Source organism: Argopecten irradians, chromosome 16 (assembly GCF_041381155.1).
Source record: "Argopecten irradians isolate NY chromosome 16, Ai_NY, whole genome shotgun sequence".
NCBI lineage: Eukaryota > Metazoa > Mollusca > Bivalvia > Pectinida > Pectinidae > Argopecten > Argopecten irradians.
The window spans coordinates 31,689,717-31,833,895 of record NC_091149.1 but is presented as its reverse complement, the minus strand read 5'-3'; the positions used below and the strand labels follow the sequence as shown (position 1 = coordinate 31,833,895).

The 144,179-nt window shown below is 35.6% G+C and overlaps 2 protein-coding genes across 2 annotated transcripts; one reads left to right on the top strand and one right to left on the bottom strand.

Moving 5' to 3' along the window:
* The first annotated feature begins 39,588 nt into the window (after positions 1 to 39,588).
* LOC138310716 (calcitonin gene-related peptide type 1 receptor-like) lies at positions 39,589 to 80,518 on the top strand. Its single transcript, XM_069252055.1, has 12 exons — positions 39,589 to 40,303; positions 54,237 to 54,356; positions 67,484 to 67,584; positions 69,729 to 69,820; positions 74,360 to 74,483; positions 75,558 to 75,711; positions 76,644 to 76,710; positions 77,227 to 77,290; positions 77,578 to 77,663; positions 78,462 to 78,588; positions 78,878 to 79,093; positions 79,353 to 80,518. The coding sequence occupies exons 1-12, from the start codon at positions 40,135 to 40,137 to the stop codon at positions 79,413 to 79,415; spliced, it is 1,383 nt and encodes a 460-aa protein (XP_069108156.1). The 5' UTR covers positions 39,589 to 40,134; the 3' UTR covers positions 79,416 to 80,518.
* A 2,321-nt stretch (positions 80,519 to 82,839) lies between these two features.
* Positions 82,840 to 126,202, bottom strand: LOC138310839 (calcitonin gene-related peptide type 1 receptor-like). Its single transcript, XM_069252163.1, has 13 exons — positions 125,509 to 126,202; positions 100,325 to 100,444; positions 93,556 to 93,656; positions 91,625 to 91,716; positions 88,503 to 88,626; positions 87,723 to 87,876; positions 86,918 to 86,984; positions 86,656 to 86,719; positions 86,230 to 86,315; positions 85,561 to 85,687; positions 85,109 to 85,324; positions 84,297 to 84,832; positions 82,840 to 84,097 (listed from the first exon to the last, which is right to left on the bottom strand). Exons 1-12 carry the CDS (start codon positions 125,675 to 125,677, stop codon positions 84,761 to 84,763), a joined length of 1,392 nt encoding a protein of 463 aa, XP_069108264.1. The 5' UTR covers positions 125,678 to 126,202; the 3' UTR covers positions 82,840 to 84,097; positions 84,297 to 84,760.
* Positions 126,203 to 144,179: the final 17,977 nt, after the last annotated feature.

The window sequence follows — 144,179 nt, the reverse complement described above, 5'->3', positions numbered from 1 at the left end:
CCTGGGAGAGGGGATCAGAATTACTGAAGTTTATATATGGAAAACATATTTATGAGCATTTTTTGCTCACTATTCATAGGAAATCAGTAAAACTGGAATATATTTATTGGTCTAAGATAGTATTTAAATATACTGGTCTTGGCTAACTGCTAGGCACCAGAGGGGTGAGGCTAAATGGTGCAACAATGCCTATAATTTTAAGACTTTGAAATTCAAAGATGAGATAGAATCAGATACTCTTCATAGATTAATATGAAAAAAATAACTGCCTGATGGATGCAATGGGCCAATACAGAGTATATATGTGTTTGTTTCGTTCTATATCAAAACTCAAGTTACCATTAATGCCAATAGGCGTCTTGTTTCATTTTGAGTTTTGAATTATGATATTAAACCTATGCATGGTAAATATTTACCAAAATGTTGGTAAGTTTTGGTGGTGTATAACATGAAACCTCTTCTTGATTTGCCGATATTGTAAAGTTATACATCTTATTATCATGTTACAAACATTAAATAATGAATTACTTCTTTGACATTTTAAGTAATACTGGGATCAATGTGTAACAATAACGGTTCTCTGGATGGTAAAGTGAGAGTCATGTGCTTTGTCGCCATTATCACATATTACAAACAAATATTTGGAAAACGCTAAATTAGCACTGACAATATTTTTTTTTTATTCTGACTTCATATAGACAATCAAATAAGTAAACAACATTACACATATATAGATCTAAATCATCTTGTTTTAATGGCACCATTTCCTTGTCAACAGTTAACAAATATGTAGTTTTGTTTAGTCGTGATAAAACAGGAAGAGTCTGTTCCATTGCTAAAAATGATGTAATAATTTAACTAAAAGCATTTCACAGGACAACGTTTATATCATTTGTAACGTTGAAAGGCGTCCGGAGATATTCGAAGGCGTGGTGAATCTGACAGTCGATGTACTGGTGACGGAGAGCTTTCTTTGGAGCTGATGACATTAAACTGATATTTCATTGATAAAATGATGTTTTAGGGGCCATAGAAATATTACTTATCACGGTTAATCAAATGTTATTTCAACATACCGTATGCTGACACTTTTCTTATAGTTATATTTGAAAAATCTATTAACAGTTCTTTTGTTATCAAGCGCATACTGATAATATTGTTTCTAGAATCTCAACACAATCATACCAATGAAACAGTGGTTCAAGTAAAAAGGTAATGCCGTCTTTCTTATCACGTTAATGTTCGTGTTTCTTATTGCCTCCATTTTGATATATTTTTTTGTATATGTGACTAGTTTAATATCGTTATAAAAAATCCAAAATTAGGAAAATGTTTCATTTCAATACGTCTTTTGATTTGATGTTTTTCCCGTCTTTTTTATGTCGTTTATAAAATCTATGCAGTAATAGACAAAAACTTAGTTTTCATATAATAGATTAAGAGATGATAACTTATCTAAGATCACACATATAAACGTATAAAACTAATTAGTTAAGGTGAAGACTTACACAATGTTTTTTATTACACAAATTTTATTCATAGCAAAAACATTTCTCTATTGTTCTACCTACAAAGTTAACGCGTATTAAAGGCACTTGCATACAAACATATACATACATGTGTTTGACAAAATCAATATAATCAACATAAATTGTAATGAATATCTTGTAATTATGCATAATGAAACGATATTCAGAAAAGTTTGCATCACCAATAGGACCTCAATTTGGGTCGCAAATTCACTTTCAACTGACAGTATAATATACTTTGCAAAAATGTGTTTAAATGCTTCATGTAAGATGTCGTATAACAGTCTCGTATGTGATACGGATGCCGTACATCCCTGTTTTATATAATGTCCGGTCTGAGTAGAGAGAAAGGATAATAAAGGCGTAAAATTGTCAGAAGGATGGTGATTGTATTAATGTCCTATTAACAGTCAGTCACGTAAGGACGACCTCCTATTGTGGTGTGTAATGTCGGCCTGGACCTCCTATTGTGGTGTGTAATGTCGGCCTGGACCTCCTATTGTGGTGTGTAATGTCGGCCTGGACCTCCTATTGTGGTGTGTAATGTCGGCCTGGACCTCCTATTGTGGTGTGTAATGTCGGCCTGGACCTCCTATTGTGGTGTGTAATGTCGGCCTGGACCTCCTATTGTGGTGTGTAATGTCGGCCTGGACCTCCTATTGTGGTGTGTAATGTCGGCCTGGACCTCCTATTGTGGTGTGTAATGTCGGCCTGGACCCCCTATTGTGGTGTGTAATGTCGGCCTGGACCTCCTATTGTGGTGTGTAATGTCGGCCTGGACCTCCTATTGTGGTGTGTAATGTCGGCCTGGACCTCCTATTGTGGTGTGTAATGTCGGCCTGGTGGTGTAATGTCGGCTCCCCTATTGTGGTGTGTAATGTCGGCTGCGGAATGTCGGCCTGGACCCCTATTGTGGTGTGTAATGTCGGCCTGGCTTGTGCCTATTGTGGTGTGTAAATGTCGGCCTGGACCTCCTATTGTGGTGTGTAATGTCGGCCTGGACCTCCTATTGTGGTGTGTAATGTCGGCCTGGACCTCCTATTGTGGTGTGTAATATGTCGGTTGGACCCCTATTGTGGTGTGTAATGTCGGCCTGGACCTCCTATTGTGGTGTGTAATGTCGGCCTGGACCTCCTATTGTGGTGTGTAATGTCGGCCTGGACCTCCTATTGTGGTGTGTAATGTCGGCCTGGACCTCCTATTGTGGTGTGTAATGTCGGCCTGGACCTCCTATTGTGGTGTGTAATGTCGGTCTGGACCTCCTATTGTGGTGTGTAATGTCGGCCTGGACCTCCTATTGTGGTGTGTAATGTCGGCCTGGACCTCCTATTGTGGTGTGTAATGTCGGCCTGGTAAGTCCTCCTATTGTGAAGACGTCGGCCTATTGTGTGTGTATGTCGGCCTGTATCATCAGAAGACGTCGGCATACACTATATCACCTTATTATCTGTCTGTCCAACCTTTCTGTGATTTATCCATTAACTTTTATCTCCTTACACTTTCATTAGGATTATGGTTTGTGTCATATCTGTTGGAGCAAAGTGACCGCTGCGAAATGTGCTGTACAACCTAAACTCACCTGTCAAGTGCTCGAACATACACTACATAACACTACACACCGCGTACACGGGAGGCCGTCCTCACATGACCCGGGATGTTAATAGAACGTTAATATAACAAACCAATCCAGATAATATACATAGTTTTAGGATCAATGTTCTATGTCCCACAAGGAAATCCTTTTGTTTGAGACCATGTTCGGTGATAATCAGAATGAACAAAGCTAATGAGATAACCCATTTTAAATATCCTCCTAGACTTGGCTATGATAGTTGTTCTAAGACAGTCGGGATACCGTCTGGTCATTTAGTAGCTAGTTTAGTATTCCCAAGCTACATATGACAACAGTTCACGTTTATGAATATAAACGTTTTTATATGGGCATTGTTATCATTATTGTGGTTATTATTCAGCATGTTGTAATAACAAGCAGATGAAAGTGAAATGGAGCTTTATAAAAAGGACAAGAGTTCCATTATGACACAACACATACGTCCACACCCCACAATGCATTTCACATATTAGCGGCCATCCTAAAATACACCTAACTGTTAAACTTTATATACAAACTGAACTAGATTTTTGACCGTATTCCACCCATATTAACCATTGAGAATAACACGATGAGATTAGCCTAGTTCGATGGTCTCCAAGGAAATCTATTTTTGAGACCATATCTCGTGATAATTAGATTGGAAAATTCTAATAAGATAATGTCATATCATATAAAAGGTACGATATCCCCCGTGACTTGACTGTAGCACTCGTTCTATGACAGAGAGGGGTCGTCTGTAGCTTTGAGCTTGACATGTTGTAATTCATTATAAAATGTTTACAACAAACTAAGAGTAGAGTTCACATTATCCTGCCGTCCTACCGTCTTTGTGTGTGTCATCTTCTTTACAAACTAAAACAGACAGATTGTAAATATTTGTTTGAACTAAAAGGGGACTAGTTAACTATCCATTTAATATAATACACACTGAATATGTAGATGGAATTGTAATTAAACATAAAAAACTTATATAAAAGTGTTGTATTGCTGAAGAGAAAACAGCATCTTAAAGTTCCACTCACAAACAAAACAGGTGTCTCTGGCGTCTCCGTTCTTGTTTATTAAAGCACTTACAAACAAAACATGTCTCTCTGGCGTTTTTGTTCTTGTTTATTAACGTTCCACTCACAAACAAAACAGGTCTCTCTGGCGTCTCCGTTCTTGTTTATTAAAGCACTTACAAACAAAAACAGGTCTCCCTGGCGTTTCCGTTCTTGTTTATTAACGTTCCACTCACAAACAAAACAGGTCTCTCTGGCGTTTCCGTTCTTGTTCATTTGCATCCAAGCTCTTTCTAATCATATGCACATACGCCGAAACACTTATTCTGAAAAACAATCATACTAAGATACTGAACCAAACGAACTTTTATCCGGATCAGTTTAATACAAGTACATTACAATGTGAATACTACACCCATCTGTCTCGGTGTAAATCACTTTACATTCGCGATCAAGGCCTCTTAAAATCGTGCATTTATAAAAAATATATTTGTCTGTGTTCGCGATTCAGTTTCCTCGCGGAGTTACACCAACATTTGTATCGCCTCGCCAGTGTGTATAAATCATCTTTATCCACTGATACTTCCGTATTATCTTATTTCTATGGTAGATCTGGGGTCACTGTGTTTTTACACTAATGAACGCTAAAGATGATAAACTGATCAGTGAGGTGATGCAAGATCGTAGACTTTCCATATATACTCAACAAATTAAGTTAAGGGTCAAAAGTTTTGAGTATAGTATTTTTTTTACCAAACACTTAGAACATGATTTTTATATTAATTTATTATCATTAACATTTCATTCATTCATTGGAAACGATTTTTGGCGGGAAAACAAGACATTTTTCAAACTACAGGCATCCGACAAGGCATACCCCTATTTTCAAAGTGAAATCACATATGGTGATGAAAAGTCAATTTCATTCTGGGGAGTTCATTCGATTATCAGTACTTAGTGTGACCTCCTCTGGCCTGAATAACGGCACGACAACGCCTGCTGAAGCTGCGGATGAGTCTACGGATGGTCAATTGTGCCAGGTTACTCCATTCCTCTAACAGTGCGATTTCCAGTTCAGGAATTGACGCCGGTTGAACGGCCCGCTTCTGAATCTGTCTCTGAAGGACATCCCAGATGTGTTCTATAGGATTTAAGTCGGGAGAAACCGCGGGCCAGTCCATGCGCTCGATAGTTTCCGCTTCAAGGTACTCATTTACGATCCTAGCACGATGAGGACGCGCATTATCATCCATGAGTACAAAATCGGGACCTAATGCACCCGCGAATGGTCGCACAATAGGGTCTAGGATTTCGTCCCTATAACGTTGTCCAGTCAGCGTTCCGTTCCGAATGATATACAGCTCCGTTTTTCCGTCGAGAGAGATGCCACCCCAAACCATTACTGAACCTCCACCAAAACGATTGTGCTGCGTCACACAGCAGTCGCGATATCGTTCGTTTTTCTCTCGCCACACTCGCCTCCTACCATCGTGAAAGTCCACACAAAATTCGACTCGTCGGTGAACAGTATTGGTCGAATATGGCGCAGTTGCCAGTGAACATGATTTGTGCAAAAAATCAAGTCTTGCTGCTTTGTGTCTCGCGGTCAAAATGGGCCTCACAGCTGGCCGACGAGCCCGCAGGTTAGCTTCGTGGAGACGATTTCTATAGGTTTGAGAGGAAATACGCAGTCCCTGGTGGTTGCGCAGGTCTGTATTCAGCTCAACACCAGACGAAAACCGATTACGTTTTGCTTGTAGGACAATAGTACGGTCCTCACGGGCTGTCGTACATCGTGGTCTTCCACTTCTGGGTCGCTGACGTACCGAACCAGTTGCTTGGAAGCGTTGCCACAGTCTCCCGATGACACTTTGACTCACATTGAAATTTTGAGCAACAATTCGTTGAGTCATTCTAGACTGGAGCATACCTATAGCAGTACCTGAATCTTGTTCACTCAAGTGACGTCTTTGAGGCATTTCGTGTTAATGTCACTTTGAATGACGTTTAGTGTTCAAAAAATGCAAAAAACTGTGCAATTCCAATGATTTACCCACATGTCACAATCACTGTCCCATTCGGCTACCAAACTGTATATCGGGGTACCTGTACTCAGCCGAGTGTACTGCCTACGTGGCCTGACCTTCACCTTTTTACTCACGTGTAAATCATGGTCAAATGAACGCTTGAAAAAGTTATATCAAGTAGATATATTCCCTTTATATATTTTATTAATGAACGCTAAAGATGATAAATAAGACAAACTGATCAGTGAGGTGATGCAAGATCGTAGACTTTCCACATACATTACATCCGGGTGATGACGATAGGTTAGCCGATGACAAAGCCGATATACGTGTGTTATAATTATGTCATTCCAATACATTTCTCTTTCACCAAAACATATAGCCAGATTAAGGATAACTCGTGCTTGGATTTCACCAAACAGCTCTGTCATCTGGACAGACTGACCGCCGGCGTTAACGTTAGTCACTATCGTTAGCCTTTATCCACAGGCCGTACTGGACATGACACCAAGACAATGCATTACACCGATTTCAACAATGACAAAAAGCCGGAATTATCTATAATGTCAGCACAACCTGACTGTAAATCTGTATCCATGGAAATATAGCATTATATTATATACCAGGTTTTGCAATGTTACAACATTTATTCCAGAGAAATAGTTGATGTATAAATCTTCACGAGACATATGCTATAACCGGATAATGACAATGAGATAAAGCCGCTATATTGTCGATGTTTATTGTTTAACATGATATACTAGCAAGACATGGAAGGCAAAACCAGTAGTTCCGGTGTATTTCTGTAATTAAGTTTAGAAACAAACGGATAGTGTATTACATTAAGGGAATGTCACTGTTGTGTCGGTGATTGTAAATGGCAGACTTCAGTTATTATATTACATTGTGTACATTTTGGGGATCATTGGTGGGCGATTCCTAGAACAAAATTATTATAGTAATATACGTATCCGGCCTACTACTATACCTTTCGGCCGGACGTCGAAAAGTTGAGGTTGAAATATTGCAGTTACGGTTTCCCACATGTAGATGTATGGACCACCCGCAGATTTTTTAGTTTTTAGCTCACATGGCCCGAAGGGACGGTGTGAGCTTATGTCATGGCGCGGCGTCCGTCGTCCGTCCGTCAAAATTTCCTTTAACTCGCTACTAGTCATAGAATTCTGCATGAATTCTAACAAAATTTGGCTAGAAACATCCTAGGGGAGAGGGGAACAGAGTTACATTAAATTTTGACACGGAACCCCCCTGGGAATGAGGGGCGGGGTTCAATAGGGGAATAGGGGTAAATCCTTTAAATCGCTTCTAGTCATAGGGTTCTACATGGATTATAATTAAATATGTCCAGAAAAAATCCCTGGGGGATGATGAATAGAGTTTGTATAACATATGGCTCTGACAGCCCAGGGGCATGAGGGGTGGGGCCCAATAGGGGCCCAATAGGGGTTGTAGAAGTCCTTCAAAAAAGAAACAATGAACCTGTATTCAGAGCATCATAAACCAGGCGAGCGACACTGGCCCTGTGGGCCTCTTGTTTATAGATACTTTCGTTAATTCTTGTGCATTAAGAAGGTTGAATTTACTGCATGAAACTTTGATTTTAAAAACTTAATATTTGATAATATTTTATATATTTCATAATATCGAACAATCGAACTTACATAAAGATGTGTAATAACTGATCTTTTCTTTATAGTCTAGAGACAGTAATACCGTATATATGCATTCTTTATAACCTAGCCCAGTTCAATCGCCAGACAGAATTAAATCGACATATCGAAAAAACAAGGTCCCACAGAAACCGGGCTTAAGTGATAGATCCACAGTTAAAAGTGATTCTGAAGATAACCAGATCTTGCAGTCACACATGATTGGATCAATAATGCCTACAGGGGGGGGGGGGGGCTATCAACCCGAGGTAAGCTTCTTTTATAATTTAAGTTTTTTATCAGTATTTTTATAACAGAGAAGGATAAATCTACCAAATGTGTTCTGCTTGTCTGTCAATCTTCCACTCGTCCTTGCTGTAATACGATAACCTTATGATTGTTTTAGTTTCATTCCTGCACTGTTTTCAATGGCTAATATGGTCACGTGGAGTTCAATATACAGCATATTGACTCGGTGTTTTCCATTTTTAGAATAATAAGAATTTTTTTTGTGAACTTCATTGCACGAACGTTGTTTTTTCATGGTATCGTTCTTTGACCAACGCTTTTCGTACAATAAATATGAACATTGGACATAGTTTTTGAAAACGACATATCTAATGTAAAAATTAAGTACTTTTGTTTTAGTCCGTATGCTGTTATATCCTCCGTGTAGAATTTAGAATAATGATATCGGGCTACGTCAATATTAATTCTTCTCGGGTGATATAACATCATATGAACCTCAACTAAGATCCATAATTGATATACATATGAAGTACATATATATCGCGACAAATCAGTAGTTTAAACTCAAAGGAATTCAATAAATATACCTTTGGGAAAAGAAGTAAGAATGGATTAGAAGACAATGACTTTAAGAACGCGAATCAATATAGTTTTAAAGATTTATAGATGATACTTGCTAGGCATACTCACACCATATTTTAAAGAAAAAAGTTACTCATGTTATAGGAAGTTGGACAGGTTACCTGCTTTTAGTTTATTGCGACCAGTTGATATCGAAATAAATGCAAAAAAGCTTCATTATTAAAGATGCCCCATCGCCTACAGTGCATAAACGATACCAATCATTTAAACAATAGCTGATGTATGATCTTGTTTATATGGTTCTAATTAACACACAAGTGAATGTAAAATAATTTATTTTGCTTTTGGTACATGCGCAATAAGTACTATAAGGCAGAGTGGTATGGATTGTTTTCGGGACGCAATTAGCCTAGTTATTTTTAATATTTTATCTTGAATTAAAATAAGAAGCTCAAACTTTTCAATGGTGGTAATGGTGTAAATTAAGTAACTTTTGTGACTGAAGAAAAATGCGAATTCGTATGTTCCTATTATTGATATAGAAAACATACCATTCGTCTGCGGTGTAATCGGAATACGGCCATACCGTAGTCTCCCAAAGTATGAAGGCACTCCTCACAAATATACTGGTATCCGTCCTTATATGACATATATAGCAATTTTCTTCTTCCTTTTTACTTGTTTTGTCTTCCTTAAGCGCGCTTAACAATGGTCCTGAAATAGGAACAACTAAACAGTGGAGGTTGTACAAACACAATGCCACTTCATGTATTTACAACGTAGGGAAGATTATCATAAAAGGGGAGACATTTCAATGGATGAAAACGTCTAAAACACATACCAATATATAAACTGTTGCCTTAGGCAATCATGATACTTGGACGAAAATACCAAACAGAACATATAGAAAAATCTAAGCCTAATAATAGTTCTTTTTTAATATGATTCTTTCGGTATTGTGAGGGTTATTTGGTGACTAGTGAAAAGATTTTCCGTGTCTTCCCTTGTGATCGTCTCTAGGGCCTCTCGCCAGAAATAGCGAACACTTCAGCCATTATTTGTATGTCTGGATATGAACCTCTGTAAAGAAGGTATGACAAGCATGGACAAAGGAGTCCTCATCAATCTATCGTGAACAGATGTTTTTTGTCGGAAGGTCAAGAATGCTACTGTAGGCGGGTGTATGAATGGTTGTGGGAATAATGGGTTTATTAGTTTAATGTCCTAACAGCCAGGGTCATGTAAGGACATGCCAGGCTTGTTGGTGGAGGAAACTTGGAGTACCCGGCGAAAAACCACAGGCAAGCGGTTAGTACCTCGCAACTGCCCCACATGGAATTCGAACTCGCGACCCAGATGTCAAATACATTTTAATTTGATCTAATAACAACTCTTTATTATTATTTTGAATCCGACAACGAGGAAACTTTGTTTACACTTCATACAGTAGGCCGACCGATCAGTCTTGAGACAAATAGAAGACTGAAATCGTTTTTAAATTTATCATCAATTCAAAGCAAATCTGTCATATGTGAAAAGGTAAAATGTAAATTAAGTAATTAAAGTTTATTTAGATTATCATATGACGCAAAATCTTACCGAAGCGTGAACTAGAAGTAGTCCGATCCTACTCTGGATTTGTATTCATACGTCGTTGCGTTTACGCTAATTTGAACGCAACTTTCCATTGACTATTTAGGGGCATATGTTAATATATATATTAATGAATCAGAATCGTTGTATGTATTATCTTGCATGAAAACTGTATCATCTTATCAACTCAACATTTCATCGTTTCATCAAATTTGTGCATGAGTTTTCTCATGTGTTTTAGCTAAAATTAGTTTATCCCACGCAACTCCTTTTTTATTTAAATCGATATTGAAAAAAGTGTGTTTGGTATACTTGCCTTAATATTATCCTGATCTTTTAGATACAGTCCTTGTTTATATCCTGATATTAATGCCTGCCGTGTAGTTTGACCCTAATGACCATAGTTGTCGATGAGCCGTAAAACTCAAACAAACAAAGTATTATGATACTTTTACTCGATATATGTAGGATCTATTGAAGAGATTGGAACAACGATACAAATTTATTCTAACATTCTGAGAGCGGCAATCTGTAACGTACTGTGTGGGCCTATCTTTATATGTACATATGTTCCTCGGCCGATGTCAAATTCATTTGAAAATATCCAAAATCCGGAAATAATAACATGAAACCATTATAACATCCATGTATTCAAGTTGTTTAAAATGTGAACTGATAGAAGAATTCTTGTGATCACAAAATTAATGAAACTCTCTGTTCGTCATGCATCTCCTTGACGCAGGCGGTTTGAATCTAATGCCACGTCACAACAAAGTATTGCATATTCTCCACCTTGCATTAATTGAGTAATTTCATTGCAATGGAAAAACGGAATGTAAGAATAAAATTGCTATTATGTTGCAAAAGGTTACATATTATGTCAAAGTTTAAAGATGAATTCCACCACATTTAATTGTTTGATTAACATCAATGGCTAATCAAATATATTTTTTACTATACTACTTTGTACTATATTATTGGTATATATTGCCGTCATTGTACTTTTAGTTTCATTTGGTCTAACCAAAAGGGGTCGAAAACTTCTTCTAAACTGACATGTAAACGAATATGTGAATTTATTTTATCGTCCTCGGTTCTTTACATTTCCCCTAGGGATGCTTAAAGGAAAATTTATTTTTAGCATTATATATGGGTTTTTAATACCGTAATTATTTGTTCGTTGCTATATTTTTGTTTCCTGAATATTATCTGAAATGAAATATGTAAGTTTATATTGACCGCTGTTGGAATATGTGTTGATACGGCAAGTTTATTTCGAAACTTCCAAATACCATAACACGAAGCCGTCAGTGATGTAAAGTACAAGGTAGACTACATGGAGCTGTATGACCTAGTTACTTTCGGTATCATAATGGTATCATAATATCATAATGGTGTCATCCCGTGTCCTAGTTTGTGAATCATGCTATTTAATCTGTTGTCTACTAAAAATTACATTGGCCAGGGAAATCAAAGTATTGCTAATCATCAATTCCCTCTGGTGTGATAATCGACTAAATCGGCATATTGATGTTAAATAAGATCTCCGTGAAGACCAATATATAATAGTGGTTAAAAGATATAGAACAAATACGGAGTCATTAATTACGGAATTAAAAAAAAGAAAACGAAGTAATGAATGTTAAATAGCATGCCCATATCTCTCTCAGGTCAGAAGCCATGTTTGGACATGAAGGTCATATCTGTACACACCATGGTGGTCCATACCAGTTATCAGTCCAATCAGAATGTGTCAAGGTTGTACAATGTGTTAATGACAACTAATTAATCCCCGAGCCCATATCACATTTCAGTTGTATAATTTCAGATATGCCCCTTGATTAGAACAAAGATTAACCACTACCGCTGTCAATGATCGACACAGACTGACGTCTATAACGTGTGGTATCTCAGCTCCTATTGGTCCCCTGTCAGTATACGGGTGGATGTCTTTGGCGATATGTTTAAGTGATATACTACTATAAAAAGTACAAGAGTTTCACAATATTTGAAGAGAGACACAATACAAATATACACCAGCCTTCTAAAACATACAGAAATTAACACACCACAACACATTACACCCATGCTCAATTTATGTTTTAATAGGCAATATCGGCTTTGAATATTTTTGCACATAGTTTAGGGCTTTAAATTAGATATAAGAAGTAATTTGTCCTCCATCTACAACGGATTACCAGTCATGTGCTAAAATGAAAACATCAAAATAAGTAATTTGTTCATCTATATTCTTGTCTTCGTACAACGGATTACCAGTCATGTGCTAAAATGAAAACATCAAAATAACAACAGTATCATGCAGTTCTAGAATTACTTTTTTGTGGTCTGGTGAAGAGATATTGATACAGAGAAAATATTGATTGGTGACCTTTTTGGTTTTTCATACGAAAACTTCTTTTATGCTTTTTAACTGGTTTTAAACTGCAATTAATATGGAATACGATATTTGTTCGTAAAATACCATTGTGTTTATATGAAAAATAGTAATAACGATGTAATGTTTCTTATTGGCATATCAGTGGTATACACTTAGTATTGAATATCCAACTTAATTACAATAAATACTAACAAACTGATATTGAAGATAGACATAGAGAAATGGCGCCTTATTGTATTTCAAACCTAAATTTTCGTCTTGATTTATATCTAGTTTTAAACAGCTATTAATTTGGAATACTATATACGCTCGTAGATTACCATTGTTTATAGGAAAAACGGTAATAACAATAAAATATTTCCGATTGTCATTTCAGTTTTACTATCAAACTGATATTACAGATAGGCATATTTAAATCTCGCCCTGTTGTATTTCAAAACTAAATGTTCGTCTTACTTTTTAACTGGTTTTAAACTGCAATCAATTTGCAATATGATATACGTTCGTAAAATACCAGGATATGGAGTAACAATAGTTATAACAATATCGTGTCGATGGTATGAATATATTACCAACTAAACTACAATCAATCAAACTGATATTAAAAATAGGCAAAACTAATGTTCAAGGCACAATTAAGGGGATAAACTTGCTACACATAATCAACAAAAGGTTAGGAATTACAAATTCTGGTTCTAGTAGATGAAATGGTAATCGTCCTATATTTATAAAATGTCATATATTTGTCCTTATATGGTCGTGCCTGTTAATATGACGTATGGTAAACCGAAGCAAATCATTACAAATACATTAAAACTTAGCGTTCACCTTTGTATAATGACCACTTGCTGTAATAAAGATGTTTTTTCTGTCCCACGGGTTACCTTTATAAACATGTTTTACTATGTATTCGGTAATCAATGTTCGCTGGCCATAACTGTATTACAAATATTGTGTAAATATCGCAGGCACAGCAACCAACGCTCCAAGTACCGTAAAGTCGTAAGAATACTTAGAATATGAAGTCATTTGTAAGCCAAAGGATCAATGTATATAACATACATTACCTTGTTTCTTTTTCCTGTCTATGTTCCGACTGAGATAGATGTTCGTGTCCGGATTACCAAGTTAAATGCTTTCCTCTGGGACTGTGTTATCTAAGTAGACACTTTCTCATTACATAACCTCGCGAAGAACGCTTTGACTGACGGAAGGATTATTTTCCCATTAGATAGATATATACAACTTATTTATTTTTCCGTGACACTTTTGGGATTGCGTCTGAATCACATGACACATATAGTACATAAACACTAGTTACTGCCAGAGACACAAAATATCTGAAAAGAGACATGCTCAGTTTAATTTGTAATTTGGATCAACTAAAGAACACCCTAATATAAAAACAGCAAAAAGACCGAACAAGGCGTTAAACAAAAAATAAATAATTCCATAGAAATACAAATGATAAATAAACATTAGACATTTCAGGACGTTACACCAAAGGGTCAAGATGACCTACAGTCGTTGTGCTCCGTCCATCGTCGTGTGTCATACATACAATTTCCATTTCAATTACTTCTTCTTAATAAACGAAAGAGACAGGGTACCATTATTTAGTAAGCATCATTCAAGTAGGATAAAAAAAACTGCTTGGTTAGTTCAAATGAATTACATTGATCTTCATTCAAGATCACAGCAAATATATCAGAAACTTTATGTTTCTACTGAAACACTACTTGTAGCAGCCCTTTAGATGTTATTTTTAGAAGATTTATTTTTACTGTATATGTATAAAGTGTTGCATTGTACTTGTACCGTTACTCGTGTGACCCTTAAGGCCCAGCGGCCTCTTCTTTCTCCAGCAAATAATGACAAAATTTCTTGATCGAACGAATGTTTAACGCCTTACAGCAAATACTCTAATCTTTAAACTTTTATGTTAAAATGTGCCATATAATCGAGTAGTTTGACATGCTATATGCAGTCAAACCTCGGTAACTCGAATATCTTTACAAAATTGACATTAATGTGTAGTGATTAGTGACCAACAAGAGTTCTTCTTAAAGATGCTCCACCGCTGACGAGAAACGTTTGGCCTTATTTAGATTTAAGATAAAAAATTAAAAAAAAAAAAAACCCAATTACTGTAATTGCGTCTCGAACACATTCTATAGCACTATGCCCTGTATGGACTGACTGTGTATGTAACAAAAGCAAAATAAAGTATTCTATATCCAATGTTGTATTGAAAAGACAACATCAACACGATAATACATACATATACGTTAGTGTTCAAATGATGGATATCGGTTATGCTCTGTCCGCTGTGGAGCATCGTTGACGAGACTCAACTGCATGTCCTTATAATTGCAAGCAGCTTGATGAAACAAATGGGAATCATCTTTATTCTTAGTCAACTTTTGACAGACAAACAAAATCTAAGTTTCCAGTTTGTGACAAATGTTTTATCTGTGCGAATTTCATTTTGACATTTGTACCATTAAGAGTTGTAAATTCGTCGCATCATCAATACCACGAGTAGCATATGCGACGGAAAGAACTTTGAGTCTGTTTCACAACCCCCCTGATACCGATGACAGGTCTTATCTGTAGACATTGATTTTTAAAGTGCGTTATCAATGGGTGTTTATTATTTTATATACAAAAGACACTATCGGTGATATGTTTAGAGTAGGACATATTATTAATGATGCAATATATCACGGTCTTGAGCAATACGGATTCAAAAGAACCGCAAGTCATGATCTGATAATGTACCTCTGGTGATACCGCATTGATGTCTTTCTATTAAGAGTGTTATTCGTCTATATAAAGCAACATGTCCGTGATTTTACGTATCACATATATAGGGCTACGACAATGCCTGGCGTTAAAATCTTTGTCCTCTAGACAAATGGAATATCCTTTGTGGAAAAATGTATTTGGAACAATGGATTGTTGGCTGATCGGCGCTTTGACCTTCATCTCCCGATCTCCCACATCTTCACACGTTAGAAATTAAATAGAATTAGTATAACATGGCACGCTATCATTTAATCGATTATAGCTGGAGAACAGAGCGATACTGTTTTGTCGTCTCTACCTTTATATTGTAGATATCCACACTCTCGGCGGTGAAAAGAAGTTTGTTTCTAATGGTTTCCTGTGGATGTCTAAGCCTGAACTGATACACTAACAGTCTCGTGTATATTGTAAATGTTACATCATATTTAAAATAAGTACATTCCCATAATGAGGATTTTAAAGTTGAAAATGAATTCATTGACGGAATATACATGTGTTAACCAACGATAACATTACACTGTATAGACGATAATTAAACTGATTGACACTTGTTTTATGCCGACCATTATCAGATAGATGGGTAAACCACATTTTTATGCATAATGAAAAGATATTCAGCAAGAATAGGACCAAAATGCGTGTCGCACATGCACTCAGCAATTCAAATTTATCAAAATACAGGTCCTTATTATCAATACGTTTGATAAGAGGCTCTATTTAACGGAGTGGTTCTCAGATCCTCTATTTAACGGAGTGGTCATTAGGATCTGTATTTTAATCAGATTGTTAGCAATTTTGCTTTATTTGACAGGATAATTTACATGTACTTTTAAAAAATAATGCGTTCTAAAATAAATTGTCGTTTGTCCTAGGTCCACAATTTCCTCAGACGATATTTAAATCCTAAATTTGGTATTGATATTTTGTATATTTTTCGTAGATTCGCGGTCGTGTATGTTCAGTTTTGATAATTACAATTAACATGGATACACATGTAATTTAATGGGATCCGTCTTTAACTGATGTAGTATAGTCAATAGTGGGAGTCAAGATATGTCTGGGCTCTCTAATTTTCAAAACAAAAATACGACAAGGCTCTAATACTCGTACTCAGTTGATATATACGGGCTCTTGTTTGTAATGGTTGTAACAGTTGCGAAGTAGACCTGCACGTTTCATGTGATAAACTCTACCGAAGGAAAGCAAGTAAACTATTAAAAATACTGAAAGTTATCTCACTGCTTGCGGGCTATCGTATGAAAAAATCTTAACTAAATACAATGCACTTTTTTCGCAAAATGTGTTATTGTCCGTCCCTTTCTCTATCTTTTATTATACCTTATCTAGAATTTTTACATAATCCACATGTTTAAACTTAAATCCACATTGATTACAAAGTTAGGTATTAAACATATCTGATAAGTTAAAAAGTAATTTCTGACGTTACATAAACAATTTATATTCATTATTCACTTACAATCTCAAATGTATAATAGTTTAATCCCTTTCAGCAAAATCAAATATTATGACAGTATGCTACAGGCCAATCATATCATCGCATTTGGTAGGCATTTATGTAATCATGCTACATGCTTACTATTATGTTTCTAGGTCCTCTACAACTTCACAAGAAGCCATTTGAAGATATTGTGTTCTTGATCCCTGTGACCTTGGATATAGGTGGAGGTCAATCATATTACCAAATGTGTTAGACATTTATGTAAGCATGCTACTGTACATGCTTAATATTATATTTCTAGACCTTTTAGAACTTCACAAAGAGTGATTTGAAAATTTTAGGATTTTTGGATTTAATGAAAGACATTTTGACAGGGGAGATCGTCTTCATTTCTTCTTCTTGCATGACTCCGTCAAAAATGCCGATTGCGTCATGTGTTCTGTAGGGGTACAAGGCTGTGAAGGGATTAAATTTGTGGGTATTTTTTGGGTTTTTTTAGTATATTAGATAAAAGGTGTGTGCAGAACTAGTGCATAGGGACTTCAAGGGCTACGTTGGACATATGTGCCTTAAAGTCCTCGAGTGTAGTGCATTGTACTGCTGCTATAGGGAGGAGATTCCATTGTCTTATTGTTTGGGGAAAGAATGAATATTTGAAGGTGTCCTTTGAGATTGGTCTGAATGAGTGGGGAATGGAGAATACATGGTTAGTATCTTACAATACAATGTATATTTTTGTGCGAGACTTAGGAAAGCCGAGATGAATGTGACGTCACGTTTTAGCGGGACTGAATGACGTTTCATTCACCGGAAGGTTCAAGTTCTGGGTCAAGTTAGAAAAAGTTCCGTCAGATGTGGAACAAATTCACGTGATCGTATTGACGAATAAAGCACAAGTTTATCCGGCTGTAGATATAAATATTCGTTTATAGAATATAGAATTATTTCCTCACTACAACGAGATTTTGAATGTTGTCATGTTGTCAAAATTATACCACTGATTCCCACGTATTTATATAAATACCATACCTTTTTGTTCAGCCATTAAAATAAAATGAACGTTGATATTGCTTGTACAAGGGAGATAAATCATCTGAACGCTTTTATAACACCCTGCTTTAATTTACATTGGCACATTATACATAAAATCTTGATTTGCATTGATAAATCGGTGACTATGATATATATTTTGGTTCCGTAGTACGCAATGCATTTTATAAGGAGACTTGTATTCTTTATACATATAACGGAATACATAAAGCCGACTGTGTTTATAACAGAGTTTACGTGAATCTTGAATAAATGTTAAGCTGGTTTCCCCATCACTCAGTCTACCTAATGGCAAGAACAATCACACCTCGTCACTCATACTGAGTAAAGTAACTAAGGCGACACGATATATTGTCTTCAGCTGAATGTGTAATAGATCGGGAACTAGCCGTCTTATGAACACACTTTAGGCAGCAGACGTATTTGAAACGCTTTCATAGTTTATTCAAAACGAAATAGGCGTATGCGGCATATGTTAGCTATAAGTCGGCTATGATGCTTATGCTAACCTTTTGTTTTGTGTTCATTGAATGCCGTTAGCGCTTAAGGTCTGAACTTTCTTTAATTTGTTTTGCAACTGGATTCCTTTTGTGTCTTAGGTATGAAGATCGAACGACACTGGTTCTGCAAATAGCGATTACCAAAGCGAGAGTTGAACCCTAAGTATTTGATAAGAATTTGTATTACATTTTTCGCAGTGAAATGTAATGTTTTACGGTGGATATAAAAGCAATATACTTCACTCCGTTTGATTTTTTCACTTGCTTTTGATCAATGGAAAATAAAATACAATGGTGGAATAACCTTTGGCGGTACTAGTAGTGATGGTGTTCTGTAAATGGAAGCGGGAAAACAAATATTGTAATAAATAGAATATCCCTAGTTTACATACAGGATATTTCTTGTTTTTTGATGAATACCAGTAATATTTCATCTTGTGAGATGGAAACTTTGATATTTTTTGTGCAAAATATCAAAGTGTACACTTCGGGAGATGAAATACAACTGGTATCCATATAGAAACAAGGAATATCCTCTATGTATACTGGCTTATCTCCCTTAGTTTGAGATCTAGAATCAGACATATAGGAGAGACAACAATAATAAAGACTTCTAAGTGATATATTTATGTTCTAGAGACTGGCGGTGGCCATCCTTCTGATACTTTTACAGTCAGTCTTTTGATATTGTTTACAATTCTGATAAATACAAGATAAAAATGATAAAATTTTGAATGCCAAAGGATCAAAAGATATTAATAAGCATATATTAGATATAATATTTTATCAAAGGCAAAAGGCAAAAAGTATACATCGCATTCATTAGAAAATTGACATATGATTATATTTTAATACGTCAATTACAGAACAGCACAACAAATGCGAGTTTATGTACATGTCATACCCACATGGTTCAACCCAAAATTAATTAATGCCAGTGAAAGGTCATAAATACACTACAACGATTGTGTGATATGTTTGGCCGAGTTGTAAGATATTCGGACCTGAGCGGAGTGACCTCTGACCAGTAAAGGTCAAGATAACGGCCTTTACATGTAGCATGCTCACTGTAACAAGATGGAAATGAAAGCTAATCAGGCTTATGTCTATCAACTCTGAACTCTTAGATCGCCATATTTCCTATTTATATACACTGACCAAGATAGCATTGGTCAGCCACCAATATGCTGTTGTAACGTTGTTTAGTAAACATTGCAACAACACCTCGTGTGGGATTGTTGGATTTTATATTTAACGTAATAAGGAAGCATCACCTGATCCAGCGAACATGTGAGTAAAATAATATAAAGTATGTTGTAATTACAGTATTCTATGTTATAATGAAATGCTTTGTACTGGGTTAACATCCTATTTATGATTAACGTCAGAAGTCAAAAATGAAATCTCCGTGAAAATCGCTAGAAACAAAATGTTATGGTATGATTTGTATAAATATATATATATAAATAAGCAAGTTTACATTTCTAATTGAAAATATTTGATTATCCATATGTGAAGTAACTGGAACATCTTGTCGGTGCTACACAAGTTTTGCAGTATCTACATATACTCGGATATTGTTTTCGTTCTGTAACTCTGGTAAATCCAAGCCACAATATTTCGCTCGGCTAGAGAGAACTTCTCTTTAGCTCGATCGGTTGAGCGTCAGACTAGTAATCCAGAGGTCCCGAGTTCGAATCCTGGCAGAGGCAATGATTAAATGTATCGTAAAATCATGTGCTCTGTTACAGTTCCATCAATGCAAGCTGCTTTCTAATGATGAGCATTTAATTCAACATTCATCAACTATTGAATCTTGCTAATAACCTATTTAACTGTATCTTTTCTTACATGATTTATAAATCCACCTTTATTATAATAACGTAATGGACACTAGTGCATGTTATTCTTTACACTTCATGCGCTTTGCTTTATAATGTTTTTATAGTAATAACCACGATCGTATCCATACTGTTGATAATTTGTAAATGAGTTAAAACATGTTTACTAATTATAATATATTCGTATATTCAGCGCGCGTACACATGTACACAGGTCTCTGCTTTAATATTAATAATTCAATATGTGAATTATAACGCACTTGTTTATATTAGACGCTGCCTTATGATTCACGGAGGCATTCATTAACACAAAGTGATACTGAAAATGATCATACTGAGGGATCAGTGTAAATAGTTACATACTCTATATTGTCATGAATTGATTTCGGCGGATAGTAAAAAACGTCAAGAAATAATCGGATAATTGTATTATGTCGATACAATCAGAATAACTGAGGATGTACTCAGTAGAAAGTTTTATGGTTTATAAAGCTAAAACGTTGTCAGTATAATGTGACTGGGTGGGGTGTGTTGTTTGGTGTGTTTGGCGTTATGCTCCAGTGATATGCACTTTAAAAAGGGAAAACATTCCACTATACAAGAAAACACAGCATGGATATACCACAGTCTCTCAAAACACTCACTTCATACATGGAGGGCCGTTCTTACATGACCCTGGCTGTTAATATGACGTTTAAATAATTATATAAATAACCACTGTGTTGGGACAAGTAAAAACTTGCCCTTCTCTTATATGTGTTTTTCCTATTAAGGTGCAATTACTCTGTTCATTTACATAACACTTTTAAAGCTGTGACATATGTTAAAGCCGCAACATTTTGCCCTAAATGTATGTTAAATCTGTTATTTTTAATCAGGTAATTAAGTAGGTTATAATGTCTCATTCATCATCCTAAAATACAATACACATCATTTGGTTCATTAAAAGAATATGCATTTGTTACTAGTTTAATATATATAAAACATTCAATATTTGAGTATGGAGAGTGTATGGTTATTTTGTTGGGTTTTTTTTGTTAATATTTCAGCATTTAATTGTCTATGTCAATTTATGTTCAACTATATCATCATACAATTCCAAACTCCACGCCTTGGTTGGTTCGCGATAATAGACGCGTTATGTAGGAGTGTACTTAAAATAGAGAAGCCTTTCTACTTCAACAATAACCACGTAGCCGAGAATGATTTACAAGTCACATGGACACCGATTGACATTGTTCTATCTCTCACATTCTGTTACTTAATGAAAAGTGTAATTGGCAGATTTAACCTATTATTTAATACCAGTACCTTGCCGATGTTACTGTTATATTAATATTTAAAATGGTGATTAACCCAAGAGAAATCAATAACTTTGGTTTCATTAAACCATATCAACAAACTAGTATGTTCCCACAGTCTTAAATAATGTGATTATAAATGCATTATTGAACTAGAACCGTCGCCGAAGTGGCCGACTTAAATACCCCACGCTGCACAAATTTTCTAATAACTCCATTCGATAGTAAACCTAATGTTGGGGTTTGTTTTGGTTCATGATGTGTAAATGATGTCCATATATGGAACAAGCTTCTGCGTTATAAATTCATCAATTACAATTTGATATCGTGGACACAGTGAACGACAGGAACTTTCACGCCTACATAGTCACACATAGTAAAACTGATCATCTCCTGCAAGGTTTATATCATTATAGTGAGAGACACAACAGGATAATATACCTTTTTCCCTAACCAGCAGGAAACAATTTACTGGTAAAATAATAAAAATAAAAAACAAATTACGCCAGACAAGTTTGAGTGTGACTAAAGCAAAGGCAAATTCTAAATACGATATCCATATACAGAATAAAGACATCGATGGCCCGGATGTAAGCACGCGAGGGGCCGTAGTGTGGGATGAAACCGGATTGACAGGAGAAAATCCCACGTCATTGGACAGTTGACCCCTAACCTTTTCACGTCCGTTCCGAAGATCGAACCCCGGCCGGCTAGGTGAAAGGCTAGCGGCTTAACCACTACACTATCCGACCATCCTACCTATTTTCCTATTTAACACAAATGTGTTATACATGTATATCACATAACTAGAATAACCTTCAGTCTCGATCAGGTTACCATTTATTTTGATATATCCTCAACTTTTACGCACAACTGTTATTACCATATGCATGATGTAAAAAGATTTGTGAGAAAAGAGGAAACAAGCGGCTCACAGATACATATAGCTACGTGCAATATTACGGTAGTCCGGCTCAATTATTGGTAAAATGATCGAACCTGCTTAATCGTATAACTATGGATCAGGAAGTGCAACGTTATTGCACTTCTGAGCAAAACGCGTGGAATAAAACGTCAACAATTTTTCATAAGGAATTTAGTTCAAATGTTGTTTCTTGCTATAAATGCTTCATTAAATTGTCCCTTTAAGCGACATAATGGAATTCTCATATACAGTGTTTTCGAAAATAAATAAATACCAATTTGTTATATATTTCACGATTTGTTTTCCATAACTTCATAGGCATATTTTGCATTGTCAGCATTCCTTCATACGGCATATTTTGCATTGTCAGCATTCCAGTCAATTGAATATATATAATGTTGTATGTATATTGATTCTAGACATAAAGGCAGCCATCTTTTCTCCATATGTTAATGTTGTAATGTTTGATGGTATAATTGAGCATTACATGATTTTTGTAGCAGCTGTCGTTTATCACACTACTGGCTCTGTTGATGAGGTAGATGTATACATAAAAATGTTCTATGTATCAAATGCGTATGTCATTTAGAGTATTTAAAGGCCTTTATGGGAGACGATCATGTTACCACTTGAGTCCTTGAATATCATAGTTAACTATCATGTACGTATCCATTGTGACGTCATTATTTTGTGAGCGAAATTTACGTTGTTTTCTCTGAAAGGTATGGCCTTTAACACATGACGTCACAATCAATAACTACCCACAAAGGCAATAAGTCTTTAATATGATATACATAATAGGACAGATAGACACTTATAGAATTCCTTTTTTAAGTATTGGTTCAAATTACTCAATTATTTGGTAGAACAATGCATGATACCATTATTCAATGTACCAAGTACAATGTTGATGAGGTAGATGTATACATAATATATACTATTAGTTTCACAGTTTGTTAGTGACCTAACACGGAAAAATATTGGGTCTAAAATAAACTTTATCGGGCGAGGCGAAGCCAAGCCTGATACATGTTTATTTTAGACCCAATATTTTTCCGTATTAGATCACTAAGAAACTGTGTAACGAATTTATCCCGTCGAAGACCCTTTCAATGAAGTAACTGCTAAATGCATTATGTACTGAGTATGAAAACCAAAACGACTCAAAACTTCAAACAATTTTCACCTTATTGAAGACTCGAATGTGTTGTCATGGTCCACTTCAGTTAAATAATTCTAAATAAATGTTGCCGATTTCGGTTTGCTTTAAAAGTGGTCATCAGCGCTATCATTCAAACATTTTGTCTCCATCTCGTTAAGTGCCGTCGTCGCGAAACATCACTTGACCGCCATCTTGCTGCTAATGACGTTAGGGGCAAAGAACGATAACTCTACCGTCCCAACCTGATACGATTTCTCCTAACCTAATACGATAATATATCATTTCATCTATCCCGTCTTTACATATTTCAGAGTTACATCCTCTGTAGGTGTCCATTGTGACGTCATGTTCTTATGAGCAAAGGCAACTTCGTTTTCTCTGAAAATTATGGCGTTCATACGTGACGTCAAATCAATAACTATCCGTATGGGCATACGGCTGCAATATGGAATTACAAAATATGGTAGCTATATATCGTAGATTGATTAAAAAGTTTTTTCTCATTTATTTCGTAAACAAATCTATAATTGATGTATGAATGTGTTCAATATAGCCATCTTAACTCTACCTGCTGCCTGTTATTGTTCTGTACCCTAAAGTATATACTGTTATATCAACCATTATGCGAAGAGTGCTGAGTTATCTTTACAAGGAAATGAACAATGTATATGGATCCTTATAGAAGAATTAATGGTATCTTTCTCGCTTGAAGCTTCTGGATCGATGCAATGCGAAAACGATGTAAAATCTATCATGTCATGTCACTGTAAAACTTTTTCGCGTTTACGTGTTTATAATCTGAAGAATATGTATCGGTCAAGTCTTTTAACCTATTGCAATTTTTAAATTCCAAACCAAGAAGTAAGAAGTATACAGTTTCCATCTTTTTCCCTCATCGTAGAGTTATATACTCCTCTCCGGCAAAATAAACTGTCGATGAATATGTGTTAAAAAATAATGCATTAAGTTGTTTTTACCCCTAATGATTGACATAACTTTTAAGGCACACATGAGATTACAAGATATTCTGTATACCACAACCGTGTATTAACAATAATAGGCATAGCTTCTGCATTACCCTATATCCGTATAGTTGGTTGTTTTCAAATTATTTTAGTTCTAAGACTTCTTATTGTGCTACGTTTATTACAGAAATAAAGCTATAGTGTCAATATGTTTCTCAAATAATTATCTTTTGAATTTGTGTTTTCACACAATATTTACAGTATCTCTTTTGCTCGGCTTATTGAATGCTGACTTGCCTTTCCTGCTCTACAGTGCCCAGGTTAATTTTGCCAGATTACTAAATAATGGTTACCTATCTCTTACATTTCTATGTATAATTATTGTTTTTATTATATCCTTCTATTCATCGTAACAAGCATTCTGATTAAAACACAGATCCTTATAACCACTCCGTTCAATAGTGGATCTGACAACATCCCATAAGGGGTCATGTTCGGATGACCTTTTACCACACGTACTTCAGATCAGATCAAAAACATTTTCTACACATTGCTACGTCCTTCAAACTGTTTCGTCAAAGACCATTTTTTGATTGGCCATGTACACAAAGCATTGATAAGGGTTAATTAGTAATGCGGCAATGGTGGTGGTCATTAATGTTGGTGTTCAAGTATCAAAGCTAACAACGTAGTCCACTGTCTACCAATATTTTACAATAAAGTTAACTGCATACCACGACCATGTGGTCCAACCAACGCGATGTGCAAAGCAGTTCAAGGAAGTATTTAACTATTCTTATCTCAAGGTTAAGGTCAGTTATATTGTAAACCAGAGTCTGGCATATTAAAATATAATAGTGAGGTTGTCCTTTGCAGTCAGGTTTGAGTAACAGAAGCCTAGGAAGTCATGTAATATGTTTTACATCATACATTAAAAATGTAGAGAAAACCAAATAAACAACAACAAAAAACAGAATTTTACTGTCATAAATCATTACGTAACACTACCTTATTTTACTTATAAAACTCATTTTTAATTCCAATAAGTTGAAAGTTTTATCTAATAATAATACGGAGAGAGTTATTTTTCCCAAGCAGCAAACATATCTAAATATGGAAAGCCGCCTAACTTAGCGCGACAAAAACGGAATACAAATTATGTTGATTTTACGGTACGTATAAGTTCAGGTGTAAAACTTGCATGTTCATTGTGTAACATTTTGTAGATGAAAATTTATCGCTTTAATGTGTAGAAAATAAAAATAAATAAATAAAAACATCACATGCATGCGACACAAATCCGTGATATGATTTTATTCTGACTGATGGACGAAGTCAATAACAAACACGTGTCGTTGATACCACGGCTTAGAACGGACAGTAACAATCGATTTGTCTTGATGAAAGGTGGTAGGATATGCTTTGTTTAAAACTTATTAATAATATGTATTTAGCTTAATCCTTGAGTAACGACCATGAACTCTACGTGAAATATATATGAATGTTTAGTGAAGGCATTATGTCGATTCGATTCCTCAATGTTATCGGTTGCATTGTCTTTGGTTGGTTTCACCATCTATATACATTAGTGTAAAGGGATAAGAAGGATATAACACAGTAGCTGTGTCAACCTTTTTCCTTACACCGCTACTATTTCTCAGTTATATCACACCATACCTTCAAGACCAAGGTGTTCATTATTTACTTGATATGGAATTTGACCTATACCGTCTGTCGGTTGGTGATTTGACTTGATGTAGGTGTCAAGGTTTCTTGTCCTAAGGGAACATTAATTCTGATTGTACAGTAGGTCGGTAGGTATTATTGTCACAGTAGTCTTTGATCCTGGAATCTCATTATCATAAGACGTAATTTGGACTGTATCAATGTCGGGCAATCATACGGCTCTAGTCATCATCATTCTGTCTTCTTAAGCTATAATTATTGTGTTTCTATTTAATCGTCTCTCACCTGCTACTTGTCATGTATAATTCAGCGGAGATATAGTTAATAAGTCAATGAGTCTTTAATATGTGGTTACCTTAATGTTTGATCGGTGCAAATAGATCAGCTTGACTAACTATCTCATACAGAAAACAACAATTGAATTACCGCTTTTTACAAAGTATATAGGCCATTAAAGCCGATTGATGGGTTGTTAATTATCTGTAGATCCACCTTCCCGTGTAAGTTGATTTACCCAGAGTTATCTCTGATCATCAATCATTGTCCGAACATCATCAGATTCCTCACCCGACATTGTTAGGTACCTCGCTTGCCGTATGTTTTCCTGACATCCATCTATCCTAATGTATCGAATATGTCTATATAAAGTCAAACTTTAACCAACTCAAAGGGAAGTAAACTTTTTATTCGACATTCCAGTAACTGGTTTGTTATATAGAAAGTACGAATGGAATGATCATTGCATTATTTTTATTTTTGTTTACAGCTTGGACAGAATTACAAAAATTCATTAAACAATGATACCTATTTCATCTATATAAACTATCATAATCACACATCTTTTTCATAATAACAACTGACGTTTTAATATGAAGTATTGAGTAAGTGTATCTCGGCACTAAGTATTGTAAGCAGGACCTCGGTAAAGCGATTAAAGTGCCGTTAATTAATAGGAAATTCAATCAATGTAATCCTTGTTAAATTACAACACGTTTTAATATTTCACTTCTCTTTGATTTGACGTCATTCGGGTATTAGTTGATCTTAAACAATAAAACCACCATTCTAAAGCATTGTCGTCATACCACAATACTGAAAACACTTACGGTTCATCGTGATGTTATTTAGTGTTTTATTTACGAGTCCTAAATAGGGGTCCTGGATATAACGTTAATATGTTATAATACTGTAACATGAACGCACCCTCTAGGTGTCCGTATATAACGTTAATATGTTATAATACTGTAACATGAACTTACCCTCTAGGTGTCCGTATATAACGTTAATATGTTATAATACTGTAACATGAACTCACCCTCTAGGTGTCCGTATATAACGTTAATATGTTATAATAATACTGTAACATGAACTTACCCTCTAGGTGTCCGTATATAACGTTAATATGTTATAATACTGTAACATAAACTAACCCACTAGCTGTTCTTGGCTTGTTTCAGACACCTCATTACCCAGTATGGTAGCCGTCTTAAACTATATGTTAGGACTATTAACTGATACAACAAAGCCCCATCGCCTTGCGTTTGTGAGATGACGGTAGTCATTCTGCTGATGAAATAAGAGAGGCAATCATAATGCATCAATGAGGCGTACAAACGCCAATTGACTACTCAAAGTACACATATATAACGGTTCTTCATCAGTTAGTGTGTCGGACAGTTCGCCGGTTTGTTTATTGTCAATATTACACGTTTATAACACCAAACATTACGGTAATGTGCTGTGTCAGGTCCAGTGCTTTACCAATCTAACAGTTTAGCTAATAAGGGATGCTGAATGGTTTGTTTCTAATGGAGAAACGTTATCTACTATAACATCAGTTAGCTATTCTTATATTTACAAAGTCGGACGGTTGATTTGCCCGTCCTCAGAATTCACACACTACAACACAATGGGCACATGAGAGGCTATCCTCAAATGTCTCTGGCTCTTAATAAACGCTTAACCCTTTTATAGAGCTCTAACCTTTTTTAAACTGCTTTCATAACAGGTATTTGTTTATGGTTAAGGCCCACTTCCTTTCCGAAAAGAAAAAAAAACTAAAAAAATCTTAAAAACCAATGATAGCATAAGAAAATATCTATGAACGAGTACAATACCAAACAAATACAAAATATCTTGCGTTATCTATGTTAACAGTGCAGTATATTTTCGTTGTTTTGCGGTCAAGCGCAGGTGATAGTCAACTACGTGCAGCAATACATTGTAAGTACGATGGCGAGAAACATATGATGACCCGCGTTATGAAATTTATTATTTGATTTATTTGAATTAAGTTGTTCAGAAGATGATAAGTGACGTTTATTTCAATGTCTGTCATTATACACCATATAATTGGCCTAGTTAGATATGTCATACGGCAATGTCATCAATTTTATAATGACGTCATCAATAAAAAAGACGTCACACCATTTCCTCGGTGGACGGAATCGTCACATTTGCTCCAAAAGGGCGTAATAGAGGAAATGATTTTAAATTGCCACTTGTCCTACAATTTTTTTCAACAATTTTAACTTAATTTGTTCAAAAATACTCTAGGGTTTGTGTGTTTGATTAATTAACGTCCTATTAACAGCTATGGTATATACTCTAGGGAAAATAGGAACATGATTATAAGTCAGGTAGGCGATACGTCAGTAGCTTACTAATTAATATGACTGAAGGAAAGGCCTTAAAGGGCGCAGTCAGATGTTTAATCAAGCACGGCGAGGGAAGAACAAAGCTCTACTTGTTTATTTTAGTTCTATTTCATGTAGAAGACGTAATTTAGAAATAAAAGGACGCGCTTTAAATTATAGAAGCATATTATGTAATAATTGTCTAGCATAAACTCAAAGAAATAAACTCAAACAGTCGGATTTCTCTGTGTCCATTAAGGCCTGTATGCCAATCCTATTATTTCGCGCCATTTATTGACGTTATGTGACGTCATGATTCCTTGTGCTCATCTACGCCTTTGTGGATATTTTGACTGCATAGTTTTTAATTTCCAAAGTGTTATTATTTAAAAAATATTTCTAAAAAAATGTTTAATTACCCCTTTGATGCATTTGCATTGATTACATTTATATTTACTGGGGAGAGCAGTACCGGAGCAACGCACAACCACCTCCCCATATGTATGGAAAAATGGCGGCCGCAAACTGAAGCTGTCAGTGTTTAGGATTGAATTTTGAAGATTGTGTTTTTTCTTATATGATCGTGTATTTGTTACCTTAGAAGTGCTTCATACTTCGTGCCCGAAGGGCTGTGCCCTTAATATGCAAATATCCAACTATGCATTCTTTTCTTTTGTGTATGCCACATATTTTTATTTCATTCCAGCATCTATTGTTGTTTAAACAAATACCTCACGTTTATTTCACTCGATAACTGCAGTTAGGCGTTGTTACATTGTTCTTAATTAACGTCTTTCAGGAGATCATTGGTGTAATGCATGTAAAACGTATGGTGGCTGATTTGCCATTGACAAAATATTATTTAGTTAAAAGACGATATTAGCGGGACGTTTTGAGTATTAAGTCACAAACTGGCAGAATCTAGCCACCAAACATAAGCTCAATAGTTCACTTTATCACCTCGCGTAATATTGAAACCTATTGACATTGGACTTGCATGATTTCATCTGTGTTAACTACATTGTGGATTATGGAATAACGCTGTAATCTGCCATAAAATAAATAACCTCTCTACCTCATTCATCCATCATGACCCATTACGTTTGACTACTTTCGTTATTTGCGTCTTTAACGTTATAGACAGACACCGATATATCATCTCGGAAACCCTGTCACTTGGTCATCTTAATGGAATGGTCATATCCAGAATGGTCTGGGGGATACCGCCTGTTACATAAGACCGAAAGGTAGCACGTGATCAACACTTGTCTCTTTGATATACATCTGTAATTATAACGTATACCCCCGTGGGGACGGGCATTACTCTTGCTACAGAGGCCATGTAATGGAGTCTGAGCGCTACATGGTTTTGGGTGTTGCTGTGATTTCTACAGTATTAATCAAGCAGTCAAGATATTGTTATATAGAACTGATTATTGTGAATATTTGTCTGGCGGACTCATGTTATATGATAAAATGTATTTATATCTTATAATTTCATGAAGATATTAAATGTAAAAAAATCACTGTTATCGTTCAAGTATAAGGGAATAAGACGTAGGTTTTGTTCAGGGTCATGTGACTGGACACGATGGGTTGTGCAGTGTCTTTTGTCGATATACTGAGTAGATATTCTGAAATTGTAATAATTGACAAGCAGTATAGATACCGTGTCACATGTACAAAGACTATGATCATTGTGATGATGATGATGTATCACACCCGGGTAAAGCTTCTATGTCCTTAAGCTCCGTCAAGGTAATTTGATGTAAGGCAGACCATTGGCATGTCTGCTATACATACAATACAATGACAAAACGTCGACGCTCGCGCGATCGGGTAGATAATGGTTAGACGACGACAAACGATGTAACTTGTGTTTGACATTACGTAAAAATCCATTAGATGCCCTGTTATAACAGTGACACCGTCAACACACCGCCACACACAAACACCGGTGGAAACACTTCCGCCTAAATGTCCTCATTAACGCCACATCAACACGCTGTATCCGCCCTCATCATTTAAAGGCGAATACGATTCCAAGATAAGGCTGCCAACCCCGCTTTCAAATGAGTTACAATGACGCCTTATGAGGTCGAGGTGTCCACCGTTAAATACTGTGTCAGATTTAAAACTTACCACATACACACATAACATTTTCTCCCGACTGATGGAGGGCTTCCAACATATTAAATTATAAGAAACAGCCACATATTGCCGTGAACGTAATGTTTGTGTTCTTCGGCATAGCTAGAGATTTGTTAAAATCATGTGATGCTGTAAACTTATTAGTGCTATAGCATGTATAGGATTCGTTTGTAACGAACAAACAAATATACTCTTTTCCATCTTATTTACAATAATGCAGTATGTTCTAACTTAGGATTGTCCTTTTTTGAAACTGTTAGAAATAAAAAGCATATATTTCTTGCTAGACACTATTAATATGTGTTCAAGTTAAACACTATGTTTATTGATAGTTTAGAAATGTTCGGTACATTATGCCGTCTCCCAAAACACGCACCTCGCACAACATACACGCAACACACCGCATACATGAGAGGCCGTCCTTACATGACCCTGGCTGTTAATAGGAAGTTAGTTGACCTTTGTACCACGTGTACTTCAGATTCAATGCATTTTCAAAACATTGTTACATCATTTGACAACGCCATTTTCTTCCCAATATACATATACAATTGGCTTTGTTGTGCTGTTTGGGCTAGATGACTTCGTTCACGAAAATATTTCGGACAGCTTTTCAAACAATTTCGTCCCTTCAATGTCACATTCAAGAATCTGGCATTTGATTGGACAATTCCAAAGGTCACCTGGACATGACCCATAATGGGATGTTGTCAGATCCTCTTATCCAACATAGTGATAATAAGGATCAGTATTTTAATCAGATTGGTGTTTTTGCTTTAAATAAAGAAACATTGACCACTATAGAAGGATACTAGACATAGACTACCTGTCCTTGTGCTCTGGGTGGATTTTATAGACAGGATTGACGGTATGTTTTATTTTATAAAATAGGTAGACATGTAACATTGGCAATTGGTGAAGGATCTTTATGACGCATAGATGTCATGGCAACACCTGGTATACACGTATCAGCATTATGACGCCTATATACCATGGCAACACCTGGTATATCGTCATTAGGACTGGTAGATGATATAACAAATTGGATATATCTTCTATAAAATGATGCGCAGTAAATCGTCTGGGCAAGGAGAAGACGATGTAACAGGGCCTCTTGGTATATGTTCTATATGACTAGACGATAAAATGGCGACGCTCGGGTAGATCATGACGATGTGTTAAAGAAAACATGACGATGAAACGTCTGTGTGACATTGCGAGACACTTGGCTAAATATCCTTATGTTGTTATCCTCTTGTTCATCATCCATTAATAGCCGTCTACTAAACATCACTGGTTTTGTTCATTAAGAAACACTTCCGCCGAAATATCCTCATTACCTACAAATCAGCACGTTATATCCGTCCTCATCGTTCAACAGCGAATACTATTCTATACGTATCCATTGTAAGGCTGTCGACCCCGCTTACAAATGAGTTACAATGACGCCTTATTAGGTAGAGATGTCCACCGTTAAATACTGTGTCAGATGAATAACTTCCTAAATACTCATGGTACCATCAATAACACATAAACACATAGAATTATCTCACGTAAATAACTAGTGGAGAGGGAAAGGGAAGAACTCTAAGTGCAAACAGTACAAATTGAGAAGCGACATAGTGCAGTGCACTTTCTGTTCGGTTTTTTTTTTTTTTTTTTTTTTTTTTAAACTTTTGTTTTATGTTTAGGATCCTATCTTTTCTCTTTTCTTCCTAACTGACTTTATCTTTCCTAATGCCTCCCTTGGCACCACCTTACGTTTGGCATTGCGTTGAGCATTCGCCCCTGTGAGGAAGGCTCTGGGCTCTGTCCCCTGGCCGAGACACATCCTAGTCTATAAAAGTTGTCGTTTCTGTTCCTGCTTAGCGCTCAGCAAACAGGGAGTGGGACGACTGGTTCGCCCGTTGTCAGTATAATGTGACCGGGTTGGGTGTGTTGCTTGGTGTCTTCGGCGGCATGCTTCAGTGATATAGCACTAAAAAATTGCAAAAGTTCTACTGTACAAGAAGACACAACATTAATATACCGCAGTCTCCCAAAACACGCACCTCGCACAACATACACGCAACATACCGCATACATGGGAGGCCGTCCTTACACGACCATAGCTGTTAATAGGACGTTAATTAATCAAACAAACAAACAAATTACTCTTTTCTTTTCAATCGATATTTGTTATAAATGACAGTATTGTTTGTTGTGAAGTTAATTTAGGATGGTTTACTGTAAACCGTTTTAGTTTGCTCTAATGTATGAAACAACAAACTTTCTACGGCGAATATTCATTTTCGCTATTTCAATTTCAAAAAATGTTCGCGAGGACCCTTTTTGTAAAGTAATGGTGATAAACAACGCCGGATAGAAATGAAATTACCAACAATATAATTTGTAAATGATTTGTTTAAAAATGAAGACTATTTTGTTGTTTTTGTTTCTTTAAAGTTTTAGTGTAGGAACCCGCTATTCCAATAACGTTTACAATTAATAATACATACAAAACATCTACTCATCATACTTCAACTTTATCAAACATTAATTTTGAGTTTTATTTTGATGTTAATTGACTTAACAAATACGTTTCACCAACATAAGGATTCAACGCAACATACAATGTATTATTGATTTAAATATTTGATGAGCACTTTGCGCTATTGCAAGGACGCACATCATCAACTGACCGCAATATTGTCTTATACCACAAATACAAGGATGACCTATGTAAAATGACATTTGTTGTTGTTTACACTTCAGGAAATCGAATCAATACCTGACTCGGGGGATACAGTTGACGGCGATTAACTTTAATATGATTCGGTACAAAATGCTTACTCTCAAAACGCACGTACGGTCTGACGTATAATGTTAACAATGGCCCGACGTCAAACACAGTCGGTAACCTGGGGATAACTGTAGGTACAGAATCAGATACAGCTGGAGTTTCTGTCAATGACCAGATCAATGTTTAACCCTGTAGTGATATAAAGGTTGGTCAGGTTTCCACTATAATCTATACAAATGACTCGTATGAATGGACAGAAGATATATTTGATGGATTCAACAACAATGTCTCATGTATGGCGGCATAGGTTGCCAATGCATAGATGATCCTATTAACAACTATGGTTATGGCGGCTTCCTCTGGATACAATATATCGTTTGTGTGAATGACTGTATGTTTTGGAGGCTGCGGTATGTTTGCGTTGTGTCTCCTTGAAATACTTTTAGAGTGCTATATCAGTGACACATTCTCTTAAGTTTACTTAAGACTCAAATTGTAATAGAATATGAAAGAAATACATGCAATTTGAATTGTTAATATAACATAAATTTGATATTAAAGTGCATTTCATCGTGAGTTAGTTTCTCACGTTAATTGTATATTGTAATTGTTTATTTTCTGAAACAAAACGTTTCAAACACATTTATGGGTTTTCTTTTTCATATATGATAAGTGTCACTATAAACAAGGACCTCACTTTCAGTTTGACTAATAAAAAGAACATTTTGATACATCATTACTCAGATAACAATAGCATTAGTCCTTGGTTCCAGTAGGTTATGTTTCCTAAGACATGTAATCGCTTTTGTCTGATGTTCAACACTACCTTTAAACATCTATACAACATGTCTGGTATCTTTTTCTCAATGTTGTTCAATACCAAACTCAGTCAGTATTTCTCGTTTGGTGATTATTTATGTGGTCCTTAAGATCATGTTTAAGATGGATTTGTTTACTAGCTTTAATACCCTTCTAACAGCTAATGTCATTTATTGACTACTCTCACGCGTGTGTATGTTTGGGAAAGCTGAAGTTTATTTGTACTGTTTCTCCTTGTTATAGTGGAAATATTGCTTTGAATGGTATACCACTGCAATACACCTCCAATGACATCGCAATTTGGTTTCGAGTGTGTTGCAGACAGAGATAAAACGAGAATCCTAATTATTTCTACGACTTTAATGTCTCGTTAGTGTTACAGCCAGTAACAGGAAGCCGTGAATTAGAAAAGCTAGATTACGTAAACAACACAGTGCGATTTTACTGCTTGACGACGGAAAGATTGGTACATTCTTTGTACATTACTTGTGACAATCAGACGCCATATTTGTTCATAAACCTCAACATTCCCAATCAGCCAGGAGCTTGTGATATAAAAAGCCGAAGCGTCAACCATAAAACCGTCTACTAAGTATTGAAAGAGCCGAATAAATATTATTAATAGAGACAAAAGACACCTAACGACGTACCCAGTAGCGTGTATAGCCGGGAATCCTGCAGCTGATTAACGATGGAATGACGTTATCAATTATTCACACCTTAACATCTATATGTTTCTTGCTTATTTCTCTACATTTCATTTACGGTAAAAGCATTACATAGGAGAAGGGCGTGTTTTTTTTTATATTTGAGTTTTTTACTCTCTCCTCCAAAACACAACAAAGCATTTATAAGGCCAGTGATAGAATATACCAAAAATATATATTTATATGTATTGTCCAAGCCTTTTATAGTGAATGTATTTTTATGATGTGTGTGTTAAGCTACAGTGTAATAAAAGAGCGATTCGTCTTGGACATGTTCCAATTCTTGTCTACGGTATACATCATTCCTCATATTTTAGTTCTACGTAATCAATATTCCATATACTTACCTTTGTATAGCTCCATTAAAGTGCTATCTGAATCAACAGTTTACAATTACTCTTTAACCTGTGGCTAACATTGCAAATACAATTCTATATTTTTTATTTGTCTTTGCCCTATACCTTCGTCTGTTTATGATATCAAAATAGTTTGGAAGATATTGGGACAACATTACTGCCCTACAGAGAGACTATCGTAAATCTAGAAGGGTCTTCCCCAGTTGCCGGGAGGAGCGTATTGTTGTTTTTACATTTACAATTGAATTGTGTTTTTAAATAGCTGCTGGTTTAACCATTCTGTTTTTTTTTGTATTTGTAACAGTATAATGTGATCGAGTGGGATGGGTTGCTTGTTCGGTGTCTTTGATGGCATGATTCAATGAGATAGTACTATACAAGGGCAAGAGTTCAACTGCAAGGCGACACAATACGAATATACCGCAGTCTCCCATGACTATTGTTTGGTTTATTTGTTTAATGTCCTATTATCAGTCCATCACAAATCAGGGTAATTTGATGACGTGCCAGGTTTGTTGGTATCCGGAGAAAAAGCACCGACCAGCAGTCAGTACCAATAAACTACCCGTTATGGGATTTGAACATGGAACCCAGAGATGTTGGGCTTATGTTAATACGTCGGACCCGGGCGACCTCTTCCTGTAAATTAATATGGCGGTGATCCTACCAAACCAAGCCAAATCATTGGACAAGATTAATGTCTGTTGATTGTTAAAACAATTTAACAAATGCTTAGTATTATGTTTTGATCATGTTTGTGATTTCGCTTTGGATCAGTCACGCTTAGGCATTTAAAATAAAGTTTAATATCATAACAATCGATATCGTTTGATGGGGATAAGATGTTTCGTTCTTCAGTGAAATTAATTTTGAAAACTCGATTTTTTCTACTCTTTCAATTCAAACTGACATTGTACAGAAAAGAGGGAAAAATTACCGATAACTTGATTTGATTTCATGACAAATATGCAATTAAATAATTAAATATTGAAAAAAAATTGGTTTAGATCAAATGAATTCAGTGAACATGTGCAGAAGTTATCGACAAACCAAGATATTTATAAAGTACTTTCATATTCATAACCACAATGCGTTGAATTACAGAAATCTAATTTGAAAATCATTACAAATATTTTGGGTTTTTTTTACGTTACAATCTAACATTTGTCACATAAATTGGTATTATCTCATTATTTGGACATTTTCAAAACACGTGTTAGAATTGATTTTAGAAGAGAAAACACACATTTGAAATCCTTTGGCAAAGGCAAAGCATACTTTGCGTGAACTTTTAAGAAAAAGGAAGAGATGTTTGAATTCTGTGTCTTTTGCGGCCCCATTGGACATCAGATTTTTCACACAAACGAGTTCTGCCGTAAATAAATTGCCAATACTCAAAGCAATAAAATATATTTTATATACATTAAAGATCTACAAAATTTAAAGAGTTGCACCAAATCCACATCACGGTACAATGTGGTGGATTGTAGGTTTTAATTCCCAACGGTGTCTTTCAAAACATGATTTTCCATTTACCAAAACTATATATTATCCACAAAAATCAATGTCTGTTGATAAAACCACCTAACCTCTGTCTTCTTTGACAAACCCTGGCCACGACACAATAGGCTAAGTATCTACTGCATAATGAAAAGGTTTTCAGCAAAATTTTACCAAAATTCGATTTGCAAATTCACTGACCAAATTGACCGGATAATTGATCAAATGATTTGTTATTAATTCATTCTGTAAGCAATAAAAGTTTTTATTTCTTTTTTAATTCTGAATATGAATGAGTGCCTATTTGCTTATGATGATATCACTACACCATATTTGCATATGTCGGCTAATAACATAAAGCTCTTTTAAAAAATAACGCATCCGTGTGAAATAAATTTCATATCCAACTACCGCTTGTTTTGTAGCCCTTACTAATGTTATCTTACGAATATTTGAAGTACTGGTACAGTAAATCTACGTTGTTTTAGTTTGTATTTGAAGAAAAGTATCAATTGGGACATACATAATATCGATAGGATTATCAATCTAAGCTTGCGCACTTTAAGTCCCAGAAATGATACGAGTATTCACCCATGTGTGGACTGATGTCTGTGGTAAAGATATGCAGTCCTAATGGTCCTTCATTGTTCCTGTTATATACATCTCTCTTTTGTTCCCACTCGTGTCACCATGGTAACCTGTCGATGTCCCATGTCTGATCCTGAATTAACATTATATGCGGAAATGATTTTCTGTAATGAAGTAATTAATCATTCATTTATTTCCATTAACGATGTAAAGAAACTAAATGGAATTAAACGTTCAGACGTAATGATGTTCGCGCCTGCATGTCAGTGTGAAATTTCAAAGGTTTATAATTATTTCAGTGATGAAAAAGATATTATCCGTTTTAAACCCGACATTTACTTCATATTTATTACTTCTAGTTCATAGAGGATTTGCCGGTGAAAGATTTAAATGGAATGCTGTGCATGATTGCAATGAATTTGATTTTTTTCAATTTGAGAACAGTAAACACAGGAAAGCAAGAGAGGCATTAGAGCCTCTGAAAGCTGCAAAGCAAAACTTGAGGAGAAAGAGTATAAGTTATAAAGGTTGATAAAACATATTATTACAGTATAGTTTCCTTACATTAGATTCGAAATTCTTTTAAAGCCTTCCTACGTCAAAATTAACAGGAAGAAATCTTACGAAATGAAATATTCAAAATGTTCGTAATACATCTAATGATAGGAATGTTTATGATATATGAACCATCGCAAGGAGTTATTAAAGCACAACACAAACAAACCGCAGTCTCCCAAAACACACTCCACGCACCACGCACCATACACGAACACACAACATCCATGCAAGGCCGTTCTTACTTGACCCTGGATGGCTCAATCACCAGGTTAAGGTTTTGGTATAAGCGTTTGAAACTGTCATCTGTAGCAACTCACTTGATTTTCTTCATTAATTTAGGATTATAAGTGATGTGATGAGTATGATGTATCATTGTATGGGAAATAATGCTTGATTTTGAACATTTCAAGAGACACAATGTGTCTTAATCTCCAGGTTAATGTTTTGGTGTAAGTGTTGAAAAAGTGTTATACTCAACAACTGATATTGATTTTTACACTAAATTAATATAGGTCGGTAAGTTTAGCTATTTTAAGGATGAAAAATTAGATTAAAGATGAATAAGGTGCCAATTTGTATTTTACTTTACAATTGACAATGGTTTCTGCCTTCGTTCACATAGTTTCTTTGGATTATATTTGTTATAGATATGGGTATTCGTTTTAGGGGTAAAACAAAGGAGGATTTCAAGGGGGTCCAATAGGTAAACTTCTTCTTGTAAAATAACCTCTTTGGTCTACAATGGCTGCCAGAGGCGAACTTTGCTGTTCTCAAATAAGACGTGTAGTTACTATCTAGTACGTAACATGCGAAGAATGCTAGATTTAAAATGATAATTAATTTGTCTGCAGTACATAACATGAAAATAACATTTATATAACAGTCTAATGCAGATTCTGTGGACAATCAGAATGATGATGTGTTGACTTGTGGACAAGTTGATTGGTCCTTCTTCATACACTTGACTATATCGTTTCACAGTTGCTGTATTTTAAAGTTAAATATACACAGCATAGATATAATTATATCATCATCATGATATATATCTGTAATATGTTAGAGGTATCGGATGACTGTAACATATTGTACATCGGATGTATAACGATTTCAATATTCATTTTTATAACGTCTCACGATGTGTGTAAAGTTTTTTTCATCGCTTACCGCTCGTGAAACACTTTTCCACTGTAGACTACACAAGGTCATAGTGCGCTCTCTCATCGTTGGCCTGAAACACGCGACAAGTGGACAATACGCTGTAATGCTGCAGTCATACCTTTGATAAAGCCTTCGCAGAAGGCACACGGCCTGCTTCATCACAGACGGCACGCGGCCTGTATTTCGTACGCTTTAGGAGGGTCAATCCCTGTAACTCCCCAGTAACTACTGTCGACAGAACCAGACAGGAACAGAATGTCCAGATATCATACATATAAATGTCTATTTACAGAGGGACTGCTACAAGGCAACTAACCGTACCCCTAGAAACACCGGAAGGGCGGACTGACTGGTCACTAACTCTGAACCAGGAACATATCTATCGCTGGAAGTTATCCTCTGTGGGACAAGCTAGACAGTCTGAAATATTGAAGTGTTTTTGTTCACATTCAACTGTGGAAGGGTGCAGTGATTTTATCTGAAATAGTATTGTGTTTAGGATTATTGAAAAATCCATTATGATGATAGATAACATAACGGAACCGGAAGTACTTACTACTGTCAGTACCACAAGTGGTGCTTTTCCGATTTCCTCTTTGACCCCCGAGGAGCTGATGGTACGAGGTATATGGATGGCCTGGTACGAATGTAATGCCACCGTCCTGTCACAGCCGTATCCTGATGACGGTAAGTTGTTCATGATAAAAGTACCTTACAATAACGGTGTATAGAGTAGGGTTTCGTGTCCTTTTACAATGTCTGTCGTATACATAATGTGTTGTTTTACCTGTCATAAAGACCATTTACATACAACATTAATGGTATTCACCTGTCTCCTGTGTTATGTAATATTCAAGTCACCACACAATTACTCGTGATACATTCCTTTCTATAGTAACCACATGACAGTGTTTACAACTCACACAACAGCTACATTCAATCATTGGTAACATATATAATGACTGTTTTAGTTAGATAGAATATAACGATTGTATTTCAAGTATTAAGTAGGAATCGTAATATCTACTTTTCGGTATTGACTCTTTGTTTTATCATATTTTAATCATGTTGTTGAAGTGTCCCAATGTTTTCATGTTTTATGCACATTTGTCTGCCACAGCGGACTAATATCTCAAACGTAGTTTAGTAAATAAACAATGATATTTTTGTCTACTAAACATAATGTTATTTAAACATCTATCGGGGACTGCGTTAACGGCGCTACATTGCATTTTAATCAAAGCACTAATACTGCAGCCTCCCAAAACATACAATCACACACTGGAACACAATGCATATGTCGTCGTTAAATGACCAATACAATTTTCAAACAAAGGTATATCTACATAGAATGTTTGCCTTGCCAGCGTGTGTATATTGTAAAGTAAAATGATTCCCATATACAGTCTGTATAACCGAAAACAAGCCGGTTGGTCGCAGGGTGTACTGGAAGCATTACTATTTAATTTTGGCGTCGAACTTTTCTTATATATATATACTAACTATGAACTAAGTTGATGTTTTCCTTGATTCCGATACAATCTGGTTAAAGTCATGTTTCTCGATTACCTGCACTTGAACAAATCCATTCAAAGCTATCCCCTTGATAAACTCTGCGGCAGCCAGTCTAGCGGTTAGCGTTTGTTTCCGTTGCAATGTATATGTCATTACAGCTAAATAATAACAGTACCTATTTATAATAGACAGTTTAAACAAAAATGTCAGCGAATTTTGTACTCACTCTTGTCCTCAGACCTTTTAGTGAAATAGTTGACGAGACAATCGAAGCATGAAATTGGAGGGGTTTGTTATATTTATTAAATATAAATCTAATTTAGCTTTCGATTTAATTGTGTGATCAATTTTGAGTATTTTTAATACGTTATTTAAACTGACGTTATTTAACATATTGTTATCTTGATTTAAGCTTTAAACGAGTTTCCGTCCTCAACAGTAACACTTACACGGATTTAGTATATGAGTTCTGAGTTCAGATAATGGTGCGAATGTATGATTATTTGTCAATGTTAGCGGCATAGTTAACAGAAAGGAGATCACATATATGCAAAGGACTAAAGCGGTACATGTTATTCAGAAGTATAAACCAGATTTTAGTTTACAAAAAACACGTTATAGACAGAGGAACTTCAAGTACTTCATATATTGTAGACACATATCAACAAACCATACGACAGCCCCAAAACAAACCATACCACAGCCTCCAAAACAAACCATACCACAGCCCCCAAAACAAACCATACCACAGCCTCCAAAACAAACCATACCACAGCCCCCAAAACAAACCACACCACAGCCCCCAGAACACACCTCCATTCTTACAATGGTCAATCATTTTATTTAACCTCGGGGCGTATTTTAGACACATAAACATACAACAAACAACCAACACAGCCCCCAAAAACCATAACCACAGCCCCCAAAACAAACCATACCACAGCCCCCAAACAACCAACAGCCCCAACAAACACCACACCACAGCCCCCAGAACACACCTCCATTCTTACAATGGTCAATCATTTTATTTAACCTCGGGGCGTATTTTAGACACATACAAACAAACCATACCACAGCCCCCAAACTATATCACAGCCCCAAACCACACCACAGCCCCCAAAACACACCTCCATTCTTACAATGGTCAATCATTTTATTTAACCTCGGGGCGTCAAACAGGCGGTTAAATTATGTTTTCTTTCCGAAAGTCATGAAAAAAATTGCATGCATATGCCTATCTAAAGCAAAATATAATACACTTATCAATAATACAGTTTAAAAAAAATAATAAGGCTTATATTTAACAAAAACTATAACATTGTAGTGTCCCGATGTTTACGGACTTCAGATCGCTATAACTTGAAATTTTATACCGGCGCCATGACAGTTTAAATGAAACTAACCGAATTAGCTATTAGATATCTATTGATTTTCCAAACATTTCATCTCTTACAAAGAACTTATTTTCTAATGATGCATACGATAGTAGAACTGACTTTCGCGATAAACATTTTGTAGTTTTATTTCATCAAACCAGTTAACGTTCGATTAACGCATTGTAAACTTTAACAGATATGCACTCCAGCCAACTGAATTTCAAACAGATTGCGTTATACATCACTAAGGGGATTATAAATTATCTGTTGAAACTGGCTTAAAAATCAATCATGGAAACGCATATTTAAAGTATCACGTAAATAACTTTTGGAAAGATAGTTAAATTTTGAACTGAAAGAGAGAGAAAAAATAATGGAATAAAAATATGTCGGGTTTTCTGTACCGTAGAGTTCATACACTTGATAATATTATATATATATATTTTTATCACATATTCCGCCTGATATCCAGTGATTACGGCCGTGTAATGTTTTTGCATACAAAATGTATGTTACTAGTGTAATATGACCTGTAACGATTTCCCTTGGCTATGATCGCGAACAATTGATCCACGAAGTAGCAATTGTTGTATCGTTTATGCTCTAATCGCGAAATTTGAAAACAGCTAGATTTCAGACAAATGAGTGAAAATGTTTGTTCTCGTGAATATGCTTTATTCTACCACAAAAGGCAGTGTTATTTAACTCTCAGGGCATTAAATAAACACTGCAGCTGTTGATTAACAATTTGTTTATACCACACGTGGTTTTAACTCTGTTTATTTGTCAGTGTCACGTCATCATTGTCAACGTCATCAATAAGCAAATGACGTCATTATATGTTTTGATAGCCGCTTGACGTCCAAAGCTGCTGTTGGAAAGCGTATGCGTCGTGTGAAAATACGTGACATTTTGTACATGTTAAATTGACCTTTAGTACTAACGATATAAAAATAGATGGACAAGAATTTTACTGATGAGTTTCGTAGATTCAACGTGTTAAAACGAACTTGATCTTGATGGTAATATCTGTCTTAATATAGTTTTAAATAACTAACATTATACAGTACCTCTAAACTGCAATATTCGTGTTTTTCTTCAGCCCGTTGTCAGTATAATGTGACGGGGTGGGGTGTGTTGCTTGGTGTCTTCAGCGGCATGCTTCAGTGATATAGCACTGTAAAAAGAGCAACAGTTCCACTATACAAGAAGACACAACGCGAACATACTGCAGTCTCCCAAAACACGCACCACGCACTTCACACATGCTACACAGTGCATAGATGGGAGGGCGTCCTTACATGACCTTTGCTGCTAATAGGACGTTAAAATAATCAAACAAACAAACAAACAAGCTGACGTTTTAACTTAAGATAACAGGTAACAGCACTAGAATAAAATGTGTTCTATTTTGTTTTCGTCTAGCGGTAACGAACAATTTCATATACAGTTTGTATTTTCTTAATATACAAATATTCATTTTAAATGATTAATTTCATGATATTGTTTGTACATATGTCGTGTTGCACCGATATTTCCAACACTCCTACGATATAAATACGATCAACACCATCCACAGTCGGAGTATTATTCATCATATTGATACACATCACGTTGTGTATTTCAATCATACACTATTTTGCATATATTTTTTTTATTTATATCGGTTTTCATCTTTCCCTGTATTAGAATATCCATGCAATTATTTTTTTCAAAATCTGATGATATTTTATTTATTTTATCAAACGGTTGTGGTTTTACAGGAACAGAGGTATTCACATTTTACATTGAAACAATGCCTCTGCCTGGAGTCAAATTATATAGATCTCTGGCTTTATTGAGTATCTTGCTCAACCGTTCGCGCTATAGGTCTTTCTTTCATACCTACGGTTGAAATACTGGCTGGTTTAGGGCACTCATGTCGCTTGAGGCTGTATTACATGGCTACCCATGCATTAAACCCTCGTGACGTCATGGCGTCAACAAATTTTCTATTTCCTCGGTAACTTTTACATTTTTTCACAATCTTGACTGGTTTTACCTTTAAAGATGCAAACAACGGAATTTTTGTTGAAAAGCCTCGGGTTTTACAACATTTTGTGACCCTCGGGTAGAATATCCCTATCCTTCATATCCACATATGAAAGAGTCTGATATTCTACACCAGGATTACATACTATAACCCAGGACTCGAGTTTCCCAAGGTTAACAGTGATGAACATTGGCAATATCATCGGCATTAATGTAACATTATTGTCATTAAATGTTACCGTTTCCCCGCTGAGGGATCGACCTATGAACCTCTGTTTTTTTAAGTCAACGCCCAACCGATTGAGCTAGAGAAGTTCGCGTTAGCTAAGCGGTATAATACGCCTTGTATTTACTCGGGTTACATATAACGTTACATCACCTGCTGTTACCAGTAATTAGCTTACATTTTCTTTATAATTAGCTATCATAAGTGCCTCCATTGGCTTTAATTGTTTTACATATAAAGTTAATGGATGGAAACACCTGTTATCAATTGTTTTAATTTTGTGAGATGTTTTAATTTAACTATTGCTAGGCATGCTTGCCTCGTCAAAGTGATCAAGTAATTATCATCCACAAATGTCGTATACATACCGTCCTCGGGCTAACCTTTAGTATGGGGATATGATCTTCCACTGTGCATCATTGTGTCATAAAAATAATTCAATATTAAAAAAGCATTGTGCAGATTTTTTTTTCAAAAACATTTATTTGATGTATGACATGGCACACGAGAAAACAATCAATAAATGTTAAAATCCAAAACCGTATTAAATTAGTATTAGAAGTGATGATAAGCTGACATGTATACAATCTCTGTCCTTTTGTGGTTTCTTGAATCAGGTGAAAATTCTAGTGCCATTTACACAGTCAGGACGCAATCAAACCCGTCTACAGCCTCTGTATAATAGATAGATGGACTGAGACCGTGATGACAAAAGTCGTGAATGTCCGACTTTATGAGAACAGAATCGCCTTAGACATTCTATGTACTTGGTAATAACATCTAACGATTTTAAACGCAGTCGTTTTAACTGGTAACGGCCAGTCTCAATTGAGTCTGCTTCGGGGAATCGACTTTTATTTGAATATTTTATTTGTCTGTACTTCACCTTTCGATTTTGATTTAACGTCTCTATTTTGAGAATCGCCGATATAGTTACTGAAGCATAAAGCATAATGACATTATTGTAACATAAGACAACGTTTTGACTGTATTTGCACGTTTACCAGAATTGGAACAGAATATCTATAGAAAATAGCGTTTCCTATATTATATATCGTGCTCTCCTGTTAGAAGTATGTGGGCTTTCAAATCGGAAGATCCCTGTATGTAAATAAGACTTCCAATCAAAAGAAGAGCCGTGGTAACCAGCCAACGTCTACTAGAAATACTAATTTATCGTAGTTAGTCGTGGTAACCAGCCAACGTCTACTAGAAATACTAATTTATCGTAGTTAGTCGTGGTAACCAGCCAACGTCTACTAGAAATACTAATTTATCGTAGTTAGTCGTGGTAACCAGCCAACGTCTACTAGAAATACTAATTTATCGTAGTTAGTCGTGGTAACCAGCCAACGTCTACTAGAAATACTAATTTATCGTAGTTAGTCGTGGTAACCAGCCAACGTCTACTAGAAATACTAATTTATCGTAGTTAGCCGTGGTAACCAGCCAACGTCTACTAGAAATACTAATTTATCGTAGTTAGCCGTGGTAACCAGCCAACGTCTACTAGAAATACTAATTTATCGTAGTTAACCGTGGTAACCAGCCAACGTCTACTAGAAATACTAATTTTTCGTAGTTAGCCGTGGTAACCAGCCAACGTCTACTAGAATACTAATTTATCGTAGTTATTGGTAACCAGCCAACGTCTACTAGAAATACTAATTATCGTAGTTAGCCTGGTAACCAGCCAACTCCGTCTACTAGAAATACTAATTTATCGTAGTTAGTCGTGGTAACCAGCCAACGTCTACTAGAAATACTAATTTATCGTAGTTAGCCGTGGTAACCAGCCAACGTCTACTAGAAATACTAATTTATCGTAGTTAGCCGTGGTAACCAGCCAACGTCTACTAGAAATACTAATTTATCGTAGTTAGTCGTGGTAACCAGCCAACGTCTACTAGAAATACTAATTTATCGTAGTTAGTCGTGGTAACCAGCCAACGTTCTACGTAGTTAGCGTGGTAACACAAGTCTACTAGAAATACTAATTTTCGTAGTTAGCGTGGTAACCAGCCAACGTCTACTAGAAATACTAATTTATCGTAGTTAGTCGTGGTAACCAGCCAACGTCTACTAGAAATACTAATTTTTCGTAGTTAGCCGTGGTAACCAGCCAACGTCTACTAGAAATACTAATTTATCGTAGTTAGTCGTGGTAACCAGCCAACGTCTACTAGAAATACTAATTTATCGTAGTTAGTCGTGGTAACCAGCCAACGTCTACTAGAAATACTAATTTATCGTAGTTAGTCGTGGTAACCAGCCAACGTCTACTAGAACTACTAATTTATCGTAGTTAGTCGTGGTAACCAGCCAACGTCTACTAAAACTACTAATTTATCGTAGTTAGACCAAATGTTAAATGAATTGACATCGTCCTATTATTGTTTCTGGCTAACACAAACAGAATCCGAATAGATGGATTTTTGTAACGCGCTCTGATTGTTATTATACAATGTAGCTTTTGAATGTAATTTAAACAGGAACCATAGCAGGGTTTGTACTGTCTATATTACATCTCGCATAACCAGGGTTATATGAACATGTAAACTAGTTCAACTAGATCTACAAGCTTCTGAAATCATCAACAAATCATCATAAATGATTATTAAACTAGCATTATTATGATGGGTTATTTTAATGTATTTTACCAAAAAAATAATAATAAAACAAAACATTTTGATAATTTTGCTAGCCGTCTTACATTTTAAGCCATCCCCTTATATAGAGAAAATTGACTTTTCAGGCGTGTACATTCTGTAATGATACTTACGGGTCGGTGAGAGGAAATAAATCGGCACTAGGAAATGTAACAATGCATTAAGTCTACATTTTATACTCCTTTTATCTATTCTTAATGGGTTTCAGAGGAAATTCACATAAGAACACAAACTATGTTTATATTTAAATGAAGTTATGCATGTAGCGATGGATCAATTAAATGTCTAACGTTTTAGAGAGTAATGGCCAATAAACTCTATAAATACACAATTAAAGTTGTCCCAAAACACCAATGTTAACACGGGGTCTTTGAATTAGTAGGATTCCGGAGAAAATAAAATGGATTTAAGAAAAAATGAAAAGGATGTTTTATTCTAGGTTGGTTCATTAAGATGCTTCGTCGGCTTCATTCAATGTGATCAATGTAATAAAACTGTCTAACTACTAGAGCATTGTGAGATGTCTGCAATGTTCTGGCATCTACATGTATAAAGGCCATAAATTCCATAGAAATATAGTTGAATGCTTATATATACAATATTAACTTAATTTATGTGTCTCTGCATTAAAAATGTTTAATATAGACCAAGAAAACCGTTGTTGAACGACGATTTAATCCAAAATTAAATCTTTTGATTTAATAAAATATATTGAAATGAAAAAAAAATCCACAAGGTGATCAGTAGACGTTACCATGTCAACGTTAATGACGTCATAATGGTCACGCTTTTGCTGTCAGTTACAACTCTATACACTTTGTCTTGGTTAGTTTATATAGTAGAAGTGGCAAGTGTACACAAATATGTGCAATTGTTGTTTATTTACGATTGTATTTAATGTAAGTGTTATCTAATATTTTTTTAAACTAGACGGGGTCTTCTTATTTCTTATAGAAAAATAGAGGATATTCCTTGTTTTTTCTTATAAACATCTGTTATTTTTCATGGAGTGTGGTGAAAAATAAGTTTCACGAATGCGTAGTACGAGTGTAAAATATCAAAGTTCCCATCTCACGAGATGAAATATTACTGGTATTCATCAAGAAACAACGAATATTCTATGTATTACATTTGTTTTTTTAGTTTCCCTTACAGAACATCATCACTACTAGTTCCGCGAAAGGGTATCCCACAATTGTATTTTACATAATTATTAGCTCTTGCGATTATTACGTCGTATTGTTGTGAGCATAACGTCATAATTCTACACAAAAAAATATGACGTCATTTTCGGTCACACACTGATGACGTAACAATCATTACAACACCTTTATTGCATTTAATAGTCGTATAGTTAATTCCATGTTACTCAAGTCGACATGAAAGATAAAATTAATACCCAGTAATTCATATCTGAATTTGAAAAAATACATTCCAAAGAGACCTAGTCTAGAGAGGTGACGGAAATAAAATTCCATATATAATTCGTTTCTCTACTCCACCTTCTCTTCCCACAAACATCATTTTTTCGGCGAGAAATGACTGCAGGCGGATGAAGTTCCGATTTATTTTTACTTATAATGAAGACGATGCCGAATTCTACCTTTAAAGAGTGGGCACACTTAACTACTGTCACAGGGCCATTCTCATGTGTTATCTGTCGATGTATCCGTCTACGTGACAGAATTCCGGCGAAATAAAAAGTACCGAATGGTTTATAAAGGAGACATGTCGATCTACACAGTATGATGTATTACCAATATTGCTGACCTCACGATCACTTTCAGAAATACAATTTTCTACGTGTAATATAAAATCAGACATGGCTTTCACATAGATTGATGGTGCTGTCGGCATCATCCTGGCTGTTGTAACAGATCTAGAGACGCATTTTTATTTTTTATATTTCGGCGTCAATTCGAAAAACACGACACATTTCGTATAATTTATTCAAATCAGATACGATTTTCACATAAATTGGCTTGTCTGTTGCATCATCATAACTGTTAATATATGTAGATATAACAGAATCATGTTTCAAAGGTTTTTTTCTCTTGGAGCGAATCCATTTTTTCGTCGTATATATTATCTATAACAATAATATATTTAAGTACAGCTTTTTCTTTTCTGCTTAATTCTCCGTATATATCGAGACGGGTGATTGGAAAGACCTGTTTGACTGGGTGGAGTGTCCTGTTAGGGTATACTGCGAAATACCGCAGCCTCCCACAACAGATATACATACAATACATGGTATACAAAGGAGACCGTATATTTAGGACGGCCCAATCAACAAACCAAAAAGTAATATGTTTCTCCCTTTATTGGGATTAAACTTCTTACCGTAAGTACCATACTAAAACCGCATTAAACCCGCTCCCTCTCACCACCCGCAATAGACCCGCTCCCTCTCACCTCCCGCAATAGACCCGCTCCCTCTTACCTCCCGCAATAGACCGACTCCCTCTCACCTCCCGCAATAGACCCACTCCCTCTCACCTCCCGCAATAGACCCGCTCCCTCTCACCTCCCGCAATAGACCCGCTCCCTCTCACCTCCCGCAATAGACTCGCTCCCTCTTACCTCCCGCAATGCAGTTGAAGAATAGCACCTTTAAACCTTAATCCAGGAAGGAGGTCTACGACTGCTTAATACGAGACTTACTAAGACGTAGGCGGCCGTAAACATGCACCAAGTGTTATAAAACAAGACAAATGTGTGCTGGCAAAGCAGTCAAACGTTAATGTTATTGATGTATTTTGGAGATTTATTCCTTTTCTCCATGTTCAACATCAATCGCACTTGTACACCCATATATATATTATAACGTCAAAAACATGATACAAATAAATATGCTGAATTGTCTCCATCAATTTCTTATCAATAATCTCAATTTCTGCGTCTGTTGACAGCTCGCGTCGCATGGTTATTGACAGAATAGGATTGTCGTATATCGGTGGTACTGTATCCCGTTTCGTCAGTTAGTTTCAACTATCGAACGGTAAACAAAATATAGTTTTAGCAATTAATTGTATTTGAATTTTACATTATGTGTATAATGTGAAATTTTGTTTTCTTTATTATATTTCAATCTTTAACACCGCAATATTCCAGATTTCTCGAGAGTCCTCCTTTTCAGTGAAATCAGTACGCCATTGTTTCAGCCAATCAGAGACTACATTACAAACGTCGACGTCATTTACGTTATGCAACGATAACGTAAATATCTAAGCCAGTGAAATTGTTCCTTACAAGAACGATTGATTAAACGCATAAAGGAAACGCATACAAATACCATTTTACGATATCTAACAACCATACAGATGACCGACAGTCGCTATTGGAATCGACCATAATCCTACAATTAAGAATAATCAATGCCATTATATGATAGAAGTTAATTAGTTATGTATCCAATTATTCCAGTAATTTAGACCAAGGCCAATCTCATAAGTTTGTTTGTTATAACATGCAGACTTATTAACAGCCTTTCTCTATCTGAACAATGGGAATTTTAACATCATTGTGTTGTTGATCAATAGAATTAAATTAATATAAGTTATATGTACAAGGACATGGTAAAAGGTTTTTATTACGATATTTTCCTCATTACTACAATAATTTTAATGTATTATGCACGCCAAATAAGTTTACAATACCTATTGACATGGTCGACATCATATGATTTTATGAAAATCACTGACGATTAGACTTTATACACAAAACCCAACCAAGTTTCTGGTAGTCGGAAAATTCAAACACAAGGACACAAAGCCAACCACTTACGCAAGGAATGACATGTATCTTTATACAAATTACGTTTCATTCTCTTTATAGAGGACACATGTGTCAATCAGGCCACAGAGCTAATAAATAGCTGTTATTTTTTTTTTAAGATCTTGTGTCCAAGTAAGAAATTAATCCTTGCTAATTAAAAGAATATTTTCTTGAAATAGAAACACAAAGTAGCTTCTTATAACACACAAAGGGTTCTTATAACTTCTAGGCTTATAAAAATATAATGTTCTAATATTTATATATATGGTGACATATTCCTAAAAGGACGCTTCATTTGAATATTTTAATATGGTTATATTAATTTGTTTTTAAAATTATATGAAGTAGGTGACAAATTTTGAATTTTTGTGAACAATTTACATTACATGAATTTGACGCCTTGTTCATCCCTTAAATAACACGGCTCCAAATAACGTTCACCGTCTCCCCATAACACCTTATAATTCCTCTCCGGTTGTGGCGGGTCCAATAATTAGCCTCCTCTAATTACATGTTACGATATTCAGGATTGATTATCATCTGTCATCCCTGATAGAAAATATGAAATAACTGGTAATTAATCGCTAAACGATTTGGAACAAAATTATGCCCTAATCACCAAGATGAAACAAAAAATAAAATTCAAGGTGTTAATGATTTGGAACAAAATTATGCCCCTATTCACCAAGATGAAACAAAAAATAAAACTCAAGGTGTTAATCAACAGGTGTTAATCAACCCCTGAGCAAGTGTTGATGTCAATTTAACGATTTTCACTCGATAAATTAGTCTAAAGTACCTAAATGTAACTCATGTAGGAAATGTCACAACTTGTATATTAATGTCAAATCCTTTAAAATTATTGAATTATTTGGCAATAATGCATCCCTACGTATCTGCTGTAGCCCTTATTTATATTGGCAGCAGTGCTCTTAACAACTCATTAACATAAAAATCTGTTCGGGTCAATCCTTATAATTCAATCTGATATCGTGAAATTCCATAGTTATAGTTTCAGCCAATCAGAGATGAGGTTACAAACGACCAGGTCATGTTTTACCTTATAAGGATGATATCAAGATTTTTTAAAGATGCTACACCGCTAACGAATGATATTTGACATTTATCAAAGAGAGGACGAAGTTATAATTAGTTTACAAAATTTACTTATTTTACATCATTAACACTATTGAGAAGTTTGAGGTTTTTAGTCTGATTCCAGAAAAGATATTAAAAAACAATTTTGGGACTGATTGGTCAACAAGATGGCCGCTAGGCAGCTATCTTGTGTTTTGATAGTTAAAGTTTGTTACCGGTATTTTTCTGAAAGTACTGAAGGATTCTCTATCAGATTTCCAGGCCGCTATCTTGGATTTTGACAATTGAAATTTGTTAAAAAAGAAACACACACAATTGATTTTTTCCCGAGTATAGTCCATGGCAATATTGTTTATATGGAATGAAGTACTGATGGGCATGCACCAAAAGCAAAATTAAGTATTTTATATGTATCATTATGTTAATTAGGCACATCTATATTATATACACTATCAAATTTCAGCGTTTGTTCAAATGAATCGCTTGGTTAATGCTCTGTCGTTGGTGGAGCATCTTCCATCAATTTATTTGGCGTATTCTACAGGTGATGGGAAATCGAAAAAAATAAAATGCAGCCAACATCTTTCAAAATACGGATTATGTAGAACCAAAGAGGTCTCAATAGCGAAATAACCCATGAAAATATGTCGCCATAAAAATATTTGTGACATTGGTTATTTCTCAACCAAAGATGTAATTTAATCTAGGTTTGTATAAAACATGACACGGACGACAGTTACATACGCCTGTGGTGGATGCTTTATGAAAACAATCTCTGTAAAGTTATTCAATATAACTCCTGATGGAGGCGTGTTATTTACTTTCCACTTTTTTGCTTTTTTAATTTAAATCTGACAGATACAGGTCGATGTGACGTGTGTTTGATAAGATAACTGTTATTCAGCTGCAAGACTATTGGCTTCGATGGGAGAGCCGTGGGTTACGGCGTCGAAGGTCCGGAATTGCTTCCTTGGTGGGGCCAGTAGACATATGTCCTATATACAAAGTCTCTATTTCTATTGTTACTTCATTAAGATCATGATTTTATATTATTTACTAAAGGATCACACAGGAATGTCCATATGGTTCCGTAAGGAATGAGTTTAATATTTAAATTTCGCAAGCCTTGTTGAGCAACAATCCATCTTAATGTGTAAGCTATATGAAATAAACATACTTTGATGATATAGTTGGATAGTATATTTGAACCATATCAATGTGAAACGTTGCCGACATTTTGTCTCGAATACACATCATTCTGAACTGATGGCACGTCATGTAATTTGTGCTCGTCGCAACCAATTGTATTTTTGTCCCGTACTTGATAAGGTTATCCCGCGGTAAGGAAAAAGACTGCTCACACGGGTTCAATGAAGCCATCGACAGCTGTGGAGACAACTGTCGAGGATGTTTTTCCTTTCTTTTCTTGTTTACAATAGGGGGTAAAATAATCAAACATGAGTATGTCAAGTGGACAGGGGTATCTCGACCCTTGTGGAAGGTTTTAGGCGTCACCAGACCTATGTTTATATCAGTCTCAACGCAAAAGGATATTATAATCTTATAAAAATACGTATCCTTAATATCACTACGTTTGAACGGAGTGGTTATAAGGCTATGTATTTCAATCAGATTGAATAAAAATTGCGTGATATTTTCAACGTAATTCCCACTGTTTGTATCTTTCAAAATAAAATCATCCTAGTTTCTGAAACAGAAATGTTAAAATTCTACCGAGAAAAAGTAATTTGGTTGACGGTGTGACGCCGCGAGGCTATATTGCATGGATATCCATGCAATACAGCCTCAGGCGACACGAGTGTATTGCCAAAACAGTATGAAACCTTTTGATAAGAAAATAAATATTTATCTTCCAATGAATCTACGATTTCATCAGATTAGTTATTACTCGACCGTTTATCTTATAGGAGGTCTGTACTGTAATGCTACTTTTGACGGCTGGGATTGTTGGAATTACACGGCAGCAGGAAATACAGTACATCATGACTGTCCAACCTTCCTCCGGTACAAGTACGGCAATCCTTCAGGTAATTATCACCTAACTCCTTCAATAATCAGTACATCATGACTATCCAACCTTCCTCCGGTACAAGTACGGCAATCCTTCAGGTAATTATCTCCTAGCTACCTCAATCGTCAGTAGATTATGACTGTCCAACTTTCCTCCGGTACAAGTACGGCAATCCTACAGGTAATTATCTCCTAACTACCTCAATCATCAGTACATCATGACTGTCCAACCTTCCTCCGGTACAAGTACGGCAATCCTACAGGTAATTATCTCCTAACTACCTCAATCATCAGTACATCATGACTGACTGTCCAACCTTCCTCCGGTACAAGTACGGCAATCCTACAGGTAATTATCTCCTAACTACCTCAATCATCAGTACATCATGACTGTCCAACCTTTCTCCGGTACAAGTACGGCAATCCAATCCTACAGTTAATTATCTCCTAACTACCTCAATCATCAGTACATCATGACTGTCCAACCTTCCTCCGGTACAAGTACGGCAATCCTACAGGTAATTATCTCCTAAACTACTCAATCATCAGTACATCATGACTGTCCAACCTTCCTCCGGTACAAGTACGGCAATCCTACAGGTAATTATCTCCTAACTACCTCAATCATTAGTACATCATGACTGTCCAACCTTCCTCCGGTACAAGTACGGCAATCCTACAGGTAATTATCTCCTAACTACCTCAATCATTAGTACATCATGACTGTCCAACCTTCCTCCGGTTCAAGTACGGCAATCCTACAGGTAATTATCTCCTAACTACCTCAATCATTAGTACATCATGACTGTCCAACCTTCCTCCGGTACAAGTACGGCAATCCTACAGGTAATTATCTCCTAACTACCTCAATCATTAAGTACATCATGACTGTCCAACCTTCCTCCGGTACAAGTACGGCAATCCTACAAGTAATTATCTCCTAACTACCTCAATCATTAGTACATCATGACTGTCCAACCTTTCTCCGGTACAAGTACGGCAATCCTACAGGTAATTATATCTCCTAACTACCTCAATCATCAGTACATCATGACTGTCCAACCTTCCTCCGGTACAAGTACGGCAATCCTACAGGTAATTATCTCCTAACTACCTCAATCATCAGTACATCATGACTGTCCAACCTTCCTCCGGTACAAGTACGGCAATCCTACAGGTAATTATCTCCTAACTACCTCAATCATCAGTACATCATGACTGTCCAACCTTCCTCCGGTACAAGTACGGCAATCCTACAGGTAATTATCTCCTAACTACCTCAATCATTAGTACATCATGACTGTCCAACCTTCCTCCGGTACAAGTACGGCAATCCTACAGGTAATTATCTCCTAACTACCTCAATCATCAGTACATCATGACTGTCCAACCTTCCTCCGGTACAAGTAAGGCTATCCTACAGGTAATTATTTCCTAACTACCTCAATCATTAGTACATCAGGACTGTCCAACCTTCCTCCGGTACAAGTACGGCAATCCTACAGGTAATTATCTCCTAACTACCTCAATCATTAGTACATCATGACTGTCCAACCTTCCTCCGGTACAAGTACGGCAATCCTACAGGTAATTATCTCCTAACTACCTCAATCATTAGTACATCATGACTGTCCAACCTTCCTCCAGTACAAGTACGGCAATCTTACAGGTAATTATCTCCTAACTACCTCAATCATCAGTACATCATGACTGTCCAACCTTCCTCCGGTACAAGTACGGCAATCCTACAGGTAATTATCTCCTAACTACCTCAATCATCAGTACATCATGACTGTCCAACCTTCCTCCGGTACAAGTACGGCAATCCTACAGGTAATTATCTCCTAACTACCTCAATCATCAGTACATCATGACTGTCCAACCTTCCTCCGGTACAAGTACGGCAATCCTACAGGTAATTATCTCCTAACTACCTCAATCATCAGTACATCATGACTGTCCAACCTTCCTCCTGGTACAAGTACGGCAATCCTACAGGTAATTATCACCTAACAACCTCAATCATCAGTACATCATTACTGTCCAACCTTCCTCCGGTACAAGTACGGCAATCCTACAGGTAATTATCACCTAACAACCTCAATCATCAGTACATCATTACTGTCCAACCTTCCTCCGGTACAAGTACGGCAATCCTACAGGTAAATATTTCCTAACTACCCCCTACTAAGTATTGTATTTTTTGGAAAACAATATACATACTGTAAATTTAATAAAAATCCTAAGATTGGTTCACATTTTCATCAACTTTAAATTCTTCGTTAATGATTATGTTGCTGTTCTTGCTTTGTGTAAATCCTAAATAAACATATTTCTATTTGAAGAAGGATATTACTTACTTCTTACTTTTTATAATGATTCAAGGACGATCTGAATAAATTTAAGTTTAGCACATGTCCTTAGTAACTTATCTATACACGTTTGTTGTTTATACAACCCGAAGGCAGCTATAAACCAGTAACCAGAGATTCAGCTACACAGTTTGGGAAAGTAATGTTAATTATATCGATCAAATTTAATATTTCTAAATGAATATATAGGCAGCATGCGTAGTATAGCGTCACATAATCTCCCTCTGTTGGGTTAATTACACTATGACTTCTACCATGTTTATTGTCCCCCGGATATGATATATTATCGAAACACGCACTTAACGTGTAAGCGATAATTATGTAGTATTGATTTCACTACTTGTGCCAATATCGCACCTGCCGTCAGTGAAAAGTATGCAAATGTAATATAGACCTCAGCTTATAGGGCAATTGATTATCATAGCCAGTCCTAATTAGTCATCTGAACCATTCGTATGTATAGGAAATGTATTATCTTCCACACCACCAATTCATCGATATCGCCCATTCATTAACACCGCCCATTCATCAACATCGCCAATTCATCGACACCACCAATTCATGGCCACCACTAATTCATAGACACCGCCAATTCATTGACACCGCTCAATCATCAACACAACAAATTCATATACACCACCAATTCATGGACACCACCAATTCATCGACACAGCCAATTCATGACACCGCCCATTCATCGACACAACCAATTTCATGGACACCGCCAATTCATCGACACCACCCATTTCTCAACACGGCCTATTCATCGATACCGCCATTCCTTAACACAGCCCATTCATTGACACCGCCAATTCATCGACACCTCAAATTCGTCAACACGGCCCATTCATCGACACCGCCAATTCATCGATACCGCCCATTCATTGACACCAGCCACTCATCGACACCGCCCATTCATCATCACCTTCCATTCGTCAACATGGCCCATTCATTGACACCGCCAATTCATCGACACCTCCAATTCGTCAACACGGCCAATTCATCGACACCGCCAATTCATCGATACCGCCCATTCATTGACACCACCCACTCATCGACACACCACCAATTCATCGATACCGCCAATTCATTATCACAGCCCATTCATTGACATCGCCAATTCATCGACACCTCCCATTCGTCAACACTGCCCATTCATCGACACACACCCATTCATCGACACCACCCATTATACACACCACCCATTCATCGACACCACCAATTCATCGACACCGCCCATTCATACACACCAAACATTCATACACACCACCCGTTCATCGACACCACCCATTCATTACACACTACACCATTCATACACACCACCCATTCATACACACCACCCATTCATACACACCACCAATTCATTGACACTGCCCTTTCATACACACCACCAATTCATTGACACTGCCCATTCATACACACTGCCCATTCATGCACACCGCTATTCATCGACATTCATTCATACACACAATTCATGGACACTGCCCATTCATACACACCACCAATTCATGGACACTGCCCATTCATACACACCACCAATTCATGGACACTGCCCATTCATACACACTGCCAATTCATACACACACCCATTCATTTACACCACCCATTCATCGACACCACCCATTCATGGACACTGCCATTCATACACCACCATTCATACGACACCACCCATTCATCGACACCGCCCATTCATCGACACCACCCATTCATCGACACCACCCATTCATCGACACCACCCATTCATCGACACCACCCATTCATCGACACCGCCCATTCATCGACACCACCCATTCATCGACACCACCCATTCATCGACACCACCCATTCATCGGACACACTCAAATTCACAACTCGGCCCATTCATCGACACCGCCAATTCATCGATACCGCCCATTCATTGACACCACTCATCGACACCGCCCATTCATCATCACCATCGCACCATGGCCCATTCATTGACACCGCCAATTCATCGACACCTCCAATTCGTCACACGGCCCATTCATCGACACCGCCAATTCATCGATACCGCCCATTCATTGGACACCACCACATCATCGGACACCCCATTCATCGATCACCGCCATTCATCACAGGCCCATTCATTGACACCGCCAATTCATCGACACCTCCATTCGTCCAACACGGCCAATTCATCGACACCACCAATTCATCGATACCGCCCATTCATCGACACCACCCAATTCATACTGCCCATTCATTGACACTCCCAATTCATCGACACCAACCATTCATCAACACTGCCGCCTATTCATCGACACCCACCCATTCATCGATCTACCACCCATTCTACACACCACCCATTCATCGACACCACCCATTCATCGACACCGCCATTCATCGACACCACCCATTCATTCAGACACCACCCATTCATACACACCACCCATTCATCGACACCACCAATTCATATGACACTGCCCCATTTCATACACACCACCCATTCATCGACACTGCACCCATTCATACACACTGCCCATTCATACACACCGCCCATTCATCGACACCACCCATTCATCGACACCACCCAATTCATGACACTGCCCATTCATACACACCACCAATTCATGGACACTGCCCTTATTCATACACACCACCCATTCATGGACACTGCCCATTCATTACACACTGCCCATTCATACACACCACCAATTTCATGACACCGCCCATTCATTCGACACACCACCATTCATGGACACACCCTGCCCATTCATACACACTCACCAATTCATACGACACCACCCATTCATGGACACACCCATTCATCGACACCACCCATTCATCGACACCGCCCATTCATTGACACAACCCATTCATGGACACCTGCATTCATACACACCACCAATTCATTGGACACCACCCATCAATACACACCACCAATTCATGGACACTGCCCACATTCGTACGACACATGCCCATTCATTGACAACACCCATTCATTGACACCGCCAATTCATCAACACAACCAATTCTTGGACACAGCTCATCAACCAACACAACCAATTCATGTACTCCACCCATTCATCGACTCCACCAACATTCATGGCCACCACCAATTCCATCGACACCGCCAAATTCAATCGACACCGCTCAATCATCAACACATACCAATTCCATATACACCGCCCAATTCATGGACATCACCCATTCATGAGACACACCAATTCATCGACACCGCAAATTCAACGATACCGAGCCCCTTCATTGACACCACCCATTCATCGACACCTTCCAATTCTCACACGCCAATTCATCGACAATCGTCAATTCATCGATACCGCCCATTCATTAACACAGCCCATTCATATGACACCACATTGACCGCCATTCATCGACACTCACCAATTCGTCAACACGCCCATTCATCGACACCGCCCATATTCATCGATACCGCCCATTCATCATTGAACACCAGCCGCATCATCGACACCATCCATTCATCGACACGGCCCATTCATCGACACTCTCCCATTCATCGTCAACATGGCCCATTCATCCATGGACACCGCCAATTCATCTGACACCGCATCCAATTCGTCACACCACGGCCAATTCATCGAATACCGCCCATTCATTGACCACCACCCACTCATCGATACCGCCATTCATTATCACAGCCTATTCATTGACACCCGCCAATTTATCGACACCCTCCCATTCCATCGACACTGTCCCATTCATCGACAACACCCATTCATCGACACCACCTATACATACTCACACCACCCATTCATACCACACCACCCATTTCATACACTGCACCACATTCATACCCATTCATACACAACCACCCATTCATTCGACACCGCCCACCCATTCCCTCGACATTCATACACACAACATTCATATTTTAACACTACCCATTCATCACACCACCATTCATAGACACCACCCATTCATCGTGACGACACCATCCATCTTCATACACACCACCAATTCATAACACACCTTTCTTTGACCCATTCATGACACACATAACACCACCAATCATTGACACCGCGCCCATTCATGACACATGCCCATTCATACTCACCACACGCAATTCATTGACACTTCATACCATCTTCATTTCGACACCGCCCATTCATGGACACCACCCATTCATGGACACCTCCCATTCATGGACACCGCCCATTCATACACACCACCCATTCATCGACACCACCCATTCATCGACACCACCCATTCATCGACACCACCCACATTCAATCGACACATCCTAATTCATCGACACCATCCATTTCATGGAACACGCCCATCTTCATCAACGACACCATCCATTCATCGACACCACCCATTCATCGATACCACCAATTCATGGCCACCAACCATTAATATACAATTCATTAACACCATCCATTCACTCGACACCACCCATTCATCGACACCACCCATTTATCGACACCACCCATTCATCGACACCACTATTCATAGACACCACCCATTCATCGACACCGCACCATTCAACCTGACACACAACACCGCAAGTTTCATCGACAAGACCACCCATTCATCGACACGCCCCATTCTTTGACCACCACCCATTCATAGACACTACCGCCATTCATTCACCCCGACACCACCCCATTCATCGACACCCGCCCATTCATCGACACCACCCCATTCATAGACACCGCCATTCATTACACACCGCCCATTCATAGACACCGCCAATTCATCGACACCGAACCTATTCATAACACCGCCCATTCAGACGACACTCGCCCATTCATCGACACACCCATTCATACGACACGACACCAATTCATCGACCACACCACTTCATCGGCACCACACCATTCATCGACACCGCCCTATTCATTAGACACCGCCAATTCATCGGACACCGCCCATTCATCGACACCGCCAATTCATAAACACTACCGCAATTCATCGACAGCGCCCACGTACACACAACCCGTTCATCGACACCGCGCAATTCATCGATGGACACCGCCCATTCATGGACACCACCCATTCATTCGACACCGCCTAATCTCATCCACCATCCATTCATCGACTTTCGCCCATTCTTCGGACACCGCCAATTTCATCCGCCACCACCAATTCATCGACAACCACCCATTCATCGACACCACCTATTCATCGACACCGCTCATTCATACGACACCCTACCCATTCATCGACACCCATCCATTCATCGACACTCCCACCATTCATCGACACCATCCATTCATCGACAACCACCCATTCATCGACACCAACCATTCATCGACACCGCCCATTCATTTAACACCGCCCATTCATTGACACCGCCCATTCATCACGATACCACACATCGTCTCACCATTACAATCGACAACCACCATTCATCGATACCGCCAATTCATAGACACCAACCCATTCATAGACACCACCACTTCATCGACACCACGCCATTCATCGACCACCGCCCATTCATAGACACCACCCATTCATCGACACCCGCCCATTCATAATGCCACCGCCACACATCGACCAATTTCATCGACACCGCCCATTCATCGACACCACCCAGTCATCGACACCACCCATTCATCGACACCGCCCATTCATCGACACCGCCCATTCAATCGACACCATCCATTCATTCGCCACACACCACATTCATCGACACCACCCATTCTCATCGACACCGCCATTATATTCGACACCCGACCCCATTCATGGACACCATTGGTCATTCATCGACACCACCCATTCATCGACACCATACTATTCATCGACACACCCATTCATCGACACCTCCACCATTCATCGACACCACCTATTCATCGACACCAACCATTCCATAGGGACCACCCCATTCATCGACACAACCCGCCCATTCATCGACACCACCCATTCATACACACCACACATTCATCGACACCAAACCATTCATCGACACCACCACATTCATCGACACCACCAATTCATCGACACCATCCTATTCATCGACACCACCCATTCATGTCATCGCAAAACACCATCATTCATCGACACTGCCCATTCATACACACCGCCCATTCATAGACACAAGACGCCCATTCATAGACACCACCCATTCATGGACACCACATCGATGAGCTACCGCCCATTCATAGCCACCACCACTTCATAGACACTACCACCATTCATAGACACCGCCCATTCATAGGACACCACCCCATTCATTCTCTACACCTCCAATTCATCGACACAGGCCCCATTCATCTACACACCGTCCCATTCATCGACACCGCCCATTCATCGAACAACCGCCCATTCATCGACATCGAACCGCCAATTCATACACACCAGCCCATTCATAAACACACCCATCCATTCAATACACACCCCCATTCATCGACACCACCCATTCATCGACACACCACTCGCCATTCATCGGGACACCACCAATTCATCGGGGACACCATCCATTCATAGACACCACCCATTCATTACACACACCGACCCATTCACTCGACACCACCCATTCATCGACACGATTCATATTATTGACAAACTTCCATTCATCGACACCCACCCATTCATCGACACCACTACAACCCATTCATAGACACCACCATTCACTGGACACTGCCCATTCATCGACACACCCATTCATAGAATCTTAGCACACCGCCCGATTCATCCGACACCGCCCATTCATGGACAACACCAATTCATTGGACAACTTGGCCTTTCATACACACATACTCACTGCAATTCATACATACCTACCAATTTTTCGACAAACTCTCATTCATCGACACCACCAATATTCATTGACACCGCCACATTCATAAACACCACCAATTCATCCGACACTGCCCATTCATACACATCTGACCAGTCATACGACACCACCCATTTCATTCGACACCAACCATTCATTCGACACCATACCATTCATTAACACCGCCCATTCATCTGACACCCACCAATTCATCGCACACTGCCCATTCATAGGACACCACCCATTCATAGACACCGCCCATGTCCATTCACCACCCATTCATCCATTCAAGCGACGACGCAACCATTCATCGACATCTAATCATTAGTACACATTCATCGACACCACTCATTCAGCGACCCATTCATTGACACCACCCATTCATCGACACCACCTATTCATCGACACCACCCATTCATCGACACCACCCATTCATCGACACCACCCATTCATCGACACCACCCATTCATCGCCCCCAACCATTCATCGACACCATCCATTCATCGACACCATCCATTCATCGACACCACCCATTCATCGACACCACCCATTCATCGACACCACCCATTCATAGACACCACCCATTCATAGACACCGCCCATTCATCGACACCGCCAATTCATCGACACTGCCCATTCATTGACAACACCCATTCATCGACACCACCCATTCATCGACACCACCCATTCATCGACACCGCCCATTCATCGACACCGCCCATTCATTAACACCGCCGATTCAACGACAACGCCAATTCATCGACACCGCCCATTCATTAACACCGCCCATTCATTAACACCGCCCATTCATTAACACCGCCCATTCATCGACACCGCCCATTCGTCGACACCGCCCATTCATCGACACCGTCAATTCATAGCCACCACCACTTCATCGACACCGCCCATTCATGGACACCACCCATTCATGGACACCGCTCACTTACCGACACACCACTTATTCATCGACACCACCTATTCATCGACACCACCCATTCATCGACACCACCTATTCATCGACACCGCCCATTCATCGACACCACCCATTCATCGACACCACCCATTCATCGACACCATCCATTCATCGACACCGGCAATTCATAGCCCACCACTTCATCGACACCGCCCATTCATGGACACCACCCATTCATAGACACCACCCATTCATAGACAGACACCGCCCATTCATACACACCACCCATTCATCGACACCACCTATTCATCGACACCGAACATTCATCGACACCACCCATTCATCGACACCACCTTTTCATCAACACATTCCATTCATCGACACCACCCATTCATCGACACCAACCATTCATCGACACCATCCATTCATTAACACCGCCCATTCATTAACACCGCCAATTCATTAACACCGCCCATTCATCGACACCATCCATTCATCGACACCACCCATTCATCGACACCACCTATTCATCGACACCATCCATTAATTGACACCGCCCCATTCATCGACACCATCCATTCATCGACACCACCCATTCATCGATACCAACCATTCATCGACACCATCCATTCATCGACACCACCCACATCCATTCATCGACACCAACCATTCATAGACACCACCCATTCATAGACAGACACCGCCCATTCATCGACACCACCCATTCATCGACACCACCCATTCATGGACATTACCCATTCATGGATACCACCATTCATACACACCACCAATTCATACATACCACCAATTCATAGACACCGCCCATTCATACACACCACCAATTCATAAACACCACCAATTCATCGACACTGCCCATTCATACACATCGCCCATTCATCGACACCGCCCACTCATAGACACCACCCATTCATCGACACCGCCAATTCGTAGCCACCACCACTTCATCGACACCGCCCTTTCATGGATACCATTCATTCATGGACACCTCCCATTCATGGACACCGCCCATTCATACACACCACCCATTCCTCGACACCACCTATTCATCGACACCAACCATTCATCGACACCACCCATTCATCGACACCACCTATTCATCGACAACATGGGCCTTGCGTTAACTTTCCACATTTTGAACTTCTTCTCAAGTTCTACCGGTGCGATTTGTCGGAAACTTGCATGAAATGATCCTGACATGGTCCCGACAAAGTGTTGTTATTTTTCGGGTTGATCCGAAATCCAAGATGGCCGCCACAGCCGCCATATTGAAAACACATTTTGAACTTCTTCTCAAGTTCTACCGGTGCGATTTGTCGGAAACTTGCATGAAATGATCCTGACATGGTCCCGACAAAGTGTTGTTATTTTTCGAGTCGATCCGAAATCCAAGATTGCCGCCACAGCTGCGATCTTGAAAACCCATTTTGAACTTATTCTGAAGTTCTACCGGTGTAATTTGTCTGAAACTTGCATGAAATGATCCTGACATGGTCCCGAGGAAGTGTTGTTATTTTTCGGGTCAATCTGAAATCCAAGATGGCTGCCACAGCGGCCATCTTGAAAACACATTTAGAACTCCTTCTCAAGTTCTACCGGTGCGATTTGGATGAAACTTGCATGAAATGATCCTGACATGGTCCCGACAAAGTGTTGTTATTTTACGAGACGATCCGAAATCCAAGAGAGCCGCCACAGCCGCCATCTTGAAAACACATTTTGAAGTTCTTCTCAAGTTCTACCGGTGCGATTTGGCTGACACTTGCATGAAATGATCCTGACATGGTCCCGACAAAGTGTTGTTATTTGTCAGGTCGATCTGAAATCCAAGATGGCGGCCACAGCGGCCATCTTGAAAACACATTTTGAACTTCTTCTCAAGTTCTACCGGTGCGATTTGGCTGAAACCTGCATGAAATGATTCTGACATGGTCCTGACAAAGTGTTGTTAATTTTCGGGTCGATCCGAAATCCAAGATGGCTGCCACAGCGGCCATCTTGAAAACACATTTTGAACTTCTTCTCAAGTTCTACCGGTGCGATTTGGCTGAAACTTGCATGAAATGATCCTGACATGGTCCTGACAAAGTATTGTTACATCTTTGGTTGATCCCAAATCGAAGATGGCTACCATGACACTATATCTAATTAGTTTCCTATATGTTAAGACCGTTGGGCCTCTTGTTAGAAATATAATTTGTTGAAAGAAATTGAAAATGATCCTGACATGGTCCTGACAAAATGACACCATATATAATTAATTTTACTATTGCCGAGTAGTCAGATAACCGTTAAGGCCCTTTGGGCCTCTTGTTGTGTTCTTTGGGCGAGATGACTGCAAATAAGACAATAATTCTGCATATACGAAAATAATTCTGACAGGTTTTTTTTTTAACTATTTCGTCCCCTGAAATTCATTTTCAAAAACTCTGCTAGTAGCAATTTGATTGTCTATTTCCAAAGGTCATCGTGACGTGGCCCCTAATGGGATGGATGTTGTCAGATCATCGTGTCCAAGGTTGTGATAATAAAAATTAGGTGAATCACAAATTGTTCATAATGATAAATCGATAGCAAGTGAAGAGATTTTAAAAAATACATATACCATTACCCCTTATGAATCATTTATATTTTATGAAGGTCATGCGTTCAAATGTACCTATTATCTTTTGTGACGTAATATATATTGTACAGGCCAGGCTTTTAAACAATGTACCCATTATATATAGTACAGGCCAGGCGTTCAAACAATAATGCCATTATCTATTGTACATGTCAGGCGTTTAAACAGTCTACCCATTATCTATTGTGAAGGCGAGGCGTTTAAATAATGTACCTTTTATCTTTTGTGAATGCCATGCGTTTTAAAAATGTACCTATTATCTTTTGTGAATGCCATGCGTTTTAAAAATGTACCTATTATCTTTTGTGAAGGCCATGCATTTAAACAATGTACCTATTATATATTGTACAGGCCAGACGTTTAAACAGTGTACCAATTATATATTGTACAGATCCGGTGTTTAAACAATAATCCCTTTATCTATTGTACAGGTCAGGCGTTTAAACAGTGTTGTGAAGGCGAGGCGTTTAAACAATGTACCCATTATATATTGTACAGGCCAGGCGTTTAAACAATGTCAGGAGGACGGGACGTGGCTGGCTCACCCTGACACGGGGAGGACATGGACCAACTATACACTGTGTTCCAGTAACAACGAGGTGACCGCGTTTTCTTATCTAAACATATGCGACAAAACCTGATCAAAATTCTTTTCATGATTTTCACTTATTTTCAAAGGATCTGACTCGATACATTGTATCATTTAGAGTCACAACTATAGTTGTATATACCAAACAACTTAATTTGCTGAGTTTGTGCATTTTCTCCTTCCTTGGAATTCGAACTCGATCTCGAGTTTCCAATTACTCAGAAAAGTATGTTACCCACGGTATATTACTGTCTTCGTCAGTCGATTGCGTTTCTGTGACTATGACCCGTGTACTCTTCTCTCCCAGTGTCACGGGTCTGTCCAACTAATCAGTAAGGCTGTCGTCCGATAAAAAATTCAGGAACGGTCGAAATATACCATGAGTAACAAGATTATCAGAGTAATGGAAAATACGAAGACAATTCAGAATAACCTTATGGAATGAATATATATGCTCCATGTATTACAATTTAAATTGATATTATCCCAATCAACGTATCAGCTGAAATGGACTTAATTTGCAAGTGTAGACCGAAATGTTACCAACACAAAAATGATTACCCAAGCTCTACAAACTGCCTTACGTTCACGTTTCCGATGGCAGTGTTTTGGATGAACAAAAGGTCTGCAGAATGTCACCACTGAATACTGGGATGAATTACATCAAAGCGTTGCTTTTCTTAGCCGGACGATAACCTGATAATCCACCTATTCACAAAACATTGGTTGAAAGTTTTTGTTGTTGTTTTAAGGTGTATCGATGCATGATTTATCATTTGAAATTTGCAGAAAGACGGCAGACTTTTCTTCAAATTGTAATTGAGCGAATAAAAAGGCTAAGCGTTAAACAAGGAAAAACGATCTTATGCGTTATGTTGCGTTGGATGCATCAATTGATCGCATCATTTTAACCCAACATAACTTAACCCCAGATTCATTAGAAAAGACACAATAATAATGTCTAACGTTCAAGTCATCTTACAACAAAATGCGCTTGTTCAAATAGTGAATATCATTAGAGTTAGCCCTGGTGCAGTTATGTAGCTTTCCGTGTGTCTCTCCATGCTGGCTAGCAAAGCGTTACTTTTTACGAATATTTTATCGAGAATTTGATCAGTTAATGTTCCCTAGATTTGCCACACTACACAAGCGAAACAATAGTATGGGAAATAGTAATTACAACTAATACCTAGATAATCAGAATAGTCAGGCTAAATTCCTTCATCTCTAATGAACTATTTGTAGTTATATATTTGTTTGGGTTCTTAATTCTATGACAAATAACTATAAAATCGATAAGACATCTGTAGTTTTTTTCTAACATAAGAAGAAGGGTAACATAGTAGAAAATCAAAATATGTATATAAACTATAAAACCTTAAAAAATAAAACATAGAGAGTGGAACTTGTCAAAACCGAATGTAATCAGAAATGACATATCTGGCCGATATAGGCAGGTATCCGATTGTGATTATTCAAATAGATGATTTTTGGCTTGATTTAATTATCGTCCTGTGAACAGAGAGGCTCACATAGGGACGGCCTCCCATGTTTGCGATGAGTTGCTGGAATGAAGTGCGAGGTGCTTGCGGAGTTTCACTTGTTTTTCACAATGGATATTGTATCTGATAGGTGATCAGTTAAGACTCGCTAAAGGAGTCCCTACATCGGCATGGGAATAGATAATTAAATCTTATCCCAAAATATTTGTGTAATCAGAATATCCGGGCATAATTATTTCCCCCCTAATCAACTATCTTCAATAATGCGTTTGTTTCATTCTGTTAATTACAATTGACTTTATAATCAATAGATTATCTGTAATTTTTGAAACAAAAAATTGACTTTAAAGATTTAAAAAAATCAATAAATAACCTGGTGAAATGTTTCGCAGGCATTATAGCTGCAACTGCATATTGTCCAAAAACTGCCTCTTGTGTAAAATAATACATGTAAACGATTATCTGGAACTGTCTGGAACTTTGTATCAAATGTTGCACTTATCAATGTTATCGTTTGTTATATATTATAAAACACTGCAAAGATATATATATTGTTTACATGCAAAACCTCGCCGTTTTTTACGCTTGCCAATATTATCGTTAGTTATATTAATATCTGGGTATGGTTAAATAGACCCTGTTTCTGTTTCAGACATTACAAAGAGTCATCAGTATATACTACAGTGGCTACGCTCTCTCTATCTTCCTTTCCGTCGCTGCCCTCTTCATCTTTTCATTCTTCCGGTAAGTAATCACTCAACCACCATCATCATCAACATCATCATCATCATCATCCAATCCTCATCATCAAATCCGATTAAAATAAAGTCCCTATTATCACTACGTATGTTAAGATGTCACCACATCGTCGTTGTTGTAACTGCCACCAACTCCACCCCAATCACCCACATTGTCGTTGTTGTAACTGCCACCAACTCCACCCCAATCACCCACATTGTCGTCTTCATCTGCTTTATCATCTCCACTCACGATCCATGACCATCACAACCGTCGCTACTGTTCAATGGTACGGTGATGTTTCTAAAATGTCTCACTATACTTTCTATGTAGGACGGTAATACATATTATAATACATATGTAAAAACAATGGTACAATCTTGACATAAAAGATCGATGTCAGATCTTCAATAAAACATAGTGAGGATAAGGATAATAAACTGGTGATGATGACGTTATCTTACGCAGTGCATTACTGTAATACAACAGTCATTCTATTTCGCGGATTGGGAGATATTACGAAATATAAATGTCACAAACACATAAACAGTAAACCCTTATGAGTAAAAATTGCGAAAATAACTTCATTTGAAAAAGTCACTGAACATGAAAACGCGAGTTTAAGTCGTCGCGAAACACAGCGGGTAACTTTGGACAACAACTTTGTTCCTATCCGAGGGTAGAGCGACAACATGTTCTCATGAATTCTCACCCAAACAACGTGAACATAACCTGAGAGTAAATATGGCGAATGTCGGAGTATGGAAGTTGGAAATATTAGACATTTCTCAATTCATGAATGATCTACTTAACATTGAATCTGATACATCACTTTATATACATATAACAATCCTGAAAACCCCACACCTTTTAGTATCGAACGTTAATTGTTTGAAAATAATTTAGATTCAATATAAAAAGATTTCACTTATATTATGTAATCTGATCAGTCAATGTTTTTATGCCTAATACATAAGTGACACTCGTGCCAGCCAAAGTTTCTCGCATTTCTAGACAAGTGACGTGTACGGTAACGTTACGCCAATATGAAGAAAACAATCGTAAATAAACAAACTTTACAGCATTTTACGACCTGTTAGTACTTAAAAATACATAAATTCACATTTACATCAGTATTTTAATCTCATAATCACACTTCACGGCCACAGGCACGAAAGTCAAATTGAAGCGAAAGCTAACCATTACTTTAAATGTTCCGCCATTTTTGTTTTTGTTCTTGTTTGATCTTCATGCGCCTTCTTTGGAGCTGGTGTGAGATTTTGTTTCGAGAACAATGTTCTCGTTTTCATGTTCATTTAATTCATAATTCCCGAATAACAGTGTTATTGTATCAAGAACATGTCGCCCAATGACAACCAGTATAAGGACAATGACTTCAAGTCACCTGTTAAGAGTTGTTATCATAAAGGGATGCCCTGCTGTGTAAAAGCCCGCTCTCTTAATATAGATCATATATCCCTGTTTGTATTCTAGTCCCGGTCAACTGATGGATATTTATATGGATTCAAACATATCACCGTCTAGTGTCTATATTTTAGGAAACATCATTGTATTGTATTCCCATTATAGGGACGACACACACACTTAAAGGTATGTTAACATTTACCACAGAATCAGCACAAATGATACACTGACCAATTTATAAACCATTATTCAATAGGTAACGGCTTTGCTCCACTCTTTGATATCCAAATATATTATTAATTCCAGTCAAAAACGAACATTTACCTGTCTGCGTCATTAAAGACATTTCCATTTTGTTATTTGCAGATTATAGCTCCATAAACAGTGCAGTGACCTATTTATATACGCTTATTTATTACCTTACCTCTTAATTCCATCATTTGGTGTCCAGTAATATATTAATGACTTCAATCGTTTGGAACAATGACTACATGTACATATGTCATATCTGCTTTTAAAATTGTAGAGTATAGCTTTTTCTCTTAAGCAATACAAAATAAAAAATCTAACAATTACACATAATTATCTTATTAAGAATTATTCGTATTAGGACAATGTTTTCTTGTGTATACTTAAAGATGCTCCACCGCTGACAAATGGTATTTTTCACTATTATAATAGGAGCAGACGATTTAGTATTTTTCTTCAGTTACAAAAGTTACTTACTTTAGAACATTACCACCATTGAAAAGTTTGAGTTTCTAATTTTACTTCACGTTAAAAATATGAAAATTATTTGATTGCATCCCGAAAAAATTCCGTGCCACTATATCCTTAATGGAATGAAATACTGATTGCGCATGCACCAAAGGCGAAGTAAATTATTTTATATTATTTTTGTATTAATTATATATATATACACCCAATTAAACACCAATTATTGTTCAAATGATGAATATCATTTATGCTCTGTCGGCGGTGGATCATCTTTAAGTGAAATAAACGAATGATTTATAGCATCACACGTTCGATTATGAAGGTAGCATAAACCTTCAAATAAGCGGGTGATAGCAGACATGTCACGATGTTACAGCTGAGGGATTATAATGATGTAAACCAATTGCCATAGCTTGTTAATGTATATATATCCTGTAGCGATTTAGGAAGTCTAAAATGTCAAAGGTGCTTTATGTTATGTTTTGCAAAAGTTCACTTTAAAGTCATAAAAATAATATCAACGCGTGGGTTATAAGCCATTTTAGGTAGGCTAGGCCGATTGTTTAAGCACGTGCTGTGCAGTTGTTATGTTAAACTTTTTTACCAATAAGACAAGCATCACTTTACATTAGTCAACACGTGCATGTTAAAAATTTATACTCATGTGTTTATATAAACTAATTTACATTATTGTTAGAATATGATTTACCCTGCTTAGCGCTTCTCGATGGTTCGCCCGTTGAACTTGTGTCAGGTGTTCAGTGATATTGCATATATAAAAGGGGCAGCTTTACATATACAAGTGCACAACATGAATATACCGCTATCTCCCATAACACGCTCACCTCGCTTGTTGACTCTTGCTTTTAATATTAAGAAATGTATCATTTGCTTATTAAATGTATCAAATCCAGATTACTCATCAATCGACTGAATGAACTATATCCAATATTTTACACGCTAAAAATGATAGAAAATACCATACCAAGAACAACTAAAATCTATTTAAATAACTCCTGTAACTTTTGTATCTAGCGATCCTAAAAAAACGCCTCCAAGAGTATTGGCCTGCTTAGAATATCAGTAAGCCCAATTATTGTTCTGTTTAGGTTATCGGTAAGCCCAATTATTGGTCTGTTTAGGTAATCGGTAAGCCCAATTATTGGCCTGCTTAGGTTATCGGTAAGCCCAATTATTGGTCTGTTTAGGTTATCGGTAAGCCCAATTATTGGCCTGTTTAGGTTATCGGTAAGCCCAATTATTGGCCTGTTTAGGTTATCGGTAAGCCCAATTATTGGCCTGTTTAGGTTATCGGTAAGCCCAATTATTGGTCTGTTTAGGTTATCGGTAAGCCCAATTATTGGGCTGTTTAGGTTATCGGTAAGCCCAATTATTGGCCTGTTTAGGTTATCAGTAAGCCCAGATTTCTTTACCCTGCATCGTGTACGTTTGTACGTGCATCGCACACTTCATCTGATCCACGTGTTGCTTCAAACGGATTATTTTCTCCTCCGGAATTGTAATTCTACAAAAACTGGAAGGACACCATGATGGGCATGTTAATTCAGACACGAATATCATTTCTTCATTTCTTATTTCAACAGATACACCCACATGTTGATGCAGAACCGTTATTTCCATTGAAGTCACGTGTTCCCTCCCGTCTCTACAAACCTCCATCTTATGAAATTTATGTCGCGTTCCTCACTACTAAATATAAATGCAAGTCAAACACGCTCCAGTGTTTCTATAGGAAGATAATTTATTTATTTACGAAGCGATTATTTGTATGTAATGTATCATATTTCAGACAATAAATTTCGTTTTTTCAGTTTTATTATAGAATAATATGTTTCTTTTAAAGGCAGCTCTATTTTATTAGCATATTTATCATTTCTTTACATTGTCACTCCTATAAATCCTCTGTAGTCTGTTTACCTAAGAAAGCGGTTGTCGTAGGTATCCATAAAAGCCTTCGATTTATGTCATATTTGGCTGATATGATTTTTCAACAGTTTTGATATGCCCACGTAAATCATTAATTCCGTCCTTGCATATTCAGAGTTGCCTTCCTTGCAGGGAAGTGCCCATTGTGACGTCATTTTTCCATGAGCGAAATTCGTTTTTTTCTCGCAAACACATGACGGCACAATTATACAAGTGTTGAAAACACTGTAATATGCAAATAAGATTCGTGTATGATTTTATTAATTCCGTCAAACAAACGCAGGTAACAAATGAAGTTCGGCTGGACTCTATATTTGGAGTAGTCACTATAGTTAGTTTGCATCAGTCAGCTCTTTTTTAGTTAGCTACAAAAATATAACACCAAGTATATTCGTGCTATATTCCAGACTGATAAGTTATCTCTCTTATAATCTTTACTATTTTTGTTATTTTTAGACAACTCCATTGCAGTAGGGTGACATTACACAAAAATCTATTCATCACGTATATCCTGTCCGGCGCTGCCTGGATCCTGATGTTTGCTCTCATGGACAATCACGTCATGGTTAAGGAAAACAAGGTTGGCATTGCATTTAATAGTTCGTAGCTTCCGTATAGACATGTTCAATAGAAAGCAAAATAATGGAATTTGATGGAATATGGCATATCGTACTTGTCTATCGCTAATTAATTTCTATTCCAAAAGAGTTAACCGATATTTCTATCTGTTATGAGTAATTTATCATTTAGTTTTATTACATTTTACGTAGAAAATAAATTTGGTTTAATGGTGAAAATATCACTATTGATATTTTCATTTGCTTTTGACCAATCGGAATGCAGCAATGACAGTTAGAATATCATTTTGATTGTTACATCACTAGGTTGTGCACAAAAAAGACGTCATATTTTTGTGTACAAATATGACGTTATGCTTACAAAAATACGAACTGATAATCGTAAGGGCTAATAACTTTGTACAATTCAATGGCGGAATAACCTTTGTTGGAATTAGTAGTGATGCTCTTCTGTAAGTGGAAGCGAGAAAACAAATATGATAAATAGAATAGTTCTTGTTTCGTGATGAATACCAGTTACATTTCATCTCGTGAGATGGAAACTTGCACTAGATAAAAAATAACTGGTATTCATCAAGAAAACAAGGAATACCATATATACGTTCACGGTGATTAATTGACTTCGACGGGAAAATCGCACTTGGATGTTGTTTTATAGTGTGTTATGTAGCTGCGTACTGCATCACTGAATTATTTATTCTGATTATCGTAAATAGCCATGTTAAAAATAATTGTCTTCATAAATGTTATATACTGTACATTTGTGACCACTATTTATTTCGTATTGAACACTGAAAGAGACGAAATTGACCAAGCTATGTATGGCCTATTCATATAATTTTGAGGATATGTTTAGATGCGACATCAAAGTATTTGCTCTAGAAGTTTCAAAGGGAATGATGTCGCTCTCGTTAGATTTGCAAAATCAACAATATAGATAATCAGATACCTTTCTTAACCAATTTTGATTTCGATCACAATTTATGTTATTGAAAAAGAAGATACCTTTTCAAGGATGGTGTGAATATTAACTTTTTGATTAACTACTAATATAATATCATTGTTGTCTTTCGTAGCCATCCTGTCAAGCGCTGCACGTGCTGACCCAGTACCTGACGTTGTGTAACTATTTTTGGATGTTCTGTGAGGGGTTTTATCTCCATACACTGATAGTATTTGCCTTTACTAACGACAAACGCCTTCTCGTCATATGTTACCTGATCGGCTGGGGTAAGCTGGCTCCTGTATATCATTGTATCAGTATCATGTAATACATTTTACATGGAGGTTAAGGCCTTAAACACCCTGCATAATTACGTGTTTTCATATTGCAAAGCTACTACATTGTGGGTAGGTATCCATTGTGACGTCATTATTTTGAAGTGAACATTCACTTCGTTTTCTCTATATATTATGATGTTACACTTGCAAACAGTTGACGTCACAATTACATCCCTTCTGCAGGTGCAAATAACTTGTATACAAAATCAGATCTGTAACACCGTTAAGGGAGAATTTCTTGCGGCGAAGAAAGTTCCGCTTGTTTCGATTTGATTATATTTTCGCGCATATATGTTTTCCAAATATGATGAACTCTTTTCAATATGTAAAATTGTTAAACATTAATTAGCCTTCGTAAGGGATTTTTGATCCTATAATTCACTCAGGATTGCAGACAAATAGAGTAACGCGCGTTATGAATAATTTGCGTTAATTCTGGGACAATAAACACTCTAGGAAGGCAGTTTGATGTTTACATTTTCTTTTTTATGTTATCTTTTAAATCCATATACACTTTTGCTATTACCAAATCAATTACCCCGCTGCTCTCAGTGGAACCACTTTTTTCGACGACATAGAAACAAAAATAAAATCATCTGTGCACTTCCAATATTTAAATCAATATGTTCCATCTTTAGGATAATCAACATATTAAAGTCATCCATACAAAATTTATTGTCAATAGAATAGAAACATTTGGTTTTGTCATATCAGTAGCACACACGTAAGTACACACACAAAATGCGTATTGTTAAATTGTTTAGATCGACTTCACGAAACATATTCGGCATATATCTACACCAATGCGAAAATCATGATCTCAAGCAAATGGAATATTATACTTAATACGTAAACATTTTAACATAACATTGTGTTTTCAGTCGGTCCACTGATCCCGACAGCGGTGTACGCTTCCGTTCGAGGTTCAAAGCCGGCATTACGTCAGGGGTAAGTATACGTCATACTTACAACATCTACCGACCTTTTGATATTGTCCTTATTTGATCAGAAAAGTGTTTTTTGAGCAAATCGACATTGGAAGCAAGTTAGGCTAGGTTTAGTTTATTATGTTAACGTACTATTAACAGCCAGGGACGTGTGAGGACGACCTCCCATGAATAGCGTCCTATTAACGGCCAGGGTCCTGTAAGGAAGGCCTCTCATGTATACGACGAGTTAATGTCTATGTATTGGGAGGCTGCGTACCCAGGTTACTGTTTAGTCTTTTTATGTATTTGTTTGTTAGTTTTACGGCCCATCGACAACTAAGGTCATTTAGGGGCAAACTACAAGGCAGACATTAATATGAGGATATAAATAAGGACTGTATCTAAAAGATCAGGATAAGAAAAAAAAACAAGTAAAATCTAAAACACAATTTGTAAATGTTGATGTTGCATCGTCTTATGACAGTCATTTTTTATAGGAAATACCAGATGAATGAATACATAAATTACATTACAGGTGTTGGTCGAGAACGACAGCTGAGAACTGGATCCTGACAGGACCTGTCATTTTATCGTTAGTGGTCAGTGTGAACCTTCTATCATCAACCAGGGTCATTAAAGAATGTAATAGATGTAGGAGGTGGACTTAATTCAGAAAGAAACAAACCGACAAAACTACTCGATAATCCATTCGACTTTGAAACCATGAAGTTGGGAGTTACTGGTTAAATATTGGGACACACATTGTCAATGCCAACCCTTTTTTAGGATATTGCGTACTGAACCTAACCTAGATTTTATTTTTATATTCTCTGGTGCCATCGTTTTTGTCCCTTTAATTTGTTACGTGTTTTTTTTTTAATTTCAGATAAATTTCCTGTTTTTACTCAACATATTACGGATTCTGCTTTCCAAATTACGGGCGGTAAATTCGAGCGAAGCACATCAGTCTAGGTAAGTAAATGATTATAAGGTCGTGTGTGTAGTAATCATGTTACGGAGGGGGGCCGTTGTGGCCAAGTGGTTAAGATGTCAGTGCATATTACCAGACGCTATCCACTTCTTGGTAGAAGTTCGAATCCCATATGGGACAAACCAGGCACGTCCTTACATGACGTGGTTGTTTATGGGTCGTAACACTCAACAATCAAAAACATACAAACATATTGAACAGTGTATAAATAAAACAAACGGTGACGATCATTGTTATATATGCAAATTGTGTTGTTTTTTTTTATTTTGTTCAAAGTGTTAATTAAAAATGTAGACGATTTAATCAGAAATATACTTATTTACAGTTGAAAATTTTGTAAAGAATTAGGTGAAGTTATCAAGTCCCGTAATTCTTGCAAATATTGACGGACTTTGACTATTATCGAACTCATCCGATATCACATTGATACAGAGCAATATACCAATTCGGATGAAATCGGACAATAAATACTAAAGTTATCGCACGGAAACCATTTCCCTAACGCCGATATAATGATACCTAAGTGTCGTCCTTGCCTTGCAGGCGGCACAAAAATGCGAAAACCCTTGTTTTACGGTGTATTTAATTTTTCATTTGCTTGGCCTAACGTGAATTGAACCAAAATTGTAATTGTATAATTTTATGTTATATTTGGGTTCTTATTCCTATAAAATTTAAAATATATATTTTATTGTAATAGAAAAGGATTTGATGACAGACAGTTCCTATATTGGTACTTTACTTGGGCTATGCATTATGTTAATGCCTTTTATTTCCAGACGAACAGCGCGTGCTACACTAATCTTGATACCCCTGCTAGGCCTACAGTATTTCGTCATACCATTTAAACCAAACACAGCGTCACCTATCTATGACATCATATCCGCTATACTAACGTCATACCAGGTAGGTGTAGGTACTGATATAACATGACTCGGATCTACTTTTAGGTCCATGTAGGAAATATATGATACAGAGTTTCATCAATATCAAGTTATCAATAGAGGCCAGTATAAATATATGAGAATCAAATCTATAATGATAGTAACTTTTCAATTGGTGATAGTACAAATATATTCCTTATATTATCATTTTCGGACGTAAGCATTTATAACTCCCTTTAAGTGCCTGTGTTAAACTTTTTCGAAAGCCCATTACGATATTCTCGTTTACTTATATACTGCTTTGCTTTCAGGGAGTTCTTGTTGCACTATTTTTCTGTTTTGGTAATGGCGAAGTTATAAACATTATCCGCCGGAAGTGGAATTTAATGCGACAGAGATTAGGCAGCGTGGATATGAAGCGCAGTAATACATTTAACGTTAGTCTGCTAGAGACAACATATGTTCCAAGGAATACATCAACATCTAATTCTTTACACAGAAAATCAGTAGACGGGGTCAGCGGGAAGGTTTGTAGTTTTGCTGTTTTACATGTACGCTTGATGTTTTGTATAATTTTGCGAATCTAAATCAAAACCTCTCAGTGACGAATAATATATAATACAAAGTAGACTTACGGTATTAAAGATCTTAATTAATATAAATCATAAGATAGAAAGTTAACATGTATTTGCACCTTACCACTTAAAGAGGGAAGGTTAAAAATGTTTATGATAAATTACAGTTTATCAAATTAAGCAGTAAACTGGTGCGTTTTATCATTTGCAGGATGTATGTAAAACGGATATCGCGTCATACACACCCGTGATTCGAGATAATGGGGAAGTTTGAGTCATCAATCATAAGGACATGCAAATAACTGAGGAAAGGATGTCATTGTGACGTGATCATTCGGATATTTACTTAACATGAGAGGTATACGTCATCACAAGAAAGACGGTTTATTATGACGTCATCATTCAACAGAGGGATGATTAACCGTTAAATGGATGTGCCATAGTTACGCAGAAATTATAGTGTGACGTCATTATTTCAAACAATTTATTGAAATGACGTCACCATTCTCATGTGGGTTCAACTTTCAGATAGTAAAATGAGTAATATAGACCATATTATTAAGAATGAAATACGAGCTATCAGAACGTTTAAATTGCTGTAAAATCGTGTTTCATCCTGACGTCACACTTCACAGAGGAAAATGAGTTATAGTGACGTTATTATTCAGAAGTCCAAGTGTAACTTACTTATAGATGTGTTGTTCACAGGAACATGTGATTAGACATTTATACATTGTACAGTGATAGGTACAAACAAATGTGAAGTCATCCTTTATCATGATCGTAAACCGTTATGACTTACACATTCTAGTTTATTTCTACTGTATCATTATTATCGGTGCCGTACATTCATGTCAGCTTCACTGTGATTAAAACTTGCGCTTGAATTAAGAAAGGCAGTTATCCGCAGTGACGCAATATTTACTGCAGAAGTACAAGCTACTATTACGTTATTATCTATATAGCAGAGTAATTGTGACGCGCATTTCACTGCGAAGAATGATAGAAATAAATAATTGATATGTTTGTAATGTTTCTGGTTATATCAACTGGCGACTTAATGTTATACACGATCAAATGATATTCTACAGTATTCTGATGACGTCAGTATCACGTGTGCTTGATGCGCCTCAACGAGAGGTACATTTGCCTGGCTTCACTCGCCTAACATCGACAAAAATTAAATTCGTATATTTTATGCGCATTGTACATTTTCGTCATATGATTTACATGTAATAAAGTGTTCATGTATTTTTGGTGCACGACACAATCATATGTGGTTTTGGAAATTGCTGAAAAAGTGTACAAGATTGAGTGTGAGAGGCCTTGCGCTATTCTGGATGAATACATTATCTTTTGTATAAAATGTGATGCGTTTGTGTTTGTTTGGTTGGGTTTTTTTTATTTCCGAAGGTGTTTCACTTTGTTTGATTGGTCTAACGTATCATTAACTACCAGGGTCGTTCATTGATCTGTGTGTGTTAAGAAGATTAAGACAAACAGACACTTGTGAAAGGCAGAAAAATAATGGGGGTCCGTGTACTGTTTTTTGCCCCATTTGAATATTTGTAATTTTTTCAACATTTTAGAGTATTAGAGTAAAGAAAAAGTGCTAAATTTACCATGAAATGTAAAAATAAAGTGACTAAAGTTTCACATTTCACACATTAATGCTCAATGTCTTAATTAAAAGGAACCTAGTAAAGATTTACAGCAAAAAACTCGATACAGCTAAACCTACTGGCGAAGTGATGATTTAATTAAAAATGACTAGCTACAGGTATCGATAAATTGTATTTAAAAATCTCATAACGTCTTTGATCTTTGACGAAACGAGACTTCAACGGGACCGAAACCCTACAAGAATACAATCTTAATGCGCATTGCAAAACCATTAAAATCAATATCGCACATTATGAAAAATTTAATAGTTATCAGTATGATGAACAAGTACATAATATTTGTTTGCATTAGAAAACAACTATATAGGGGCGCTCTGGTTATACTTAGTAACAAGATGTAATGTTGTTGCCCGTGACAGTCACGTGACCACATGATGACACATCTAACCTAACCATCGCCCTGATTGAAATCGAAAGACACCGACAATGTTATCTAATTCTGAAAGTGCGCAAAATTGAGAGATCATCGAAAACCGCATTTATCTAGCAACGTTGTGATTTTTTAAACGAGTCTAAGACGTTTTTTGTTTTTTTTCCTTGCAGACCTTGACGAGCAAACATTTAATCTTTTAGACTAACATTTAATCTTTTAGACTAGTTTAATAAAACAAGTACTATCAAACATTGTCTATCATCGATACAGCGGAAATAAAGCCTACTACAAAGGGCTCCACAGAATAGGCTAATTAAATTGATGTTTTACATATATAGGAGAACGTCCATCTCGAATCGGAATAACAAGAATAACATAGAACGTGTCGCCTATAGAATGCTGCCTCAGGTAGCACCTTCCGTTTAATATTCGAGAACCATTGAAGACCTATAGTGCTACCTTAGGAAAAATAATAGTGTTCTGTGAAAAGTTCAGCCTTTTCAAACCACTATTGAATCTGCAATCTGATTAAAATACAGATCCTTATTATCACTGCGTTGGATAAGAGAATCTGACAACATCCCATAAGGGGCCATGTCCATATGACCTTTAAAAATTGCCAATCAAATTGCTACTGCCAGAATCTTGAATGAGACCTTAAGGGGACGGAATTGTTTTAAAAAGTTGTCAGAATGATTTTTGTTTACGAAGTTAACTCGCGAAAATATCACTATAAAAAATCTCACAAAAAAAGCGTATTATCTGAAAAACACGTGGTACAAAGGTCTTCCGAACATAACTTTTTGTGGGATGTTGTTGGATCCTCTATTAAACGCATTGGTTATAAGGATCTGTATTTCAATCAGACTGTTGAAACTGGTCAATAATAGTAGTAAGACATATATTTATTGTTTCCTTTACATTTTATGTATCACACCTCAGATGGTCAGGGTTAAGCGTTGATTTCTGAAGTATAATTATGATAGCATTCAGCTCCAAAAATGACAAGGTTGGCCGTTATACCTAAATATATCTCTAAAAAGAATTGTACACTAGTATAGCACAGTCTCAAATCACAGGAACCATTAATGTGATCACAAAATATTGCATTTTGGGACTAACTGGACAAGATTACAGTCAGTTATCTTGGATTCGGATAATTTCATATTTATTCTAGTATGTATTGAAAGTACTGAATATATATGTCATATATTGTGTCCAATCTGATTACAATACAAATCCTTATTTTCACTACGTTTGATAAAAATATCTGACAACATCCCACTAGAGGTCACATTCTGGTGACCTTTTGAAATGATCAATAAAATCCTGTGACCAGAATCGTTAATGGGGATGAAATAGTCTTTTTTTTTTAAATTGTCAGAATTATTTACGTGTGCCTAGTTATGCAACTCAAATAACACAAATGTTAGTATATATGTATACTGGACGAAATGGCGTTTTCAATTGATGTAGCAAAGTGTGGAAATTTTGATCTGATATAAAGGTGATAAAAAATCATTCTAACTTAACCCCTTATGGGATGTTGTCATACTTTCTTTTGAACAAAGTGCTTAATATAAGAATATGTATTTTAATAGGATTGCTCAGAAGATTTATTATATAGTTGAGACCATCACGTATTAATTAAAACATATTTTATTATTTATTTAACATCAGAATATATAGTCTTGATAGAAACATTCTGAGATAATCACTGAATCTGTGTCTAGATGCTGATACAAATTGTAATGACGATGGAAAGTTACCATAACGACTGATATCGCTGGGGTATTTGATCGTAGGGCATATAAATTAATCATTATAATCGACAAAGTGTATATAAAAACCTGTGACTAAGGATGGTGATTGAAGAGTAATTATCATAATGATGACTGTCGTGGATAAGTGATTAATACCATATATATATATAATAATAATAATTGATCAGTGAACAGCAATATGTCTATGAATTCACCTTTCTAAATGCATTAGTAAACAATATAAATATTGCACATTAAAGCTGACAACGCAAATTCAAAACAATAAAAAAGACTGAGAAAATGATGATAAAATAATAAATGAATTACTATTATAAGTACATGCATTGTCAGCTTCGATGTCAAATGTAATATCCATACGAGGTCATGAATAAAATTATAAACTTTAATTGCCACAGGTATATATTGATTTTTTATTGTAATTCATCATAAGAAACTAATTTCGATTCGTTTCCATGTATATAAATCACCATGCAAATATATATTTACTACAATTTTGTAGCCAACGTGAATTTCTATTTCTCTGAAAGTCATTATCAGAATATTGGATTGAATATGATGTCGATTTAGAGTAAATTAGGATATGGATATCACAGCCTTGGGTTTTGGTGCACACGTAATGTATCTGTACAACATCCATCTACCATCGCAGCCACGAATGCATTGGTCCTTGTATATGGCAGCAGCATCCATGTATATAGCAGAAGCGTCTTGGAATGGCGATATCAATTGCATGGATTGGAAATAATGTCAACTCAGAAATTATCCCGAGGTAATCCTTTGCAGGATTTATTTTCTGATATTGTAATAGTATTCACTGCTTTAAAAGACAAACAAGTTACAATGTGTCTATGCACACATTTTGATTTGATGTTTCTATCTTAATTGTAGGTAGCCATTCAATTTCCACATTTGCAATGTTTAGCAGCGTATTCAAGACGATTTCTTGTTGACTAATTAAATAATCCGAACAATCACAGCCACCGCCAATATCGAATATACCCTCGACGACTTGGTTTTTCAATATTTATGTCAAGGACATAAATAACGTTTTAACATCGACGACAAAACGTTTGGTCCTTGTCTCCATGGACGAAATGTCTTATGTCTCACAGTGTTCCTGAAAGAGAATGAAAAGGTACGAATTTACCGTGTAATATATCATTTTTGAAGATTATCTAATCACTTTACTAAGTCATTATCTTGGCTGGCAATACATACTAAAGATACGAGTGTTAATAAAGGTTTTGTACTTATCTTTCTTTTAATCGTAAATCTAAATTATGTATCTACTGAAAAGATAACGACTGTAATCTTACCGTCTCCATATCGTGGTCATATCCGATTTCTTTTCCACCAATTTCATGGAGCCGCCTCGGTATCTCTTTAACGTCCTCAATTCATGTTTTAATGTGTCGGAATAAATTTACATTTTAAAACTTTCATAGAAGAAGATGTTTTTTTTCTTTCTCGTAGCTTTTCGAATTTGACGTTTCCAACATACAAATCGGCACTGATTTCACTTTAACCTTTTGTTTTTATGTCCTTGTCAAAGCACTGAATAAAGCAATTTCACAAGCCTGCTGCTATGTAGAATGATGATGCTACAATTGTACAATCATTTAATAGTTATTCACCGTAGGCCTTCTAATGAATGGAATGACGGTGTCTTAATAATCCATCATGATCATGATGACGTATTTTCACTTCACAATGACATCCTATTTGTGAATGGCTGCGTCAGTTATTTGCCTGTCCCCATAATTGGCGATGTTATAATGTCTCAAACTTCCCCGTTATCTCGAACATCACGTATAACTGGTGTGTATGACGTTTCATCTGTTTTACACACATCCTGTAAATGATAAAATACACCAGTTACATATAATATGGATCATGATTTACTTCTTAACTTTAATTTACGTGATTAACGATGGTATTTATTTTTATTTGGCATAAAACTGCAATAAGATTTGTTTTCTACTCTTCGCTCTACAACTAAATAGACGAAATTCCAAAATTCCTTAATTATTTTAAGTACATATTATATCTTACTAGAAAATATCTGGTATTATATGTCACTAAAACGATTTGATTTGAATTCGCAAAAGTACACATACAAGTTACAAACCTTCCCGGTGACCCCGTCTACTGATTTTCTGTGTAAAGAATTAGATGTTGATGTATTCCTTGGAACATATGTTGTCTCTAGTAGACTAACGTTAAATGTATTACTACGCTTCATATCCACGCTGCCTAATCTCTGTCGCATTAGTTTCCACTTCCGGCGGACAACGTTTATAACTTCACCATTACCAAAACAGAAAAATAGTGCAACGAGAACTCCCTGAAAACAAAGCAGAATATGTTAATTAAATAAATGGAAATATCTTAATTGGCTTGCCGAAAGGTAACACGATACCATATATCTGTATGAAGTTAGAAATGCTTACAATACATGATATAATTATATATTAGATAATTGTACTACCATCTGACAAAATGTTTAAAATTATGAAATTTATAAAAAAAATCTATAAAATCTTTGTGAAAGTAAATCCTTATAACAGTACTATTACCTACCTGGTATGACGTCAGTATAGCGGATATGATGTCATAGACAGGTGAAGCTGTATTTGGTTTAAATGGTATTACGAAATACTGAAGGCCTAGCAGAGGTATCAAGATTAGTGTAGCGCGCGCTGCCCGTCTGGAAATGAAACAATCAAAAGGATAAACACTTTAAATCAAAATATTTCGCATATTAATATTCAACAACATTTTAAAAACGAAAATGATATTTCTTAATTCACATATCAAGCCAGCTCTATATTGCACTTATTGAACGTTTTTTGCAGCAATGTATGTTCGTGGAACACAAGGAAATAAATAAATAATATTTGTTTAGAGTTTGTTTTCTGTATGACTTATGAAAATGATACTGAATCATTCAAATTTGTCTATCACTATCAGTTATTGTTCACAATTTGGTACATATGTTAAAACATTCTGAAGTAGGTACGGTTACTAATAACAAGAAAAAACACGTTGGATTTGTAGCATCTGAGCAACAGCCCATCTCATTGAATAATGTAGTTACCGACCACGTGATTGAACGGATTTCACTTTAAAACAATACCCTACAACATGGGACACATTTTTATTTGAAGTATATATATATTGTATTTGCTTGACTATTACATAACAGGACAACAGCTACCTACAATTGTACTTTTATAGACAGTTATTTACCTGGACTGATGTGCTTCGCTTGAATTTACTGCCCGTAATTTGGAAAGCAGAATCCGTAATATGTTGAGTAGGAAAAGAAAATTTACCTGAAACATTAGAACAAATTATCACATTATGATACACAGTAGCGAACCAAACTACAAACATATTATATGTAATTAAAGAATGTATCGCCAAAAAGGGACAAAAACGATGTCACCTGAGACTATAAAATAAAATCTAGGTTAGTGTCAGTACAAAATATGCAAACAAAAGGTTGGCATTGACCATGTGTGCCCCAAAATTTAACTCCAAACTTCATGGTTTCAAAGTCGAATTGAACATCGAGTAGTTGTGTCGGTGTATTCATCTCCATCTCCAACTCCATCTCCTACATCTATCATGTTCTTTAATGACCCTGGTTGATAATAGAAGTTTCACACTCACCACTAACGATACAAGGACAGGCCCCGTCAGGATCCAGTTCTCAGCTGTCGTTCTCGACCAACACCTGTAATGTAAAATATGTATTTATTAATCAAGCATTTCCTATCGAACACTGACAATGCAGTATCTTACAAAGTACTAAGACGTCAATGGTGACCGGAAAGTAAGACTCCCCTTATATAGATGATCGCTTTTTACAGAGATCTGAGGTTGACATTAATGAAATCAGCAGACAAATGTTTATTCGAAAACGTATACTTACCCCTGACGTAATTCCGGCTTTGAACCTCGAACTGCCGCGTATACCGCTGTCGGGATCAGTGGACCGACTGTTTGTCACAAAAAGAAACCCTTTGTTATATTTTTCCTCACAAAACTATTTATTTCATAATTCCCCTTACGGTATTACTGAATTTGGTTTTGTATATTCCAGTCATGTGTCCATGAGGAAATTATTTGATTGTGACGTCAACTGTTTCCGAGTTTCAACAAAATGATGACGTAACAATGAATATCTACCCGCAAGAGAGGTAAATGTACACAATATATCCGACAGTTCATTACGGTCCCCACATTCACCGCTAGCTCACAAACTGACCGTCTATTGACTTTGGGTCACAGAATATAACGTCATGACGATTGTTTAAATACATTGCGCACCCATTATATATGACGTCAAAGTGATAATTTTGAAACGGCAGACGGCGTATGCAAATCGTAAGTATTTACTTACAAGTAAATCTAGTATATACGTAAAATAATTCATAATTGTTTGGTTTGATATTGAATGATCAAAGTATGTTATGTAAGGACTGACAATCGTTTACAGGAAAACGATGCAAAGGGAAACGTACAATATCTATTAAAGAATTTATTATTCATCCGAAATACGTTTTTCAAGAGTCTTGAAATTTCCGTGGGCTGTTAACAGAGGTGAAATGTGAGGACCACAATGCGCCCTGGGAGAGATTGAACTGTACGATATGCAAAAACAGAATTATGAAGGATTACCCTACAGAAATGTACTACATGATAATGATAAAATGCTATACAGGAGCCAGTCTTACCCCAGCCGATCAGGTAACATATGACGAGAAGGCGCTTGTCATTAGTGAAGGCAAATACGATCAGAGTATGGAGATAAAACCCTTCACAGAACATCCAAAAATAGTTACACAACGTCAGGTACTGGGTCAGCACGTGCAGCGCTTGACAGAATGGCTACGAAAGAAAACAATAAGAGATTATCATAATTTATTTAGAATCAAAGCAAAATGTCACACAATCCTCAAGAAAGATACCTTACATAAAGCATCTTCCACTAAAATTTAAACATGTCTTAAAGAGCAATTCCTTCTTTTAACATGAATATGCGCTAGTTTTGATGAGTGACTCGTCTAAGCGATTAACCCACGCACAGTGAGGTGAATTGTAATTCTTTCAAAATATAAACATAAAAATGTTGATTCCGAAATACCCATACTGGTCATAAATATATAAGTTATTACATAAATAAAGAAGAAGTAAATACATGATGTAAATAGGCAACTAGTAACATTTAATAAACAAACCATTACGTGCATATTACTTTGGTGGATTGCGTTATCCAAGGAAATTCGTGAATGTTTATTGCCGGGAATTGTTATTAAATGTAACATGACATATATTCATAAAAATATTCAATTTTTAAATCTGTGAATGTTGATTTTTTCATTTTGTTTTGAAATTAAAATCGCGAATTTAGGTATCCCCGAATGATAATTGGTTAACAGATTGACGTATTCCATTATATTATATACATACATTTGTACGTTTCACTTCGACGAACGTTTCCAGCGTTTGCTCACCTTGTTTTCCTTAACCATGACGTGATTGTCCATGAGAGCAAACATCAGGATCCAGGCAGCGCCGGACAGGATATATGTGATGAATAGATTTTTGTGTAACGTCACCCGACTGCAATGGAGTTGTCTTAAAAGATAACAGAATAAATAAAATTACAAGAGAGATAACTTAACGTTATAAGTCTAGGATACAGCACGAATATATAAGTTATATGGCGTGTTGTAAAGTCGTCGCCATTTTGTGTAAGTCTATGTCTAAGTCTTTGGTGTTATAATATTGTAAAAAACAGACCTGACTGAATCAGGATAACTATAGTGTCTATATACAAACTATAGCCCGCCTGGCTAACTTAATTGTCTATATACAAACTAGAGCACCGCCCTATCTTCTTCTGTTGCCTTCGTCTACCATATTAAACAAAGTTGAACACAATTATTAATGTTTAACCTGACAAAATGGTTTAATTATATAACATACATAAAATCCTTTGCATTTATACCAACGACCATTGCTCTGTTACAGACTTCAATTATCGTAACCAAAATGTAAAGAAGGTAATAGGTATTGAAATAGAGCTTCCTTTACAAGAAACATATTATTCTATAATAAAATCTGGAAGGACAAAATTTATTGTCTGAAATATATAATATATATACAAATAATCGCTTCGAAAATAAATCAATTATCTTCCTACGGCAACAATGAAGCGTGTTTGTTGTGTAATGAGGACAGCGATATGAATTGTACATAATAGGTATACGTGTATGTAAAGAATGAATGACTCCAAGGGAAATACAGCGATGAACAAAACAGCATTGTGTTTACAAAATAATGGTTCTGCATCAATATGTGAATGTTTCTTTTACAATATAAATGAAGCACAACATTGCAAAAAAAAGAAATAACAATAAGTCGACTCACTCGTAAAAGATTGATATTCTAAACAGGGGTAATTGATAATCTAAACTGTCCAATAATTGGGCTTATTTATATAACCTAAGCAGCAGTAATTGAGCTTATTGATTACCAGTAATTGAGCTTAAGAAGCAATGGGCTTACCTAAGCAGACCAGTAATTGGGCTTATTAATAATTTAAGAAAAGCAAATAATTGGGCTTATTGATAACCAAGCAATAGCTTATGACCAGACAAAATTGGGCTTATTGATAATGTAAACAGGCTTTATTGATAACCGAAGCAGACCAGTCATTGGGCTTATCAATAATTCATGCAAGCAAATAATTGGGCTTATTGATAATCTTAACAGTCCAATAATTGGGCTTATTGGTAATCTGCAAGCAAATAATTGGGCTTATTGATAATCTTAACAGTCCAATAATTGGGCTTATTGGTAATCTAAGAAGATCAATGATTGGTTTCGGTTTTATTCTTGTTAACAGGAAACAGGATTTTAAATATCGCTGGCTATGGAAGTTACGTCATTAAAATAAAATTAAATCATTCTTGGTCTAGTATTTACTATTGCCTAAAGTATTGTTACAATAGAGATTCAATCATGTTCTGAATGCTATCCAGTTAACATTTCAGTAATATGGCGTTTCTTTATAAGCATGATATGTCAAGTTCTAAAGCAAACGGGCAATGTAATGTATATAATGTTAACTTGTGCTAGTCTGAGATGATAAATGACAGAGGGTCCACTATAATGTGAACAGTGTAAACCATATATTAACAACACACTTCTAAATGTAATTAGTTTATATAAACACTTGAGTATGTTTTAACAGGACGTGTTGACATGTTTGTCTTATTGATAAAAGTTTAATATAACAACAGCACGTACTTAAACAATAGGCCTAACTGACATATCAGAACGCGTTTGTATTATTTTTATGACTTTTAAGTGAACTTTTGCAGATCATTTGACATTTAAATCCTCCTCTCTGCAGTATCTTTAGATTGAATCACACCAATTTCAGCAATAAAATCGTGACATGTCTACCATCAACCGCTAATTTGAAGATTTGGGTTTCCTTTATTAGAGGATGTGTGAATCGTTCGTTGAACTTAAATAATTATACGCTAAGAAAGTATTGTCCTGGAGATACTATACAACTTCTGCGTTCAAGTCGTAATTACAAACTTAAAAGTGTACATGTTCGTATTGCTTCACTATGTAGCGCTAACGGACAAAGCCGTAATCTGCATTTTTTTTTTAATTTCTGATATAAATGTAACCTCGGCACATATAATTCCTTGTTCCATTCGATTGCAGTCACTGATGTCTTACTTGTTGTAAAATGGTGTTTATGGTTCCGTATTGTTTAATCTCGTATATAAATGGTGTTAATGATTCTTTATTGGTTAATTTTGTATATAAATGGTGTGTATGACAGCTCAAACACGCTAGAAATCACGTGACGTCATCAATGTTAGTAAACCCTCGACATGCAACGGGGTAACATGCCATTTATTTCACTTGTGTTGAGACATACCTGTCCACTTAACATACCCATTTAAGGTTCTATTATCTATGTTCAATGACTTGTCTGAGCATTTGAATTTTAGTTCATATGTTTTTACTGTTTATGTGCTGGTATTATTGGGGATTATATTTCGTAATTTCGCACCATCGGCGAACTTCAATCGTACGCGACATTCAAGGAGATAAATATCTTCTCCCATACTTCAAAGGGATATCCCGTGGTAGCTAGGAAAAAGATAACTCTCTTCATGTTATACAGGGGGAGTAAGACAGCTCACACGCGCTAGACAATAATGTGACGTCATCAAAACATGCGGCGTAGCCGCGTAGTGCATTGTCGATGACGTCATCAATTGTGAAGCATAATGACGTTCATGTGATCATGACGTGATGTAAAAGCTGGAAAACAAAAAAAAAACATATTTTTCCAATAAGTATGGGAGAAAAAGAATGAAACATTGGTCTGTTAAGTGGACAGGGATATCTCAACCTTCTTGAAAGATTTTGGTCGTCAGCCCTAAGCCTCGGGTTGACGACCAAAATCTTTCACGAGGGTTGATATATCCCTGTCCACTTGACAGGCCCATGTAAGATTCTAGTCATCTTCATTAGTGTTACTATGCACATTCTCACTCCGTTTTATTGATAATGTAAGTAATGTAAATACGTAACAACTCACCTGAAGATTGAGAAGATGAAGAGGGCAGCGACGGAGAGGAAGATAGAGAAAGCGTAGCCACTGTAGTATATACTGATGACTCTTTGTAATGTCTGAAATAGAAACAGAGTCGATTTAAACCAACAGCCAAGTATTGCTTCTAAACAATATATTTACCTTTGTAGTTTGTTATATGTAACAAGCGATAATACTGACAAGAGCAACATTTGATGAAAAACTAATTAAATACTACAGCGACAGTTCCAGATAATTTGTACAAGTGAAATTCACGTAAGAGTCTGTTTCGTACATACAGCTGCAGTTACAACATCTGTCAGACATTCCGCAGGGATATTTATTTTATCATTTTTTATTTGATTTTTTACTTAAAAAGTTAACTTTGTTATATGTCTGCAAATTTACGGATGTTTTGTCGATAATAAAGTCAATTGCAACGACATTTTCCCATGGCATCAACCAAATAAAACCAATGCAATGTTATAAGTAGTTCGAGAAAATATGACCGATAATTCTGAATACATAAATATTTAAAGATTAAGATGCCGCTAGACATTGTTAATATTATCCGAGTGATTTGTGTCATTATTATGTTTTGAGTAATATTAGTAGTCGTCATACCTGGAGAGATTGGACATAAAATGATTTGACCACAGTAAAATAATTACGTTATTACACCACAGTTTCGTTGCGCATATCCCGTCCAAACATTATAATGTGTTGTTTCAGCTGTACAGTTTTAGACTTGTATGGTCTTTTGATATGAATAACAGAATGTACCCTGGTTAGTATGATTATAAGACTTCGAAATTCGACGTGTTTACGAAATTCAATGGGACGTCATGTCTTGCTTGATTTTAATACAGATCTATGTTGTCACTGCGTTAACACATAATAATAACATCCTATTGCAGCTATCGGAATACCTCGTCTGAAACATAGCCGAGACCCTGGATGTACGACTGCCATATAACAATGAAGGAATATATAGTTTATTTACATTAATGAATTAGGAAGTCATGAAGTTGATAGTAAACTATCTTGCGATGTTTAAATAATGATACACATGTGCGTCTTATTCTGTTGGTTTTATGATGATTTTCTCTTAGTGAACAGTGGCTGTGGCGAAGTTTGTCTCTATGAATAACATGCAATTTGTTAAACCGTTTAATAACACTTTAAAACGAAACACTATCGTGAATCTGCACATTTCGTATTCTAAATCTACTTGAATGTTTTTCTTAAATACTCCCTTGTTGCTATATAAAGCAGCCAGGTACTTTCCAGCGAAGAAGCATTTCTTCAATTGCAATTAACCCGCTTAATGCGTCAAAGTGTTCAGTGAAGGTTCTTCAGCCGTCAAAGTGTTCATGTTGTATATTAAAGGTCATAATCAAGAGACTCTTTGGATTGCGCATCCACGACACTGCCTTCAGAAACTTGAGGGTAACACCGTTTGTAAGGTATGTTAACCCAGTTTCGTGTTGATAGACATTTCGATCTATTTGGAAATTCAGTAGTTGTCAGCTGATACGTGTAACATAAAAATCATCATAGCGTTACTCTGAATTGGATTTCGGATTTTCCATTAGTCAGAGAATCATGTTACTTACGGTATAGTTCGGCTGTTTCTCTATTGTGCTTTTCATAGTCGTTTCCGTTAATGATTGGATGGACGGTCAAGAAATAATACAGACATATAATTGTATATGGCCGGTAGTCTCAAGCGGCTGAAGAAGACCGAAATATACCGTGGGTAACCTAGTTTTCTGAAAAATTGGAAGCTCGAGATCAACTACAGTTCCAGAGATGGAGAAACTACTTATAACTACAACTGTGATCCTGAATGAAAAAGTATATCGAGTCAGATCCTACAAAATAATGAAAATAATGAAGAGTATTTTTATCCCATTTCCATGCCCTTTTAACTTTACCTCGTTTTTACTGGAACACAGTGTATAGTTGGTCCATGTCCTCCCCGTGTCAGGGTGTGCTAGCCACGTCCCGTCCTCCTGGCATTGTTTAAACGCCTGACCTGTACAATAGATAATTGGTACATTGCTTAAACGCCTGACCTGAACAATTTATAATGGGTATATTGTTTAAACGCCTGGCCTTCACATAAGATATTGGGTACATTGTTTAAACGCCTGGCATGTACAATATATGATGGGTACATTGTTTAAACGCCTGGCATGTACAATATATGATGGGTACATTGTTTAAACGCCTGGCATGTACAATATATATATGGGTACATTGTTTAAACGCCTGGCATGTACAATATATATAGGTACATTGTTTAAACGCCTGGCATGTACAATATATGATGGGTACATTGTTTAAACGCCTGGCATGTACAATAGATAATGCATACTTTGTTTAAACGACTGGCGTGTACAATAGATAATTGGTACATTGTTGAAACGCCTAGCCTTTACAATATATAATGGGTTCATTGTTTAAATTTTGGAATACGTTCAGTAAATACATAATTATCCTAAATATTGATTGAGAAATTAAAACAAATAAATCGATAACTAATTCCGTTTTTTTCTTTAAAATTGAACTTTTAATTAATATAAAAATGGCAACTAAATAAAATATTTTTTTCTCAATTCTCTAAACACGACTGGTTCAGATGTCTGATAATTAATTATCCAAATAACTCAAGTCTTTATAACATTATTATACTTTTCACTGACGGCAGGTGTGCTATCACCAAAGTGGTGGAATCAATACTACATAGTTATAGATGAGACTATAAATGTGTGTTTGGATAAGATGTCATATCCGAGGGACAATAAGCATGATAGTAGTAATGCGGGCAAAGTGTAATTAATCCAGCAGATAACGTAATATGTTCGCTAGGCTAAGTATGCTGCCCACATCTTCCTTTAGAAATATTAGATCTGTTGCTAATTTGATCGATATATTACCTTTGCTGGATATGAAGCTAAGTCAGGAAAATGGTTTATAGCTTACAGTTATATTTTCCCGAGATAAATAAACAACAGGCGTCTTTGTTTAAGACTGTTGTCTATCAATTAATCCCAAGATACAATATCACAGTGCTAAAATTACATTTATTTAACTCGTCCGTGAATAGTCATAACAATTATATAATTTAGGTAGTAAGTAATATTTGGTCTACTTAATTATAGAGATATTTTCTGCTACATAATAGCAGGTCAGCAGTAATATTTATATCCTATACGTGAAGTGGCAAATTTTAAAAATGTGTGATGGACAGTATTAGGGTTTTAATCAAATCCAATGTAGTATGTGTAGCCAGGTGTTGTTCACAGGTATGTGTAGTTTTAATCAAATCCAATGTAGGTATGTGTAGTGCACGTGTCGCACGGACCACCCGTCCACACTCATATCACCGGCCTCTCCCTACCGCACTCACCCGTACTACGCCATTCCTTTCTATAGAGTATATACATGCCCTGGTAAGTATCGGTATGAAAGTGTTCCTCAATATGTGCTCGTGTATGTCCGCATTGTGTATTTGTCCATCTAATAACATTGTGTGAATGACGTGTGAGAGTACAAATCATACTTTTATCTGTTTTTAGGTCTTCTCCCAAATAAATATTTTGTAACAACGGATGTGTTGTCGTCATATGTTACCCATGATACATATGCATACTTTATCAAAGCATTAAGGAAAAGATAATATCCTTCTAAATTCTACCGTAGTCAATTAGGAAATGAAAGTATTTGTAGTAAAGCTACAAATGTATGCATCACCGTAGGTTGCTACAGCCGAACCTGGGTGTGTCTCTTTACCTCACATCGTCAGTTTGTAACGTAGAAAGTTGGATAGCAAGTTTGAATCGGAAATTAAATGTAGGCTGTGAAAATGGATATACCGAGAATGTCAGGAAATAAGGATATATATATATATCTTATTAGTATTGACGGCCGGATGCACTGAGACATAACTGGATAGACTAAATGACCTATTAACATGTTATTTAAGGACGGCCGCTCTGTGAGCAGTACGTTGCTGATGTGAATAGTGTCTGTGGGAGGCTGCGGTATGTTTCCCTTGTATTAGTTAACTCTTCTCCAAAAAAGTTGGTGTACCGGAGGAAGGTTGGACAGTCATGATTTACTAATGATTGAGGTAGTTAGGAGATAATTATCTGTAGGATTGCCGTACTTGTACCGGAGGAAGGTTGGACAGTCATGATGTACTGATGATTGAGGTAGTTAGGAGATAATTACCTGTAGGGTTGCCGTACTTGTACCGGAGGAAGGTTGGACAGTCATGATGTACTAATGATTGAGGAAGTTAGTAGATAATTACCTGTAGGATTGCCGTAGTTGTACCGGAGGAAGGTTGGACAGTCATGATGTACTAATGATTGAGGTAGTTAGGAGATAATTACCTGTAGGATTGCCGTACTTGTACCGGAGGAAGGTTGGACAGTCATGATGTACTAATGATTGAGGTAGTTAGGAGATAATTACCTGTAGGATTGCCGTACTTGTACCGGAGGAAGGTTGGACAGTCATGATGTACTAATGATTGAGGTAGTTAGGAGATAATTACCTGTAGGATTGCCGTACTTGTACCGGAGGAAGGTTGGACAGTCATGATGTACTAATGATTGAGGTAGTTAGGAGATAATTACCTGTAGGATTGCCGTACTTGTACCGAAGGAAGGTTGGACAGTCATGATGTACTAATGATTGAGGTAGTTAGGAGATAATTACCTGTAGGATTGCCGTACTTGTACCGAAGGAAGGTTGGACAGTCATGATGTACTAATGATTGAGGTAGTTAGGAGATAATTACCTGTAGGATTGCCGTACTTGTACCGAAGGAAGGTTGGACATTCATGATGTACTTATGATTGAGGTAGTTAGGAGATAATTACCTGTAGGATTGCCGTAGTTGTACCGGAGGAAGGTTGGACAGTCATGATGTACTAATGATTGAGGTAGTTAGGAGATATTACCTGTATGATTGCCGTAGTTGTACCGAAGGAAGGTTGGACAGTCATGATGTACTTATGATTGAGGTAGTTAGGAGATATTACCTGTATGATTGCCGTACTTGTACCGGAGGAAGGCTGGACAGTCATGATGTACTAATGATTGAGGTAGTTAGGAGATAATTACCTGTAGGATTGCCGTAGTTGTACCGAAGGAAGGTTGGACAGTCATGATGTACTAATGATTGAGGTAGTTAGGAGATAATTACCTGTAGGATTGCCGTAGTTGTACCGGAGGAAGGTTGGACAGTCATGATGTACTAATGATTGAGGTAGTTAGGAGATATTACCTGTAGGATTGCCGTAGTTGTACCGGAGGAAGGTTGGACAGTCATGATGTACTGATGATTGAGGTAGTTAGGAGATAATTACCTGTAGGATTGCCGTACTTGTACCGGAGGAAGGTTGGACAGTCATGATGTACTTATGATTGAGGTAGTTAGGAGATTGATTACCTGAAGGTTTGCCGTACTTGTACCGGAGGAAGGTTGGACAGCCATGATGTACTAATGATTGAGGTAGTTAGGAGATAATTACCTGTAGGATTGCCGTACTTGTACCGGAGGAAGGTTGGACAGTCATGATTTACTAATGATTGAGGTAGTTAGGAGATAATTACCTGTAGGATTGCCGTACTTGTATCGGTGAAGGTTGGACAGTCACATCATGATGTACTAATTATTGAGATAGATAGGAGATAATTACCTGTAGGATTGCCGTACTTGTACCGGAGGAAGGTTGGACAGTCATGATGTACTGTATTTTAAATGAGATAATACTGTTGTACAATTCCGTGTATCCCTTGGAGGTTTTATATTGATGTACTAATATTGAGGTAGTTAGGAGATAATTAATTTTTAGGATTGCCGTACTTGTACAGGATAATAATTTGAAATTCAAATCTTATAAATGTATAGGAAAAATTATGGTGCTTGACAATTCAGGTAATGAGTTTACCATAATAAATTGCCGACCTTGTACTGAGGAAGTTGTATTAAATGAATTGACATGTATATGGTTTCCAGATTAGGTGATGATAATATTGTTAGGATTTTACATAAACTTGTACCGGAGGAAGGACATTACGTAAATCAGGGATGTATTGATGTATATTAACTTGAGGGTATAAATTTATGAGGATACTTGCCAGTATTTACAGTTATTAAGATAACCTGGCATGAATGTACATGTATTTTTTCACTAATGCATTGGATAGTTTAAATCCAATTAAATTTACTCTTGTCCGTGAGGATAAAAATTGGACAACTTAGTATGTTGAGGTAGTATGTAGGTTGATAATTAATTAAATATCAATTACCGTACTTTACCGGAGGAAAGTAAAGATTTAATAGTTGGAGAAATTTTGTAGGATTGCCGTACTTGTACCGGAGTATGTACTAAGGTTGGACAGTAACTATGATGATACTAAATGATTGAGCGTATAGTTAGTATAAACTTTAACCTAGTGTAATTGCTGTACTTGTATGGAGGTTGTGACAAAATATGTACTGGTAATCCAATTAGGAGATAATTTTTTTCTGTAGGAGAATGCCGTACTTGTACGAGAGGAAGGTTGGACATTTGAAAGTTTTGAAAAGTACTTAATATTTTCACTTATTAATAGATTATCTTAAGGTATTCGTACCGCACAGTCATGAATAACTGTTCCTGACTGGTAGTTAGGAATAATTCCGTACGTACTTGTACGAGAGGATGTAAGATTATGACAATTCATGGATGAAAAAGTAATTTTGAAAAGGACTTTCGATTACTGTATTGTTGACCATGATTGTGTATTTGTGTTGATAAATCAAAAAACATGTGAAAAATAAGGGACAGTTGGTAACTTTTGGTATTGAGTATTACATGAAAAATTGATTACCTTTACCTGTAGGATAAAACAAGGTTTGTCGTACCGGACCATGATAATTGATTGATGAAATTACTGTTTGATTTGTAAATATTGTTAGAAAAGATCCGATTATAAGGAATGGCATTTGTATCATTGAAGGTAGTTGACAGTAATTAGGAGGAAGGTTGGATTGTACAGTCATGATGACTGATTATTGAGGTACTTAGGAAAGACATGAGTACCTGATTACAGGATTATTGTCAATGAGTTGATACAGTCATGATTACTAATGATTGAGGAGTTAGGAGATAATTACCTGTAGGATTGCCGTACTTGTACCGGAGGAAGGTTGGACAGTCATGATTTACTAATGATTGAGGTAGTTAGGAGATAATTACCTGTAGGATTGCCGTACTTGTACTGGAGGAAGGTTGGACAGTCATGATGTACTAATGATTGAGGTAGTTAGGAGATAATTACCTGTAGGATTGCCGTACTTGTACCGGAGGAAGGTTGGACAGTCATGATGTACTAATGATTGAGGTAGTTAGGAGATAATTACCTGTAGGATTGCCGTACTTGTACCGGAGGAAGGTTGGACAGTCATGATGTACTAATGATTGAGGTAGTTAGGAGATAATTACCTGTAGGATTGCCGTACTTGTACCGGAGGAAGGTTGGACAGTCATGATGTACTAATGATTGAGGTAGTTAGGAGATAATTACCTGTAGGATTGCCGTACTTGTACCGAGGAAGGTTGGACAGTCATGATGTACTAATGATCCTGAATGCGACTGTACGAGGAAGTTGGACGTCATGATGTAAATGATTGAGGTAGTTAGGAGATAATTACCTGTAGGATTGCCGTACTTGTACCGAAGGAAGGTTGGACAGTCATGATGTACTAATGATTGAGGTAGTTAGGAGATAATTACCTGTAGGATTGCCGTACTTGTACCGGAGGAAGGTTGGACAGTCATGATGTACTGATGATTGAGGTAGTTAGGAGATAATTACCTGTAGGATTGCCGTACTTGTACCGGAGGAAGGTTGGACAGTCATGATGTACTAATGATTGAGGTAGTTAGGAGATAATTACCTGTAGGATTGCCGTACTTGTACCGGAGGAAGGTTGGACAGTCATGATGTACTGATGATTGAGGTAGTTAGGAGATAATTACCTGTAGGATTGCCGTACTTGTACCGGAGGAAGGTTGGACAGTCATGATGTACTAATGATTGAGGTAGTTAGGAGATAATTACCTGTAGGATTGCCGTAGTTGTACCGGAGGAAGGTTGGACAGTCATGATGTACTAATGATTGAGGTAGTTAGGAGATAATTACCTGTAGGATTGCCGTACTTGTACCGGAGGAAGGTTGGACAGTCATGATGTACTAATGATTGAGGTAGTTAGGAGATAATTACCTGTAGGATTGCCGTACTTGTACCGGAGGAAGGTTGGACAGTCATGATGTACTGATGATTGAGGTAGTTAGGAGATAATTACCTGTAGGATTGCCGTACTTGTACCGGAGGAAGGTTGGACAGTCATGATGTACTGATGATTGAGGTAGTTAGGAGATAATTACCTGTAGGATTGCCGTACTTGTACCGGAGGAAGGTTGGACAGTCATGATGTACTAATGATTGAGGTAGTTAGGAGATAATTACCTGTAGGATTGCCGTACTTGTACCGGAGGAAGGTTGGACAGTCATGATTTACTAATGATTGAGGTAGTTAGGAGATAATTACCTGTAGGATTGCCGTACTTGTATCGGTGAAGGTTGGACAGTCACATCATGATGTACTAATTATTGAGATAGTTAGGAGATAATTACCTGTAGGATTGCCGTACTTGTACCGGAGGAAGGTTGGACAGTCATGATGTACTGTATTTCCTGCTGTCGTGTAATTCCAACAATCCCAGCCGTCAAAAGTAGCATTACAATACAGACCTCCTGTAAGAAAAGCGGGCGAGTTATTACTAATCCTAGTAATTTTTTGCGGATAAATCACTATTCCTCACACAATCCGCCTGATATCCCTTGAATACGCACGAATGTTTGTATATGTATCTGGTGTAAAAGATAGATGTAAATGGATTTAAAGGGTATTCAAGTATAACATGAATTCAAATAGTTTACTCATCTACAAAAAATCTTCTTAAACTCATCAAACATGAAATGGACATTTATATGAGAGTCTTTTGTAAACAATATAAAATCATAATAAAAATAACAGAATAATTACATATTCTTAACATAAAATAAAATCATTGTCTTATACCCTGACCAGGAATTAAATCCTGCCAAAATACAATCGATATGGCTCTTGACGCCGTAACTGACGGCTCTACCATCGGAGCTAAGAGTCGTGCTCTGGCAGCTGAGTGACAGTTGCCTTATTAAATGCACGTCACACCGATCCGTGTCTTCCAGATTAAAATTTAAAAAAAAAAACCCAGAAAATTGGAAAGCAAACATAACGCCTCTGTCAGGAGTTTATCGATTACGTAAAAAACAGTGAATTATATTGTATATCAGGCATATATCAACGTGGCACTTGCCACCCGTGTAAATATTTTGTGCAAACCTAAATTAAAGTTATATGTGCCGTAACTGGGCGAAAATTTTGACATGCTATTTTTTCATCGTTAATCTATTAAAAACCATAAGGTTTGATGAACAAAGCTGTAAAAATCATTCAAATGGCATCAGATGACTTATAAACGTTAGTTATAACACAGAAATTTTGTACTGTAAAATTGTTGTTTTTATGCCTTAAATATGTTTACATGGAAACATCCCTGCAGAAATCACTTTACAATTACTAATAACATTGTAAAAATATAACATGAAATTGTAGACCACAAGTTGGCTTCATGGTCAGACCGTATGTACTCATTTCACTTCACTATTGATGTAAATAAATGATTTTTGGCAGTACTGCCAAAAATCATTTTCAGCCCTTATTTGTACATGTAAAATTATAACCTATGCATTGAAAGTACTGTAATTTTCAAAAAGTTGGTAATTTTTGGTGATTAATAACATATCAAAAGCTCATCTTGATTCGTGAGTATGAAAAATACGGCACATATAACTTTAAATGATGTGTATTTCTCGGAAACTCTCGGTATATATTACCTGTAAACATAAATATTTTTGTATGAATCTACTTTCGTGTTTTTCACGCATAACAACGTTTTGACGACGATTCAATATCGCGATCGAGAAGCCTTTTGTTTTAATTTAACCTGTTAATATTGTTGTTTTACATTTATTCAATAATGTCTGTAATGAGCATTTTTATTGGTTTACTTATCGCGTTATAATCCCATAACGTAGCACATGCCGCCGTCGTTTATAATGCCGTTCCTGACTGGTCGCATCAACGGTTCAATGAAGAGTCTCTCAAATCTTCGGTATTCCACGAGATCCGATTACGTTTAGGTGCTTCAATTCATCAAATGAAAAACAATCGTTAAATTGACATCAGCACTTGCTCAGAGGTTGATTAACACCTTTTGTTTTATTTTTTGTTTCACCTTGGTGATTTGAGGAATAATTTTGTTCCAAACCGTTTAGCGATTAATTACCAGTTATTTCGTATTTTCCATCAGGGATGACAGATGATAATCAATCCTGAATATCGTAACATGTAATTAGAGGAGGCTAATTATTGGACCCGCCACAAACGAGGAGGAATTATAAGGTGTTATGGGAAGATTGTGAACACCACAGGAAGTCGTGTTGATACGGGAATTGCAAGGCGTCATATTCAAGCAATGAAAATAGTTTACTACCGTTCAAAATAAATTACTCGTTGTTGATATTAAAACAATATCAAATACATTTAATTCATATTATCATTTTCAAATGATGGGATTGTTTTTAGTTTAAGGGATACATATGATACATAAATATCAAAACATAATTGTTATTTCATACCGGAAGATATAAGTACCGATAACCTGTGTTACAAGGAGCCGCAAAGAGTGGCATTTTCCCCCGTGCCCCGCAGTTGGTATAAAAACACAAAAATATCAAGATTAAAGTAACTTATTCAAGAACAACTTTAAATGTATGCGAGTATTGTAAAACTGAAAAACAGAAACTGAAAAAATCCAAAAATTAAAGGTCCGTAACAGCAAACGGCACAACATGTGTATTTGTCTGATATGAACAGAAAGTTTCATGGAGATGCTTTGAACGTTTTTGGAGTTATTGTCTGGAGAGAAAAAAAAAGGAAACAGTAATTCGTTGTTTTTGACTAAGTTTGTATGGTAACAGAAAAAGCACCCAACATGTATGGTCCGCAATAGCAAATGGCACAACTTGGGTATTTGTCTGATAAATTCAGAACATTTCCTGGAGCTGCGTTGAATGGTATTGGAGTTATTGTCCGGAAACAAAAGGAAACCGTAATTTGGTATTTTCGACTAAGTTTTCATGATAATAGAGAAATAAGTCCTATACAGGAAGGTTCGTGACAGCAAAAGGAACAATTAGGGCACTCGTCTGATATAATACAGAAAGTTTCAAGGAGCTGCGTTGAACGGTTTTTGAGTTATAGCCCGGAAAATAATCTCGGACGGACGGACGGACGGAGACCAAAACAATATCCTCCGCAAAAGCGTTTCGAGGGGGGTAATAAAAAGCTATTGTGTGTTTTTATTCAAAGGAAACAAATTTTCGTTTTCTTGTTTTAAAATATTGAACACAATTTAATTAAAAATCAGTAACAGCGACCTGTCTGGACGTTAGGTTTCCTGTATTACATTTTACGTCCTATTCAGAGTTTTGTTGTCTACGTGGACATTTCTTGAAACAGTTGATCACATGATGCTGTCGACCACAGCCCTTCCAAACAGTATTCATTAACATACGAAATCTTTTATTTGTATGTTTACATGAGAAATTAGCATTTGCATACGTGGAAAAATAACGTGATGCAAACCTTTTGAAAAAGAAAGCGAATTTCATCGTTCATTTTGTATCATTAAATTCAGGACATTGATCAACAACACAACAATGTTTATATTTTCCTTGTTCAGCTTGACAAACGATTTAAATGATATAATTACATAGATAAATTTAAGGAAGTGATTTGATATGAATTACTGGGATAATTGCATATACTACTAGTTGCCTTCTATCATAGAATGACATTGATTATTGTTGGAATATTATGGTAGAATCCAATAACGACTGTCGGTCATCGGTCGGGGTGTTAGTTATTGTAAAAGTGGTATTTGCATATTTCATATTTGTTTTTCTTTTTAATTTTGCTTGAAACGAGCAGTTTCACTGGCTTAAATATTCATTTTGTTGTATCGTAACGTAAGTGACGTCAACGTTTGTAATGTCGTATCTGATTGGCTGAAACAATGGCAATTTCATTGGAAAGGGAGACTTTCGGGAGAGTTTGGATGTTACGTGATTCTAAATTGAATTAATATGAGGAATAATTTTAATATGTAATGTGCCATACATTAAAGATGCTCCATCGCCGACAGAGCATAAATGATAAGTCATCAATTGAACAATATTTGGTGTTTAATCGTGTATATATGTCTAATTAACACACACACAAAATACTAAATCATCAGTTTTGCTTTTGGTGTATGCGTAGTCAGAATTTCGTTCAATATAGAACATAGTGCCACCGATTTTTTTCGGGATGCAATTAATTATTTTTAATATTTTAATCTTTTTTTATAAAATTAGAAGCTCAAACTTTTCAATGGTGGTAATGGTGTGAAGTGAGTAACTTTTGTAACTGAAGAAAAATACTTCATCGTCTGCTTCTGTTTTTGACAGAGAAAAAATACTATTTGTCAGCAGTGGAGCATCTTAACATATTTCTTCTCTGAATACAATTTTTTACAGTTCACAAGTAATCTAATTGTAATACATATCCTTATTATCTCTCCGTTATATAGAGGGTCTGATGACATCCCGGATTAATCAATCATATTTCTGGAACTGACGCGTGAGTGTTGTCTATGAAACCAACTATTAATAAAGATGTAGTTCAATCGGAGTGGTTAACGAATATAAATATTAGTTAGTTATATGAAAAAGCGATCAATATCCACGCCTTTTACAATACAGTCCAGAAGTTAAATATCTAAGTTCATATAGAGTGTGATATTGTGGCTACACTTCGAGCCCTGAAAATATTTTACGAAAAGAGATACAGCACCGCCGTTGTAAAAACGTCTAGTGTTATCAATAAAATTACGACTTCAACTGGTTCGTCGCCTGTCAGCTGACGCAAGTATTGGGAATTCTTTATAAGATGTTGACGGATACGATTCAATTAAACATATTTATTTGATCAAGTTTTTAACGTAATGATAAGAAGTCAACAGTGGTGAAGCAATGCGATTGATTGTGAACACTGGAACACTTTTAAAAGATTCAATTTTCTCAAATACAATACATCAATAACATACGTTTAACGGCTTTGTCAGCACGTATTTGTCTCGTGCTGAAATATATTTGAGGCTGGAGACAGAAAGAGAATATCTACGTTATTTTCGCTTGCTGCCAAAACATAACACTTGGTGCGTATTTACGGCCGCCTAGCCTAAGTAAGTCTCGTATTTAACAGTCGTAGACCTCCTTCCTTAATTAAAATTCATCGTACTTTTCTTTAACTGTATTGTGGGAGTTTCGGAGGAGTGGATGTTTTAGTCTCTTGCTCCAGGGTGTCGTGTTACATGCAACATGGACATACTTTGCCATCTAAATATGGAATCGTAAAAGTGAGCATGAAACATGTACCCTCGCATTCATATTCCATTGTAATATCTAACCTATTCAATGTCATGTGATCAAGTTTAATCCAATCAGAACACTCTAAATGAAAGTGAGTTAAATTTATAACTGATACATTTTTCCATATTAGAATTTTAGTATTAGAGAAGAAGAGAAAACATTATTTTTGGTTGGTTATATGGTGGTTTGGTGATATTGCCATCCTATTACCAATTAAGGCTAATGACTCCTTTATATTGAGTGTTTAGATGTCTAATTGTTGTGGGAGGCTGCGGTATAATACTGATATTAATAAGAAGTACGAAAGTTTTCCATGAATATATCTGTCTTGCCAATTCACTCCCTTAAGATAATTTAACAGTCGCTGACACGCCACAGGTACGTAAATATTACATCGAGGTGTCATTTCTTGCTGAATCGAAAACAAAGTATAAACAAATCCGAAATCTGATTCGGTTGCGTAACAGCAATGACTATGCTGCCGACGGCACCATCAATCTATGTGGAGAGCACGTCTGATTTTATAATACATGTCGAATGGAGTATTTCTGAAAGTGATCTCGGGGTCAGCAATAAGGTAATACATTATACTGTGCAGATCGACATGTCTACTTTATAAACCATTCGGTACCTTTTATTTCGTCGGAATTCTGTCACGTAGGCGGATATATCGACAGATAACACATGAGAATGGCCCTGTGACAGTAGTTAAGTGTGCCCTCTATTTAAAGGTAGAATTCGGCATCGTCTACATTATAAGTAGAAATAAATCGGACCCTATCTGCCTGCAGTTATCTCGCGCCGAATAAATTGATGTTTACGACAGGAGTAGATGGATTGGAGAAACGAATTATATAGGGAATTCCATTTCCGTCACCTCTCTACACAGGTTCTCTTCGGAATGTATTGTTTGTCTAATTCCTATTTGTTGCCATCATTGCTGCTTTCCTATCCAAAAGTCATTTAAAGCCATAGTTGTAATGGTCGGGGCCGTGCGCAACAAAACCTTTTGTTTATGACAACCACGCGATACTGAGGCTATGTGTGTGCCGGTATTCAATGATGACATAAATAGGATATTTTAGACGGAGGTTCCATTTAAAGTAATAACCTCCAGGTACCATTCTAATTATACCGAAGATATATTAAGTTAAATATCCTTTACTATTTCATTATAGATAACGTGATATTAACGTCAATTAAGGACGTCCTCCTCCGTCTGTGTGTGAATTGTGTGTTTCAGTTAAAACACAACGGTATAATTATGTTGTCTCCCTACTATCTTTTACGCACTCTCATGGACAACAATTTCATTTTATGTTGTTTACAATTAATTTACAACGCATAGTGAGATAAATATTAGAGGAAGAATAAGAAGACTTGGGATAGTGTTAAACAGGATATCAAACCTTACTTAAGCATTGATGTCACAATTTTTAACTTCATCGGGTTATGAAAGATATTTTGTTGGCAAACTTTGTGTGTCCGCGTAGCGGATTCTCACAAAAGTTTGCAAATAAAATTTATTTCATAACCCAATGAAGTTAAAAATATTTGCTTATAATACATTTTTCAGACTGCTTGATAATTCAAAACACGTTTAAACGTACGATTCCATTGATTTTCCAATGGATTATTTGTTTATAAATCAATATGCAACGTCGACGTCTTTATTGTGACGTCATGACAGCGTCGGGTTTTCGCGCCATTCTCGGAATTTTTCTTCATAGTAAAAGAAGAAAAAGGATCTGCCAATCAGAACTATATGAAAACAAATGAAAATGATTGAAACCGACGTACCATCATTGTGAACGTACTTGAAAATAATATTACGTGATATTTATTAACGTAATTTACGTGTTTATATATTGTAAACTTAACTTAATTAATAAAAATTAGTGATTAATTTTCTCAAGGTTCCTGTTAATTGAAAGACCTTGTAAAAGCATGGTTGATTTGGGAGTAATTCAGTTGTATTTTTATATATGTTCGTTTATTGGGTATTACGGTCTGGTAAGTCAATGTTACATTGATCCATTTACAACTCGTTGAATTCACTCGTGTTGATTCATTTAAATAATAACACTGGTTGAAATGCTCCTTCAAGTGCCTTTTCATTGAAAATCATTACGAATAGTTAAAATAAGTTTGTAAATTTTAGCTTCATGTAGTCTTAATGCAACTTGAAGTTTCCTACTGCCGATTTATTTTCTCTAACCGACTCATAACCGTATCATTACAGAATACTATGTAACCTCATCAAACTGTCTGTCTTGACGTCATTATCATTGTAACGTCAGTAGTCACGGAAATAGCTGTTCAAATGGCTATTCCGTCATTGACGATAATGACATTTTTTTCGTTATAGATGCAACATTCCTTGGGATCTTAACAAAAAAAATGCTATCAGATGTTAATATGAGCATTTAACTACGTCAGAAAAGCCAGCATTATCTTTTTATGTTTTGCAAAAACATAGTTGACTCTTCAAACAATTAAGCATAATAAGCTTTAATTTTTAAATTTAGTCGCTATTTATAGACTCAGGAAGTGATGACCTTGTTTCCATGTTCATATCACCCTGATGATGTGAGGTGTAATACAGACAGTACAAACCCCGCTTTGGTTCCTGTTTACATGACATTCAAATGTTACATTGTATAATAACAATCACGTTATAAAACATCTATCGGGATTTTGTTTGCATTTGCCGAAAATAATAATCAGAAAATGACAAGCCATTTAACTGATATATAAGCATACTTTTACAGGTGTAACTACGAAACATCATTATTTATCTAAGAAACGTTGACTGGTTACATGATACTTGTTTTTTTTTCTTGAAGACATAATTCATACACAGCGGTCTCCCACTTTGAGGCACACACGTGTTTCACAGGACATTCATTTGAAAACTTTGCTTAGTGCCTCAATAGTATCATACATACCGGTTTTTTTATCTGTGGGTGACTCTCTGAATCAGTACTCTCTCAACTAGATTTAATATAAGAGTATTTATTCAACGTCACAAGAAGAGTTCAGACAAATAAATTATTCAAATAAAAGACCATTCCCCGAAGCAGATTCGCCAATTTAAATTGGAAGTTACCAGTTCAAACGACTGCGTTTAAAATCGTTAGATGTTAATACCAGTTACACAGCATGTCTGTGCCGATTCCGTTCTCGTAAAGTCGGACTTGTACGACTTTTGTCATCACGGCCTCAGCACATCTATCTATTATACAGAGGATGTAGACGGGTTTGATTGCGTCGTGACTTTATAGAAGGCACTGGAATTATCACCTCATTCAAAGATATATTTAGGGAGAGTGGAAACAACAAAAGGACAGACGGCATTGTCACTTAGGAGCATCGGTTTTATGTATCTGTAATTCTCTTATATATATATGACATCGACTTTATATTATGTGAGGTGAAATCAAATATTAATTTCAATTCTTTTGAATATAAGTTACATCGACTTTATGTGAGGTGAAGTGCCAAGTATCTGCAATTTTCTTATATAGAAATGACATCGAACTTATGCAAGGTGAAACCAAGTTTTGCAATTATCTTGAATATAAATGTCATCGAATTTATGTAGGGTGAAACGAAGTTTTTCAATTATCTTGAATACAAGTGGCATCGGCGTTATGTCTTTGAAATAAAGCTCCATGAACCTTTCATTCTGTTGCATATAAAAGACATCGGCTTTATAAATGTGAAGTGAAGTTGTCAGTTTTGTATTAGTCAGTTGTAATATTGGATTTATGTGAGATAATGCCAAGTATCTTCAATCTTCTTATACATAAATGACATCGGCTGTATCTATGCGAGGTAAATACATAAATGACATCGGCTGTATCTATGCGAGGTAAATACATAAATGACATCGGCTGTATCTATGCGAGGTAAATACATAAATGACATCGGCTGTATCTATGCGAGGTAAATACATAAATGACATCGGCTGTATCTATGCGAGGTAAATACATAAATGACATCGGCTGTATCTATGCGAGGTAAATACATAAATGACATCGGCTGTATCTATGCGAGGTAAATACATAAATGACATCGGCTGTATCTATGCTAGGTAAATACATAAATGACATCGGCTGTATCTATGCGAGGTAAAAACATAAATGACATCGGCTGTATCTATGCGAGGTAAATACATAAATGACATCGGCTGTATCTATGCGAGGTAAATACATAAATGACATCGGCTGTATCTATGCGAGGTAAATACATAAATGACATCGGCTGTATCTATGCGAGGTAAATACATAAATGACATCGGCTGTATCTATGCGAGGTAAATACATAAATGACATCGGCTGTATCTATGCGAGGTAAATACATAAATGACATCGGCGGCTGTATCTATGCGAGTAAATAAATACAAAATGACATCGCTGTATCTATGCGAGGTAAATACATAAATGACATCGGCTGTATCTATGCGAGGTAAATCTTTTCCATTTTCTTTTATAAATGCATAAATGACATTCACTGTCTAAGTTGTACCTCATTGCTGTACATGTCCAAAATACTGACTCCAAGTTTGTTTAATTGATGTTTATTAATAACATTTTATGTTTCAATAACAATTTGAACTTTAATCAATGATGTCTACACTATTAGAAATACCAGAAATGAGTGAACATCATTACATCTAGTCTTTTCAGCAAACCTTTGGCGATGTCTACTCATTAACGTACATTATTTATGACGATTAGGTGAAATAACAACCTATACGGATAGCTCCGATTATTCAAGTTTAACTACATGATATGAACTATAATGAGTCATTTTTGTTTTTAAGTCTCGTTTTGGCCTTCAACATATTAAAAGTTATATGTGCGGTGATGATTCCATGTATTTTTCCAAGAGATTATTATCCCGAGTCAATATACAACATAAGTGTTTCCATGGTAACGTCACGATAACCTCGGATTTTCGCGCCATTCTATGATTTTTTATCAAAGTGGTAAAAAAAGAAAAGAATCAGCTCATCAGAAAACCAGATTTAGTATGAAAACAACGAAAAAATAATGAAACACTTATGATAAAAGCAAGCAAAGGCATTAGTCATTAAATCTGTGGAACAACGTCATCGTATATTTTCTGTATTATAATATTTTATCAGTCAGACCTATCTTCAACCAATATTAGTTGTTAAATTATATCGAAAAAGTCAAAAATTTGCATAACGGTGTAGAACAAATGACAGTTTTTAACTTTGATAACAACATGGTTACTTGATGAAACAAGTTCAAAGGGTATTGAACTACGGGAACATGTTAGGTAATATAAGATTATAAACTACAGGAACATGTTAGGTAATATAAGATTATAAACTACAGGAACATGTTAGGTAATATAAGATTATAAACTACAGGAACATGTTAGGTAATATAAGATTATAAACTACAGGAACATGTTAGTAATATAAGATTATAAACTACAGGAACATGTTAGGTAATATAAGACTTTAAACTACAGGAACGTGTTAGGTAATATAAGATGATAAACTACAGGAACTGTTAGGAATATAAGATTAGAAAACTACAGGAACATGTTGGGTAATATGAAGATATAAACTACAGGAACATGTTAAGTAATATAAGAGTATAAACCACAGGAACATGTTAGGTAATATAAGATTATAAACTACAGGAACATGTTAGGTAATATAAGATTATAAACTACAGGAATATGTTAGGTAATATAAGATTATAAACTACAGGAACATCTTAGGTAATATAGATTATAAACTACAGGAACATGTTAGGTAATATAAGATTATAAACTACACATGTTAGTAAAAAATAACTACAGGAACATGTTAGGTAATATAAGATTATAAACTACAGGAACATGTTAGGTAATATAAGATTATAAACTACAGGAACATGTTAGGTAATATAAGATTATAAACTACAGGAACATGTTAGGTAATATAAGATTATAAACTACAGGAACATGTTAGGTAATATAAGATTATAAACTACAGGAACATGTTAGGTAATATAAGATTATAAACTACAGGAACATGTTAGGTAATATAAGACTTTAAACTACAGGAACATGTTAGGTAATATAAGATTATAAACTACAGGAACATGTTAGGTAATATAAGATTATAAACTACAGGAACATGTTAGGTAATATAAGATTATAAACTACAGGAACATGTTAGGTAATATAAGATTATAAACTACAGGAACATGTTAGGTAATATAAGATTATAAACTACAGGAACATGTTAGGTAATATAAGATTATAAACTACAGGAACATGTTAGGTAATATAAGATTATAAACTACAGGAACATGTTAGGTAATATAAGATTATAAACTACAGGAACATGTTAGGTAATATAAGATTATAAACTACAGGAATATGTTAGGTAATATAAGATTATAAACTACAGAATGTAATATGTTAAACTACAGGAACTGTAGGTAATATAAGATTATAAACTACAGGAACATGTTAGGTAATATAAGATTATAAACTACAGGAACATGTTAGGTAATATAAGATTATAAACTACAGGAACATGTTAGGTAATATAAGATTATAAACTACAGGAACATGTTAGGTAATATAAGATTATAAACTACAGGAACATGTTAGGTAATATAAGATTATAAACTACAGGAACATGTTAGGTAATATAAGATTATAAACTACAGGAACATGTTAGGTAATATAAGACTTATAAACTACAGGAACATGTTAGGTAATATAAGATTATAAACTACAGGAACATGTTAGGTAATATAAGATTATAAACTACAGGAACATGTTAGGTAATATAAGATTATAAACTACAGGAACATGTTAGGTAATATAAGATTATAAACTACAGGAACATGTTAGGTAATATAAGACTTATAAACTACAGGAACATGTTAGGTAATATAAGACTTATAAACTACAGGAACATGTTAGGTAATATAAGACTTTAAACTACAGGAACATGTTAGGTAATATAAGAGTTATAAACTACAGAACTACATGAACATGTTAGGTAATATAAGATTATAAACTACAGGAACATGTTAGGTAATATAAGATTATAAACTACAGGAACATGTTAGGTAATATAAGATTATAAACTACAGGAACATGTTAGGTAATATAAGATTATAAACTACAGGAACATGTTAGGTAATATAAGATTATAAACTACAGGAACATGTTAGGTAATATAAGATTATAAACTACAGGAACATGTTAGGTAATATAAGATTATAAACTACAGGAACATGTTAGGTAATATAAGATTATAAACTACAGGAACATGTTAGGTAATATAAGATTATAAACTACAGGAACATGTTAGGTAATATAAGATTATAAACTACAGGAACATGTTAGGTAATATAAGATTATAAACTACAGGAACATGTTAGGTAATATAAGATTATAAACTACAGGAACATGTTAGGTAATATAAGATTATAAACTACAGGAACATGTTAGGTAATATAAGATTATAAACTACAGGAACATGTTAGGTAATATAAGATTATAAACTACAGGAACATGTTAGGTAATATAAGATTATAAACTACAGGAACATGTTAGGTAATATAAGATTATAAACTACAGGAACATGTTAGGTAATATAAGATTATAAACTACAGGAACATGTTAGGTAATATAAGATTATAAACTACAGGAACATGTTAGGTAATATAAGATTATAAACTACAGGAACATGTTAGGTAATATAAGATTATAAACTACAGGAACATGTTAGGTAATATAAGATTATAAACTACAGGAACATGTTAGGTAATATAAGATTATAAACTACAGGAACATGTTAGGTAATATAAGATTATAAACTACAGGAACATGTTAGGTAATATAAGATTATAAACTACAGGAACATGTTAGGTAATATAAGATTATAAACTACAGGAACATGTTAGGTAATATAAGATTATAAACTACAGGAACATGTTTAGGTAATATAAGATTATAAACTACAGGAACATGTTAGGTAATATAAGATTATAAACTACAGGAACATGTTAGGTAATATAAGATTATAAACTACAGGAACATGTTAGGTAATATAAGATTATAAAACTACAGGAACATGTTAGGTAATATAAGATTATAAACTACAGGAACATGTTAGGTAATATAAGATTATAAACTACAGGAACATGTTAGGTAATATAAGACTATAAACTACAGGAACATGTTAGGTAATATAAGATTATAAACTACAGGAACATGTTAGGTAATATAAGATTATAAACTACAGGAACATGTTAGGTAATATAAGATTATAAACTACAGGAACATGTTAGGTAATATAAGACTTATAAACTACAGGAACATGTTAGGTAATATAAGATTTAAACTACAGGAACATGTTAGGTAATATAAGATTATAAACTACAGGAACATGTTAGGTAATATAAGATTATAAACTACAGGAACATGTTAGGTAATATAAGACTTATAAACTACAGGAACATGTTAGGTAATATAAGATTATAAACTACAGGAACATGTTAGGTAATATAAGACTATAAACTACAGGAACATGTTAGGTAATATAAGATTATAAACTACAGGAACATGTTAGGTAATATAAGATTATAAACTACAGGAACATGTTAGGTAATATAAGATTATAAACTACAGGAACATGTTAGGTAATATAAGATTATAAACTACAGGAACATGTTAGGTAATATAAGATTATAAACTACAGGAACATGTTAGGTAATATAAGATTATAAACTACAGGAACATGTTAGGTAATATAAGATTATAAACTACAGGAACATGTTAGGTAATATAAGATTATAAACTACAGGAACATGTTAGGTAATATAAGATTATAAACTACAGGAACATGTTAGGTAATATAAGATTATAAACTACAGGAACATGTTAGGTAATATAAGATTATAAACTACAGGAACATGTTAGGTAATATAAGATTATAAACTACAGGAACATGTTAGGTAATATAAGATTATAAACTACAGGAACATGTTAGGTAATATAAGATTTATAAACCTACAGGAACATGTTAGGTAATATAAGATTATAAACTACAGGAACATGTTAGGTAATATAAGATTATAAACTACAGGAACATGTTAGGTAATATAAGAGTATAAACTACAGGAACATGTTAGGTAATATAAGACTATAAACTACAGGAACATGTTAGGTAATATAAGATTATAAACTACAGGAACATGTTAGGTAATATAAGAGTATAAACTACAGGAACGTGTTAGGTAATATAAGATTATAAACTACAGGAACATGTTAGGTAATATAAGATTATAAACTACAGGAACATGTTAGGTAATATAAGATTATAAACTACAGGAACATGTTAGGTAATATAAGATTATAAACTACAGGAACATGTTAGGTAATATAAGATTATAAACTACAGGAACATGTTAGGTAATATAAGATTATAAACTACAGGAACATGTTAGGTAATATAAGATTATAAACTACAGGAACATGTTAGGTAATATAAGATTATAAACTACAGGAACATGTTAGGTAATATAAGATTATAAACTACAGGAACATGTTAGGTAATATAAGATTATAAACTACAGGAACATGTTAGGTAATATAAGATTATAAACTACAGGAACGTGTTAGGTAATATAAGATTATAAACTACAGGAACATGTTAGGTAATATAAGAGTATAAACTACAGGACCATGTTAGGTAATATAAGATTATAAACTACAGGAACGTGTTAGGAAAATGTAGGTAATATAAGAGTATAAACTACAGGAACATGTTAGGTAATATAAGATTATAAACTACAGGAACATGTTAGGTAATATAAGATTATAAACTACAGGAACATGTTAGGTAATATAAGATTATAAACTACAGGAACATGTTAGGTAATATAAGATTATAAACTACAGGAACATGTTAGGTAATATAAGATTATAAACTACAGGAACATGTTAGGTAATATAAGATTATAAACTACAGGAACATGTTAGGTAATATAAGATTATAAACTACAGGAACATGTTAGGTAATATAAGATTATAAACTACAGGAAACATGTTAGGTAATATAAGATTATAAACTACAGGAACGTGTTAGGTAATATAAGATTATAAACTACAGGAACATGTTAGGTAATATAAGATTATAAACTACAGGAACATGTTAGGTAATATAAGATTATAAACTACAGGAACATGTTAGGTAATATAAGACTATAAACTACAGGAACATGTTAGGTAATATAAGATTATAAACTACAGGAACATGTTAGGTAATATAAGATTATAAACTACAGGAACATGTTAGGTAATATAAGATTATAAACTACAGGAACATGTTAGGTAATATAAGATTATAAACTACAGGAACATGTTAGGTAATATAAGATTATAAACTACAGGAACATGTTAGGTAATATAAGATTATAAACTACAGGAACATGTTAGGTAATATAAGATTATAAACTACAGGAACATGTTAGGTAATATAAGATTATAAACTACAGGAACATGTTAGGTAATATAAGATTATAAACTACAGGAACATGTTAGGTAATATAAGATTATAAACTACAGGAACATGTTAGGTAATATAAGATTATAAACTACAGGAACATGTTAGGTAATATAAGAGTATAAACTACAGGAACATGTTAGGTAATATAAGATTATAAACTACAGGAACATGTTAGGTAATATAAGATTATAAACTACAGGAACATGTTAGGTAATATAAGATATAAACTACAGGAACATGTTAGGTAATATAAGATTATAAACTACAGGAACATGTTAGGTAATATAAGATTATAAACTACAGGAACATGTTAGGTAATATAAGACTATAAACTACAGGAACATGTTAGGTAATATAAGATTATAAACTACAGGAACGTGTTTGGTAATATAAGATTATAAACTACAGGAACATGTTAGGTAATATAAGATTATAAACTACAGGAACATGTTAGGTAATATAAGAGTATAAACTACAGGAACATGTTAGGTAAATATAAGATTATAAACTACAGGAACATGTTAGGTAATATAAGATTATAAACTACAGGAACATGTTAGGTAATATAAGATTATAAACTACAGGAACATGTTAGGTAATATAAGATTATAAACTACAGGAACATGTTAGGTAATATAAGATTATAAATAAACTAAACTACAGGAACATGTTAGGTAATATAAGATTATAAACTACAGGAACATGTTAGGTAATATAAGATTATAAACTACAGGAACATGTTAGGTAATATAAGAAGAACAGTTAGTAATATAAATTAAAACTACAGGAACATGTTAGGTAATATAAGAGATTATAAACTACAGGAACATGTTAGGTAATATAAGATTATAAACTACAGGAACATGTTAGGTAATATAAGATTATAAACTACAGGAACATGTTAGGTAATATAAGATTATAAACTACAGGAACATGTTAGGTAATATAAGATTATAAACTACAGGAACATGTTAGGTAATATAAGATATATAAACTACAGGAACATGTTAGGTAATATAAGATTATAAACTACAGGAACATGTTAGGTAATATAAGATTATAAACTACAGGAACATGTTAGGTAATATAAGATTATAAACTACAGGAACATGTTAGGTAATATAAGATTATAAACTACAGGAACATGTTAGGTAATATAAGATATAAACTACAGGAACATGTTAGGTAATATATAAGATTATAAACTACAGGAACATGTTAGGTAATATAAGATTATAAACTACAGGAACATGTTAGGTTAATATAAGATTATAAACTACAGGAACATGTTAGGTAATATAAGATTATAAACTACAGGAACATGTTAGGTAATATAAGATTATAAACTACAGGAACATGTTAGGTAATATAAGATTATAAACTACAGGAAACATGTTAGGTAATATAAGATTATAAACTACAGGAACATGTTAGGTAATATAAGATTATAAACTACAGGAACATGTTAGGTAATATAAGAGTATAAACTACAGGAACATGTTAGGTAATATAAGATTATAAACTACAGGAACATGTTAGGTAATATAAGACTATAAACTACAGGAACATGTTAGGTAATATAAGATTATAAACTACAGGAACATGTTAGGTAATATAAGATTATAAACTACAGGAACGTGTTAGGTAATATAAGATTATAAACTACAGGAACATGTTAGGTAATATAAGATTATAAACTAAAGGAAACATGAAACCTTGGTTTAGTAATATAAGTTATAACACATTGAAACATGCAGTTACTAAAAGATTATAAACTACAGGAACATGTTAGGTAATATAAGAATATAAACTACAGGAACATGTTAGGTAATATAAGATTATAAACTACAGGAACATGTTAGGTAATATAAGATTATAAACTACAGGAACGTGTTAGGTAATATAAGATTATAAACTACAGAACATGTTAGTAATATAAGATATAAACTACAGGAACATGTTAGGTAATAATAAGACTTTAAACTACAGGAACATGTTAGGTAATATAAGATTATAAACTACAGGAACATGTTAGGTAATATAAGACTTATAAACTACAGGAACATGTTAGGTAATATAAGATTATAAACTACAGGAACATGTTAGGTAATATAAGATTATAAACTACAGGAACATGTTAGGTAATATAAGACTATAAACTACAGGAACATGTTAGTAATATAAGACCTTATAAACTACATAGAACATGTTAGATAATATAAAGATAACCAACTTCAAATATCAGTTAACACAGTTTTATTCGCGTAACATTTGGAATTTTTGCGTCCTACGTAAATGAGGCTCCACCTGAAAAATGTTGTAATTGGTATCGTCGTTATGATAACTTCAAATGACCGCTAATACAGGCGTGAACTTAAGTTATGAGGCTGGTAATATTATAATAGGAAAATGTGAATGACTGTGAGACAAATATACCTAATAGAATTGTAAAACCTAAAAATCGCCATGGATAACCAATACGAAAATTATAATATATAGTTACGAATTAAAAAACAGTTATTCCTCAGGTGCGTTCACTAAACATTAAAAAGTAAACTAATAAATATTCAATGGAGTTAGTGAGATGACTAAATAATAAAGGAAATATCAGCTAATTACTGGCAACAACAGGTGATGAAACTGTTAATAAAGGAGAACTTCTCCAGCACCATCGATTCGGGCGTTAGACTAGTTATATCAGGGGTTCCGAGTTTCATCCCTTCTAAGGTGTGATTGTAAATTGAATGAACAAATATTACAAAAGGACAACCTAGGAATGACTCGTGTCTGATGGTCCCGCCATTGCTCACAATGCCATTACCATAAAACTCAGAGAGGGGGGTCCCCCCCCATTGGTTTAAAACCCTGATGAGGTATAACCGCGATTCACCTCCAGAGAAGAGCATATTCCTTAAACGTGATCGGTTTAGCAAAGACAGAGGTAATCTGAGATTGTCAGTTTATTACATTACCCATTCACTAAATTTTAATAAAATAATATCAGAATATTGTACCATAAGACATCAGAGACTTTTTTCATTTACAGTTCTCGTACTGATAAGAAATAACTGCGATAGAAATTACATAATAAAAAAGTATGGCACATTATTGTATATTACCATAAATATCACTATCGTATGATAAAATAATACACAGAAAGGTTGATGACGAGACTATTATTGCTATCGTATAAGATGTGGTGAAAATACATAACAAATATCGGCAATCATCAGTCCAAAGATTACCAAAAACATCAGAATATTACCATAAACACAGAATATTACCACAATATTACCATAAAACATCAGAATATTACCAAAACATCAGAATATTACCATAAACAACAACAGAATATTACCATCAACATCAGAAATTACCATAAACATCAGAATATTACCATCAACATCAAATATTACCAAGAAACATCAGAATATTACCATAAACATCAGAATATATTAAACATCAGAATATTACCATAAACATCAGAATATTACCATAAACATCAGAATATTACCATAAACATCAGAATATTACCATAAACATCAGAATATTACCATAAACATCAGAATATTACCATAAACATCAGAATATTACCATAAACATCAGAATATTACCATAAACATCAGAATATTACCATAAACATAAAATATAACCATAAACATCATAATATTACCATAAACATCAGAATATTACCATAAACATCAGAATATTACCATAAACATCAGAATATTACCATAAACATCAGAATATTACCATAAACATCAATATTACCATAAACATCAGAATATTACCATAAACATCAGAATATTACCATAAACATCAGAATATTACCATAAACATCAGAATATTACCATAAACATCAGAATATTACCATAAACATCAGAATATTACCATAAACATCATAATATATTACCATAAACATCAGAATATTACCATCAACATCAGAATATTACCATAAACAACAGAATATTACCATAAACATCAGAATATTACCATACCATCAGAATATTACCATAAACATCAGAATATTACCAAAAACATCAGAATATTACCATAAACATCAGAATATTACCATAAACATCAGAATATTACCATAAACATCAGAATATTACCATAAACATCAGAATATTACCATAAACATCAGAATATTACCATAAACAACAGAATATTACCATAAACATCAGAATATTACCATAAACATCAGAATATTACCATAAACATCAGAATATTACCATAAACATCAGAATATTACCATAAACATCAGAATATTACCATAAACATCAGAATATTACCATAAACATCAGAATATTACCATAAACATCAGAATATTACCATAAACATCAGAATATTACCATAAACATCAGAATATTACCATAAACATCAGAATATTACCATAAACATCAGAATATTACCATAAACATCAGAATATTACCATAAACATCAGAAATATTACCATAAACATCAGAATATTACCATAAACATCAGAATATTACCATAAACATCAGAATATTACCAAAAACATCAGAATATTACCATAAACAATCAGAATATTACCATAAACATCAGAATATTACCATAAACATCAGAATATTACCATAAACATCAGAATATTACCATAAACATCAGAATATTACCATAAACATCAGAATATTACCATAAACATCAGAATATTACCATAAACATCAGAATATTACCATAAACATCAGAATATTACCATAAACATCAGAATATTACCATAAACATCAGAATATTACCATAAACATCAGAATATTACCATAAACATCAGAATATTACCATAAACATCAGAATATTACCATAAACATCAGAATATTAACCATAAACATCAGAATATTACCATAAACATAGAATATTACCATAAACATCAGAATATTACCATAAACATCAGAATATTACCATAAACATTCAGAATATTTACCATAAACATCAGAATATTACCAGAATATTACCATAAACATCAGAATATATTACCATAAACATCAGAATATTACCATAAACATCAGAATATTACCATAAACATCAGAATATTACCATAAACATCAGAATATTACCATAAACATCAGAATATTACCATAAACATCAGAATATTACCATAAACTTCAGAATATTACCATAAACATCAGAATATTACCATAAACATCAGAATATTACCATAAACATCAGAATATTACCATAAACATCAGAATATTACCATAAACATCAGAATATTACCATAAACATCAGAATATTACCATAAACATCAGAATATTACCATAAACATCAGAATATTACCATAAACATCAGAATATTACCATAAACATCAGAATATTACCATAAACATCAGAATATTACCATAAACATCAGAATATTACCATAAACATCAGAATATTACCATAAACATCAGAATATTACCATAAACATCAGAATATTACCATAAACATCAGAATATTACCATAAACATCAGAATATTACCATAAACATCAGAATATTACCATAAACATCAGAATATTACCATAAACATCAGAATATTACCATAAACATCAGAATATTACCATAAACATCAGAATATTACCATAAACATCAGAATATTACCATAAACATCAGAATATTACCATAAACATCAGAATATTACCATAAACATCAGAATATTACCATCAACATCAGAATATTACCATAAACATCAGAATATTACCATAAACATCAGAATATTACCATAAACATCAGAATATTACCATAAACATCAGAATATTACCATAAACATCAGAATATTACCATAAACATCAGAATATTACCATAAACATCAGAATATTACCATAAACTTCAGAATATTACCATAAACATCAGAATATTACCATAAACATCAGAATATTACCATCAACATCAGAATATTACCATAAACATCAGAATATTACCATAAACATCAGAATATTACCATAAACATCAGAATATTACCATAAACATCAGAATATTACCATAAACATCAGAATATTACCATAAACATCAGAATATTACCATAAACTTCAGAATATTACCATAAACATCAGAATATTACCATAAACATCAGAATATTACCATAAACATCAGAATGAATCACTTGATATTAAAACACTTTTGAAAACTGAAATAATTAATAAATCAGTATTTGCAAATATTGTATAACTAAATTGTATTGTACGTGATTAATTCTAATAATTAGAAAACGGACTAGGTACTGATGAGTAATAATAAGTTAGCGATCACAGCAATATCGCCGGGAATGTGACCGGCTATGCGGTACAATTTGGATAAATCCTATACCTCACTTTTCTGTGATACCATCGCTTGTTATGTCCTTGGTCACTTAATCTAGTTGGTAATTATGCCGTTTTTATACAAATACAGGTATGTTATATGTATTCCCTTCGGATATGTATTACCTCACAAATACTTTCAAATGTTTTCCGATGCTTTCTTAGACAGGTGATTTTATAATGGACGTTATTCGTTTGTAGCCATGAAACAAAATGGTCATTCTTTCTTTTGAAACAGCAATGCTTCAAATCCTATTTTTACATGCTACGGAGTATTATTATTATTGCCTATTTCTAAAAACTAATATTTTGTATTTCTATTTGTTTCTACCATTTTAATCCTATAGGCAATACATAGCTCAACAAGTTGGGGTATTGCTTAGCCGTAAAGTATGTTGATCGTTTCTCGTTAAATATGTATTTACTCTAGCCATTAAGTGTTGTTCGTTATACTGTCGGTATACGTTTTTATCTCTAATTGTTTCGTTCCCTCAAGCTTAATTTTCTATTCCGATCCCCTTGGCAATATGTTTGAAACACGCTTGGCCGATAAACAAGTCTGCGAGCTACTTATAAAAAAATAGGCAAGTGAATTAAAATCATAAAATCTCTAGCCTTTCTATCGTAATAGTTAGTCTTACAATCGGATGCATCAGTAAGAAAAAAAAATATTCTGTGTTAGGGAAGAAAAGTTTGGAAAATCTTTAAAATATGCATTAACCGTTCTGGTAAGTTTCGTTTCATACGTCATGGCGCTGGTCTAATACTCCAACTTATATAGATCTTAAGGAAGGGGAGAATACTCCGTCTAATGTATGATATACAGCTGTTACTTTTTTTATTTCAGGAAAATCAGGACAAAATAAAGTTGTAATTTATCTCAAAGATATGCTGTATGATTTATTCTAAATAATAACATTGGCAAACGTATCATATTTGCCCAGAGCCCTGCTCTAGACTAGCCTTCGATGTACACGTCAACTGAATCTATGACTTAGGGGAAGTGAAGAATTTAGTAGCCTTTTTGACGCCTCGATGCTAAATGCAGCTTTTGACCACTTTAGAATGTAATTATTCCGTGAATACGTTTGTGTGGTTTGTGAATATATAAGAATTTGAAGTAGTGCTGTGCGTTTTAGTAATGTATTAAGACTGTTTTAGTCCCTTAATCTACAACAGTTGACTTAGGTCAACATATTGACGACTACAAACGAAAAACATCCGAACTAGACTTAAAGACCATTAGGTAACTCAGAATCCATGCTTACACATACACGTACCAAATCCTTATGCGTGTTACTTGTGGAGACAACAAAACTACCAGACATAATAACTGAAAAAAAATCGTACAAAAGCGTAATGATGTGTTAACTTATTGATTTAAATGGTGTTGTATCATTGACAGCGTTAAATAACCCAATAGATATCAAGATTATAATATGTTAACTTAAACAAATACGAAATTGATAACTTCGAAAAAAATATCAGCATATCTCCGATTAAATGCTTCAATTTTCTCACAAACTGTTTGACTAAACGATCTGAGGACAATAATAATTACAATGATCACTGACATTCTTGTTTATATTGTGTATTATAAATAGGTAGTGTTATATCATTGTAATCCAAACATATACGTACGTTCGCCCTATAAATATATAGTTGTATATAATTCGTCGGTCGGACAAATACATACCACTATATTATCTGTCGCAGGGTTTATGAATGGGATACAGATTTTACAATGGAATTGATTATGTACATGTAATCGAGCAACAAAATCTAACCACAATGAATAGAAATCAAGAGAGAAATAGTAACAAGGTTCAAAAGAACATTGTATTTCATTTTGAGTTGTGATAACATATTAACACTTCAGTTTTAGGACAATCACAAAATGTAATGCTCCAAGTAGACTATGTCATCCCGGCTTATTTTCAGTACATGCTGTGTATGTCAATCATATTACTGTGCAATATACACGCTAGCATGTCTAAAAACACATGTAATTATTCCAGTGCTTAAATAGGTACCTACAGACATCACTTTAACTGTTGTCTTTTCGTTGTCAAAGACAAAATGATTTGGCCAGTGGTATTTTAGGTTAAAAGTTCTTCTATAACCGCCATGGACATGTAAGGAGTCCTCTCATGTGCACAATGTTGTGGTGAGTGAATGTCTGTGTGTATTTGGAGACTGCGGTATGTTCTTGTTGTGCGTGTGAATGTCTGTATGTTTTGGGGGGCTGCGGTTTGTTCGTGTTGTGTGTGAATGTCTGAATGTTTTGGGATGCTGCGGTATGTTCGTGTTGTGTGTGTGAATATCGGTATGTGTTGTGAGGCTGTGGTATGTGTGTGAATATCGGTATGTGTTGTGAGGCTGTGGTATATTTTTGTTGTGTTTGTGAATGTCTGCATGTTTCGGGAGGCAGCGGTATGTGTGTGATGTGTGTGTGAATGTCTGTATGTTTTGGGATACTGTGGTATGTTTGTGATGTGTGTGTGTGTGCTCGTGTTGTGTGTGAATGTCTGTATGTTTTGGGATGTTGCGGTATGTTCGTGTTGTGTGTGTGAATGTCTGTATGTGTTGGGAGGCAGCGGTATGTTTGAGTTGTGTTTCCTTGTAATAATGGGACTCTTTCCTTTTTGTGCTAACACAAATGACCATTGTAATGTACTTGATCAAAATGCCCCGGATAATTCTTAGTTTGGTTCAGTGTATTAGACTGTTTTTCAAAATTAGTATTCCGGCGTTTGTGTATACGATAAGGAAGAGTTTGGATGCGGAATAAATAAGAAAGGAAACAGACAGAGAAGCGCATTTTGTTTTAAATGGAACTTTAAGATGTTGCTGCATCCCACAGCAATACACTTCATGATAATGTAATGTACCGCCGCTTACGTATAGGTCCGTTTACACGTTTAAATTACATCATGATCAGTAAACAAAAGGCAATAGTTGGTAAGTAAACATTACTCAGAATAACACAATTGCGAGGTATTAGTTCGATATCACACAAACGTGCACATTAAAACACAGGAAAGGTACCTCTGCAATTTGGTTACAATGTAATAAGACGTCCTATGACGAATGTCAATAACGACAAGCATATATATATGTGTGTTACCGATAGTTACCGGTACTTTTAAATACATTAGTTTTACTACATCTAAGCACTATACGTTATAAAGGAGTAACTGTGTTTATGTTGTATTCAGGTGGTTACTATACAAAGGAATGCATCACCAAGAAAATGTTATTTGACATGTAAAACAACCCGTAATTTATATGAATAAACATTATAACAAGACAGGAAACACCACTCTATATACACAAACTCCCGTTACACATAACGTCGTTATTGTATGGTACGTTTATCATGAACAACTTACCGTCTTCAGGATACGGCTGTGACAGGACGGTGGCATTACATTCGTACCAGGCCATCCATATACCTCGTACCATCAGCTCCTCGGGGGTCAAAGAGGGAATCGGTAGAGCACCACTTGTGGTACTGACAGTGGTAAGTACTTCCGGTTCCGTTCTGTTATCTATCATCATAATGAATTTTTCAATAATCTTAAACACACCTCTTTTTTAGATTAAGTCACTGCACACTTCCAAAGTTGAATATGAACAAATAAGAATCGTACAATTCAATAATTCAGACTGCCGATATGTCCCACAGAGAACCACTTCTAGAGATGTTCTTGTTTCAGAGTTAGTGATCAGTCAATCCGCCCTTCCGTTGTTTCTTGGGATACGGTTAGTTGCCTGGTAACAGTCCCTCTGTAAATAGATAATTATATGTATGGTATCTGGACATTCTGTTTCTGTCTGTTTCTGTCGACAGTAGTTACTGGCGAGTGACAGGTATTGACCCTCATAATGCGCGCGAAATACAGGCCGCGTGCCGTCTGTGATGAAACATAGGCCGTGTGCCTTCTGCGAAGGCTTTATCAAAGGTATGACTTCAACTTTAGCGCGCGCTGTCCACTTGTCGCGTGTTCCAGGCCAACGATGAGAGAGCGCACTATGACCTTGTGTAGTCTACAGTGGACCTATATATTATGGCTAATATCATATGTAAGTGTTTGATAAGCGGTAACTTAATACACAATCGACAGGTCGTTATAAAAATGTGTATTACAATCATTATACATCCGATGTACAATATGTCGCCGCCATCCTAGGCTTCTAACACACTACAGATATATATCTAATGTAAATATATGCTGTATATATCTAACTTTGAAAATATAGCAACTGTTCACTGACGTGTACATTGTATATACACATGTATGTATATAAAGAAGGTACATTTCACTTTTTTTCTACAAATCTACATCACTTTTCCAATTTTGTCACAATATCTGCATCAGAATGTTGTATAAATATCATATTAATAAAGGAATTCCATCCTGTTTTTGTAAGGAACGTTAGTTAGAGAAATTAGCTATCAAACTTAACAAAATGTCTCCGGATCTCAAGTTTAATAACTTATAATACTTTGTTAGAATTTGAAATCAATATTTTTTTTCGTATATAATCAATATCACAGTGTTTGCACTGCCTTCTATTTTCTTGTTTAAATTCACAGAACGTTGCCATTATCAAAGTGACCTGAATCGCATATTGTAAATTATCAATGATTACCGTTTCCGGTGTGACGTAGAGACATAACACGAGTAAATCACAAAACTGTCATCATAACGAGTATACCGCAACCTCCCAAACCATACTGTACATCTAACTCAGAAATACGGGAGTTCGTCCTGGAAACGCATTCAACTGATATTAACACAGCATTATGTTTGAGTACAAGGTGTACAATACTATATGTGCACAGTTAAGTTTAATGCGAAGATGTTTACATTTATTTTTTATTTACTAATGCACTCAGTTACATGACAAATAAGCCTTATGTGTTGTAACAGTAAACAACATGGGTTTTTTTAATTCATACTTTTTCCGAAATATTTGTAACAGTGATATATTCCAAACATCCCATTGTATCTAAATTGGCAATGTTTATCTTTTATATTTAGATTTTTCAAAAAGCTTTTAACTGGTTTCTTATTTAATGTCAAGAAATTGCAAACTGCCAAAAAGTAATTTGTTGTTATCACTTTAAACTCGTCATCATCAAATATCCCTTAACAACTCTAAAGCCTCCTCTGCTCTCCTGTTTAATGTTTAAGGGTTTAAAATTCATTCGTGAAATAGAACTAATACATGTAAAATAAATCTCTGATTATAAAATTCGAATAACTGTTTCATCACAGAAATAATTATAAACCTTTGAAATGTCACACTGACATGCAGGCGAACATCATTACGTCTAACGTTTAATTCCATTTAGTTTCTTTACATCGTTAATGGAAATAAATGAATGATTAATTACTTCATTACAGAAAATCATTTCCGCACGTGATGTTAATTCAGGATCAGACATGGGACTTCGACAGGTTACCATGGTGACACAAGTGGGAATAAAAGAGAGAGGTATATAACAGGAACAATGAAGGATCATTAGGACTGCATATCTTTACCACAGACATCAGTCCACACATGGAGTGAATACCCGTATCATTTCTGGGACTGTGTGCAAGCTTAGGTTGAAAATCGGATCAATATTATGCATGCTCCTATTTCATACTTGTGGTTGTGCTCTAGCAAGATTTTAAATATCCGTATCATAAATATGGCATTTTTACAATCCAAATCCTTAATACAAATAATGATTCAACGTCTTAGAAAACATCATGAAACCGTCCTTACACATCAAATATTAATCGATTAAAATGATAAAAAAAGTTTCGTGAGTGACAGTCTGAAGGTAGTGTTCAAATTAAAGTGATCCCAACTGATACCAGGTGTTGAAGAGGAAATTGAGGAGGGAGGTCAATAAAACAAACACTGCAAATTAATAGTGGTCAATAATCAATATCATATAAGTAATCCTATTGAATTAGAAATTACATTCGAATGTTAAAGAATGCGGTGGGTATTGTAAGCCTTCTCGTTAAGAATATATCCCAGCCACGTTTATTATTTGCATACGACACATACAATTTATAACTATAACTGGTAACTTCCGGACTACTTTTTCTTTTATAAAACTTTTATGATTCGTTAATTTCCAAATCTGTGTTTGTTATAGAGAAGGGATTAGTGCCGTAGTCAAGTTGGCGCCAATCTACTAACAGAGAATGTAGAGACGTCTCATGAGGACATGAACCGCCAAGGTCAAACTTTACGGGTCAAAGACCGGACTATATATTGACCAATCGGATTAAAGGATAATACTCCATTCTTTCTTACCGATCGCCTTTTCAAAAAGGATATTTTATTTGACAAAACAATACATATACGTGGAAAACAAGTCAATATATATCACATGATTAATAATAACTATACATATACGTGGTAAACAAGTCAATGTATACCACAGGATTAATAATGGCAATACATATACGTGGTAAACAGGTCAATGTATACCACAGGATTAATAATGACAATACATATACGTGGTAAACAGGTCAATGTATACCACAGGATTAATAATGACAATACATATACGTGGTAAACAGGTCAATGTATACCACAGGATTAATAATGACAATACATATACGTGGTAAACAGGTCAATGTATACCACAGGATTAATAATGACAATACATATACGTGGTAAACAGGTCAATGTATACCACAGGATTAATAATGGCAATACATATACGTGGTAAACAGGTCAATGTATACCACAGGATTAATAATGGTAATAGCATTTACGTGGAAAACAGGTCAATGTATACCACAGGATTAAAATAGACAATACATATACTCGTTGGTAAACAGGATCAATGTATACCACAGGATTTAATGTTAATGGCAAATACGTGGTAAACAGTCAATGTATATTAAATGGCCAAATAAACAAGGTCCAATGTATACCACAGGTATGTGGCAATACAAATACGTTGTAAACAGGTCAGGTAATACCACAGGTTAATGTTAATAAACAGGTAATGTATACCACAGGATTTAAATGGCAATACAAAATACGGTAAACAGGTCAATGTATACCACAGGATTAAATGTGATAATACAAATGTATACCACCAGGTTGTTTTAAACGAGGTAAACAAATGTATACCACAGGATTAATAATGACATACAATAACGTGGTAAACACAAGTCCCCAATGTAATACCACAGGATAAAATGGCAATAAAAACAAATACAATACGTGGTAAACAGGTCAATGTATACCACTGGATTAATAATAATACAATACGTGGTAAACAAGTCACGTATACACATAATTATACGTGTTAAATAGATCAACGTATACCACAGGATTAATAATGACAATACATATACGTGGTACACAAGTCAATGTATACCACAGGATTAATAATGACAATACATATACGTGGTACACAAGTCAATGTATACCATAATATGACACATGGATTGTAGTTGAGTACCACAGAATTAATAATGACAATACATTTACGTGGTAAACAGGTCAATATATACCACCATCATTAATAATGACATCATGATGGGAAGGATGGAATGACAGAGGAAACCGCAGGAAACTTACCTGATAGAAAACAAAACATCAGATGAAGTAATGTATGCGGACAAATTCTGTTTTCACTCTCTCTCCCGCTTTCATAAAATACCTGGAACTAACAAAGACAAGTTTTATTACATGTTGCTCCAATCAAATTGACATTTATCATCTGTTTGTAGTTACAAAACACAGCACAGTATAATTGTATCGTCAGAAAATTGTTTGTTTGATTAATTAACATCGTATCAACAGACAGGGTCATTTAAGGACGACCTCCTGTCTATATGTGTGCGTTGTGTAGTGTGTATGAAGCGTGTGGTGCATATTTCGGGAGACTGTGGTACATTCGTGTTATATCTTGTCGTATATTGGAACTCTTGCCCTTAAAATCAAAGTATAGTTATTAAGATTCCCTAAACTAGTCTAACGCTTCTACCTGACTTCAGTGATCGCTGTAATCCAAACATTTTTGGTCATATGAGGTGCAAATATAGTTTGAGCCTTAAGAATCGTAACGTATAATTGAGGTTTTCAGTATATTAGATTACATAAGGGGAATAGAAATATGGACTCGGAAATCTTTACCTTTACTGAATAGTTAAGAGACAATCAATTGCTTAATTATTTCCAAACCTTGTGTATATAAATAAATGTGACATAGTAAATTCCTTACAAGTCACATTGAGCTAAATCAAATATTGTCATATTGGTATCAATACCTGGAAGATCAACATTGTCCTTTCTTTACTAAACATTTAAATGTCATTCAAAGGACTGAGATTTGACCTACGGAATCACTGAAAGCAATTTCTTTGTTGATAATATCACTGTTTCACTATTGGTAATATATAGATACATAATCACAGATATCAGAAATAAATACACATGTTTGTAATTTTAATTAAACTGTCGTAAATATAACAAACCAACCCAAATTATATACAGTAGGCGCAGTGTTCTTTAGAACATGAAGCTCACCTCTGACCTCCGTTGGTCGTTTATTGAGTTTATTGAATTCTACGTCATCATAATAAGTGTCTCCATTGCTTTCTTTACTTTCTATTGTTAATTCTAGATCACATGACAATGCTTGTTTTCTGTGTGTTTAGATGAGGGAGTCTTAACAAGTCTACACTATGTTTAGTAAACATTACATCCCTGTCGTATGCTGCATACATATGTTTGTAAGGATCCAGTATTACCCAGAACATACCTTGATATCACTTCTTTGCCAATAAATTGATCTCTGAAAGGTACCAACGATAACATTATTAACAAAACATATTTCATTTAAAAGTTTGATTTTTTGTCTATTTAAGCTTAACGGCCCTTCGTCAGACATGTAAATTTCGAACCACCTATTCAGATCATAACACCAAAGCAAAATAAGTAGACGGAAGGATCTAAATAAACGTTCAATAATATTGTATCAGCCAATTTTGATAATGGTTTTAATTAGATTGGATTTGACCGATTCTTATTTTGACCTTAATTTTATAACGGTATATTTCAAAATACATTTTACATATTTCTACCCCAATCTTCCCTTCATTTTTTATTTGTTATGCTCTGTCAGAAAACGACAAATATCTACTCTTGACTACCACATGTTCCAATTTAATCATTATGGAATGGAGTCACAGTTCATATTCGAAAAAAACTCCCCCAAGGGTAAAAGTTGTAGATAACAAAACATATATAATAATTAATATACTTGTTTTCAACAATGGAATTGGTCGATTCGCGATTGGTTTGGTTTAATTCACAAGGTTTAACGCATATTTAACAAATAATGTCATCGGAACGTCATTCCCTGTTGCAATGATTCAACCGGTTACATTATACTGGCAATGAGCAAACCAATCATCTCACTTTTTTATAGACTGTGTTGTGTTTCGGTCAGGGTACACAACCCAGAGCCTTCCTCACAGTGTAAACGTTTTTCGTATAAACAGATGTGATATCATTTTTGTGATGTAGCAAAATAATCTATTTTTGTAAACTGTGAGGATCTAAATTTAAAGACGACCAAATTGTACTAGGATTAAATTTTGTACACCTTTAATTTCTGACTATAATTGTAATTTCAAATTTTGCTTTGGGTATGAGTAGTAGATTTACAGGAGAAATCGTTTATGATCATACACCCACGCCTTATGGGGTCGCAACAGATTTTCAAACAATTCATTACTATTCTTCAATAATTCGTGTCAAAAGCATGTTTTACACTTGCTAAGGGATTCCAAGTTTGTGTTCAAGCACTGAGATAATATTAATGCACTAGGTTTGTGTAACAAATGCTAAACATTGTTATGTAAAATAAGATACTAAGTATTGTGATTTGCAAATTTGATTACAGCAATTCGACGCATTCGGGTTGTAATTATTAAAGTTCACAAAAAATAGCTTTACTAACTCCGGCACATGTATGCATTATTTTTATCAGATCTAAGCACAGAATAATTATTTAAAACATTTCATTGCATGTTTGTCATGAAATTAAATTGGGTTTCCGCTCAAATGATCTGCTTTAGATGAAAGAAACAAGTTATTGGTAGTAACAATCTAAAAATTAGTTGTCGCACTCTAATTCTTTGCGCCAAGCGGATGCGGAAATGCTTCGTTTCGTGACCAGGGTCTTGCCAATGTAGACGTTCGTAACGCAGTTTTTCATCAACAAAATTGATTTTTTTTTAAAACAGGATTATGTATGGGTTTGATTAATGGAAAATCATGTTTTGGAAAAAAAAGACTTAAAACTTCAATCCACCAAATTGTACTGTGATGAAGTTAAACTCTTGCAATTATGTAAATCTATAATTTCTGACATTTATTTCAAATATAATTTCCATTTTTGCTTTAAGTATAGAAATGATTTGTGTGAAACACAAAGAGGCCTAAAAAAGGGCCACAAAACACTTTCTTTTCTTTGTTTGTGTTGAATAGTTCATACCAAAACGATGCAAATGTCTATGCATAGAGATCATTCTAATGCATTTTGTTTGTGTGACAAATGTCACCTAAAAATATTATGAGTTTCAAATTCGATTGCAGTAATTCGACACATTGGGGTTCTGACTGACTGCTAAAGTACATTATATTTTAGAATGAGCTTGGTTTATCGAGAGAGCTCCTGTCGATGTTCACTGAATTCATCATATCTAAACACGGGATAATTCTTTTCAATATTTAATTCCATTTTAGTCATGAAATCAAATCGAGTTATCAATAATTTCTCCGTGTTTCCGCTAAAATTTCTTTTTGAGATGAAAGAAACAAGTTCTTGACAGAAACAGTCCAAAAATTACATTCCCGTTTTACTGAAGAACAAAGTACCTTATTTCTATTAAAGGATATCGGAGAAATAAGGTTTGGGTATTTTACTTGATATATTTGATTGTCATTGATCGCAAACGAAACCACAAACATGATCGAAAAATGATACTCATATCAACAATTAAAATTATTGTGTTAATTATGTCTCTTGGTTTGGTTTCGTTTAAAGGTAAGTATGTGCTATAACTAGGCGGAAATTTGGTAATATTGTCTTCAGTGCTCAATTGAAAACCATCAAGTTTTATAAATTAAGCTGTGGATATTATTCAAAAGAACAGACAAATATGTATGATGACTTTTGTAACAACCCAGAATATATGCACTGTAAATTTTTTGTTTTTTTATTCCACATGTGTGTTTAGATGAAAACATTAAATGCAAAATCACGTTTACAATTGCTAATAACACTCTACACATGTAAAAAATAAAATTGTAAACGGAAACTTCTCAAATACATGTATACAAAAATATGTCGTACTGCTATGTGGTATTTTCTATACTGTGAATGCAGTAAGGAACTGCAGTGCGAATTAGCTGTGAATAGATGATAACTTTTCATCACATTGTAAATAATTACAGCCAGCTGTGGTGCTTATTAAGGCTTAGAGCTGCGGGATTCACGGCTATACACGCTTCAGGGTACATCGTTAGGTGTCTTTTTGTCTCTATTACTAATATTTATTCGGCTCCGTCAATACTTAGTTGACGGTTTGATGGTTGACGCTTCGGCTTTTTATATCACAAGTTCCAGTCTGATTGGATATTTGTGAGGTTTTACGAACAAATATGGCGTCTTCTTGCCAAAAGTGATGTACCAATTTTCCCGTCGTCAGGCAGTAAAACCGAACTATATTGCTTGCGTTTGTATTTATGGGCTTCTTACTATTTGCTGTTAAAATAAATATACACTTAAGTCGTAGAAATAATTACAATTTTCTATCTGTAGCATGCTTGGAACCTTAACGGGAATACTATTTATTAATCCGATGTTTAAAGAACGCACACAATGTTAAATAGAACAAAACGACTGGGTCTGTTCGGAGGCTTTGTTAGATATTCATTTTAACAAGACGACACAGCAGGGATATACCACAGCTTTACAAAACTGGACACTGGTTTCTGTCATAATGTTGATTAATTTATTAAACTTTACGTCCTATTAACAGCTAGACTAATTTCAGCATGGTCTTCATGTATGCAATGAATTGCGTTAATATATGTAGGTTTTTTGGGGTTGTGGTATATGAGTTGTGTCTCCGTATTTTAGCGGTAATTTTACCAATATTTTTGGTCACTATTATGTTATCAAATTATACGGCGTCGAGTTGCATCGACAAGAACTCCGATTTTGTCGCGTTATACTGGTAACGAACAAACTAGTCGTCAAAGCTGTCCAAGGTAATAGTAACAGATCCTATGTTATGAGGTAACATAGATCCGCAGGTAACGCATATCCTGTGTTATTGTAACTTAAGAAATGTTTTCTCATATATTTGGTGTTAATCAATCTGGATATCTGAAGTACTTGTAAATATTGACATCGATCGCAAACGAAAACAAACACAATAATTTTGTTTTTAAAAGTATGATTTAGTAATTTGATTGAAGCGTTTTGTTTGATACGGTAACTGCTGCAATGTATGATTAACCTGGAAATTCATTTAATGATAAAATGCAGTTTATATGACAAATGTATATTAAATTAATAGTTAATATTGAATGTACAATTTCTTTCAGGTTCTATTATAATTTGAGTCTTGAGCAAACCTGTGTCTCCTTGAAATATTTTTACAGTGCTATATCAGTTACAGATCCCCCCATGTTTGATATAGCCATCCACACTTACATGTATATTACACACAGGGGAATCCGCGCCAACCTTAGTCGTTAACAGGATGTGTCAAGCAATTAAGGATTGATTGTTAATTTTGTTACTCGCATTGACTGATGAAGAAGGTTAATCTCGTGCAAATGAAATGAACTGCGATCATGTAAATTTGCACAAGATTAACTTTCTTAATTAGTCAATGCAAGCAACAAAATTGATAATCAATCCTTAAATTTATGTAACCAATAAAAAATATCCGCCGTTGAAAAAAGTCAAATTATATGTATTCGGTTTAACATTATTATACAAATGCAACATTGTACCAGTTATCGTACAGCCGTCAATCAGTTTTTCTCGTCACCAAGTCAACACAAAATATAGTTACGAAAACAGCTCACATTATTTTCTGTGCGTTGTGAAGATTAAAAACGGCAAATTTGAACTATTGTTTAATGCAAAAGAATTAATGGTTTAAACTTTATCATAAACAAAATATTTCTATGTCGCTTCAAATACGAAAAAAATTAGATTTTGAAATTACTGCGCAGAACTAGCAGGGCAGTGAATGTGTTATCCGGTTGCTCGATTTATCAGGGGTAATGTTTCGAAGAAAATGACGATTGTGGTGAAAATGCTGAATATTTGGTATTTACAAATATACAAATTTTTTTAAAACTCAATTGCAATTATTGTGGAACGTAGCTGAATGTGCCTGTTGTGGAATTCAACCCCTGTGTCTATGGTATGAGAGTTAGTCGAATAACCATGCTTTCGGGGCTCAACAAAACGTGTTAAATGTGGGATTTAGTCGCAGATCAAAGGAAGACTTCTGTGTTATTATTGAAATGTGATAACTTCGCTGTCAACTGGAGATTTGGGATTAAAATTCTGTATAGAGTAAGTAGAGAAACATCAATTTGATATGTTGGCGGTTTCTGACGACCCTGCAATGTTGTTAGTTTTGACACTCACGCAATCGTTTCCTTGATAATGGACGTTGCTCACTGAAATCTGTCTGTTTGCTATTTGAGCGTATTTTCATGGAATCTATCGTTTCTAAGTTTACTTATCTGTCACCGTTACACATATATTGTATATATTATCGTTACGATTTGAGTTTGATTATGCCTACTTGCGATGATGTGTTTCTAAATGTACAATGATAGGCTACATCGCAGAAAGTTCATTCATAACTGAAGCGGCGTAGAACTTAATCACAAAGTAAACACTGTCGAAATTAATTCTCACGCCGGTCAGAGGTCAGCGCGTGACCAAGCATCTTCAATGAGAAATGAAATGATCGGAGTTTACTAGTTTCACTGAGGCGGAGCGAAGTGAAAATGTAAATAATTACTACTGATGACTAGTGATACCCCCATGCATGAAACATTGTCGTTGAATCTATTACGTATTTCTTCTGTTCATTCATACACATCATTTGTATAGGTCAGTGGAAACCTGACCAACCTTTATATCACTACAGGGTGAAACATTGATCATTGACAGAAACACCAGCTGTATCTGATTCTGTACCTACAGTTATCCCCAGGTTACCGACTGTGTTTGACGTTTCTGTTTAACGTCGGGCAGTGGTTAACAATACAATCGTACAGTCAGTATACGTCAGACCATACGTACGTTTTAGAGTAAGTATCTTGTATTGAATCACATTAAGGTTAATCGACGTCAACGTTATCCCTCGAGTCTAGTATTGATTTTATTTTCTGAAGTGCAAACAACATGTGTAATTTTTTCGAAGGTCATCCTTGTATTTGTGGTGTTAGCCAATATTACAGGTGTTCAGTGTGAATACAATCATGGTCAGTTGTTGAGGTGCTAACTTGTAATTGCTCAATATGATGATCAGGCAACTTACATTGTGTATCCTTAAAATGTTGATAGGTTTATGTTCCTTCATTTTAAAAATGAAACGATGAAGTATGATGAAAGGGTTTCATCCTCAGTGAGGACACTAACGTATTGTCGATTTCTGAATAAATATGGTTAAAGGCCCCATTTAAGTTAGTGATTTTCTGTATGTCTATATATCAATTCTTAAGTGTACTAGAAAGTACCATTTCCTGCCAATTTTCTGAAAATCTGTATGCCTTTGTAAAGACATAGTCCGGTCAAACGGTTGCTCCTCCTACCTGGGATACTTTTCATTTTTTGATTTTTTGATTATACCATTTCCAGATTTTTAAAAGAAGATTGTTGTAGTTTTAGCTGATTTGACCCTTTTTGGCCGTTCCCTCTGCCGCCAAGGGGTCGCCCCAGACCAATATTGATATTATGTTAAAATGTTATCTTTGGTTGATAATTCTAACTAAGTTTGACTCGTTTCATTTGAAATGTGAGTAAAACTTGCTCATAAATGTGTTTTCCCTATATAAACTATAGTAAACTTGACTCAGGTGACCTAAAAAGTGTATTTGTCTTTAATTTTAAACGAACCATTTACATGTTATGTTGTAAATAATTAATTATCCGTCGCTGTTTAACACCATAAATTAACAAGAGATCCCAGAGGGATCTTGGCGCCCACCAAAGAATGATCTATATCTGACAAAGGAAAGATGGATCTTTTCTCTACTTTTTAATTTTTTTCAAACATACAACATATAAAATTTGAGACAGATCGCTTCAGTACCTTTTGAGAAATAGCGGTAACAAACTTCAACTTTCAAAATCCAAGATGACTCCTTGGCTGCCATCTTGTTGATCAATCGGTCCCAAATCACCATATGCACAACTAGGGCCCTAGGGGAACCTAAATGTGAAATTTGGGAAAGATCCATTCAATACTTTCTGAGAAATAGCGATAACAAACTTTGAATATAAAAATCCAAGATGGCTGCCTGGCAGCAATTTTGTTGACCAATCGGTCCCAAATCACAATATGCACAACTAGGGCCCTAGGAGAACCTACATATGAATTTTGAGACAGATCCCTTCAGTACTTTCTGAGAAATAGCGATAACAAACTTTTAATAACAAAATCCAAGATGGCTGCCTGGCGGCCATCTTGTTTTTCCGATCAGCCTCAAAATCTGTATGGCACAAATATGGACCAAGGGGACCCTCCATGTGAAGTTTGAACAAAATCCTTGCAGCAGTTTTTAAGAAATAGTGATAACAAGCATTGTTTACGGACGGACGACAGACCATCTAATGATGGTGGGCTAAAATATGATATTCGCGAACTTATTTTGAAATGGAAATTGCGAAAATGACTACCTGCTTAAGAACGTTGTTGTTTCATACATTAGAGCAAACTACAACGGTTTACAGTAAACCTTTCTCACAAACAGCACATAGTACTGTCATTTAGGACAAATATCGACGACAGAGAATCAAGAGAAAAAAGTAAAGGCACTATTACTTCAAACATTGTATTATGATAAAAAAAATGAAAGTATCGAACAAAAAAAAACAAAAAAAACAAAAACAAAAACAAAAAAACAGCGAAAAAAACTGCACAACACTATGGCTCTGCTTTTCATCAATTTGTTGTGTTCGTATTTAAAGTTCTTCCTTTTCCCTCCCAAACCAGTTAGTTACGTGAGATAATGTTATGGGTTTATTGGTTATTGATCGTACCACTAGTAAATGTAAATAGGAAGTTATTTATCTGACACAGTATTTAACGGTGGACATCTCGACCTAATATAAGGCGTCATTGTAACTCATTTGTAAGCGGGGTCGGCAGCCTTATAATGGATGCTAGGCAATCGTATTCGCTGAAAAACGATGAGGACTGATATAGCGTGCTGATTTGTAGGTGATTTGTATTTCGGCGGAAGTGTTTCTTAACGAACAACAGCACTGATGTTAAGGTTACGCTATTAATGGATGATAAGCAATAGGATAAAAACATATGTCACAATACATCGCAGCCTACTCAGATATAACCAAACACCATTACAACACAAACTTTTTAATCTCAATGAAGGACATATAACATGAATTCAATTCTGTATAAACCATTAAAATATGTTTTACTGTTGGACAGCACAAATTCTTTCCTCTCAGTGACAAACTCAAGTCAAGGCCAAGCGTCTCGTAATGTCAGGCAGATGTTACATCGTTTTGTTGTCTTTTAAACATGCCCGAGCGTCGCCATTTTATCGTCTAGTCTTATATAACATATTCCATTTGGGCCCTGTTAGATCGTCTTCGCCTTGCCCAGACGATTTACTAAGCATCATTTTATAGATTTAAAGATATATCCGATTGGTTACATCATCTAACAGCCATAATGACGAATAACCAGGCGGCGTATCCTAACCTAACAATCAATCGTCAATGTTACATTGTCTAACCATTATATAGAATAATAAACCGTCAATCATGTCTATAAAATCCATCGGGAGGCCGTCCTGAACATGACCCATGGCTGTTAATAGGACGTTATACATCGAAGGCCGTCGTATATGACTCTGGCTGTTAAAAGGACGTTAATGTAATCAGACAAAGCCAATGTGTGCTTCATATTTAGATTTACCTAGTGTATGGCTATCTATCGGTAAGATGACAATACATGTAAACTCGTCACAATCACGGTATATCGAGCGTTGGTGTGGTATTATACAAAGTCTGTGTTCCAATACAATCACGGTATATCGAGCGTTGGTGTGGTATACAAAGTCTGTCTTCCAATACAATCACGGTATATCGAGCGTTGGTGTGGTATACAAGGTCTGTCTTCCAATACAATCACGGTATATCGAGCGTTGGTGTGGTATACAAGTCTGTCTTCCAATACAATCACGGTATATCGAGCGTTGGTGTGGTATACAAGCGTCTGTCTTCCAATACAATCACGGTATATCGAGCGTTGGTGTGGTATACAAGTCTGCCTTCCAATACAATCACGGTATATCGAGCGTTGGTGTGGTATACAAAGGTCTGTCTTCCAATCACGGTATATCGAGCGTTCAAAGCGCTTCCAAACACAATCACGGTATATCGAGCGTTGGTGTGGTATACAAACGGTCTGGTTTCCTTCCAATACAATCACGGTATATCGAGCGTTGGTGTGGTATACAAGGTCTGCCTTCCAATACAATCACGGTATATCGAGCGTTGGTGTGGTATACAAGGTCTGCCTTCCAATACAATCACGGTATATCGAGCGTTGGTGTGGTATACAAGGTCTGCCTTCCAATACAATCACGGTATATCGAGCGTTGGTGTGGTATACAAGGTCTGCCTTCCAATACAATCACGGTATATCGAAGCGGGTTGGTGTGGTATACAAAGTCTGCCTTCCAATACAATCACGGTATATCGAGCGTTGGTGTGGTATACAAGGTCTGTCTTCCAATACAATCACGGTATATCGAGCGTTGGTGTGGTATACAAGGTCTGCCTTCCAATACAATCACGGTATATCGAGCGTTGGTGTGGTATACAAGGTCTGCCTTCCAATACAATCACGGTATATCGAGCGTTGGTGTGGTATACAAGGTCTGCCTTCCAATACACAATCACGGTATATCGAGCGTTGGTGTGGTATACAATGTCTGCTTCCAATACAATCACGGTATATCGAGCGTTGGTGTGGTATACAAAGTCTGCCTTCCAAACAATCACGGTATATCGAGCGTTGGTGTGGTAACAAGTACAATACGGTATATCGAGGTCTGGCGTTCCCAATACAATCACGGTATATCGAGCGTTGGTGTGGTATACAAGGTCTGCCTTCCAATACAATCACGGTATATCGAGCGTTGTGTGGTATACAAGGTTCAAACAATCACGGTATATCGAGCGTTGGTGTGGTATACAAGTCTGCTTCCAATACAATCACGGTATATCGAGCGTTGGTGTGGTATACAAAGGTCTGCCTTCCAATACAATCACGGTATATCGAGCGTTGGTGTGGTATACAAGGTCTGTCTTCCAATACAATCACGGTATATCGAGCGTTGGTGTGGTATACAAGGTCTGCCTTCCAATACAATCACGGTATATCGAGCGTTGGTGTGGTATACAAGTCTGCCTTCCAATACAATCACGGTATATCGAGCGTTGGTGTGGTATACAAGGTCTGTCTTCCAATACAATCACGGTATATCGAGCGTTGGTGTGGTATACAAGGTCTGTCTTCCAATACAATCACGGTATATCGAGCGTTGGTGTGGTATACAAGGTCTGCCTTCCAATACAATCACGGTATATCGAGCGTTGGTGTGGTATACAAGGTCTGTCTTCCAATACAATCACGGTATATCGAGCGTTGGTGTGGTATACAAGGTCTGTCTTCCAATACAATCACGGTATATCGAGCGTTGGTGTGGTATACAAGGTCTGCCTTCCAATACAATCACGGTATATCGAGCGTTGGTGTGGTATACAAGGTCTGCCTTCCAATACAATCACGGTATATCGAGCGTTGGTGTGGTATACAAGGTCTGCCTTCCAATACAATCACGGTATATCGAGCGTTGGTGTGGTATACAAGGTCTGCCTTCCAATACAATCACGGTATATCGAGCGTTGGTGTGGTATACAAGGTCTGTCTTCCAATACAATCACGGTATATCGAGCGTTGGTGTGGTATACAAGGTCTGTCTTCCAATACAATCACGGTATATCGAGCGTTGGTGTGGTATACAAAGTCTGCCTTCCAATACAATCACGGTATATCGAGCGTTGGTGTGGTATACAAGGTCTCTCCTTCCAATACAATCACGGTATATCGAGCGTTGGTGTGGTATACAAGGTCTGTTCCTTCCAATACAATCACGGTATATCGAGCGTTGGTGTGGTAAAAAAGTCTGCCTTCCAATACAATCACGATACATCGAGCGTTGGTGTGGTATACAAGGTCTGTCTTCCAATACAATCACGGTATATCGAGCGTTGGTGTGGTATACAAAGTCTGACTTCCAATACAATCACGGTATATCGAGCGTTGGTGTGGTATACAAGGTCTGCCTTCCAATACAATCACGGTATATCGAGCGTTGGTGTGGTATACAAAGTCTGACTTCCAATACAATCACGGTATATCGAGCGTTGGTGTGGTATACAAAGTCTGACTTCCAATACAATCACGGTATATCGAGCGTTGGTGTGGTATACAAAGTCTGTCTTCCAATACAATCACGGTATATCGAGCGTTGGTGTGGTATACAAGGTCTGTCTTCCAATACAATCACGGTATATCGAGCGTTGGTGTGGTATACAAGGTCTGTCTTCCAATACAATCACGGTATATCGAGCGCTGGTGTGGTATACAAGGTCTGTCTTCCAATACAGCCACTCTATATCCAATGACAATCACGGTATATCGAGCGTTGGTGTGGTATATGGTATACAAGGTCTGTCTTCCAATACAATCACGGTATATCGAGCGCTGGTGTGGTATACAAGGTCTGTCTTCCAATACAGCCACTCTATATCCAATGAGTCACAACCACGGTATATCGGGCGTTAGTATGGTATACAAGGTCTTGAAGTACTATCCCGGTATTTCCAGTGATAGCCAATGCTTTTTTTCTATATTGACCAAACAGGGCTTGTTAAAGTCGTACTGTATGACGTCAGAGTCAGCATACCAATTAGAACTGTTCTTGTGTATATAGTTGTTTATAAGATTCTATTGGTTGGTTATGTTGATCGTACTGACAAAACAATACCAAATAGGCTATTGAATTCAGTCACAGTAAACAGAGCAGGTATCTATTCGTTTTTATTTTGAGCGCTAATGTTTTTAATGAATGACATGTTTGTTTCTTTGTTTGATTAATTAACGTCCTATAACAGCAATGGTCATTTAAGGACGGCCTCGCCTATATGCTGTATGTTGCGTGTATGGTGTGCGAGGTGCGTGGTTTGGGAGACTGCGGTATATTCAGGTAGTGTCTTATTGTAAAGTGGAACTGTTGCCCTTTTTATAGTGCTATATCACTGAAGCATGCCACCGAAGACACCAAGCAACATACCCCACCCGGTCACAATATACTGACAACAAAATGACATGTACTTAATTATGAACTATCAATACATTGTATCATAGAAGATAAGTCCTTCTGACGTACATTCACAATAATCATTTTCTGCAACAGTATCATCACTGCTTGATCAACATTGTAGAAATCTCAGCAATGGCCATTACTTATTGCTCTCAGACTCCATTATATAGCCTCTGTAGCAAGAGTAATGCCCGTCCCCCCGAGGGTTTACGTTATAATTACAGGATGTATATCAAGGAGACAAGTGTTAATCACGTGCTACCTTTCGGTCTTATGTAACAGGCGGTATCCCCCACACCATTCTGGGTATGACCATTCCATTAAGATAAACAAGTGACTGGGTTTCCGAGATGATATATCGGTGTCTGTCTATAACGTTAAAGACGCAAATAACGAAAGTAGTCAAACGTAATGGGTCATGATGGACGAATGAGGTAGAGAGGCTATTTATGTTATGGCAGATTACAGCGTTTTTTCATAATGCACAATGTACAATAAGTTTCAATATTACGCATAGTGAATTAGTTAAAATGTTTGATGACTGGTTTCCGTTATTTCGTGGCTCGACAATCAACGTTATGTCGCCCGCATATATTCGTCTTTTTACTAATTATCTTTGAACGTATAATGGGGGCGACCAGAAACAACGAAATGGCAGAAATCAGCCACTTCTTTATCACAAGAATGCTTTCTTGAAAGTGCGATATTGATTTAAAATCCTATCGAACAGATTATCATCAATTCTGGTCTAATACGATACACGTTATAGATAATATAGATTGACAATGTTTTAAATCAAGAAGCCAATAGGCCTTAAAGATCACCTCATATTTGATAAAGATTAGTTTTGTCATTTATTAGCTAACTTTTGTATTTTGTTCCTTTTAACAAAAAATCACGAAAAAGAAAATATTTTTTGTGAACGTTAAAATAGTTACGTAACATATAATAGTAATCAAGAACATCAAAATAATATTTTAAAATTTATCAGGGATACAAATTTTAAGTTCCATTAATAGCCGAAACATACCATGATCTATAAAAGTGGTAGTTTCTGCTCCTGTGTTTTGATTGGTGTCTCCGGATGCATACGAGGAATATTCCGAAATTAATGTTACTTGCGCAATATCTCGTGGAAATCGTGCTAAATGGGCTTAAAACTATCTCGTGGCGATAGCGTGATATCTGAAGCGAGATATAGGTAAATATCTCGATCACAATTACACTGACCTTGGTGCTGTGTACATTGTTTTGTAGCGCACTTGTTACACTCTATACAAATATGGTTGGCAAGAGGGTTGAAAACTATTATATGACTATTTGTAGGTGGGTTGCT

Bases quoted from the DNA above. Each gene is read 5' to 3' on its own strand.
- LOC138310716 (XM_069252055.1), top strand. From the start codon at position 40,135: ATGATGATAGATAACATAACGGAACCGGAAGTACTTACTACTGTCAGT. The intron at 77,291-77,577 runs GTCAGTGTGAAC...TTTTAATTTCAG, and splicing joins CTGTCATTTTATCGTTAGTG to ATAAATTTCCTGTTTTTACT. The intron at 79,094-79,352 runs GTTTGTAGTTTT...TATCATTTGCAG, and splicing joins TAGACGGGGTCAGCGGGAAG to GATGTATGTAAAACGGATAT.
- LOC138310839 (XM_069252163.1), bottom strand. From the start codon at position 125,677: ATGATGATAGATAACAGAACGGAACCGGAAGTACTTACCACTGTCAGT. The intron at 100,445-125,508 runs GTAAGTTGTTCA...CTTTTCTTACAG, and splicing joins ACAGCCGTATCCTGAAGACG to GAGGTCTGTATTGTAATGCT. The intron at 86,985-87,722 runs GTAAGACTGGCT...TGTGACAAACAG, and splicing joins ATGTTACCTGATCGGCTGGG to TCGGTCCACTGATCCCGACA.